Genomic DNA, 121,896 nt, shown 5'->3' with positions numbered 1-121,896 from the left:
TGGGCAGGGGAGATCTGGCTCGCCTCGGCGCTAAACTCTGCGGGCTCCCGCTTCGAATAAAGCCCGGGAAGGCTCCGCCACGTGGCCGGCGAGGGCGCGGGCTTCCTTGCTCCGGCGCCGCCGGGCTCTGCGCCCGCTCCTCCATGGGACCTGCGGGCGAGGAAACGCGTCCCGGCGCGCAGCCTCGGCAATGCTCTCCCGCTGCCCCCGGCGGGCTTGGGCAGTCCTTCTGAGTGGGACGAGGGGAGCCGCCTTCCCCCCTGGCGGCATGCGGAGGCGGCGGGGGTAGGCAGCAGGGGGCGGCGGCGGGAGAGGCATGGCGTGCCGCGGCCTGTGCTGCTGCTCCCCGAGCCCGGCGGGCGCCCTGAACGAAGACAACGCGCGCTTCCTGCTGCTGGCCGCGCTCATCGTGCTCTACATGCTGTGCGGCGCCGCCGTCTTCTCGGCCCTCGAGCTGCCCCGCGAGCGGGAGACGCAGCAGAGGTGGCAGGCCCGCCTGCAGAACTTCTCGCAGCGGCACAACCTCAGCCTGCCCGACCTGCGCCAGCTCCTCTGGGAGTACGAAGTGGCCTACGTGGCCGGCATCCGGGTGCAGGACGTGCGCCCCCGCTGGGACTTCCCCGGCGCCTTCTACTTCGTGGGCACCGTCGTCTCCACCATAGGTGAGTCGCCCCAGCTAGCTCCGCCGAGTGCCATCCTCTGAGTTACTGGCATTAAAGGTGTGAGCTAAAGTTAAGAGCCAGTTTGGTGTAGTAGTTGAGTGCGTGGACTCTTATCTGGAAGAACCGGGTTTGATTCCTCACACCTCCACTTGCAGCTGCTGGGATGGCCTTGGGTTAGCCATAGCTATTGCAGGAGTTGTCCTTGAAAGGGCAGCGCTGTGAGAGCCCTCTCAGCCCCACCCACCTCTCACAGGGTGTCTGTTGTGGAGGGAGAAGACATGGGAGATTGTAAGCCGCTATGAGTCTCTGATTCAGAGAGAAGGGCGGGGTATAAATCTGCAATTCTTCTCTGCAGAGTTGCTCCCAGCTCAGCCTCTTGGAAGGAATGCTGCGCAGGGTTGGCTTGTTGCCACTGGTTTGCACCAGTGTTCCCTCTAAGCTGAGTTAGCTCACAGTCTTTAGGCTGTGGCTCACACATTTTTGTCTTAGCTTAGGAATAATGGCCCCAGAGCACAATAATTTATGCAGTAGGTCAGAACTTTAATGCCAGTAGCTCACAAAGTAGAATTTTTGCTCACAAGACTCCATGGCTTAGAGGGAACATTGGTTTGCACTGCTTCTGCCTCGAAACAGCAGAGGTGTGTTTGGGAAGTGGGTGGGTAGAGAGGCACCAAGCGTACATCTGTCCCACCAGGATTCTGGTGTGGGTATACTGGGAATGGTGGTGGGTTCTCTCAGTGTGTACATTCTCTCAGTGTGTACATATATGTGTGCACATTTCGCTCTGTGATGCAGGCGTGTCCCCTTGCGGCAATGTTCCTGTGGGGTTTCATGTTTGGAAAGGCATCTAGTAGCTTTCCTCTTTAAGGAGAGCAACATCCTTTATGCCAGGTATTCCTGTTGGATCTTTCTCATCTGGTTTAGCCACTCTGTGAAACTGGATGGTGAACTGGATAGATGCCTGGTCTGACCCAGCAGGGCCCTTGTTATGTGCATCAGTGCCAAATTTCAGAGTAATAGAAATGGAAGAGAAGATAAAGTTATGAACCCTTGCCCCCTTCACCCTCCTTATATATTTGCTTGCTTTAATGTGTTTCCTGAAGTACCTTCTGGCACATCATGTTCTTTTCCCTCCTTGTGTTAACACTCATCCACAGTAGTAGTTGTTGAAAACTCTGAAGCACCTTTTCCAAGCACAAGGCATTGCATGTGTCTTCTTAGTTGGTTTCACCTGCTTGCACTGACAGCAGCTCAGTTTCCCAGAGGTGTCAAGACTGTGAAATAACAATCTCCATCTCCAACACTTTTTTTTTAAGAAAAAAGAACATCCTCCTCTGATTTTTGTTCCATGACTGAAGAAAACATGTCATAATACAGCAAGATTTTTGTGCAATCTGATGAATCTTTGTAACAACTGCTTTTTAGTAGATCCAGAGGACTATGAAATTGACATAGGTTGCGCATAGCTGTCTGCTTTTGTCATTGCACTGAAGGGTGTGTGTTACACATTTTGTTTTGTAGCTTAGAATCTTTGGGACTGGGTGTGCCTAAGAGAAATCCCAGGCCGGGTGCTTAAGCCTAAGGAGTTATTTTCACACTTGCACTTCTTGCATTTTTTAAAAAATAGCAATATAAAAATGTTTCAGTCGACTAGGGCATAGATTCTGTTTGGAAATGATGCTGTGCAGCTTTTCATCTTATTTATTTTAAGATTTAAAACACTTAGTAGCCGTCTTTCTTAAGGAGCACAAGACGGCTTACAACCAATACTCCCTTTAAGCTGTGGAGTCTTGTGAGCAAAAATTCTACTTTGTGAGCTACTTCTTTAGTTACTTTGCTCTGGGGCCATTTTTCCTCAGCTAAGACAAAAATGTATAAGCCAGGGGCTAAAAAACAGTGAGCTAGCTCACACTAGCTCAGCTTAGAGGGAACGCTGCACAACATAGATACAATGTATAAAATCCAAATTTTACAAGCACAGTTCAAGACTGCTAGTAAACATAACCAAATGCAGTGCTGAATAAAACTGTCTTCAGCTGCCTCCTAAAGATCAAAAGTGAGGGGGCCAGGAGCACCTCCAGAAATATTAGTTCAATGGTGAAAGAAACAAACAGCCCAAAGCTTTAGGGTCCCATTCTGCAAAGGGCACCCATTCAGGGGTCCTGTCCCAGTCCCTCTGAACCTCTATCCTGGCCCTGTCAACTCTCTTTCCCTGTCAGTATTCCCCAGCACGTTTCTGGGCTATGTCCTGTGACTGCTGCACACCCTGTCCTACAGCGCAGGTAAACAGATAGGGCTGCTGCAATTTCTCATCATACAGCTCAGGTATACAGATTGAGCTGCTGCGATTCCTTGTCATGTAGTGCACAGGTATTCAGATGGGGCTGTCAGTCACTTCCCCCTCCCAGTAGCGCATGCTGTCAGGTGTTGGCCCCTAGGGGACCTGCCAAAGCAGTGAGCTGACTAACCCAGCAATTAAGTTATCTAATTCAGCGCCTGCAGGAAACCTTAGAACTGGCTTTGATAGATGGGAAGATCAGCAAGCGCACTGGAATAAATCTGCAGATGCCTTCTTTGCAGAGGCTTAGACTTTCTCCTGACTTCTTTGTTCTAATGAAATGCGTTAACTGAAGCAGGCCATTGGTCTGGCTAGCCTAGTGTTGGCCACTCCCCACAGTGGTTCTCCAGCATCTCGGGCAGAGAAAGGTCTTTTCCCATCCACATTATGTGGAGATTTGTGGGACTGGACTTAGGACCTGCAGCATGCAGTAGATGTTAACCACATCTGAATTACAGCCCACCTCTGCTGGACAGCTGCATGTTTGATCAGAGCTCAACAAGTTGTATGTGTGTGTGCTCCCTTAAAAACAACCCACAGGCTGTTTTGCTGCACAAAAGCTCCCCACTCCCTCTGTTTTGCCTCCATATCTCTATAGACTCCTCCCCATCCACTCCAGAGCATGTTAAGGCAACAGCAAGAGCTGGAAAGCTAGATGAGAAGCAAGCACAAGCCTTCCATTTGTGCTAGTGATGCCTGCATGAGAGCAAAGCAAAATTCCTGTCAGACTCCTGAGATAACAGAGAGTGGCTCTTGCAACTGAATAAAGGGCAGGAAGCAGAGGACAGGAGCAAATGGACAGTTCTCTCAATGGAGGGGAGTCAGAATTGGGGGTGCCACCAGGATTTGTATGGGGACAGGTGCTGTTTAATTGGCATGGAATTGAGGAGGCAAGCAGTGAGATGGCCAAGTTTGCCGATGACACGGGGTTATTCAGGATGGTAATGTCCAGAGCAAATCATTACTCACTCCAAAGGAACCAGGTGAGTGAGCAACAACTGGGTGAATGAACCACAACATGGCAAGGGAGGTTTGGTGGGAGTGTCACATGATGTATATTGGGGCCAAAAATTCTAACATTAAATACTTTTCAGCAGGGCTTTTTTTGAGCAGGAATGCAGTTCCGGCTGGCTAGGCATCATGGGGTGTGGCTAAGATGCAAATGAGTTCCTGCTGGGCTTTTTCTACCAAAAAAGCCCTGCTTTTTAGAGAATGGGGGTTTGATCTTGGTGACTGACCAGGAAAAAGAGATCTTGAGGTTGTGGTGGACAGCTCAATGAAGATGTCAACTTGCTTTATGGAAATGTTGAAAGAGGCAAATTTTGTGTAGAGACTGAGTGTTAGGAAAGAGACCAGAAACAAAATTACTAGGATCATAGTGCTCTTACAGAGATTTGTGGTGTGGCCACATTTGGGGTGCTATCACAGTTCTGGTCCCATTCGGTGGGACTCCAGCATTTTTAATGATTACAGAAACACATCTTAATACTTAAATTCTTGAACCACTTGCTGACTTTAGAGCAGTTGTCTTTCCACTGGCCTGATCTGGGTATTGCAGGCTAGCCTGACCTCATCTGATCTCAGAGGCTAAGCAGTGTCAGCTCTGTTATTTTCGGTGGGAGACTCCAAGGAAGTCCAGGATCACATGAAAAGGTGGGCAATAGCAAACCATTCGATGAAATTGCATTCGATGAAATTGCTGAGCAGACAGGTTAAAACTGATAAAAGGAAGTACTTCTTCACCCAAAGGGTGATTAACATGTGGAATTCACTGCCACAGGAGGTGGTGGCGGCCACAAGCATAGCCACCAAGAGGGGTTTAGATAAAAATATGGAGCAGATTAAATATGGAGCAGATAAAAATATGGAGCTATTAGCCACAGTGTGTGTGTATATATAAATTTTTTTGCCACTGTGTGACACAGAGTGTTGGACTGGTTGGACCATTTGTTAGCCGAAATGCCCTCAAAACGAGGTTGGGGAATTAGTTAGGTGGGCACCTGGCTCACTCGAAATCTTTTTACCAATGTATACAAGATTAACCAACCAGAGAGTGCTGCTTAAATGATGGTACTCTAATTTAGTAAAACCAATTACAATTTATTGAGAAAAATATAGTCTTCCATACAAGATTAAAACACATATACAATCACACATTCATACAGTCCTAGGAAATATAGATAGATGGATAGGGGAACATATAAGGGTAGACACACAGGGTGATATTACCTATCGTAGTCTTCGAGGAAGGCTCCAATGGGCGACATGTGAGGAAATGGGTAAGGGACCCGAAACTGATCAGGAATCGGGGATGGATCTATGCAGCGGAAGGTGGGTTGCTTGGTGGCACTTAATTGGGTGCCTGCTCTTGACCAATGAACTTCGCCTGGGTCCTGTGTACCTGAGAGAACTTCCAGGTTGCAACAGGCCCTGGGGCGGCTCCAAGGTGTCAGTCGGGAAGAAGAATGGAAAAGGCTAAATACTTAAGATTAGATGGACTTATCTGGGAAGGTGACAATAGGGAATCAAATATTGACCTAGGTATCCCCAGTTTAGACAAAAGGCTTGATTCCAGCAGGAGATGTTCTTCCTCTTTTCCCATCATCTTCTGGGCAGGAGCCTTTGTCTAGGGTTTTGTCAGACAAGGGTGCGAAGGGCGGGGTATAAATCCCAATATAAATAAATAAATAAATAAATAAACAACAGGAACAACAGTTGAGCTGTTAATCCATTCATGGGGCAGGCGGGTTGCTTGCGGGCTAAAGGTGACATAGGGTGTGTACGTGAGCCTTCCACTATGAGGGAATGAAGTCCAGCCTGGCAGGAAGATGGCTACGAGTGGTGTTAGCGTTACAAGGTGGATTCCATGTTCAGCGCTTCATAACCGGTCGCCTGGATGGCTCCGTGGCGGCGCAGCTTCTTCCGCTCCATGGCTGGCCCATGCGGTGACGGGGAAACATCCGTGTGTGTTAGCAAGCACTCTGTACCGGGTTAGAATGCCTGCATAACTTGTGGCTGCTTGTACACATAAGTCCCTTTAGGTTCCTGGATAGTTTTGCCCACACTCTCTGGCCAGACGTGTGCGAGCTCGCTTCTCCAGGCGCCCTGGCAACCATACTGGTGACTACGATGTTCGGAAAAGGGGGCTTTTCCTCACACATTGGCCTGATCCAACATGGCTTCTCTTATGTTCTTATCTCTGAATACCTCTTGCCTTGAAAATCCTATGGGGTCGCTGTAAGTTGACTGCAGCTTGAGGCATTTTCCACCACCACCAGTCTTTCCCCAGTTCTCAAAACAGCCACTGAGAGTTGCTCATCGAATGTTTCAAAAGTGTGGAAGAGCCTAATAATATCTGCCCTGGTGTCTATAGAACAAGCTTTCATACACTTGTTCTCCATCTACCTTACAGCTCTTTTCTTTTAGACTAGAAGCTTGTGATTAGTTTTTGTTCTCAACGGACCTTTCTCACTTCTTTCCCTGCAGTAGCTGCCTTCTACAGTCCTCTTTCCTGATTCATTCAATTGATTTCCTACACTCATAGCTGCAGAGGTGTGATGTTTGTCTTGAGAGATGAGACAGGGACCAGATGTTCCTGCTTAGAAGAGGTTTTCCAAGAATAGGATTCCTTGAGACATTTTTTTTTGTGAATAGTAAACCTTCTGAATCCCAAAGATGTCTTGGTAGAGGAGATGGTCATTAACTCAAGCTGCTGTATAATTTTGTTTGGTTGGTAATGAGCGATGACAGAGTATCTGACCACTGAGCTGCTGCTAGAATTGATCTTTAAGGCCCCTAATTATGAGTTGTATATATTTGTCTTGGGGGCAAGAAAGTTTCCTAATAATTAAACAGTCCTGTCAATGTGAAGCAAGAAATAAATTCCAGTATGCTGTGTGCGGCACAGTCTTGAAAGAAATGTTCAGAGCTTACAGCTGCATTCAGATATCTTGAACAAAACAGACTTTGTCCATAGTGAAGATGATGTGAGCTGATTTTCAGACTTTTACACTCCCTCTTCCGTCCATATGCTGGGTTAGGATTAAAGACTCGATTGGCTGTGTCGTGTAAACACAACCTCCTCAGCAAATTATTGTGGATTTGTTCTTCCCACACCATACTTCCAGATTCTAAACTGTAATGGTTTAGGATCTTCATTACTTGATGGGGGACCCAACCCCAGTTTGTTAAGGCACCCACATTTTGCCACAAACCAGAGTTAAATGAAGAAGAGCATAGATTTATACCCCGCCCTTCTCTGTGAATCAGTCTCAAAGCAGCTTACAATCTTCTTCCCCCACAACAGGCACCCTGTGAGGTAGGTGGGGACTGAGAGAACTCTCCCAGAAGCTGCTCTTTCAAGGACAACTCTTGCAAGAGCTATGGCTGACCCAAGGCCATTCCAGAAGCTACAAGTGGAGGAGTGGGGAATCAAACCCTGTTCTCCCAGATAAGAGCCACTTTACCACTGCACCACACTGGCTCAAATGATTGGCATGGTTTCTAAGGCTGAGAGGGAGGGTTTGCAGGAGTCTGAGAATGAAAGCTGATTGTACTCATCACAACTTGGATTTCTTTCTGATGTCCAAGAGAACCAGTGGCTGCATTCATATATTGTAACAAACCTTTCTCATGGCGGGGGGGAGAGCACAAACATGGCTGGCTATCATGCTTGCTTGCATACTCCATCTTGCCACCTCACCTCCAGAGAAGCTTCTGATTACTTTCTGCACAAAGGAAGGATAGCAGGGAAGCCACACGAGGCACACTGAGAAGGAGCATTTGTGTCCAGAAGTTTTGTTGCGATATCTGAACTTGGCTGGTTGCTGTGAGGGAGAAGAAGATGGGATGATGTAGTTGGCATGTTAATGATATTATCATGGATTTTAGGACACCATTCCCTTCATATCTGTGGCCACCATAGAGGCTTTTGTCCATTGCAGCATTCACTTTCCTCTTCTGAGAACACTTCTGCATGTGCAGGGGCTGCTGGGAAAAAAACAATGATCTTGCCTATAGACTAGTGGTAGGAAAAGATCAAGTGAGCACCAGAGCAGCTGGAGAAAAGCGCAACGGGCGCAGCATCCTAGGACCCAAGCCAAACATGTATTGGAAAATACCCAAACGAGAATATTCAAGCTTAGAAAGATTCATCAGCCAACTTCATGCCGCAGTATTGTTTCAGTACATGTGAGTTCTCTGTGTAAACATACCCTGATGAACTGATGAGTTCTTTGTGGTCCATGAAAAGCATGTGCTATGGCTCTTTAATACACTACAGGTCTCTGCCCTGACCTGGATAGCCCACGCAAGCCCGATCTCATCAGATCTTGGAAGCTATGCAGGGTCAACTCTGGCAAGTGCTTGTATGGGAGACCTACAGGGGGTTTTTTGAGCAGAAATGCAAAGGAATACAGTTCTGGCTGGCTTGGCATCAGGGGGTGTGGTGTAGTATGCAAATGAGTTCCTGCTGGGCTTTTTCTACAAAATAGCCCTGGAGACTTCCTTGGAATACCAGGAGTTGGGAGGCAGGGACAGACTTCATTCAGCCACCTCCCTGAATATACTCTAGGCTCCCAGTAGGGGTCAGTCACCAGAGGTCACCATGACTTCCAGGTGCACAAACACACTCGCACATGCACACACACATACATAAATAGGAAAATGTTAAAAATGCCACAAAGTTCTGATTTGAATTAACCAATGTATGAGTAAAACAGGTCTTCTGGTGGCTTTCCACTATAAAGGTTGACTGTAAAGGAATGTGAGGAAGGAATGGCGATCAGCTGCCCAGGTAGTGCACAGCTGGTGTGTGGGCATATTGGTGTCACGCTGGTGTTGCCAGTCACTGCTGTAGAGTTTGGAGTAGAAAACAGGATCAGCACGAAAACTGGCATACAGGCGTCATCTGCACTCCCTGCAATTTTTAATGTCTTCTCTGAAGGGAGGAAATGTATATGCCCCACCCCCACCAAAGTTTCATTCTGTTCCTTCATCAGAATACACATTTTCTTTCTTACCCCTTCACTGGAACCCCAAACAGTTCTGCAGAAAACTGTTGTTTTCTGTCAAGAAAGAACAACAAGAAATGAAAGCTCAATTTTAAAATACGTAGATTGTTGGGTGATGCCTGTTTGCATTTCTCCTCTTGCTTGCACTGGGGTTTTAATTTCAGAGTGCTTTCTTATCCGTCATGTGCAAACTGACAGACTACGCCTGTCAGGTAGAACCCAAGGATGAAAGAAACTTGGTGAAATATTGTATACTGTTGCGCAATGTATGTATGTGGTATATGTGATACTAACAGATTATACATGCAATGCAAGATATATGTTCAGATGCATAGGAAAGATGACAGAATCATAAATGACTTCAGGTATCTGTAAAACAGCAAGAGTTAGCATGTTCTCAAGTACATTTATGAGTTAAAGAAAACTGCACTTATATCTTCTTCTGCACTTATTCATAAAATTGCGTATATGAAAGCTGGCTCGTGACTCTCTTACAAGTTGGATTCAATGGATCTCTTCCACAAAGTCCTCTTTCAGCTGAGAGACTTTCTTCAATGGAGGATGACTTTGATGGAGATAATTCCTTCTTTGTTGGAGGAAGAGAATCATGGGATCCAACCCAGAATACCTCATTTTCTTACTAAACAAAAGCCCATAGATGGTATGTCTTTCCCCTTTCCAGAATGCAGCAAATAAGAGAGTGGTTACCTAACTCCAAGCCCTCTGGCTCTTTTGATTTTAGTTGGAGAATTAAGCATGAGAACAATCTTGTCTAAAAGGGGGGGAGAAGAAGGAGGAGAGAGGGGAGTCCAATCAAGGACGAAACCTGTCACTGTCTTCAACCATAGGCCTGGCAAAACAACTCTGTTTTACCAGCACTGCAGAAAGGCTTAGAAGGGTGGAATTCTTCTTAGGATTGTTCTGTTAATTTGCCAAATGCCTCTTCCATTTCTGTTGTCTCATTTGTTGCTGGTAAAATTTCTCCTTGTTTGTGGATTTTGACAAGCCACGGTGTTCAACATATTTCACAGATCTCACTTAAATTGCTAACATAAAGAACTGGCTGTAGGTGAGATGATGCTTGTCCAAACTTTTCATCTGGTATCCATTCCAAGTTTTCAACAAAATGGGAGGCCGTGTTGTATTTGAATATTTCAAGGCTGGGAGATTTTGTTTTCGACATTAAAATGGGTTTCCATGGCACAAGGAAATGGCTTATCTCACTGGCATAAAGCACACATGGGGACCACTTCCTGATTCTGTTTGTACTATTTGGAAGGATAATAAATGGTGGTAGGAATTTGTGTCAGTTTATGCTGATATTCTCTAGGTCTTCTGTTGTTCCGAGTTAATAAGATGTTAAAGGCAATGTCATTATTTTATCTCCCTGCCAGTCTGTATCTCAGTGGGAAGTGAAAGGGCACCCATCTTGCTGAAAATGGTATATGGCGTATCAAACAAATTGGAGGGGCATACCATCCTATACCTTGTGCCTGGAGGAGAGACCAGCCAGGCGAGAAAGATGACACAAAAACACCAGAGTCAGGAAACTGGGCTGCAGCTTTATTGATTCCTCCAGTCGCGATGCAGCAGGGGTGGGGAGCCACAGAAAGCTCTCCAGCCTGACTGCTGGCAGTGAACCCGCCCCCCCCCCCAGCCCACCTGTTTGCAGTAACCAGGAAAAGGGACACTGCTGTTCATGCCTGTCCCTGGCTTCTTGGAAGCATGGTCAGCACACTGGGCCTGGATGTATTCCTAGAAGTTGCTACCCGCATTCTTTTGGAATCCTGCAGACCCCTAACCCTGTCCAAGGTCTAAGTGTCATCCGGCCAGTTGTGACAATAAACATAAGTCAGGTTTCCTTTGCTGCAATGAAGGCAATCCCCTCTCTCCTTGAGTCCTTGGCCAATTGTATCCCTGGGTAAAATTCCTTCTTTGGCTTTGGCCATTTCCTCAGTAATGACATTTCCTGCAATGACTTCTTAAAACTATGTGTTATGTGAAATTTCCCACAGTAGATTTTCCTTCACCAGAAGCACACCTGAAGTGTTCTCCTTAATCTGCATTTTCAGAAGTTGCTAAAATTTCAAAAATGTGGGGTAACAAGGAGAAAACTTTGGGTTTGCTCCTGGTGAGGAAAAATCTACTGCGGTTCCACAAGGCACAGGCTGTTAGAAGTACCAGCAGAAGATTAAATCCAAGGGAGGGAGGTGGGATTGCTGGCAGCAAAGAGGCCAAGCCTTGTCTGCCCATCCTCTTTTAAAGGGCTGGCATGGATCAGAAGGCCCTGTATCCCCACTGCCCCACAGCCAGCAACCAAGACATGGGGTGGAGCCACCAGTGGCAGCCCAGGGCAGGTTAGAGGGGTACAATGGATGGGGTACTGGATGCCGGGCAGAAAATCTTTCAGTGCTATATTTTTCCATGTAAATTTTCCACCCCACACACATATAGTCTGTTGACAATTGTCAGGGCTGTTGGGCTGCAAATCAGTCATGTTCAGTGGGCTAAATGTGGAGTATGAAGCGCAGACAACACACAGTGTTTACATAAGAACATAAGAGAAGCCATGTTGGATCAGGCCAATGGCCCATCCAGTCCAACACTCTGTGTCACACAGTGGCAAAAAAAACCAAAACCACGTGCCATCTGGAGGTTCACAAGTGGGGCTAGAAGCCCTTCCACTTTGCCCCCCCAAGCACCAAGAATACAGAGCATCACTGCCCCAGACAGTTCCAACAATATGCTGTGGCTAATAGCCACTGATGGACCTCTGCTCCATATTTTTGTCCAATCCCCTTTTGAAGCTAGCTATGCTTGTAGCCGCCAACACCTCCTGTGGCAGTGAATTCCACATGTCAATCACCCTTTGGGTGAAGAAGTACTTCCTTTTATCCGTTCTAACCCAACTGCTTAGCAATTTCATTGAATGCCCACGAGTTTGTACATGGTCCAGGCTTGTACACGGTGTATTTGCCTTCTTTCCCTAAATTTAATTTTTGCTAACATTGTTTAAATTTGAATCAGGAAATTTCCCAATTCAAATTTCCTTAGTAAACCTACACACCTGCCATTTAATTTCTATTTTAGGTGATTGTGAAAGCTAAATGGAGGAGAGGACAAAAAGAGAGAGAGAGCTTGTGTCATAACTACAAAAACCAGTGTGATGTGTTGTTTAGGATGTCAGATGGAATATAGAAGAACCAGCTATTTTTGAGGTATTGTTAACCATGTCCTTTGTACAATTTCTCCATTGTAGAACCTCTAGAACTGAGCATAGAATAACACCAACCTGCAGGAAGCAGGGCTGGATTTCAGGAAGCTGAAGACAAAAGTTTTGGTTTGTGATGACAAGAAAGGCATTCAGCCATGCAACTCAGAGAAAGGAAAGCTAAGTGGAACTAATTCTAGCAAATCTGCAACATGCATTCACTGCCCGCCTATTGATAATACAACGTAATCCATTTTCCATGGATTAGTAGACAGCTTGGCAGAATTGTAGGTATTTCATGTGTGGCTCTGCATTGGGTTGGAGAGGAGGTGTGTAGAACCCAGTTTGGGAGAGTACTCAAGGCTTTCCTAGGCCATCCTTTAAGAACCTAAGTTCACCTTAAATCTGTCCTAGGATGCAGATACACATGGCAGTGCTGACCGGTGGCTAAGTGTTGGTATTATGGTTAGGAACTCATGATATCAGGATGGAAAACTAGGCTAAAACCAATAAAATGAATTTTAACAGGGATAAATGTAAAGTTCTGCATTTAGGTAGGAAAAATTCAATGCATGGTTATAGGATGGGGGAGACTTGTCTGGGGAGTAGTATGTGCAAAAAGGATGTAGGGGTCTTAGTGGACCATACGCTGAACATGAATCAACAGTGTAATGCAGTGGCTAAAAAGGCAAATGCAATTTTGGGCTGTATTAACAGAAGTATAGTGTCCAGATCTCATGAAGTGATGGAATTGCTTTACTCTGCTATGGTAAGACCTCACCTGGAGTATTGTGTTCAGTTTTGGGCACCGCATTTTAAGAAAGATATAGACAAGCTGGAATGGGTCCAGAAGAGGATGGCAAAGATGGTGAGGGATCTAGAGACCAAGTCCTATGAAGAAAGGTTGAGGGAGCTGGGTATGTTTAGCCTGAAGAGGAGGTGGGTGAGAGGTGATACGATCAAGTACTTGAAGAACTGTCATATAGAGGATGATGTGGAATTGTTTTCTGTGGCCTCAGAAGGTAGGACCAGAACCAGTAGGCTGAAATTAAATCAAAAGAGTTTCTGGCTCAACATTAGGAAGAACTTCCTGACCGTTAGAGCGGTTCCTCAGTGGAACAGGCTTCCTCAGGAGGTGGTGGGCTCGCCTTCCTTTGAGGTTTTTAAACAGAGGCTAGATGGCCATCTGACAGCAATGCAGATCCTGTGAGTTTAGGGGGAGGTATTTGTGAATGTCCTGCATTGTGCAAGGGGTTGGACTAGATGACCCTGGAGGAGATCCCTTCCAACTCTGTGATTCTGAGTCCTTGTGCTTTTCTCTGGCTGTTGCACTTGCGTCCTTCTGCTAGCACCACCACATTCACAAGAACAGTATTTATTGCATGAGGAAGACCAGGGTTGCTATGCAGAGGACTGCAGTAGCAAACCACCTCTGCACATCTTTTGCCTTGAAAACCCAATAGCAGGTTGCCATGAGTTAGTTGCAGCCTGATGGTACTCTGTTGTTACTTGAGTAGAAGGGCCAGCTCAATAGCAGAGGAAGGGAGCTCCATAGCAGAGGACCGCCTCCACAGCAGCTGTAGAGATGTGAGAGGGGGATGATGTCATAGGATCCAAGTCTCTATTTTGTAACATGCATTGATGATGTTTGGGGGCTTTTTGTTTGTTATAGTTATGGTTGTAGAGCCACAACCCTGATCAGTAAAGTATTAAATGAGATTCAGGGTGTGTTCAACCTATCCAGTCATTCAGTTTTTCCTATGATTTTCAAACCCATGGAGAGCCTACCAAAAATGAACCTGGTACATGAAGAAATGGCAACTAATCTGGAATTGCTTGCTTTACAGTGTCCCTGGTATAGGAGGAGCAGCAGCTGTGCAGATCTCACTTGTAATATATTTGATTTTAAATAACCAAACAGATTGTGTTATGGGATAGAGCCAGTTCCAGGTTTTGGTGGGCCCTGGGCAGACCATGACCAGGGTGCCCTCATGGTCTCCTGTCTACGCCCACACACCTTCGTGCCCCCCACGCATTCTTCTCTTGCTCACAAGCCCTGCCTCCACCCATGGTCAGTTGCCTGTACCACTTGCCATTGCCACCAGGAGTGCCACTGTTGTGCACCATTCATGTGCCCTTCCTCTGTGACTCTGGGTGGCTGGGAGCAGAAATACCGACAGGTGGCAGGAGGGGTGTATGGGTGGGGATCAGTGGCAAAAATCCTGAGCCCTGGCAGGTGCCCTACTTCAGGGTATGCTGATGGCAGTCCTGTGACAGGAACTCGTGACTTGACCCACCTGGGTCTGATCCAAAACATGTGCCAAACTGAACTACATGTGTGTCTTTTCTGGGGGGGGGGGGGGAATCTCCCATGTTTTTCCAGGCATTTGCATGGCTGATTAAGGTGGTGATCAACAATGGCAATCAGGGATTCTGAGTAATACCGTTGAGACCGACTACAGTCGCAGGTGCTATCTGCCTTCCCATTAGACTTGAAATTTTCATTTTATGCTTTACAAAGAGGTGAGAGCACAACAGAGTAGCATCTGAGCTGGCTCTGCAGTGGTGCCATTACACCTGTCACACCTGTTCATGAGAACCTGCCGCACTGGTTAATTGAGAAGTCATCAGCCGGCTTGAAAAAAGCTTGAGTGTGTCTTGCAGTAGAAGACTAGAAAAGTAGGCATTGGTTCCACATAAGAAGTATTTAAGGATTATTGTAGAGCTTCGGGGCTTTAAAGAGGACAGGTTTCCTTCAAACAGGAGTTTTGTTCGGAATGCCATTGCCCTGCCATTGAGGAATACGTGGGAGTTTTGCAGTTTTCTTCAGACGCAAGACATTTCCATTAAAGAATTCACAACAAGAAGAAGACCACAGATTTATCCTTCTCTCTCTACATTGAAACCAATATGCAACTGCCAGAAAATGCAACCTCCAGATTGGTGCAGTGGGAAGGAGAAGGAAGCCAGTGGTGTACACTTGGGGTCTGGGAGACCCAAGGTTGAATACCCATTCTGCCATGGCTTGGGGCTAGACTATCTGAAGGTCTTCTCCAATTAAGATCACAGGGAGAAGCCTTCCTGACCTACCCACCAATCAAAGAAGCTCATCTGGTGGGCACTTGAGAGAGCACCTTTTCATTGGCAGTCCCAGGGAACAATCTCACCATGACAGTGAAGAAGAAGATATTGGATTTATATCCCGCCCTACACTCTGAAGAGTCTCAGAGCGGCTCACAATCTCCTTTATCTTCCTCCCCCACAACAGACACCCTGTGAGGTGGGTGGGGCTGAGAGGGCTCCCACAGCAGCTGCCCTTTTAAGGGCAACCTCTGCCAGAGCTATGGCTGATCCAAGGCCATTCCAGCAGGTGCAAGTGGAGGGGTGGGGAATCAAACCCGGTTCTCCCAGATTCATTCATTCACATTTTATAAGAGTCCGCACACTTAACCACTACACCAAAAGAATTTTCAATGGTTTATTCTTTATGTTATGCTTCATGGAACATTTACAAGGACTTTGTAGTTTTGATGTTCAGTGTTCTTTGAGTAAATATAATAGTCTTTGTGGAAGCATGGTGTCTATAAATTTTCAGACATGTTATCTCCCATGGTGTGTTTTTCTTGTGCAAGTAAGGCATCCACTTTTACAGAGCATCTTGACCTCTTAGTGGCCTTGATGATCTCCCAAGTGAGGAAACGAAGGTGTGCCAGTTTGCTGGAATGTTAACCAGCAAGGGAGCAGATTGCTAAGAAGCAAGCCAATAGTGCAGAGGCAAGCAGAAGCGGCATCCAGATTATACTCTAGTGGCCTCTTCAAGAGACTCGAAGCACATAGCCTTAATAATGAATTCCCAGAGATGCACCTCATTTTGCTATTGAGATTCATTAGCTAAAATTCATCCCAATTATGAGCCCTCATCATGTTGCTAGGAAGTACTGTGAAAAGATACAGCAGCAGTACAAAAAGTCAGGATTGTTCAAGAACTGTTGTTGGCCTGATCTTCTGAACCTCTAAAAATAACTAGGGATGTTGAGCAGTCATGTTATATATTCAGCAATTAAGATCAAGAAGGTGATATTGACATCACAGGAAGAATAGGTACTTCAGCATGCACAGCATATCTATCCCTCCAGACATTTGAAAATAGATGTATTAAAAAAAAATTGACCAGAACTCATGAAAAAAAATTCATTTTGAAAATTCTGGTTTTGATGCTTTATCAACCAAGTAAAGTGTCTGTAGAAGTTCAAAGTTCCTTCCTCACATTCCATCTTTCCTCCATTTTATATCCTTAGAAGCTTCTGTTGAAGCCTGTGGCTGACTTTCTCAACTGGAGTGGGACTGGATTTGGAGGTAGCCAATAGTAAATGCAGTTAATGTGTATTTAACATGGATACTTCATGGAGGAAAGGCTGAGGTGCAGTCAGCACATTCATTTAAAGTAATGTATGTTATGCTGGTTTCTTCGTGTACCTCAGCTATTTCTCAAACAATTTCCCTAGATTTACCAAGGTTGTGATCATGTCCTATTTCAAGGTGAGCATACACTAAGTTTCCCTGTGCACAAGAGAACACTAACATGTACTTACCTATATATTACTAAATCAGAGGCTGATGTTTGATCCAGTAGCAGCTGCTCCTAATAGAAAACTGATTTGGTGCTTACCACAGCCTCTGCAAAAAACAGTGCAGCTCAAGTGTTTTGAGTGATTGTGTTTATTTTATTTATTTCAGTTTATTGATTTGATTTATTTCCCACCTTTCATGCAAAGCAGGATCAGGGTGTTCCAAGAGAAGATTAAACAATTAAATCTCTCTCTGTGTTTGTGTGTGTGTATGTGTGTGAAGTGCCGTCAGTTCTTTTCTGACTTACGGCAACCCTTTGAATTAATGGTCTCCAAAACCTCCTATCATTAACAGCCTTACTCAGGTTTTGCCGACTGAAGGTGGTGGCTTCCTTTATTGAGTCAGTCCATCTTATGTTGGGCCTTCCTCTTTTCCTACTTCCCTCAGCTCTAGCATTATATACTCCATAGTTTCAAAGTTTGGCTACTGAAAGATATTCTTAGGACTTGGTGAATCTTCATTCTGATGGGGAATGAAGTGCTTTGGCCATGGTTCTCAACTCTACTTCTTGGGGCTCTTACTCTCAGGAAAGTGTCCTTAGGATTGCCTTGTGTGTCTCTATCAGTGCAATCCTAGACAAGAGTTACATATTTCTTGAAGTAAATTGTTATAGATTCTATAGAAGGGTTTTACTCTGTTTAGGATTGTACTGTCAGTCTGTTACTGCCTTTAAAGTGCCCTCTAATCCAGTATTCACACACCAGATGTGTACCATGAGAATATGTACATGTAACCCATGCCAGATTTAGGTGGTTGCAACATCTGTGGACCTTTTGTCATTGTAGATTTGCTGAATCTTGAGCTATCATAAGACCTGTTTAAACCCTACACTGGGAGATAGGAATTAATATCACTCTAGTTTTATATCTACATTAAGCTAATCCCTATTCTTTTTAAAAAAAATTATTTTCAAAGGAGGAAAGCATTCACTAATTCATATTCATTTCTATTCCTATTCATCTGCATTCCCACTCACTGTTCCAGTAACACAGTGATCTGATTTGTCCGTCCACATTGGTTCTCATCAAAGCGATTCCCATCCTCCGAAAAAGGAGAACAGCTCTTTATTTCCAAGATGTGTCATTCCAGAGTCAAGGAATATGAGTCACATCTGACATTCCCCAAACTGTTAGCTCATTGCGTTGTGACCTGAAAAACAGGATACCATGACTTTCATTGTGCTGTTTAAACTGAGGGCATCTCCCCTCCACCAAGATCAAGGCATGCTAAGTAGCACTTTGCATTTCGATGTTAATTCCATATAATGGAATGTTCAATCATATGGCAAATGTTCAGAGGCAGTGTCAAGTGTAGAAACCAAACATTATTTTTTCTGGTAGGGGAAAATTGCTTTTCTAATTGAAAGCAAAAAGGCTTATCCATGCTGAGAACATTAGACATGCTGGGTGATATAAGAAAAATTGGGTGTGAGAGAGGGGGGGAAACAGTAATTTAATTATGGCTGTTTCACAAGATGCATTTTCATTTGGTCAGTGTGAGAGACCTATTGCGGCTTAGAGCAGAGTTCTGGAAAGTGGAGCTCATGAACACCCCCCCCCCCCCAATGTGTATGGAAGACCAACATAGGAAGCCTGCTGGAAAAGGTCTGAAGCACGGGGACAGGGGGACATGGCAGCTGAACTTCCTGCAGCATCACAAACTAGATTGGCAGTATGCGGATGGCACATGTAGCGGTCATTTAAAGATGGTGGATAATCCTGGTCAGAAGCTTGGCCTGTGCATCTCAGCATTTGTCTGTGGGTCGACTCCCCACAGAACATCAGTTGCGTCTACATCGTTCAACTACATGTGGACATCATAGACCTGCATACCTCCTGCACCCAACCTGACAATGCTTCTGTGGGAAGGAGCCACCTGAAAAGGGCAGTTCCCATGATTAGGAGTTTCTTGCATTACCCTACAAGAGGGGAGATTGGGGAATGGCAGATGTATTGCCAAAGTAACCCATCAGTCAGGAAGTGGTCAATGGAGTATTGCGATTTGTTATTTTTATGTTTAGTATGTGTTTTAGGAGGGTTTAAATTACATTAATGATATGTGCATGTTTTTATTATGTGGATTTTTAGTCTGTTAGCATCATTGGTAGCTCTGATGAAAGGAAGGTGAGGTATATATATATATATATTGTTAATCATCATCTGTCATAAACAGTGCAAAAATGGAATTACAAGTTGGAAAACATTCAGTAAGAAGATAATGTATACAATAATAGAAGAGCAGACTACTACAGTCCTTTTCCCTTTAATAAAGCCCACCCCCTCCACAATTCCATTAGACTACAGCCTGATTCCGTTTATCGAAAATGCCTCCCTGAGCAATTCTGCTGTGTATAGTTTGCAGAATAACAAAGAGTGAAGGGGACCTTCCTGGCCTCCTCATAAGCCTCATGTAATGTTCTTGAGAAGAAAGTGTTTGGGTCTGAAAGCCTTAACTGAGGAGGGAAGTATATATTTCAGCATGACCTCTTCATAAGCGTCATGTAATGTTCTTGAGAAGAAAATGTTAAGGTCTGAAAGCCTTAATTAGGGAGGGAAGACTATATTTCAGCATGGCCTCCTCATAAGCCTCATGTAATGTTCTTGAGAAGAAAGTGTTATGGTCTGAATTAGGGAGGGAAGGATATATTTCAACCCAATCACAAGCTTTCCTGTTTGGATGCTAACTAGGTCTCTATACTATATGGCATCTACTGCAATTTTCATGGAATTTAGTTTATCATGGTTTAAAAACCAACCTAAGGCCATGTTAGAATGCAAGAAAAACATAGGTGGAATTTAACACACACTGACCCTCCTCTTCACTAGATAGCTCAGTCTCTTGAAAAAAATACTTTACAAATGCTGACATCCCCCTTTTGATTAAATTATGAATGTTAATAGGGTTTCCAGCTACAGGTTGGGAAATACCTGGAGATTTTGGGGGTGAAGCTGAGGACAGTAGGCTTTGGAGGAGGGTGGAACATCAGTAGAGTTCATCTTCCAAAATGGCCATTTTCTCCAGATGTACAGAGCTCTGTCACCCAGAGATCAATTGTCATCCCAGGAGATCTCCAGCCATAATTACTCATATGGAATTGTGTTGTATAAATATACTTTATTAAGTAAATTCCATAAATTGGGTTGTTATTACATTTAGTAATTTTTGGCATGGTTCTTAGTTTGTACCTATTTCTGTGCCACTCTTGTAACGCTATCACCTGAAGGTTGGCAACTAACACATGAGCTGTTTTATACACCTAAAAAAAATGCACAGGATGTATCTCTTTGGAATGCAGATGCCCAAATCAGCCACACATTTTGATAGCTTTGAGCATATTCTTTCAACTTGAATACAAAAAAAAAAAGCATGGGTAAAAACTCCTGATTAGAAAAAAAAATTCTATTAGAAAATAAGATGTGAGAAAAGAGCCCGTTAATACTTTGAAATGCTCATATCTCAAAATCCAAGGAGGCCAAAATGGCACTGATGTAGTGAAGCACTGTTTTCTTCTGGCTGTCATAAACCTATTGTCCAACAACTCGATTGGGTGCCCCTGGGTTTTCATCATTATGGGAGAGGGAGAAAAAGTCCTCTATCCATTTTCTCCACCCTATGCATAATTTTGTAATGTAAACCTCTGTTTTGTTCTGCCCAGACATCTTTCCCTTTAAACTAAAAAGAAACATGTTTGTTAAAGCTTTTGTATGAAGGATGTGTACGTTTTACAGCCCTCATAAAGCTCTTTATATATTTCTGATGAAACTACATTTTTTCAGTCTCTTTTTCTTTTTGTTCTCTACCACTTTTGTTCTTTTTGTTCTCTACCGCTTCAGAGTGCCATTGTTACATTTGTCATACTTGCTGCAATGGTACCATTGGACTTCAGATTTGGTCTGTGCCTTAATTTCTTGGTAAAGTTGCATTAACAAAGGTTTTTTTCTTCTCCTCTTGACCCGTATTTCCAAAATAATTATTCAAATAGGATTGCCTGATAACTAAAGAGCCAAGCATGCAGAATTGCCAACACACACAAAAATTAAGGCTCCCTGTGTTGATTTGCCTTGATTTGCCAAAATCTGCAGCTGAAGTGTAACATATCATGAGATAAACATTATAGCCTGCCAATGTTTGAACAAAAGGTGTCTGTTAAAGACACAAAAACAGTCCAGCTGCAAAAGTTTGTAAACTAGGAATCATTCAGTAATCCGGCACTAAATAATAGCTTGGATTAGGGATGAAGGGACGTATCAATCAGATATTCTACCCAGAATATTACCCATGTGATGTGAATTTCTGTTGTCAGTGACTGGGATTGAATCTCGTCACTAACACTTTTATCAAGGCAATGAGTGATTCTTTGGTCATGCACCAGAGAGAATTTAAACTATGCTCATTTTGTAGGGGACAATGTTAGAGCTGAGGGTTCAAAGACACCTGATGAAGATCATACATCTCTGTCTATAAAATGCAAACTGCAGGTTCACACAGCCTCAGTACACCTTGGGGCTATACAGGAAAGGGAGAAGGGGGTTAACCACTCAACCTCCACTTTAGTTTCTCTAATTGAAACTGGGCTGCCTGATTCTGTTGTTTGTTTTCCTTTTGAAATGCTACATTTTTAAAGGATTCAAAAACATTAAAATGTTAATAGCAGAATGATGGAGTTGGTTATAATGATCAGAACTCAGCCCAGTTTAACCCTTCAGCCTTGGTTCAGTTTTGATCATTGTAACCAACTGGGACAGGCACATCCCAGTTTTCTAGCCTGGGATGATTCCAGTTTTCTAGCCTGGGAAGTAATGATTCCAGAGATGTAGTCTTGTTTTTCTTGCCCCCTCCAAATGAACAGGAGTTTTGGAGCACTTAGGTGATACTTTTTTTTCCTTTTTGGTAATTTTTTGCAATGTGTGTGTGTGCATGCATGCGCCCGTGCCTGGAAGCCATGGCAATATCTGGCAACATTCAGAGAAGTGGCGTGATAGCCTGCCTCTGCCTCCTGCTCCTGGTATTTCAAGGAGGAGGGGTCTCCCATCCAAGTACATGCCAGGGTTGGTCCTGCTTAAATTCTGAAATCTGATGAGACTGGGTTTGCCTGGGCTGTCCAGGTAAGGGCTAGATGATACTTTTCTTGATTACATTTGAATTTTATATAATTACATTTCACCCCGTATTTCCTGCATTTCATGGTCTTTTGTCCTGCCGTTTACAGGGGGATTTTTCTGTATAACCTCACATATCAATATTAGCCTATGGAGGACCAACTTCATGCATGTGATTGTGGGCCAGGAAGCCTTATGGCAGAATAAAAACTTGTTAGTCTTTCAAGTGCCGCCAGTTTATTTTTTCCTGGCAGTGTGTAGTCTTATGTAGCCATGTGCAGCATGGCTCTAAAAATATGGCTCATTTCTTACCTTTGCAAGCTACTTAATTTTTTTAAAAAGTAATTTTTTGACAGTGGGAATATATTTTTGGTTGTGAGTTTGAAGGAAAAGAAGCATTAGACCTGTTTGGATTTTATCTCCCACAATGAATTGAAGTTCCTAATTGATTTAAACAAAAGCTTGGTGAGAAAACAAGCACTCTCCCATGGGACTTTTGCACGGTCAGTAGCCCCTTTAAAGTGAAACATTGTGCCAATATGAAATCCCATAGGTGGAATTCGCTTCCCTTGCCAGCATCTCATTTAAACCAGACGACAGTCCATTTCACTAAAAAAAGCTTTTTTTAAAAAACCCAAATAAAATTCAAACTCATTTATGTCATAAAATAAATTGCCAATTTGTGTACTGCATATTTATTAGTATGCTAAAATAACTTGCTGTCTTCCTTTCCTGGTCCCGTACTTTCCCACAAAGCCTCCATTTCCACAGTAGTTTCTAGCTTTCCTATAACCGTGGGTTAGAGACGGCTGCCTTGAGGTAGCTGAAGCTAAGTTTTCTTCTCTTTACCATTGTCTTCTCCTTTAATAGAATAATTTGACTTTTCTGTGCCATACAGCAAAGAGACCTTTGCAGTTACACTTTTTACAACATCCAGACTTTTTTTTTTGTATTTGTAATTGAAGAAAACAAGTTTGCAGAAAATGAACAACCTCAATAGATAGTAGCAATATTCCCTAGAAAATTGCCAAGACTCTGTGTGAAGGTAGTAAACATTTTTAGCTTAAAACAATTTTATTTGGTAACTTATGGTAAGAAATTATATTTCTTGCATCATTAATAACTTCTTTTATCTATCCCATATATTACTTTCTACCTACCCCTCCCCCCGTTACTTGACACCCGCCAAGTATTTACTTAAAATACTAGTATTTAAAGGCACCCCTAACTAAGAAAAACAAAAATTAATATTCTCCTTTATTCTAAGACTTAATCATTATCAAAAATTGTCCAATGTCCTTTTATTCTCCACTCTTTTTCTACATATCTTCTGAACTTTTCCACTCCATCTTAAAAACTTCTACATCATAGTCTCTTAAAATTCTTGTTAATTTGTCCATTTCACTCCACATCATAACTTTTACAATCCAATCCCATTTCTCTGGTATTTTTTCTTGCTTCCACAACTGTGCATATAATGTCCTAGCAGCTGAAAGCAAACACCAAATTATAGTTCTATCTTCTTTTGGAAATTTTTCCATTTGTAATCCCGAGAGAAAAGTCTCTGCAACTTTTTTAAATTCATATCCCAAGATCTTAGAAATTTCTTGTTGAATCATCTGCCAATACTTTTGCTCTTTCACAAGTCCACCACATATGGTAGAAAGAACCTTCATGTTTTTTACATTTCCAACATCTATCTGGCATCTTGTTGTTCATCTTTGTCAATTTTTTAGGAGTCATATACCATTTATATATCATTTTAAAACAGTTCTCTTTAATACTTAGACCGGGCATTGCAGGCCGTGGCAACCTGGCTTAGGCTGAGTGGGCTGAAGCTGAATCCGACGAAGACAGAGGTCCTTTGCGTGGGTCGCGGTGTTCTGGGGGGGGAAATACCACTCCCGGTTTTTGACGGCGCGCCGTTGAAAGCGGCGCGCCAGGTCAAGAGCCTGGGAGTTTTACTGGAGCCTTCACTATCGATGGAGGCCCAGGTAGCTGCCACTGCCAAGTCAGCATTTTTTCATCTGAAGCGGGCAAGGCAGTTGGCTCCCCTCCTAGAGCGCCGGGACCTAGCAACAGTGATCCATGCAACGGTCACCTCAAGATTGGACTACTGTAATGCCCTCTACATGGGGCTGCCTTTGTATCGAACCCGGAAGCTGCAGCTAGTGCAGAACGCAGCGGCCAGGCTGTTATTAGGACTCCCAAAATGGGAGCATATACAGCCGGGGCTGCGTGAACTGCACTGGCTGCCAGTTGCATACCGGGTTCGCTACAAAGTGCTGGTCATTACCTTTAAAGCCCTATATGGCCGAGGACCTGCCTACCTGAAGGACCGTCTCTCCCCATACGAGCCCCAAAGAGCACTGAGGTCAGCAGGGAAGAGCAAGCTGACTGTCCCTGGGCCAAGGGAGGCAAAATTACAGACCACACGGGCACGAGCTTTCTCCGTGGCAGCCTCCAGCCTGTGGAATCAACTCCCGGAGGAGGTGCGGGCCCTGCGGAGCTTAGACCAGTTCCACAGGGCCTGCAAGACCATCCTCTTCAGGCAGGCTTTCTTAGAATGCTGATAGAGGATGACTGAACGGAGGATCCAATAAAGTGATTCTTCAAGGACTCTTGCCACTATTTAAATATGTAACAGCGCCCGGAACACCTCTGCTGCTGTTAAACTATAGAATAGATATACTATAGAGTATAGATGTTGGACTAGTGTTTTAAAAATTTTTATGCTGTTTTATAATTTTAATGTGTCTATATGTTTAATGTACTAAATGTATTTAACTACTGTATTTATATCATGTTTTATTGAATGTTGTTAGCCGCCCTGAGCCTGCCTAGGCGGGGAGGGCGGGATATAAATAAAATTCATAATAATAATAATAATAAAAATACTATGACACGTCGAGAGCTTCATAGAATTCTTCCACAAGTATTTCCAAGTTTCCATCTGTATTTCTTTATTTACATTAACTGCCCATTTAATCAATTTATATATTTTTGAAATTAATTTTTCATTGTCTCCAAGCAGAACTTTTTCCATTTCTGTTTGCTCTTTTCTTATTCCTTCAGCTTTGATATCATTATCCACCAAACTTTTTATTTGTTGCATTTGAAACCAATCATATTTATTATTCAGCTTTTCAGCAGTTTTCAATTCTATTTTGCCACTTTGTATTTTTAATAATTGATTATATGACAACCCCTTTTCTTCACCTATCTCAGCCGTTATTTTTATTACTTCAGCTGGCACTATCCATAGCGGTCTTCTCTCATCTCCATATTTCTTATATTTCATCCATGTATTTAACAAATTATTTCTTATATAATGGTGAGAGAAAAAAACCGTCCCTCTTCTTTTTTCTATAATACAAATACGCGTGCCAGTCAAATTTATTTTCGTGACCTTCCAGCGCTAAGAGTTTTTTATTTAACAGCATTATCCATTCTTTTATCCACACTAAACAAACTGCTTCTTGATATAATTTTAAATTCGGTAATTGAAATCCACCTCTCTCTTTTGCATCTGTCAAAATTTTCATTTTGATCCTTGGTTTCTTCCCAGCCCACACAAATTCTGAAATTTTTCTTCGCCATTTATCAAATTGTTTATTATCTTTCACAATAGGAATAGTTTGAAACAAATACATTATTCTTGGTAGAATATTCATTTTAATTGCAGCTATTCTGCCCAGCAATGACACATTAAGTTTATTCCATTTTAACATATCTTCATCCATTTTACGCCATAGCTTCTCATAGTTATTTTTGAAAAAATCAATATTCTTCATTGTTATCTCCACACCCAAATATTTTACCTTGGAGGTAACTTCACAGCCCGTCAGTCTCTGCAAGGCCTGTTGCTTGTTTATTTGCATATTTTTACATAAAATTTTTGATTTTTCTTTGTTAATACAAAGTCCTGCTAACTCCCCATATTCTTGTATTTTAGCTAACAACAAAGGTGTAACTTGTATGGAATTTTCATTTATAAACATTATATCATCTGCAAATGCTCTGTATTTGTAAGTAAATCCTTTTATTTTTAATCCTTCTATTTCTTTATCTTCTTGAATCTGCATCAATAATATTTCAAGAGTCATTATAAACAACAATGGGGAAAGCGGACAACCTTGTCTTGTACCTTTGCTAATTGTCATATTTTCTGTAAGATCTGCGTTTATACATAGCCTTGCACGTTGTTCAGTGTATATTGCTTTTATCATTCTTATAATGCTTTCTCTGCATCCGCAAAGAATAATGCTACTTCCTTTTCTGGATGTCTTTCATAATATTCTACAATATTTACAACAGTTCTAATATTGTCTCTTATTTGCCTTTTGGGAAGAAACCCTGCTTGAGCTTCCTTTATAAAATTTATCAGATGTTGTTTAAGCCGTTCTGCCAAGATTCTTGTATATATTTTATAGTAATTATTTAATAACAAAATTGGTCTGTAATTTTTTACATTCATGACATCTCTATCTTCCTTTGGAATCAACGAAATAACAGCTTCCTTCCATGTATTTGGTATTTTTCCTTTTATTCTTATCATGTTCATCAACTTCTGCAATTTCGGTATTAACTCTTCTTTAAAGGTTTTAAAGTATTTAGCTGTATACCCATCTGGCCCAGGTGCCTTTCCATTTTTCATTGCGTTAATTGCTGCTTCAATTTCTATTTTTTTCCATTGGATCATTCAAAACTTTTCGCATATTTTCTGTTAAGGGTTCTATTTTTATCTTTAGTAAATACTCATCCATCTTTTCTTTATTTATTTTAACACCTTTAAACAACTTGGAATAATACTTTAAAAATTCCCTTTTTATTCCCTCTTGGCTAACCACCTCTCTTCCATCTACCACAATTTTATTGATAATTTTATTTTCTCTCTTTTTCTTCCGTTGCCAAGCCAAATATTTTCCAGGTTTATTTGCACCCTCAAAAGATTTCTGCTGCAATCTTTTCAGCTTCCATTCCAATTCTTTATTTAACAAATTTCTCATTTGCGTTTGTAGTATTGTAATTTCTCTTATAATTTTCTTTTTCCCTGGCCTTTTTCTCAACTCCCCTTCTTTTTTCTTTATTTCATTTTGAATGTCCAACAACTGTTTTTCTTTTGTTCTCTTATCTTTATTATTCAAAGTAATCAATATTCCTCTCATTACTGCTTTGTAGGCATCCCAGACCATCTGAAATTCTATATCCTCTTTGTCATTCATTTGAAAGAAAGCTTTAGTTTCATTTTCTAGGGATGTCACTATTTCTTTATTCTGTAGTAAATCTTCATTCAATCTCCATCTTCTCAACTTCTTAGACAATTTTGTAATCCACATTATTGGGTTATGATCAGCCCCAATTTTAGGTAAAATCTCTATTTTCCTTGTTATAAGACCTAAATTTTTAGTGCCCCACAACATGTCAATTCTGGAAAAAGTGTTATGTCTTGCTGAAAAAAAGGTGTAGTCCCACACTTCAGGATTAAATTTCCTCCATATATCCTCCAAATTTTCTTGTTTGACCAATTCAAAAAAAGGCTTTGGCAATTTTCCTTCTTTATTATTATTTTTTCCCCAGACCTATCCAGTGTATTCTTAATTGTTCCATTAAAGTCCCCCATTATCAAAACCTGGTCATAAGTCAGTTTATCAAATTGTTGTATAATGTCTTTTTAAAAAAGTATCCTTGGCACCATTGGTGTATATAGTCCAAATAACAACGTTTTTTTGCATTTAATATTATTTCTACTGCTACAAATCTTCCATCTTTATCTTTAAACACTAATTTCGGCTCTAATTCTTGTTTAATATAAAAAATCACTCCCCTTTTCTTCTGTTCAGCCAATGAATAAAATTCTAGTCCAAATTGTTCATTCCATAAAAATTTGTAATCCTTTTGTTTAATATGCACTTCTTGTAAACAAACTATATTACAATTTTGCTTTTTAATCCAATGAAACGTTGCCCTTTTTTTGTGGTGAATTTAGTCCATTTACATTCCAAGACAATAATTTGTAATCCATCATGGTGCAAATTCTTTATGTTCTTCATAAAATCTACGCAGTTCCTGTGCGTTTGTAATTGTGGTAGTAAACATTTTAATAGGGCTGTAGATGTAAGAAAATAAGACACTCCAGGCAAAGACATAGTGAGTAGCTTTATATACAGAAATGTAATTGCTGCCTTCGTTGCGCGCTCTCTCTCTCCTTCTAGATGTACCACTATCTACATTGAAACCAATATGCAACTGTCAGAAAATGCAACCTCCAGATTGGTGCAGTGGGAAGGAGAAGGAAGCCAGTGGTGTACACTTGGGGTCTGGGAGACCCAAGGTTGAATACCCATTCTGCCATGGCTTGGGGCTAGGCTATCTGAAGGTCTTCTCCAATTAAGATCATAGGGAGAAGCCTTCCTGACCTACCCACCAATCAAAGAAGCTCATCTGGTAGGCACTTGAGAGAACACCTTTTCATTGGCAGCCCCAGGGAACAATCTCACCATGACAGTGCACCTGGCCCCCTCACTTTTGTTCTTCAGGGGGCAGCTAAAGACAGTTTTATTTGTTTAGGATAGCATTTGACTAATCTAGTTTTTACTTTTAGCAGTCCTAAGTGAGATTTTGTCCTGACTTGGATAGCCCAGCGTAGCCTGATCTTGTCAGCTCTTGGAAACTAAACAGGGTCAGCCCTTGTTAGTACTTGGATGGGAGGCCACCAAGGAAGATGAGGGTTGTTACACTGAGGCAGGCAGTGGCAACAACAATAACAAAACACCTCTACATGTCTCCTTGCCTTGAAAACCCTTCTGGCTGCAACTTGATGGCACTTTCCACCACTAGCAACTGAAATTTTAAACTGTTCTTTTTAATGTGCTTTATCACCATTTAAAACAATAAACTCCCTTGATTGCTGAAAGATAGAAAGATGGCTAATAAATTAAATAAATAAATGGAGGCCCACTTGAGTGACCTTGGCCCAGTCAGTCTCTCACAGCTAAACTTATCTTACAGAGTGTTGTGTGGATAAAATAAAAGAGGGGAGGAGGGTGTTTGTAAGCCAAATTGGATCCCTTTGGAGAAAATGGCTGCGTTGGAAGGTGGACTGTACAGCATTATACTAGACTAGGTATAAGGCCTATTGTGGGGCAAAATACAACAGGCTCTAAAAAAGAGGAGCTGATCTCTGCCATCTGGAGAACAGCTGTAATTCTGAGTGATCTCCAGCCCACACCTGGAGATTGGCAAAAATTGTTTCCCAGGAGTAAATAGCTAGTATGGAAGCTGGAGTTTATGCATTGGACCTGTCTGAGGTCCCACTCCTCCTCAAACCCCACCCTCTCCATGCTCCACCTTCAAATCTCCAGGAGTTTCCCCAACCTGGGGTTGACAACCCTGTCTCCTCGGCCAACCATCAACTTATCTATACCTGCCCCTCTGACTTCAGCTTTCCATCTTCTCTGCAGAGAGGACCAAAGCAGCTTACATCATTCTCCTCTCACCCTTTTAATCTTCACAACAACCCTGTGAAGGTAGGTCAGGCTGAAAGTCGCTGACTAGTCTGAAATCACCCAATTGGCTTTCACAGCAAGAACCTGGGTCTAGTGGACCCTGCTCTGAAAGCTAACACACTGGCTGTCATGGGGGGCTACTGCTAAACAGGAGCAAGTGACCAGGTCTACCAACCTCCAAGTGGAGCCTGAAGGTCTCTTGGTATCAAAACCGAACTTCAGACAACAGATCTGTCTCCCCCTGGAGAAAATAACTGCTTTGGAGGGTGGTCTCTATGGCATTATATTCAGCTGAGGCCTCTCCCTTTACTGACAGAACCAAGGCCTAGCAACAACTACTGCCTAGCAGCTTCCCCAGTGGCCCAATCCTCATTTGTTTAGGGGTGAGGTTGAGGGAAGGAGGGAAGGAGTGACAGGAAAGAGGCAGCCCCCGTGGTCTCTGAGGAAATGCTCCTGGTGGGGCCAGGCCTTGCTGTCTAGTCGTATTACCACCTTTGTTCCCTGTCTCTCTGCCATCTCCCTGCCACCACTGAGTAGGTGACAGCAGGCAGGAGAAGAGTGGACTCAACCAATGGAACACAAGGGAACTTGAATGGCAGTTGATGGGCCAATGGCTGATGCAGTCAGTTGTGACCAGTACATTTGGGCTTTTATATATATATAAGGGAATTTGAAGTCTGTCCCCAAACGTCACCTTCTACACGTTCCACCCCCAGATCCCCAGGCAACGATATCACTGATTCATCTCCTGTGGCTATCTGGATGTTAGGGAAGGAGTAAATGACACATGACACAGAATGCCAGTGTCTTGTATAATTTTGGGTTCTAAATCTTCAATTAATGGATGTGTGGATTTTAAAGCCTTATCAAAATGTGCATAACCACAAGGATAATGGTAACACTCAAGGCCCTATGCACAGAGAGACTGTGAGTCACAGATGGTAGCTTCATATGTTCCTATGAAATGATTTCATTACTGAGAGATGTTTTCTGTGGTGCCCACTTTTATCACACTTAAAATTCACATTTCAGTGCTCTCAGTGAAAATCCTCATGTTATATTCTTTGGCTGCCAAGAAAATCCATGTAAAAACTGTATCTGAAAAATCAGCTTAAAAAAATAGCTTGTTTTTGGAGTGTGGAATATTTTAACAATTATATTTGCTCGAATAAGGCAAAACTTGCTTGATGGTTAGCGGCCTATCTTGTTTTTATTTGCCCTCTTCTGTAATTTATGTGTTACTCAGGCCATTTTTAATAACCTTTGGCCACATGCAGTAAAATCTACCACCAGAAACCCAGTTATATGTTTGTCCAAATGGCATTCTAAGGACTGCAAACTGGAGTCACAAATCTAAAGTCATAGCCTTCATTTATATAGTTTACGTTTCCAACTGATGCCCATAAGAATTTGAACACCTCAGGCCAAGAATGGGTGATTTCCAATACTTGGGATTACAAATGGTACTCCTTGTTCATATCGTCCTGCTTTTCACTTATAGAAATATTGGCCCTGAAACACTGAATATGTTTTAAGGACAGGTGCTTTTGATTCAGGTGAAGGACAAAAGAGCCTGAAATAGACTACCACAGTACAACTCTGTGTAAGGGAAGGAAGGAGGCTTGGCAAGACCATTTTAATATCATCTTCATAAGTGTGTGCAGTTTACACCTGGCACAAGTGACAGGACTCTTCTTTAAACCAAGGGGATTCTCACAGCCTCTTGTTTGAACTGTAAACCCTCCCCTCAGTGACAAGATGTTCTCAGGGTAGCATGTGTAAAAGTTTTGGGTTCAACATCTGTTGCGAGCAAGTAGAACACAGACATCACTGAGGCAATGGTTGTATGTAAATTAGAAAAAAAAATTATTTACAGGGTGGTTTTAAAAGAACAGATCAGTAGCACAGGACTTCAGGTGATCAAAGAAGAAGCCTAGCTGAGGCACCTAAGTTTAACCTAGTTATAGCTTCAGAGTGTTATTTGAATTCTCTTTTAAGGCTTGCTGGCACAAATAGGCTTTCAGTTACAAGCAACTAGGTTGAATCCTCTCACACACGCAGGATTCCACCCACAGCAGCCTGCCATTTTCTAAGAGTGGCATGAGAGACAGGCCTCATCACCAGAGACAGGCCTTCCCTCCAGGTCTTCTGTCAGAGGTAGAGTTAAACCACTCTGCCATGCTATCAGGCAGAGCTGCCCTTCAAACTGCTCTCTGGCTGAGGCAGATCCAACCTCTGGCTCCTCCGTCTCTCCTTGAGGCAGACCTGACCTAACTCCCACTGTGTTTCCCTCCCAACATTTCATCCTTATAGGCTCAGGGGTGAAACAGTGGAGTGGCTGGTTTTCCTTTCAAGGGAAGGACAGGCTCCTGTTCCATCACAGCATGCAATGGGACTTCTATAACTACATTTTTTTCTAGTTCCTGCTTTTTTTAATTCCAGAGAGGTGGCCATGTTACAGTACAGTCATGTGTTGTGAATCTAGTCTCAATTCATTGGGCCCTATAGGCTTAGACTGGAGTGACTCTGCATTGCATTGCCCTGTTTGGTAAAGCGAGTTTAGTGTAGTGGTTAAGAGTGGCAGACTCTGATCAGGAGAACTGGGTTTGGTTCCTCACTCCTTTGCATGGAGCTGCTGGGTGATGTTGGGTCAGTCCTCTCAAAGCTCTCTCAGCCCCACCTACCTCACAGGCAGTGTTCCCTCTAAGCTGAGTTAGTGTGAGCTGGCTAATATGTTTTTTTATCCTCCAGCTCACACATTTTGTCTTAGCTCGGGAGAAATAGCCCCAGAGCAAACTAATGTATGCAGTAGCTCACAACCTTAATGCCAGTACCTCACAAAGCAGATTTTTTTGCTCACAAGACTCCACAGCTTAGAGGGAGCATTGCTCACAGGATGTCTGTTGCAAGGAGGGTAAGGGAAAGGAGATTGTAAACCACTCTGAGACTCCAAGTGAACGGCGAAGTATAAATCCAATTCCTCCTCCTTCATGTATTAAGAGCAAAAAACAAAAGGAGGACTGTGGCAAAGTTTTTTGCTGTTAATACACAGTGTATTTTTATATTAGTGCATTTATATTTTATATTAGTCTAATCTTTCCTGGACTGGAACTCACTTGTAGTCCACAGAAGTTTATGCTGGAATAAAAACTTGCTAGTTCAAAGAGTGCCCCACAGTTTTTTTTATTGTTTTCTTTCTAGCAGTTGAAATCTCAAAGAATTCATAACCCCGAACAACCCTATGTCCCTGAACAGTGTGTGACTTTGCAGACACATCCTTGCTACATTGACGCTGTACATGTGAAAGAGATGTACGTTTTAAATTAAAGTTGTGGCGCAGCCCAAATGTTTCTTGCCATGTTTGCTTCAAGGGTAAAAATGTTTGTGTGACTGCTTTGGAGCCAATTCCAGTCTGAAAATGAGGGACATCCATAATAAGAGATATCTCTTAGTTCAAGGGTCTTTCTCATTAGCCACATATTTCTTTTACCTAGCATTTCTCTTGAGTCCTTCCAAAACTTCAAAAAGAGTCTAAAGTTTAAAACTTCCTGCCCTTTGCAATCTCAGGTAAGAATCTTTTTGGTAGTTAATAAAGAATGATGCCAGCAAAGCCTAGTGAACAGTGGCCCAGACCTTTTGCTGCATCCCTGGTTATAAAGAGAAAGAGAGAGAAAGGCACTGTGAGGTGATCTTGATGCCTGCATTTGGTAGTATTTAACAGAAGGGAAGTTAATTAAGCAGGACACGTTTTAAGAACACACCTGGAGGTAGATGTAAGTGCAGCTGGCTGTCATTTTCAGTGTACTGCTAATTAAGTGCTAATGCCCTGACCTGGATAGTCCAGGCTAGCCCAATCTTATCAGATCTTGGAAGCTAAGCAGGGTTGGGCCAGGCTTGCATTTGGAATGGTGACCTGCCTTGAAGGAATACTCGGGTCATGATGAAGAGGCAGGCAATGGCAAACCATGTCTCTGAAACATCTTTCACCTTAAAAACAAGTCTGGCTTGCCATCTAGTGGTGCATAATGCTAAAAGAACTAGAACAACTGGCTGCCAGACAATCTTCGGATCTCCTACAACACACACTGCCATATGATAATAATTATTGTTAAGTGCTGGTCAGGTGCCCCAGACATGCGAAGAAACAAAAGTTCCAGTTATCTCAGTGTTGACTTTCAGATGTTAAACAGCAATATTTTCAAAAACTGGAAGAAGAAAAAATTGCTGAAAAGCAGTGAACTGCTTTTAAAGAGATCAATTTTTGACACATCCTTAAATTGGGAGTGACTTAAATTTCTGAATGTTCCCACAATAGTAAGTAAAAGAGAACAGAAACTCAAGTTTAAATATTGGAATAACATGTAAAGTTCAATGTCTGGTCATATAGCTGGCAAAGCAAGATGCTGGGATGGGATTTGGCATGGTCCAGACTGAGAAACAGGAAGGACTAGTACGTGTGTTATTACTAAGCTTTACGTGGCACTTTCAACAATTGAATGTTCACTTGGATGATTCCTGATGGAATTAACCCCCTGCCTTAATTCCTCTTCCTCTTTGGTAACTTGCCCCATGAGAAGGATTCTCAATTTGATTTCCATGCATATCCAAAGAAGTGAGTCATGACTCACAAAAACTCATATTGAAATAAATGTCATTAGTCTTTAAGACGCCACTAGACTTATTCTGTTTTGGAGTGGGGTTGCACAATGTCAAGACTATAACAGTTGTCTCCCTGAATAGAATTTTTGTTTATGACTGTACCCTGCTAATGGCACTGCAGAGCTATCTTCCTTATTCACCATTAAGTTTACCAGTAGCCACTATTGTTATAAACGTTTTTTTAAAAAAATCCTTGAGAAATAATGTGTAGGCAAGCAGTGTTCTCAGCTTCACCAGTTTGCCTTCTAAGTCAATCATGTGAGCTGTTCAGTATTAAAGTCAGTTGATTTATAGCCTCATGAAAAGAACACACTTTGGTGATCGAGTGCCTCCTCAGTGTAAGTAAAGATTCCCATCATAAGGATGAGGTTTACTGTGTGAGGTGAATATATTTGAAAAAGGGAGCCAGAGGAAGAACGCAGGATATACTGTTTTTAAACTTCAGTGTCTTTCCAATGCTGCTTTCCTGGTGAATTATTTATTCCTTTATACCCTGTATTTTAGGGCTGCCAACCTCCAGGTGGTGTCTGGAGATCTTCTGGGATTACTGCTCTCCAGGTGACAGAGATTAGTTCTCCTAGAGAAAATGGTCAATTTGGGAAGTGGACTCCATGGCATTATACCCCACTGACATCTCTCCCCACCCTGTCCTCCCCAGGCTCCACTCCCAAAATTTCCAGGTCTTTCCCAACCCTGAGCTGGCAACCCTAGTGGGGACCAAGGTGCCTTACATTATTATTCTATTCTCCCTTTTATTTTCCCAAAAACCCTGTTGGGAAGTTAGTCTGAGAAAGTGTGACTACCCAAAGGTCACCCAGCAAACTTTCATGACAGAGTTGGGATTCAAACTTGGTTCTCCCAGATCCTGGTTTAGAACCCTAACCTCTACACCACGCTAACTCTATTCCTGTAATGTATCTGTAAAGCACACCTTTTTTCATTCACGTATTACAGTTTCTCTGTATGCCTAACAGTGTGATGCATGAATGCAACAAGTGTGTATCGTATAAATAGGCATGCTTGTCATAGAACCATAATGGTCCACAGCACACAGCAAAAGCAGTTTTGCCTTTGTGGAACATGAGGAGCATGGTTAGATTCTTTGCAGCAGATTACAGGCATATTCTCAACAATGCTTGGTCTCGATTCCTCCCCTGCTGTGTTTACTGACAACTAGAGTTAGCATTGCTTTTGAAGACCAGATGAGCACAATGTTTTTTCAGACGTCACCATTGGTTTTTGCAACAGCATTTCTATGGTCTTGTGCAAACATACCTTTAAAAATAAAGTGCACTGGGATTTTGCTAGACCCCAAGTGTCCTGACCTTCTGTCAGAAAGAAGAAATGAGTGTAATGGCAATCTTTTCTATGTGGTAGGCCTTCAGATTTTGTACACAAGAGGATGGTTCAAATGTTAGCAAATCGTCTTCTTTGCAAACTCCTGAAATACAGTTTTTGCTCTGAGCAAGGTTTTACACCTTACTAAAGAAGTTATAATGAGGCAATGGGAGGAGGACATATGGGGAAGGGAGATTGGTTTGCCTCTTCACAGTATTAGTGAACATTCCTTTTTTAAAAGACTAGCTATGTAGACTTCTGCTTAAGGGTCTGGTATATTTTTGGCAAGTGTTGCTGCGACCACATGGGCATTTTCCCTACATGAACAGCAGAAAGCGCGCCGCCTCTCCCCCCCCCCCCCCCAATAAAGGTGGAGGTCCAGATGACACTGTGACTATATGACTCTTTTAGCTCCCATTTCTTCTTTATTCCAGAGAACTCATTTTCTGTAAAGCAAAGGGGAAACTAAGGAATGACTAGGGTTCCTATTTACCTGCTTATGGTGGGAGACCTGCAGGTAACTGGGGCCCTTGCACTCCAATGCTCAGCTGATTGGAGGGTGGCAACTGAGCCAAAGTGGGAGTGTGGGATCATCCTGGGGAGGAAAAAAGAAATTCAAGGCCTCATCTGCTTACAGGAAGTTCTGATCATAGAGTTCCTCATGATTCCTAGAGCCACCCTTATCACTTTCTGATAGCTCTAGGAGTCATCAGAAACTCTGTGGTCAGAACTTTCTGTAAATAAATGAGGCTTTATTCTTTTTTTATCTTTCTCCCAGGACACTGCCCCCCATGAGCCCTCCTGCTGGTTTCCAGGCTCCATAGGCATCGTGAGGAGTGGCTAGAGAAAAGCTTTATCTTCATAACCCTGTTTTCCTCAGCCCTTTAAAGGACTCTTTTAATGTCTTTACTGAGGCATAGTGTGACACTACAGCATAGCTGAGGAAAATAAAGGGGGGGACACTTTAAAGGGAATCTTGGGGGAGGGGTTGTGCAACGGAGTTGTGACAGGAAGATACAAGGGGCAGCAGCAGAACAAGTTGTGTTGGGATGGGGTATGTAGATGCCATTCCTGTTCTGCTTGCTGCTGTGGCAGAGGTGCATTTTTGCCCCCCTGACTGAAAGCAGGCTTGTGTGTGTCGCAACTAAAATCTAAACTGTTAGTACTGCTTCAGTGTTCACCATAGTATACAGGATCAAAGAATACCTTGCTGGTTTTGTGCATCCATGATATAGCCCTAGGACTGATCTAGCCAGCTTTGCCCACTCATTCTTACCCAATTCCCCACTGTATTACAGCCCCCACCCATCCCACATGCTTTTGTATATGCCAGGTCCCTGATTCTCTGCCTTTTCTGAGTGGTCAAAGAAGATGCCTCTTTCCCTTTTCACCAGCAGAACTGGTTGGATTCAACTCCCTTGCCTCTTCATTTTTGATCTTTGGAAGGGTTCCTGAAAGTGCTTGAGCCCTGGTACTCTAGAAAGTAATAACATAATAGCCTTATAGAAGCATTAGCCACTAACCTTTCATTCAGACCTCTCCTATGTTCATTTTTTTTCTCTTTTTCTCGAATATATGCAGTTAGCAACCTGGCAACATTATCCCATTAATTCTCATGACCCTTTCAATTCACTGGCTGGAGCTTGCTGCTCTAAAGGGACAATTAGCTATTTAAAACTGTATTTCTGTATTCAGGAGCTTTATCTGTTTACATCTAAAAGCTAACTCCCCCGAGTATTACTAGGATTGAAAGCGTACCAGAAGAAAAGAAATCTGGACCTGGTACATTTGGGAGATCTTTTTTTTTCTTTCCCCAAAGAAGATAGCAGTTCTGGAAAGGGTAAAGGGAATCACCAGGATTCAGAGGCCATTCTAAAACCACTTTTATTCCTCATTTGTCCCAGGACATGTCCTCTCCTCTTAAAAGTAGAATCATAGAGTTGGAAGAAGCCATACAGAATCAGCCTAGAACTGTTTGTCCAGCTTAAAAACTGTTACTGAGGGGGAGCACATCACCTCCCTAGGTAGCTGATTCCACTGCTAAACAGTTTTTCCTAATGCCCAGCCGGTACCTTCCTGCTCTTAATTTAAACCCATTATTCTGAGTTCTCTCCTCTGCTGCCAACAGGAAGAGCTCCCTGCCCTCCTCTAAGTGACAGCCCTTCAAATACTTAAAGAGAGCAATCACGTCCCCCTCAACCTCCTCTTCTCCAGACTGAACATTCCCAAGTCCCTTAGCCTTTCCTCATAGGGCTTGTTTTCCAGGCCCCTGATCATCCTCATCACTGTCCTCTGCACCCTTCCATTCTGTCTTCATCTTTGAATAATATTGGAGGGGGGGATTGTTGTTCTGTGACTGTCTTGCTTCTCACAGGTTGCCAGCCTCCAAGTGGTGTAGCAAGGGAAAGATCCATGATAAATAACTAATACAATATTGAATACTATTTTTGGTTAATTTATATAAAGCTCTGTATATGCATATGAGAATTCACCAGGTCATATAAGCAGACAAAATTTAGAAGTGGCTGCGGGCTCACAATGGTTTCTCTCAACAACAAAGTGGTTTGGTTCCCTTATGCTGATTTTAAAAGGTCTGAATCAGTGGTAACATATTTGGGCTTTTTTTTGTTATTCCAGTTTATTTAAATATTTCATTATTATTTTTAATAAGTTTGTAAGCTTCTTTTAATGCCTGAACCAGTGCAGTGTAGTGGTTAAAGTGGTAGAATAGAATCTGGTTGACACAGGTTCAAATCCCCACTTTGCCTTGAAGATTGCTTGGTGACTTTGGGCCAGTCACACAGTCTCACCCTAATCTATCTCATGGTGTTGTTGTGAGAATAAAATAAAGAAGATATGAGCAGCTTTGGATTCCCACAGGGGAGGAAACAAAAAATATGTTAAATAGATTAAAAAGTTGATAAAATAGACTGCAAGCATCAACCAGTTAACAGAACGCAGCAGTCCAAAATCGGTCTATACCAGGCACCATCTAGAACCACTAAATCTTGTACTCTTAAAAGGAAGAAAAAGCCATATAGAAAAAGCCTTGAAAGAGGATATTTCGGAGTTTAGGTGCCAAAACATGGGGAAGGGAGGGATCCTACCATATTATAGAGGGAGGAGGACTTCAAGTCTTGATCCAAAAGTTAATAAACCATATATAAAAAGGAAGGCAGTCCTTCAGTTACTTTGGACCTAGTCTGTTTCAGGGTTTGAAATTTCAAATCAGCACCCTGGATAGATCCTATAAAGATGGAAATCACTGAAAATGGAATTGTGCCAGAGTTGTACACACCATACAACAAACTCACAGCTGTATTTTGTGTCCATTGAGGCTTCCAAACATTCTTCAAAAATAGCCCCACATAGAACACATTAAAGTAGTTAATCTGGATGTTACTAAAGCATTGCCAGGTGAGGCTGACACAGTATTATTGTTAGTGCATGAAACAATCTTATCTCTCTCCTTTAAAGGCAGTAGCAATGGTCAGTGAAAATATAACTTTAGAACCAAGAGTAATTTCAGTACATTGGGTTTGCCTTGTGCCCTATTTACTGTGCCTTTGGCTTTTGTGGAGGGATCTGACTTTTATCCAACCACAAAGAATTCAGATTTTTCCCATTTTCCTGTCCCGTCTGACATCCCCTTCCAACCGCTACATCTGTCATCTCTGGGGTTGTGGGTGCACAGAAAAACAGAAGCATTGCACAGCATAGAGGGAAGGGAGTAAAATTGTTTCTTTTGTATTTTCAGGAAGTACTGCTCCCCTGACAGAAGAGAGAGGAGGGGCAGTTTTACCCCTTTGCCTTCCTAACAGCAGTGCCCCACATCTTCTGGCTGTGCAAGTCCCACAACCCAAGGGGTTGAAAGGGGCTGCCAGAATATCAGGAAAAATCTCATGCACTTTCTATGCATACAGTATTGGATACAGGCTATTGTCCTGTTCGACCAACAAAACAAACCAAGGCATAGCCAATGAACTTCTTTCCTCCTCCTGTTCCCCCCTCTTTCCAGACAGATCAGTAACTTGGCTAATAGCCCAGCTGAAGGGAGGAGTATTGGCATCATCCCCCCTAGGCACAGGCGGCAAAGAATGCTTACTGTCTCATGTTATGTCCTAATAGGCAATGTTGCTGATTTTTTCCCCCAGCACTTGAAAACTAAAAATCACTGAACAATGGGAAAGTGGGGTAGCAATGAACTGACTAATTTCGTCAGACCTTAATAACACACACTGTAGATGATGGCAGGTGATCGTCTATTAGACTTCATGGTTTGGAAGTGGAAACAGTGTCTCCCACACCTTAGCAACAGAAAGAGTAATGGGTTCTCTCTTCTCCCCTTCTTCCTGGCACTGTGCGTTTATGGGAATAATTGTGGGGCTTGGCCAGAATGTCTGAGACATCACTGCACAATTGGTAGCTCCTGCAGGATTTTTTTTTTTATTGGCCCCCAAATGCCTCCACCTGTGGAGCTCCTGAAAAAGTGTGGGTTTTCCCAGTTTTCATTTCTAGTATGCAGTCACACTGAAGAGAGCAAATAGCAGCTCCTCAGGGCCATTTCAGGTTGGGAAGATAGCATGGTTGGGAAAGATAGCATTCTGGCTTATCATTGGCACTCTCTCTGGGGCAATGATGCTCTGTATTCTGGGTGCTTGGGGGGCACAGTGGGAGGGCTTCTAGTGTCCTGGCCCCACTGGTGGACCTCCTGATGGCACTTGGGGGGTTTTTTGGCCACTGTGTGACATAGAGTGTTGGGCTGGATGGGCCATTGGCCTGATCCAATGTGGCTTCTCTTACGTTCTTATAAAGGAAACTCCTTCATTTTGCAATCTCTGATCCTAGTCTGAACAGGCCTGGGAATTAAGTCCTTAGCATGGAACTGTTAGAGCACAGCTTGTTGACAGAATTGGGGAGGATTCATGAGTGACAGAGGGGCTGTGTAGTGCATTGTTAGGCTCCTGGCAAAGACAAGCAGGTATGTAGTAACTTCCTTTTAGTAAAGAAAGTATTATAATGATTCGACCACAATTGCAAAGCAGGATGGCTCTTACAGCTTTCTTCAGGCTAATATTAATTTCTTGCATGGAACAAAACATAATAATAATAATAAAAGTAATTCCACACAGTAGGATAAAACAACCTCATTTCCAAACCAGAAAGGGAAATAGCCTGTTCTATTCTAGACCACCTAACATCACAATATAAAAATATAGTTATCTATTAAGGTAGACTACATATCAACATCAAGCTCTTGGGACTTCTGGAATCTTAGAAAGGACCTGGCAGCGGTAAAGATAGTCCTCTACACTTTACCCCCAGCAAGCTGAGTACTCATTTTACCAACCTTGGAAGGACGGAAGACTGAGTCAGCCTTGAGCCAACTACCTGAACCTGACTTTTACCAGGATTGAACTCAGGTCATGAGCAGAGGTTGGACTATAGTACTGCAGCTTACCACTCTGTGCCACAGGGCTCAGCTGCTACAGAAGGGATATGCAAACCTTCTTGTATGGGTATGGCTCAATAAAAGACATGTCTTGTGGACCTTTCTTGGGGTACTGGACACCCCTTTTCATTACTGCTTCTCTCTTCCCACCAGCTAAATTGGGCTAAATGATGGGAAGGAAAAAGTAGTGAAGACTGGTCAAAGCCTGTGTCCACACGAGTAAGCAAAACCAACAACAAGCAGCTTTATACAAAGCTCCATCAACCCATTAAGGTTAGTCTTGTCTACTTAGATCGGCAGTGACTCTCCAGAGTCTCAGGCAGAGTTCTTTTCACATTTCCTACTGCCAGATCCTTGGACTAAAGATGCTGGGGGTTGAACTTAGGACCTTCTGCATGCAAAGCAGAGACTCTTCCACTGAGCCACAGCCCCCCCTCGCATTATTTTATTGTATCAAAATGTCCTTGTGTAGAACACCTCTGTGACTTCACTGAAAAGCATTTCGCCAGAGGACACATTACTTTATTTATAGAGATGTATTGGTTCTATTCAAGCCTGCTTCTTAATTGATTTTGCTAGCCAATTAATGGCACAAGTTTTCTTAGGGGACTGAAAGCTTAAATGTTCCACTCATATTAGTTTTCCTTCAGAGTTTAATGGAGCAAAGCCTTGGGGGGGAGGTGGACGACTTTCTACATTTCATTACATCTTTTGCCTTATTTGTTCCTTCATCAAGGGAGTAGAAGTTAACTTTGGTTATAATGCTGCTGAATAAACAGGAGAAAAAGCAATTTAAGGTGCCCCCAGAGACACAAAAGAAACAAAGGCCGGTAGCATAAATAGTTATAATCCAAACAGTATGCTGTACCCAAACTGTGCTGCAATTGTTTTTCAATTTTAAATTGGAATGTTCCATTCATAACTTGTGCTAAAACAAGGGTAAGAGATAAATGAAGATTTCTGTTCCCCATAAGAGTGGGCCAGCAAGATTATCATCTATGAGTCAAGAAGTGCAGTCCTAAAACAGTAACTAAAACTGATTTGGCTTCAAGGGACTTAGAAGGGCAGGTCTCTACTGTGGCTGGCACTGTTAGAATCTCCTTGGTATGTCTGTAGGCTTCTTCCAGTATATCCTGCAGAGCTCAGACCAGAACAGGATCTTGGAATTCCGTTCATGGGGGGTGGAGGGAACACTGTGAGATGTACTGGGAATTCCTCTCACACTGCAGTCCATGGTGTGGGAAACAATATATATTTGTGCAAGAAGAGAAAATGGCTGTGTTGGAGGGTGGACTCTGTGGCTGAGGTGTCGAACTTATTTGCTACAAGGGCCAGATCTGATATAGAGATCACTTTGTTGGGCCAGGCTATGCATGTCATAAAATGTAACATGAGGTACCAGAATTATAAAAGTGATTTCAGATGCCTAATGGCAATAGCAGGTGAATGACAATAACAGGCTCGATTGGATTAGGTGCAATATGCAGAGGGGTAGTAGGTGTGGCAATACCAGTGTTGGTCATGATACAGGCAACCTAGATCTCAATTCTGTCCAGGGGGGTTCAGTCCAGGAGGATGGATGCAAAGAATAAGTGGACACAAAACTGTCATTAGAAACCAATTCGGTTTCTAACCTAACAGTAGCAGTGCTCTTTCAAAGGAATTTCAAAGGGTGATTAGAAAGAGAGATTGCTGAATGCAATTGATAATGAAGCTCAAGACAATGCATCCTCCAGGACTGAACTGAGACCTAGTTTTTCTGTCTCATTACTAAAGTATGCTATTATCTTTTGGCATCTCTGAAATCACTCCAGGATGATAAGGACCAATCCATGTGTTCTAATTCCTAATCAGGATCTTTTTGAAAGAAAATAAAATCCAGATAGGAACAGGGATATCATATGTGTGTGTGTGTGTATAAACCCTTTTCAGAATAAGCCAAAATAATTTCCTCAATGTTAATTACATTGGATACTAGTCAAGTACCAGATCCATTTCAAGGTGATGGTGTAAGCCTTTGAAGCTCTTAATGGCCTGGGGCCATCATATCTAAGGGATCACCTCTCCCCATATACCTCCCCCTCTCTGGAAAACTCTATGCTCTACTGAGCAATATCTTCTGGTTGTCCCTGGCCCAAAGGATGTCCATATATTTCAACCAGAGCCAGGGCATTTTTTGTCAGCCCCTGCCTGATAGAACAAGCTTCCATTAGAGATTTGGGCTTTCTGAAGCCTGCTGCGATTCCACAAGGCGTGTAAAACAGAGCTGTCCCGTCAGGGCTTTAGTTGAGGTGGTGGGCATCACCAACCATCAGTATGGCCTCCGTGCCACATCCTGGCCCACTCGGAAGTAGTGCTTGACTATGACTACTTTTATGCATTGTTCCTGTCCACCCAGGGATTAGGTTTTTGAAATGGTTGCCATCTGAATTTTTAAATTAGTGAATTAGTAAATTGGTTTGTTTGGCTTTATGTTTAGTTGTTTTAGAAATATGTAATTTGATGTGACCTGCCCTGAGCCCATTTGGGAAGGGTGGGATAGAAATGTTAAGAAATTAAATAAATATATAAATGTGCTTGTCAGAAGAATCCATCCACCCTCCCTCTGAAGAAGTGTGCTTTCATACAAAAGCTTATACCTGCAATAAAACATTGTTGGTCTTAAAGCTGCCATGGGACTCCAACTTTGTTCTCGCACTCTCTCTCTTTCTCTGCCTTTCCTCCCCAAAAGATAGAGAGCAGCCCCAGAGAAGGAAGCCAGAGCGATGTGTGTGAAAGCGTGTGTGTGTGAGAGAGAGAGGCTTGTCTTTGTAACTCACACAAAGCAGGAAGCAGCCACTGAGGGAGCTGTGTGAGAGTGGGGGGGGGGAAGGGTAAAGGGAGGCAGGAAACAGGAAGCAAAGAGCCACTGAGGGAGCTGAGGTAAAAGCAAACTACAGTGCAGCTGCAGCAGCAGTCCTGGAAAAAGGAAGCAGGAGAAAGAAGTTGCTCATGGGCCAGATCTGAGCCCTGTGGGGGCTGGATCCGACCTCCAGCCCATATGTTTGTTCTGTGGCATTTATACTTCGCTAAGGTCCCTCCCCAGTTCTACCCCCAAATTTTCAGGAAATTCCCAACCTGGAATTGTCAATGCTAGTTGTCCCTGGTTGATCAGGACAGTTGTTGCATACTTTATTAGGGTTAACCAACATATTTCAAAGCAGAGAGCTATGTTTTCTCAGTTTATCAGAATTTAACTTCAGGATGGATGTTCAGAAAAAGGAACGGGGGGAGAAGAATGAGAGGAAAGATGTTGGTGGGCTTCATGACAAGGCTGGGTCTGAAATGTATCATAGACTGCATTGGGATAGACCAGGCCTGGTGCCAGAAGATCTCTGGCTTCGTTGAAGGCTCCTGAGAGAAAGAACTAATGGTTGTTCTGCCACTGCAAATATGAGAGCCAGCAGTTATGTCTATAGCTCTAATCAGAAACACCAAGAGACCAGTATCTGAGTTGATCTGAGGGTTAGGTAAGGCTTTGGTTGTACCAAAAGAAACCCCTGCTATAAAAGTGTAATTATCTGTTACTTCAAGTGTCTTTTTTGGTCTAATTTTGCTCAAATCTAATGGAGGTTTTCCCCCAGAAGGGTATTTTTAGTCAAATTTTCATGACACATGTGGTAGTTTAACTGTAAGAAGTAATATCACATACTTGTTCTGGATCATCAAAGGGCTATTACAGAAAACAATCAATTCGCTTTCCTGCTGTCAAATAATAACCCAAGGAAGCTGGGGGAATGGAAAAAGCAAGAGTCTGGAGTCAGTCTTAAAAGCATAGGCATTGGCTTGGATTCAACAGAGCATTTCCATGGATGGATAGCTGTCCACCTACTGAGCACTGGCTTTCTTGCCTCCCTCCTTCTGCTGCAGCCCTAAATGCTGCTTCAGGGGTCCATGTGGGTGGATCCAGCCATCCTCCAAGGAGCCTTCGAAATCATTTAGCAGCACTCCAAGTCATTCAGCCTAAGGAGCTTTCCACTAACAACTGAAGAACCAATTAAGTTGGAGGAAAGATTCAAACTTTGGCCAAAACTTGTGACTTGCAAATCGGTTCTTAGCAGTTTGTTTTCTGCTCCCCGCCACTTTTCACAGCCATGCAGAAAGCAGTGGCTTCCCCGCAAAAAGCAGTGGGGAGCAGAAAGCAGGAGTTTAAATGGCTCTGAGCCATTTAAACTGTTGCTTTCTGCTCTTCATGAACCTACCTTAAGGTTTGTGGAAGTTCATGGCAGTTCTTCAGTTTTGTGAAATTCACATTTCATTGCTTCACAAACCATGAACCAACCAAAATTCATCATGAACTTTCATTAATTAGTCAGTTCATTCCCATCCCTTGCGCTCCCTTTGGTCTTTAGGGCAAAGAACCATCCCTTAGCATCAAGCTAAATGATTTGGAGTGCTGCTTGTTTGGGGGTTACCTACTCCTGTTCAAGTATTAAATTCTGTTTTGGTGCCAAGAATTTGGATTTTGGAGACCCATCAAGCCAGAGGTATTGGAAGAGAAGGACTGTGCATGTCTCTATACCAAGCTCACCAGAACACCAGAAGGAGCAGGAGACCTAATAGGTCAGTTTCCTCTGTATCCTTCCTTGTGTCTGTTCCGCTGCTGTTTCTTTGTTTATCCAGATGGCTACTCTTGGGCACTTCCTTCCTATTCTCAGCCTCCTTCTCTTCCTGTTTCTTTGTCTAACCACCATGAAGGCAAGACATTCTCTCAAACATCTCTCGCCATCCTAGCTTAAATAGATAGCTAGAATGTCTATTCTTAGTTTTCTCTCCAGTATATGGAGTTCCTTAACAAAAACAAACATCCATTCCTTTCCAAAAGCAACAAGCGTCTTGTGGATATTATTCCCAAAGCAGCCTTCCCTGCTGCTGAGCAAACCAAGTCTAAAATAACATGAGGTTTGATCATACCATGATTCATAAAACACCATTTTTCATGACCAGAACTCTTCTTCCTTTCTTCTGTGGTGCCCTGATTCCAAATCCCCTAGTTTGAAGTTGATAACAGTGTTCAGAGGACACAAACAGAAACTGTGGAAGTTGTTTTAAAATATCCTGGGTGGCAGCAAAAGTGAGCAGTATCATATGCCATCATCCCAAATGCTCAGTTTTTCTAGTCACATCTCTGCAGATACTTTGGGAGGACAATACACAGGAGGAAAGAAAGTGCAGTCCCGGTATTCGGGGGGGGGGGGGGGGGAATGCCAACAGCATTTCAGTGAACACCACTGTAAATTATATCATTCGACAGGAAGAAGTGCTTAAGACAGCCGATGAGCTTCTTTCTTTTGTCACAAGGAACACATCCTGAATATGGCTAATTCATCCTGAACATGGAGCAAAAATGTGGATCAATAAATCTGCAGAACTGGGCCACATGCAGGGAAGCATTCTTAGCAGCCTTTTTAAGCCATCAGTAAGCAAACTTCTCTTTTGTAACCAGAAGCTGCTAGACAGAGCACACTGCTTGACACATGTAATCTGGGTGTACATGGCAGCATTATGTTGAAGAAAGACAGAGCTGCCTAGGGACTATTCTGGAGTTCTTGTCTGTCAGCAGTTTCCAACTAAGAACATAAGAGAAGCCATGTTGGATCAGGCCAATGGCCCATCCAGTCCAACACTCTGTGTTACACAGTGGTCAATACACACACATACACACATACTGTGGCTAATAGAAGAAGAAGAAAATATTGGATTTATATCCAGCCCTCCACTCCGAAGAGTCTCAGAGCGGCTCACAATCTCCTTTACCTTCCTCCCCCACAACAGACACTCTATGAGGTGGGTGGGGCTGGAGAGGGCTCTCACAGCAGCTGCCATTTCAAGGTCAACCTCTGCCAGAGCTATGGCTGACCCAAGGCCATGCTAGCAGGTGCAAGTGGAGGAGTGGGGAATCAAACCCATTTCTCCCAGATAAGAGTCCGCACACTTAACCACTACACCAAACTTGCTCTCCACAGTAATAGCCACTGATGGACCTCTGCTCCAAATTTTTATCCAATCCCCTCTTGAAGCTGGCTATGCTTGTAGCCACCACCATCTCCTGTGGCAGTGAATTCCACATGTTAATCACCCTTTGGGTGAAGAAGTACTTCCTTTTATCCGTTTTAACCTGACTGCTCAGCAATTTGCTTGAATGCCCACGAGTTCTTGTATTGTGAGAAAGGGAGAAAAGTACTTCTTTCTCTGCTTTCTCCATCCCATACATAATCTTGTAAACCTCTATCATGTCACCCCGCAGTCGACGTTTCTCCAAGCTAAAGAGCCCCAAGAGTTGTAACCTTTCTTCATAGGGCAAAGCACCAACTAGCCTTTAGCTACCATATGGAGAAGGCAATTTTGTCTCTCTCTCCTGTACTATATAGGAATGAAAATGTTACCAGTTTGGCACTATGTTTCCTCACTTGTTTACTTTGTTTAGGATTCTTCTTTGTTTGCTTGTTTAAACTATTTATATGCCTGCGTTTTTCCTGGGAATCTCAGGACCCAAGCAACAGTATAGTAAAAACAGCTCCTATTTTGTAGCTTCACCAGAAAGCCAGAAGAGTAGGAGGGAGCCCTCTGACCACTTCTGGGGCATGAAGGCAGCTCCTGAAAAGGCTTAAACTTAGGCTGTTGCCAAATTCACCTTGGGCAAGGGGAGTATTGACTATAGATCCGCTGGGAAGGTTGAAGCTGCCACACAGATGTGGGTCTCAAGTATTAAATATAAGCACCAGCAGCTTGGATTGGACCAAAAAACTAATTATCAGCCAGTGAAGGGACATCAAAATAGGAATAATATGCTTCTTCTGGCTAGCCCCATAAAACAGGCTTCTGCATTTTATACTACCTGCTGTTTCTGGATTGTCTTCAGGGGCATCCCCTCAAAGAGCATGTTACAGTAATCTAGCCTTTAGGTTATTGAAGCATGGATCAGACTGGGGAGTCTGCAAACAGGAAGCCAGATTCCTAACTAGATATAGCTGTAAAGCATCATTTTTTGCTCTCAAGGACACCTGATTCCTCCAACAGTAGAACTGGACGCAGCAAGCTCTTAACAGAGTTTTTCAGTGAAATGTGTACAATAATCCCAGTTAAAGCAGTAACTCTTACAGCCAGCATCACCTATTTGGATTCAGTTGCTGCCATTTGTCTGGTATTTTCTTGACCTAAGCCTCTGTTTAAATATTCATCTTATTTATTAATTCATTTTCTTAATTTATAGTCCAACGTTTCTTGTTGAGATTGAAGATGGAAGGAAAACAGTGCAATGAAGACCAGTATAATATATAACATAGTGCAATAGATTGTTGGCTAGTGCAACCTACTTTGTGCCAAGCAGTAACCATGGAGAACTGCAAGTTGAGAAGAGGGGCAACAGAACTCATTCTCCCTCCCTCTAGAGCAAGGTTTCCCAAACTTTCCTCCCCTGTGGCCCAGTAATTTTTACACTTCTCCTTCATGGCCCGCTAAAATTTGGGGGTGGAGCCAGAAGATTTTGGGGGTGTAGCTGAGAGACAGGAAATTATGTACAAACAAGCCTAAAACTCTTGCAATATTTTGTTTAGGAAAGATAGGAGAATAGCAGGATTTTGCAATGCAATTTTAAAAATAAAACATTAAGAAAAAGCACAAGGACCACACAGAAGAAAACTAAAAATATAAAATGCTCTTAGTCTGGGAAAACATGAAATGGCAGCCTGGAAAAACATGAAATGGTAGGGCGTTTCAAGCTTCTCCCCCCCCCCCCCCCCTCAGGTCTACTCAGATTAGCAATGGCAAGGAAGGAAGGAAGGAAGACAGGGGAAAAGACTGACTGACAGAAAGAGAGAGAGGAAGAAAGAAAGACGGGAAAAGACTGACTAACAGAAAGAGAGAGAGAAAGAAGAAAGATAGGGGAAAGATTGACGAAAGAAAGAAAAAAGAAAGAAAGGGAGGGAGGGAGGGCTGGAAACAAATATAAAAAAAAGAAAGAAGAGGGAAAGAGTGAAAGAAAGGAGGGACAAAAGGAAGAAAGAGAAAAGAAAGGAAAAGAAACGGAATGGAAGCAACTCTCCTTTAAAACTGCTCACTCGGTTAAGTTTCTTAAGCCATGTTGGATCAGGCCAATGGCCCCTCCAGTCCAACACTCTGTGTCACACAGTGGCCAAAAAAACCCCAAGTACCATCAGGAGGTCCACCAGTGGGGCTAAAAGTCCTCCCACTGTGCCCCCCACCACAGTGGAGAGCCAGGTTTGATTCCCCACTCCTCCATGCAAAACCTGCCAGATGGCCAGTTACAGTTCTCTCAGAGCTCTCTCAGCCCCACCGACCTCACAAGGTGCCTGTTGTTTGGAGAGGAACGGAAGGCAATGGTAAGCTACTCTGAAACTCCTTAAAGTGTGGGGTATAAAAACTTACTCTTCTTCTGTGCATTGCTGTTGTACTGCTATTGAATGCTTCTGGATGGAGAAAATTCTTAGATTGCCATTAGTTCAAAGAACTTGTATTTTATCATATAAATCTGTTGCAATGTGTGCATTCTTAGCTGTTCTTGACATGGCTTGCTATATTTACAGAAAGTTTCAGTTTATTTATTTACATCATTTTAGAAAACCTGGGACACCAGGAGGGCCCCAGGTCTTGATGGGTTTGAAGGTAAGCATCAGCACTTTGAAGGAAATATGAAGCACTGTTGATAGAGAGATTGTAGACTCCACAATACTCATTTCCTCCTAAGATTTGTGGAAATATTTTGTTTGGAAGGCATCTGTTTCTGGTATGAACTGTAACTGTGGAGTTGATATAATGCTTCCTTTAGGGTTCTTTTAATTAAGATTCCATATGCTCCCAAATAAATTATGATTGCTGTTAGTGGTTATACAGCTGTTAGAGGAAATTAACTCTTCCTGGCAGTATTTTGCCTCTGCGCTGCTGCTGCCCTCTTCCAGTGCATGAAATGAGATAAGAATTAAAGATAAAACTGACTCCACTGTTTTCATGTCACACTGGCAGAAATACAGAACCACAAGAAAAGCATGTGCAAGCTTTTAACTTCTAGAATTGACAAAAATGATATTGTGGTTGGAATGGATTGACTTCATTTCCCTAATTTATTAGATTCAGGAACCCCAAAGTTCAGTTCTTACCATGCTTTGTCCTTTATTCTTGCACAATTACAGTGAGAGATATTAGTATTAAGAGAACATAAGAGATCACACCAATGGCCCATCCAGTCCAACACTCTGTCACACAGTGGCAAAAAACCAGGTGCCACCAGGGGGGCAGGACACTAAAAGCCCTACCACTGTTGCCCCGCCACACACCAAGAATATAGATCATCACTGCCCCAGACAGAGAGTTCCATCTATACCCTGGGAGTAGCAACCACTGATGGACCTCTGCTTCATATGTTTATCCAGTCCCCCCTTGAAGCCATCTATGCATGTAGCTGCCACCCAAGGCCAGCCCTAGGACACATGGCACCCCAAGCATACTCGCTGCCCTCCTCCATGACGCCCCCCTCTGTGGCACCTCCTCCCTCCCTGCCTTCCCCATTATTTCAATGCCTGGGAAGGGGTGGTGGAGTGCTGCACTTCCCAGGCTCTTTAAAGGTCCCCATCAATCAGCTGATCGCAGGTAAAATGGCGTTGGAGGCTTGTGGCTCCTATGCCAGCCCTCTGGTGTGATCAGTATCAGTGTGGGGTTAAAGGGGCAGCAGCAATGGGAAGAATGACTACAGAATTGCATAAATGAATTACAAGTTGTAAGTGCGTCTGGGGGAATTAAAACAAGAATGAAATTGAAATCATCTTGATGTAGTCTTTTAAGAAGATGTGGGCAAATTATAGCTGGGTGCCAGAGCACAGTTCACCCCCCCCCCCCCAAACTGTGCTCCAGCATGGGAGGATAGCCTGACACAGCATAGAAACGGGCAGAGACCACAGGAAGCAGTGGGTCCTTCAGGATTCCTCCCTTCCTTCAAGGGTAGTATATGAACCCTGTTTCCACAATAACCTTGTGAAGTATATCAGGCTGAAAAAATGTGATTGGCCCATGTTCGCCCAACACATTTCATGACAGCGTGTGGTATGGACTCAACTTTCTCTGATTTGTGGATGCTCAGTAGAACAAGGTATTGGATTTATATCCCGCCCTGTACTCTGAGATTCAGAGTGGTCACAATTTCCTTTGCCTTCCCCACCACCCCCTCCACAACAGACACCCTGTGAAGTAGGTGGGGCTAAGAGAGCTCTTACAGCAGCTGCCCTTTCAAAGACAATTCCTATGGAAAGCTATGGCTGACCCAAGGCCATTCTAGCAGGTGCAGGTGGAGGAGTGGGGAATCAAACCTGGTTCTCCCAGATAAGAGTCCACGCACTTAACCACTACACCAAACTGAGAGAGAGATGGAAGTTTCTTAAAAACTTTCTTTTCACTTCATTTATACCACACATTTCTCTCCAGTGGAGACAGAAAATGGCTTACATTGTTCTGCTCTTCTCTGTTTTATCCTTGCTACAAGTCTGTAAGCAGGGCTGGCCCAGCCATTAAGCAACTTAGGCATTTGCCTAGGGCAGAGCCATGGCCAGGTGGCCATTTGGGCCCTCCCACCCACCCTGGCTCTCAGGTGATCTGAAGCATGCAAGTGCAGGGGAGCCTGCCAGACCAGCCAGTTCTTGCTCTTGCATGCAGAGGACTTGCACTGCTGCTGTCCTTGCCACACCACTCTCACTGTCTCACCGCCACCGCCCTCTCTGCTGCGCTTACTTGCGCAGCACTGAAGTGGTAGTGGCGAGCAGTGGACAGCCAAGTTGAAAGAAGGGTGGTGTGCATCATCCTTGCCTCGGCTGCCACACACCCTCAGGTTGCCCCTGCCCACCAGGAAGGGTGGTGGGGCGCAGGGTGGCAAGCCTGCCTGGGGCACCCTAGGGCCGGCCCTGCCTATGAGGTAGGTGAAGCTGGGGGGGAGGGGTTTGACTATCCCCCAGCAAGCTGTCCCAGCAGTGTGGGGATTTCAGCTGGCTCTCCCAGATCCTAGCCTGACATGCTATCCACTACACCACACTGCCTCACTGTCCTTGTCTCAGTCACCCTGGATTGTATTTTTGGGTGTGTGAAATTTTGCTATGCTTTCCCAATCCATTCTTGAAATTTTGACTATTCTTGTCCCCCATTTTCCATCTGGGTGATCCATGTGAGTGTGTGTGTGGCATGCTATTGCATTTAGTTGCTGCACACATAAGTAGAGTGTCATCAAACGAGGCTTATGGATTTCAGCGAAGCATAAACAGCAGGGATGAAAGCAGGCTTGAAAGCAAGTGGAGAACGCAGTAGAGAAAAAAAAATCAGAAATGCTTTCTAGGCAGAATATTTTCTAATAAGAACATTTCTCATGTTGTAATGAAATGCCAGCAGATTTTGTTAATGTCCTTTTAATGATGCAAGTTAGTACGTTAATATTGGAAGTCCAAAGTTCAGGTTAGCCTTTTGGGGAGTGGGAAGAACACACACATCCCTGAAAACATGAGTTGAGGAATCCATCATTTTGACTGTATCCATTAAGAAATGGAAGACTCAGCTAAACCTGCAATCCTGTGCAGAGTTAAGGCATGCTATCACACACTACTATGGCGATGCCAGCCTATCGCCTCCTGCCTCAGCGAGGGCGGCTAAATATACGTTAATCTCTTCGGGGGTCTGATACGGTAGATGAGCAGGGGACCACTGCAGATTTGAAGTCTTTCTCAATCACACAGGCACCAGAGAACGTAACAGCAAACTATAGTTCTTTATTTACAAAATAGGCTTTAACTGGGGGATGGGATGTATGTACAGAGGCTAGTTTGTATCTTGTAGGAATAACATTTCCTATACAGTATGTCGGCTAGACCCTCCAGCAATGCTCTGAGGTATTTCAGGGTATACAGTTCTTCTATTAATCCACTCTTCTAAACTTTAATCAGGCTGGCCTCTTGGGCTTTGAATGCCTGGTCCCTCGAGTCATCTGGTTTGACAAGCCCCAGCTCTCCTGACTCCCTCAGACCCACGGCTCTCCCTCAGCCACCTTATAAACTCCTAAGAGCAGTGTATCATATGTCTGTGACCACTAAGGTCTTCCACTTAGACACTCTCTGGCACCTTCCTCTTCCTTAGAGATATGCCTCACGCTCAGCCACCTGGCTGATTTCACAGAGTGTATATAGAGCTTCACTTCACACCAAGCCTCTCTCACACACTCTCTGAGTCCAACTCCCCCTTTCTGACCATTTTTTCCTTCCTGACAGTTAACCTCTGAGCCGTTAGCTGTCACTCAGGACTTGAGAGTTCTGAGCACCCCTGGCCCCCACCTTCGGGTCACATGACTCAGGGCTCTCTGAGTCCTCAGCTTCTCCATTAACCCTTTGATTCCGTCACACATGCCTAAGCCTATTGATTCTGCATCAGACTGGGCTGCAGATTTTATAAATTTAAATGCTAATGGATTGGGAAATACTTTACAGTTTCTGCAGCTGAATGAAATACATCGGTTTGAATCCATGGAGATTTCTGCAAAAGGAGGGGAGTTATTTTCACAATGTTCCCTTTCTGGCTACAAAACTCTCTCCCTCCCCATCATTGCCTGTTCTTTGAGGTCCCCCTTCAAACAGGAACATCATTTCAAGGAGGATTTGGGGCTGCAGTGGGAAGAAGAAAGAAAGTTGTGTTCTTCCAGTGGATGTAAGCCAGGGGTTCCAGTGTGGAGCCCATGAGCACTATGGTGTCCACTGACACGTTTTCTGATGCCCACCAAGGGTTCTTAGAAATTGGGTTTGGCCAGGTGGGGCTTTTGTCTAGAAACAGTTGGTGGAAATTCAGCTGTGCATAGGGATGCCAGCCTCCAGGTGGGATCTGGGAATCCCTTGGAATTACAGCTCATCTCCGGACAGCTCATTTACAGATGAGGAGCTCTGGAGAAAGTGGATGCTTTGGAGGGCAGATTCTATAGTATGGTGCCCCTCTTCTCTCCAGGCTCCATCCCCAAATCTCCAGGAGTTTCTAAACCTGGATCTGGCAGGCAACCTTACCCCCATCCCTTGCTGGTGGCCAAAGGACACCTGGCAACCCTAGTTGTGCAGATTTTTTTAATGACACCACAGCACAAAGATCTTCCCTGTATGACTGAAGGTAAGCAGAGGTAGCCATTTTGTTCATGCACCCGCCATGTTGGGTCAGAATTCTGAAGGTGCCTGCACACTGGGAAAAGGTACCACGAAGAACATGGTATATTTAATTTCATGTGATTTTAGGCTTCCTTATGTGGGAAATACTACAGTTGCATTAAAAATTATTGTGTTTTGGGATTTCTGGTACTTTTGTCTTTACCTTAAATATAATTGCATTTTGCAAGTCATTAGTAATTTTTGTCACAATAAGCTATTGGTTGTGTTACTCACATTCCTTTGTTAACTCTCTCATTGCCACCTGGAGGCTGGCAACCCAATCAAAGCCTATCATCTTCAATAGAAGGATCTGAATGTTTCTCAACAGGACAGTCTATCCCTCCCCCCCTCCCCGCCTCAGGGAGCAAACCAACCTTCACCCTGCCATATAATATACCTGGTGCAAGACACCACAAAGTTTTTCAGCAAGGTCCACTTGTTGCATTTCAGATCTCTGGAGCTTGATCTGTCCTTTCCTGGTACAGATAATGAAAAATTGTTCCCAAGCTAATTAGCTATTTGCATGCTGTCCTTAACTTCTTCACTTAATTAATGATCAGTTGTGGGGTGGGGAAGGGGGACTTGTTTCAGCTTTGGTGATGGAAGGTTGAGAACACTGAGCTCCTTTGGCGTACTTCTTGCATGGCCTGTGTTGGTACATCATCTGCTGCTGAGTAGCATTGCGGTAGGCACATTCACCTAGGTGTTGCTACAGGCAACCAGCAGGAGAAATGTGTGCTCCGGACTGAGAAAGCCACAGGGATGAAAGCAGAGAAACAGTAGCTCAGCGGGGCTCGGTCTCTGATGGGTTTCTGTGCCTGTTTCTTGCAGCCAATAGATGCTGGATTGTGTTATGAATAACACTCCTGTGATCTTGAGGGTTCCAGTGCACTTTGTTAGCAGCATTGACATTTCCTGATGTTTTGTGGAAAATGTTAGACACAAAGATCAGGAGAAACTAAAGTCTAGCTGATCGATGCACAAAATTTGCTGGCGGGGGCAGGGGGGGGGGAGAGAGAATGTTGACAGTTAGTGTCAACCAGTGTTTGTTTTGAAAAAAATAAAAGATGCTAGCACGTATATCTGCAGTTGTCCTGATTTCCACCAATTTCCCTCTCAGGACTTAGGGGCTAGTTCTTCATACCTAGTGAGTACTGCCATAAGAAATGTTCTGGGCTCAATAAGAACGCTTAGCATTTATAGCATGCCTTGAGTGTTCAAAGGACTTCACAGATGTCATTACAGTAATTGGTGTAACAACCCTGTAAGTTAGGCTAGTTATTTATTGTATTCAATTTATATATCAGTCATTCCCTAAATATTTTTGTCCCCCATGGGTAATCTAAAGTGGCTTACCACATTATTCTCCCCTCCTATGTTTATCCTCACAACACCAATCATATGAAGTCGAAGAGAATGAAGTCAAGAAGAAAATATTGGATTTATGCCCTGCCCTTCACTACCCAAAAGGAGTCTCAGAGCAGCTTACAATTTCCTTCCCCTCCCCATAACAGAGGTAATGGGGCTGAGAGAGCTTTGACAGAAACTGCTTTTGAGAGAACAGCTCTGAGAGAGTTATGACTGACCCAAGGTCACTCCAGCAGTTGCATGTGGAGGAGTGGGGCATCAAACCCATTTCTCCCAAATAAGAGTCTGTGCACTTAACCACCACACCAAACTGTCTCTCTGAGAAAGAGAGACTGACTACCAGAGTGGAGATTTGAACCTGGAACTCTCAGGTCTTCGTAGTCTGACACTCTATCTATTACCCCACGCTAGTTTATTTAATTATTCCCAGATTACCATGGGGGGGGAGAGTGTTTGAGGCTGAAAGTATCTGGCATGCCTAAGGTCCCCTTACAGAGGAAATGATTTTGTTTATATGACAGCTTAGCTGTCATATAAACAAAATCAAATGTATTGTGAAGCAGAGTGAAAAAAATACTGCATAAGAGAACATAAGAGAAGCCATGTTGGATCAGGCCAATGGCCCATCTAGTGGCCAAAAAAACCCAGGTGCCATCACCAGGTACCACATTAGTTAGTATTACCACATAATTAATACTGCCATCACTTTGTCCTAATCCATCTCATCCCAGAGAGTAGGTCTGGCACGAGCTGGATGAGCAGTAAAATCAACAAATTGGGATCACAGTTCATGTTACAGACAACTACACCTGAGGACTGTTCCTTGGAAGGCCAGATGTTGAAGCTGAAGCTCAAATACTTTGGCCACCAAATGAGAAGGGAGCACTCACTGGAGAAGATCCTGATGCTGGGAAAGACAGAAGGCAAAAGAGGAAGGGGACGGCAAAAGCCGCCCTGAGACACTTCGGTGAGAAGGGCGGGATATAATTCCACTAAATAAATAAATAAATAAATGGTTGGACAGCATTACTGATGTGACAAACACAAACTTGAGCAGACTTTGGAGGATGGTGGAAGACAGGAGGCCCTGGCGTGACTATGTCCATGGGGTCTCAAAGAGTCCAACTTGATTGTGCGACTGAACAACAAACAACTCCTGAGGAAGTTCATTGATGAAATGAGCGTATATCCAGGTGCTCATTGGACCTTTCTTGTAATATTATAATGTGAGAATGGACCTGTCTTGTAATATTGTTATGTGAATGGATATTTCTAATGTTGTATAAAAAGATTATATGATCCTAAAAGGTTTTTCTTAAATGGTTTTACTAAACATTGTTAGCCAGTACATCACAGTGTTTGTTTATTGTCTACAAGCTGGATGAGTGCAGGGCCCTGTGCACCTATTTGAACAGAAGAGCACAATTTATTATTATTTTTCAAATTAAAACTGTACTGAAATTGTCAGAAGTCACAAAAAGCAAACAAACAGTAATTACAAGTTCGAAAAGTTGAACTTGGGAGGGGTTTCAATATTTTAAAAAGATTGTTCAGTCAGATATCTTTTAAATGTCAGTAAGCTTAAAAGCCAGTTACATAGTATATATAAAAAGAATGTTATTCAGAACAAGATATACAGCTTTCATCTTTAGATAACAATCTTTATTAATTATGAGAAAACAGAAGGTTGCATTAAGTTCTGAGGACAAATTCTGGTAGGTTTGACCAAAATTTGTTTAATAAAGGATACCATTTCTCAACTACATCTGTTTGAGATGTGTTATTTTCCCAATGGAGAACAGTATTTGAATGTACAATATTCCCATAATTTAGTGCACTGGGAAGAGCGGCTATGAGAGCTTTGACTACAGCCAGCATTGTCATGATTAGCTCTTTATGAGTTTTAGGAGTTGTTTTATTTTCCTAAATATTAAGAAGAACTGCTTCTGGGGTTTTGGGGATGTCATAACTTGTATGTTCTTTGATCTAATATCTTGGTTCAGAATGTTCTGATTTCCGTACATTCCCACCAGCTATGAAAGAAGGTACCTCTTTTTCTGCATAATTTCTAATTTGGAATAGCATAATTTAGACTCACAGATTGTTTGTATCTCATAACTCTTCTGCTCTAGGTAGAAAAGTTTTGAAAACAACCATCGTCCATTGAATTAAGCTATGTATTTGTAAGGCTTACGAAGTAAAGGGATTAAGGCCAACTGAGGTCATTACAATACACTCAACCAGGGTGGCAGCAACTGCTGGCATTCTCTACCAGCATTCACTGGTGAGTGAAGAAATCTGCAGATCAGCCACCTGGTCCATATTCTCCGCCTTTATAAGACATTATAGGATAGATCAAAGTAGCTTACAATCTCCTTCCCTTCTTCTCCCCACAACAGACACCTTGTGAGGTAGGTGGGGCAGAGAGAATTCTAAGAGAACTATACTGGCCCAAGGTCATCCAGCAGGCTTCAGGTGGAGGAGAAGTGGGGAATCAAATTGGGCTCCAGATTAGAGTCTACCGCTCTTAACCTCTGCAACATTCTGGCTCAGAGGTATCCTGAGGGGTATCACAGAGGATATTTAAGTTGTTTCCCTCTTCTTTGGAAAAACTCAGTGAGCTGACGTTTACTACGAGAAGACAGATCATAGTGACAAATTGAGTCTGGCCTCCTACAAGTCTGTCTGGGGACAATTAAACTTAGTTTGCTTGATCTCACCAGGGACTTGGGTTTGGATATTTCTTTTCTTTTTGTGGGGAACTTCCAACAGAGCCATGCAAAGAGTGACAGAGAAAATTTAGCAGGAGAATCTTGTCTACTTAAGGGAAAGAGCTAGAAAAATGGCATAAGCCTGGCATTGATTAAAACGACCTGTGCTTCGTCTTTCCAGCTAGAGGCTGCATAGCAAGTGAAAAAAAATGCATCCCTCTGTGGCCTCATTCCTCAAGTTCATCCATTTGATAGTTTATGAAAAAAGTGATTTTTCTGACCTTACTGGACTGAAAATGCCTCATTAATATACACTATTGTTTCTATAGTTAAAATGTGTACTATTCTCTTGAGACCCTGAGCATATTTACTTGCAGGTTCCCCTGTCACACCATAAGTATTCTAAATTATTCTTACCTTCATGATCCAGTAAGACTGGATTTTCATGGGAGAGCTGGGAAAAAAGCTGATGGGGGCAGGCAAGTGAGCCAGGCTGGAGCATCTGGCAGACTGTAGTGATAATGGGTTTTGGGTTTGTTTGTTTTTACGAAAGAAGAGGTTTTCCTACATTGACAAGAAAAAGTTGTAGAAATGTAGCAAGTTCACCCGGGGTTGCTGATAACACTGATATATTCTTTCTGCACAATAGCTGATTTGCCAGACATACCTAGATTTAACCATGGCAACTGTTATTAAAACAGATCCCCATTTTCCTCTTCCCTCCGTTGCAAAGTTGTTACAAGATCTGAATAGGTACAGTATTTTTATTGACTTTTGCTTGATTCAGCCTTAATTCTTTCTTTGTGGAGGCCTGGGCTTTGGGGGCAGAACCCTGCAGAAGTTTGTGGTGGATTGGGTTCATGAAGTTACAGTGTTGCATACATTGCTAGGCACAGCACTAATGTTTTAGGTAAAACATGATTTTTAAAACTTGAGGCTGAGCCTTGTAGGTGTTATATTTCAATTTACCAGGAACATTCCTCCAGTTATAAGGATGTTGTTATAGACAAAGCTTTTAGCTGTGGGATGCCATTGTTAGACACACACCGGAGACAGTCCAGGTCTGGGAAACCTCAGGAAGGCAGTGTGACAAATTCACTTATTCCACAAGACAGTGAAGGGTATGGTCAAACTCCTGAATTCTTGTTGAAAAGCATTCCATTAAGAAAGATTCTCTATCCTCATCACCATGGTGGGGAGGCATAAGATACACATTTTAGGAATGATCTATGAACAATTTTTCTCCCCACGTTGTTTGGAGGCCTGTGACTAGGGCTGAAACTTCCTCAAATCAAATAGCCAATCCTGGCTTTCTGCTGCCGTTTCACTATAGTAGGAGGTGGTTCAGAAGAGCTCAGAAAGCGTCACCTTCATGTCTGAAGTAAGCACCCATTCGGCAACAGCTGTCTCCATCATAGGAGGAGGCTTAGCTTGGAACATCCTAACATTTTGTGGAACCGCCCAGTGTTTTTGTGAGTGGACCAAGCACCAGGGCAGCCATTTTGTGATTGGTCACCTCCCAGCAGCCATTTTCTCACAGCGTTGCCCACTATCTGTTCTCCATGTTTCAAAAGCAACCACAAGTTCAACAAAATTGGGAACCCCTGATATAAAGCATAGCTTAGCCCCTTAAAGAAATAATTTATCTTGCCACTCCATTTTTTTGGCTGTTTCATTTTTTTTTTCTGGATGCAAAAGTCAGGAATCGAGCCTCACTGGGAAAAAGGAGCATGAACAGAAAGCATGTGTGCAGGAGGTGAGATGCCAGGGTAGAAAAGGTATCCAGGGAAGAAAAAAAGTGCAGTACATCTTGTATAACTGTTCTGGATGAGAATACAGAAGAGACCTAAGTTTTCTTCGTTTTTCTCACATGAGAGTCTGTCTGATCCATCGGTTGCAGCAAACTGTCTGCCAACTTTTGATTGAATCCAGGTTGTATGAAGTGCTGAAATCAATAGCAAAGTCTGTTACAATTGTAATAGTACACAGTGGCTCACAATAGTTTTTTTTTTATATCCGGCTCTCTCTGGATACAACAGCCTATAGTTGTTGTACAGAAAATAATTATGATACAAAACTATTACATTACAGATCCCAGTTGCATTCCAACATGTTTTATAATACAAATCCTGAAATGGCTGACTCCCAGAACTTGCTACAGTGGATGTAACCCAAGGACAGGATTGTGTACTAAGTCCAGAGATGAGTCCATCCACAGTCTCAGGAGCCACTCCCAAGGGGAAAGCAACTGACAGGGGCTACAAAAGTGATAGCCCCAAACTCTGCAGTTGGCAGGGGCTCAGTAGGGGCTTCAGGAAACCAGAACAGCAGTAAAAGAGTCAGCAGCAGGTGTGGCAGCATCACATCACAAAGAGTGAAGCAGGAGGCCTGTGGGGGGTGGGGAGAACAGGCAGTCACTGGAAGTGGGCAGGCCCACAGAAAGCTACACTGCCTGGCTCATTGGAGCTATAGGACTGCGCTTGAGGCACATCACAATAGACTGAGGATCCTAGGATCTGCCAATGAGGATTCATATTCTGATGAAGGATCCAAAAAGGGCACAATCACAGATGAGTTTCTGCTTCTTGGGGGCTGAGTTTCTCCTGCCCCAACTGTATATATTGCCACATGTTCTGGTGCGTAGCAGTAGTTTGTAGTCATTTAGTAGAGATGCTTGAATCACTAATAAAGAGCTTTAATCACTACGCAAGAGCCTCTTCATGCATCAAACCCAGTTTTTAATACTATCACAGAGCGTGCTGGGAGGAAGGAACCAGCTCAGCCTTGCTCTGATAGGCTAGATTGTTTAGAGGGCCAGGGATTGGGGGAGGCAGGGCCAAACACAACCTGCATATGACGGTTCCCACAGCAGGCTAGGGAGGAAGTGATGGGCCCCACTTCCGGCCTGTCACAACAAATATTGGGGTGGGGGGAAGAGAGGAAACCAAGTGCTACAACCCCTTCTTTCCCCATTCTGAGGACCGAGGAGCCCAGAGGATGATGCCCACCTGACAGACAAAGAACAGGTTTCAGAGCCGGTTGGAAGGAGCATCACAAACTGCAAGAATCCACAGAGTTGGATTCAGCCACTTTCTCTACTGGTGAGAAAGGGAGGAAAGTATTGTCTTTGTCTGACAAAAACACTATATTTGGGATCATGGGACCCGCATAGCAGGGCCACTGGGGGCAAGGGATTCCCCACACTGGATACCCTCCCCCTTGGTGCCAATCAGTTGGCCAGCAGGGGACTTACTTGCCAATCAGTTGGCCAGCAGGAGGCCTAGACCTATGTTGCTGGTAATGCAGGGACACTCTGGTATTTGGGCAAAAAACTCTGTGTTTAAAATTATTTCTACCATAGAGGTTTTGTCCAAATATCAGAATGGCCCTGAGTCACCAGCAATGTGATGATATCATTTCAGTGCACGCCAGAAGTGATGTCACCACATCACCACCAGCACCGACCTAGGCCTCTCCTACTAAGCCTCTATTAAAGAGACAGGACACTTTCCCCCCCAATGGCAACCCTACCAGTGCATCCACGCCAATATGTTATTGAATTATGTGCTAAGAAGGAAACTTTTAACGTTTTTTGTAACAATTTCATCAATTTTTTTCTCTCAGCTGTATGAATAATTTAGAATGCTTTGAAATTGTACACTGAGCTATGAATCAGGAAATCACTAGTTCTCTGCCATGAATTCATTGTTACTCTCAAGTTCAATCTTACTGCACAGGGTCATTGTACAGATTGCAGCAAGTTAATGGAGGTGAAATGCTTTGAACTCTCTAAAAGCATCATTCAAATGCCAAGCGTTAAGGAGGATTTACTTATTTAAAACATTTATTCTGAGCATTTCAGCCTTAACTTTCTAGGCAGTTTACATAGCTACACTGCTAGATAACTTTTTGAAGGCCTTTCTTTTAAAATAATCTGTAATTGCCATATCATTATAGCCCTATAACGATTACCATTTTTCTTTCTAAAGCCCTCTGATGGCAGGCAAATGGCACCAATGTAAAAAACAACAACTATGAACTTTCCCTCTGATGGTGTGATAAGGCTCAGGGACTGTGCTCTTCCTTCCCAAAAAAAAGATTAGAGTAGAGCCAGTTTAAGGGGAAAGAGAACTAAGACTGGAGAAAGAACTGCTTACAGCATGACATCTTGTGATGGTCATATACACACACATAAAGTAAAAGAGTTCAGATGCCAATGCAGAGAAAAACCTCCATTAAGTCATTAAGCCCCTAAGAAAACAGCAGACTTCAGAAAGAAATGGGGTGCATACAGAATTTAACAACAATCATGTGTCTGCCAAAGTGAGGGACATTTCCCACCAGGGAGCCAGGCCACCTCTCAGAGCCTGAGTATTTACAGTTAAAGACCTGAAGGAATCTTTAGCAATCACAGGCAGAGTTTTGTGATCCCAAAGTGAATCTTGAATCTTTGGGGTCAACCAGGCAATCTGTTCAATCATACAGAACTGCAGATAAAAGAGAAAGGAAGACAACTCAGCATGTGTTCTGTGTGGTCTCTGGGATTCCCATCATGTTGTTTCTCTTTAGCAAACTGTTAAAAAAAAAAGCTTTAGAACATGAGATAATTTTAGGCTCAAGTATTCTGTTTTAAAACTCACCTCTATTCATTGTGATAAATGAACTCTTTAGCATTATACTTTATTCTAGGGAGTTCCAACATGTTTCTTGTGAGAGCCTTCTCAATAATCATATTGTAGGTGCAGTCAAGTTATTACATTTGGAGGGAACACAACGCTGGTAGGAATTGCAAACACTTTTGAAAACACAACACAGATTCAGGACATCAGTGCCTTTAATGCTCCTTTGGGAAAATACATTTTAAAACTAGCAAATCAAATGAAATTCATCAAGGGCAAAGGCCTCATATCAATACTCCCTCAAAGCTGTGGAGACTTGTGATCAAAAATTCTACTTTGTGAGCTACTGACATTAACATTATGAGCTACTGCATAAATTACTTTGCACTGGGACCATTTTTCCTGAGCTAAGACAAAATTGTGTGAGCCAGAGGCTAAAAAAACTGTGAGCAAGCTCACACGAACTCAGTTTAGAGGGAACATTGCCTCATGTATCTGCAGAGCACTGGCAAGGCCTTACCAAGAATACTGTATTCATTTCTGCATGACACAGTTCAAGAGGAAAGTTACCAGAGAAAGATCATATAACTTAGTGGTGGCACACCAGAGGTTCTCAGGTTCAATCCTTGGTACCTTCAGACATACCATTAAAGGTCTGAGACAGACTTCTACTCAATTCTTGTAGAATCACTGCTAACAGAGTAAACAATATTGAGCTAGGTTGACCAAAACACTCAGCATTGGCAAGAGGTCCAGTTCCTCCTGGATGTATCCCATCACTGTAACTGATGTTAGTTAGTTAGTTAGTTCATTCTGGATTATATGGTTTATGGGAGGATGATATACAACATAATGAACAAACTACAGGTGTACATGGCCTGTTGAGAAGCTTGTGAAAGCCTGAACCAGCTTTCAAATAATTAAAGGTACTTAGAAAAAAAATGGGGTACCAGAACTCAGCCTGTCCACTGGCTGTAGGACAAAAACCAAATTTTGGTAAATTAAAAGGAGTTAGAAGAGGTTAGGAAGAATTTCCTAACTCAAAATATGTCGTCTTCCACTGTATTATTATTATGGCACTGCCCACTGCTGATACTACTACTGTTGCTAGACCTAAGCAGCCTTTCAAGAGAAGTGAAATCCCATCCTCCTGCTGGCTCCCCACCCTCCCATCGCCACTCTCTTCCCCCAGACTTGGACAGGGTCCTGAGACCCTGAATATGGTGGTGAAATCAGAGGTAGCTTTATGAAAAGGAATAATTAACACACCTAAGCAGTCATGATTCTGTCGAGGACAGTGCAATAATGTCCATGTTAAGATGCAAGATATTCCATATGCATAAACATACCCAGGCAAATAATGTGCAGCATGCATTCTTCAAGAAACAGAAGCAAGAGGCCAAAGAGATATAGCGAAAGGGTGACATGAGGACTTACTACTAGCTTTCTGCATGAGTGCTGAGCAGAGATCAAGATGCACAAGCAGGGCTCCCAGCTAAGCAGCAGCCATTAATCAGATGGCAAGATTTTGCTTGTGCAGGAGAGGCTACAGCTAGGGCACCAGCCAAAGCTGAGCAAAAAATAGTATGTGCCACCACTATTTTGCCCCTGCATGAAGTGTCTTCCACTAACTTATATTGAATCTCATTTGCCGTTGTGTTGCCCATTCACCCATTCATTCCAAGATCTTTGTGGTCTCTTCAGTCCCACACTCTGAACCCAATCTTTACAATACATTCACAGGAGACTAAGAAGGTTCAGAACATGTCTATTAGATTTCCAGGTCTCAGACATGTTCTGAATAGGGTTGCCAATCCCCAGGTGGGGGCAGGGGATCCCCCGGTTTGGAGGCCCTCCCCCCGCGTCAGGGTCATCAGAAAGCGGGGGGAGGGGAGGGAAATGTCTGCTGGGAACTCTGTTATCCCTATGGAGATTTATTCCCATAGAAAATAATAGAGAATTGATCCACGGCTATTTGGGGCTCTGAGGGGGCTGTTTTTTGAGGTAGAGGCATCAAATTTTCAGTACAGTATCTAGTGCCTCTCCCCAAAATATCCCCCAAGTTTCAAAACGATTGGACCAGGGGGTCCAATTCTGTGAGCCCCAAAAGAAGGTGCCCCTATCCGTCATCATTTCCTATGGAAGGAAGGCATTAAAAAGGTGTGCCGTCCCTTTAAATGTGATGGCCAGAACTCCCTTTGGAGTTCAATTATGCTTGTCACAGCCTTGATCTTGGCTCCACCCCTAATGTCTCCTGGCTCCACCCCCAAAGTTCCCAGATATTTCTTAAATTGGACTTGGCAACCCTAGTTCTAAACCTTGTTGGTCTTCTGAATCTAACAAACATGTTCTAAACCTTCTTGGTCTCCTGTGAATATATTGTAAAGATTGGGTTCCAGTGATAAATAAGCCTCCAAACTGAAGAAAGATGGATGAAATGTCTTGATATCTAGAAAAGACGTCTTTGGAAGGGCTTCTTTTAGTTCCACAAACTAAATACTGGAATATTGTTACTCCTTGGAAAGACTGTTTTTGAACTATCTTTGTGAATGTCTTTTTGCTACATGCTCTTGTCTATCTGAAGTTCTACGTGCAAGCTTTGTCAGAACACCATGACCTCTATATTACACTGTTTTGTTGTTTTAAATTTATGGCGTTTCTTAGCGTTTTTTTTATTTACATAGCTGTATGCTAAGATCCAATAGTTTTGCTACACTGTTTTAGGTGTAGGCTGCGAATAAGTGTGGAATAGTAAAAAAAAAAATAATAATAAATCTCAGAAGTGATCTAGAAAACTATATGGTGATGTGCAGCCTTTTTGAATATGAAGACCTTTCTACTGTAAAAAAAATCTGTGGTCCCATATTATAGTGAATTAATATTCATTGACTGAGAAAATACTTAATGACAAAAGGCTAGTGTGAATTCAATAATACTTTAAGATGACCTTGTATTTCATTAATCACAACAACCTCTACATACATTTGAAAAACAGTAATATCATGTATATGTTTGAGACATATTACTTATTCAACCTTCAAAAGTATGTTTGGTTATTTATTATACTGAGTCATTGAATGAGATGGCTGGTACGCAGCTTTGAGAGACCGGATGTCTGGTTGGAGCAAGAACATAAGAACATAAGAGAAGCCATGTTAGATCAGGCCAATGGCCCATCCAGTCCAACATTCTGTGTCACACAGCGGCCAAATATATATATATATATATATATATATATATATATATATATATATATATATATATACACACACACACACACACACACACACACTGTGGCTAATAGCCACTGATGGACCTCTGCTCCATATTTTTATCTAACCCCTTCTTGAAGGTGGCTATGCTTGTGGACGCCACCACCTCCTGTGGCAGTGAATTCCACATGTTAATCACCCTTTGGGTGAAGAAGTACTTCCTTTTATCCGTTTTAACCTGTCTGCTCAGCAATTTCATCGAATGCCCACGAGTTCTTATATTGTGAGAAAGGGAGAAAAGTACTTCTTTCTCTACTTTCTCCATCCCATGCATTATCTTGTAAACTTCTATCATGTCACCCCTCAGTCGACGTTTCTCCAAGCTAAAGAGCCCTAAGCGTTTCAACCTTTCTTCATAGGGAAGGTGTTCCAGCCCTTTAATCATTTTAGTTGCCCTTTTCTGAACTTTCTCCAATGCTATAATATCCTTTTTGAGGTGCGGCGACCAGAACTGCACACAGTACTCCAAATGAGACCGCACCATCGATTTATACAGAGGCATTATGATACTGGCTGATTTGTTTTCAATTCCCTTCCTAATAATTCCCAGCATGGCGTTGGCCTTTTTTATTGCAAATGCACACTGTCTTGACATTTTCAGTGAATTATCTACCATGACCCCAAGATCTCTCTCTTGGTCTGTCTCTGCCAGTTCACACCCCATCAACTTGTATTTGTAGCTGGGATTCTTGGCCCCAATGTGCATTACTTTGCACTTGGCCACATTGAACCGCATCTGCCACGTTGACGCCCACTCACCCAGCCTCAACAGATCCCTTTGGAGTTCCTCACAATCCTCTCTGGTTCTCACCACCCTGAACAATTTAGTGTCATCCGCAAATTTGGCCACTTCACTGCTCACTCCCAACTCTAAATCATTTATGAACAAGTTAAAGAGGATGGGACCCAGTACCGAGCCCTGCGGCACCCCACTGCTTACCGTCCTCCACTGCGAAGACTGCCCATTTATACTCACTCTCTGCTTCCTATTACTCAGCCAGTTTTTGATCCACAAGAGGACCTGTCCTTTTACTCCATGACTCTCAAGCTTTCTAAGGAGCCTTTGATGAGGAACTTTATCAAAAGCTTTCTGGAAGTCAAGGTAAACAACATCTATAGGGTCTCCTTTGTCCACATGTTTGTTCACCCCCTCAAAGAAATGTAACAGGTTAGTGAGGCAAGATCTTCCCTTGCAGAACCCATGCTGAGTCTTCCTCAATAACCCGTGTTCATCAATGTGCCTACTCATTCTGTCCTTGATAATGGTTTCTACCAACTTTCCCGGTATGGAAGTCAGACTGACTGGCCTGTAATTTCCCGGATCTCCTCTGGAACCCTTTTTAAAGATGGGGGTGACATTTGCTACCTTCCAGTCCTCAGGAACGGAGGCAGATTTCAATGAAAGATTACAGATTTTTGTTAGAAGATCCACAAGTTCAACTTTGAGTTCTTTCAGAACTCTCGGATGTATGCCATCCGGACCCGGTGACTTATTAGTTTTTAATTTGTCTATCAGTTGTAGGACCTCCTCTTTTGTCACCTCAATCTGACTCAGGTCTTTCAACACCCCTTCCAATATTAGTGGTTCTGGGGCGGGCAAACACTTCTCATCTTCCACGGTGAAGACGGAGGCAAAAAATGCATTCAGCTTCTCAGCCATTTCCCCATCCTCCTTCAGTAATCCTTTTACCCCATGGTCATCCAAGGGCCCCACTGCTTCCCTGGCTGGTTTCCTACTTCTAATATATTTGAAGAAATTTTTATTGTTGGTCTTTATGTTTTTTGCAATATGCTCCTCATAGTCCCTTTTTGCCTGTCTGATCACAGTCTTGCATTTGATTTGCCACTGCCTGTGTTCCCTTTTATTAATCTCACTTGGACTGGTTTTCCACCGCTTAAAGGAGTCCTTCTTACCTTTTACAGCTTCCATTACTTTGTTTGTTAACCATGCTGGCCTCTTCTTATACCTGTTTGTGCCTTTCCTAACTTGTGGTATGTATTTTATCTGAGCTTCTAGGATTATAGTTTTAAATAGTCTCCAAGCTTCCCCAAGGGTTTTGACCGTATTTACCTTTCCTTTCAGTTTCCTCCTCACATGCCTCCTCATCTCAGAGAATTTACCCCTTTTAAAGTTAAATGTGGTTGTGGCGGTCTTTTTGGGCAACTCCCTATTTATACAAATGGTGAAATCAATAACATTATGGTCACTGTTCCCAAGCGGCGCAATCACTTTTACGTCTCTCACCAAGTCTTGGGCATTACTTAGGACCAGATCCAGGATCGCCCCACCCCTGGTAGGTTCTGAGACCATCTGCTCCATAGCACAGTCATTGAGAGCATCAAGAAACTCAATCTCTTTCTCTCGACCAGAACACATATTGACCCAATCAATCTGCGGGTAGTTAAAATCACCTATTACGACACAGTTTTTACGTTTAGCCGCTATCTTTAATCCCTCCATCATATTATAATCGTCCTCTCTCTTTTGATTTGGTGGGCGATAACAAACTCCCATAGTTAAATTTCCTTTTGGGCCCTCTATTTCAACCCAAAGCATTTCTAAAAGGGAATCTAATTCTCTGACCTCAGTCTTACTGGACCGTATATCCTCTCTGACATACAGAGCCACCCCACCTCCAACCCTTCCCTCCCTATCCTTCCGATATAACGTTTCAGCCTTAGATCTGGCTCCCCATCTGTTTTGTTTGAGGATTTAGATCCCAGTGCAAGAAGTGCAGAAAATCCACATTCACAAAAAACTTCTATGAGGTATCAGCCCTTGACCGAACAACTGATGGATGCTTGTGTGTTTTAATTTTAATCTTGCTTTCCAGTGGTAAGTTGGCTCCCAAAGGAGCTCACAGGTATCAGAATCTAATACCAATAATGACTAAAGAGCCATACAAAGATCCTGCTCCCTGATAGCTGCCTCTGATGCAGCACTGAGCCTTCCTGGGCCTGCAGAGTTATGGGAGGAGCCAGGGAAGCTTTGTGGGGTGAGTTCTCAATTGTGCTGGATCCAGGCATGATCAAGGGATACCTGTTTGTTCCCCCCATCTTGGCCGCTTGGGTTGGTGGAAAGGGGACCTTATCTCCAGAATATGCTGTTAGATCTCTGGGCATGGATGTTGAATTGCAGGTCTTTTCCACAGCTGATAGCATACTGATTACTAATCTGCCTCCATTCAGCTGGTATTTTAGAAGTAATAATTGGGTAGAGAGCAGTGTTCCCTCTAAGCTGAGTTAGTGTGAGCTAGCTCACAGTTTTTTAGCCTCCGGCTCACTCATTTTTATCCTAGCTCATGAAAAATGACCCCAGAGCAAACTAATTTATGCAGTGGCTCACCACTTTAATGCTAGTAGCTCACCAAGTAGAATTTCTGCTCACAAGACCCCACAGCTTAGAGGAAACATTGGTAGAGAGGCTTGTGTTTATAAAGATGGGATGACACACACCTGTCCAGGGACTACCTCTCCTTCCCTGTACTTACATGGCTGCCTGGGGTGGTCAAGAAGGAGACACATACCTGTGAAGATCCTGTTCCCTGATGTTGTGATGCTGCTCTGGGCCTTTTGGGGCCAGCAGACTTATGGGAGATGGCTGAGCAGTGGCATCTTAAAGGGCTACCTCCCATCCCTTCATTCAAAAGGTGTATCCAGCTATCAACAGAGATGGGAGGAGACATTAGGAGCCAATACACCCTACCCAAGGCTCTCATGAGTAGTAGTTCTTCTTGTGAGTAGTCAAGAGGCCTGATTGGGCCAGTGCAGAGTTGGGGGCCTCTGGCTGAGCTGGCCTGATGCCATTTGCCTGCATGGGGGATCCTCTCGGGGAGATGTGACTGCACTGTGGTAAGTGGACTGGTGCATGAAGCCCCACTGGCACAAAGAGGGGGGCATGGCCACCATAGAGAGCGAGTCCAGGGGAAGACATAGGTGGGGGAAAGCCAAAATCTTCTCAAGTGGAGTAGATTGCAGACCTCTCGCAATAGTTCCACCCCACTCCCCAGAGTCCCCGGCACACATGCTGGGAACCACTGAAGTAGGGAAGAACTATTCAACAGATAACATTTTCTGCTTGGATCTTCAGGAAAAGATGGATATAATTTTGAACTGACTCTTCTTTTTCTTTCCTTAAAGTGCAAATCAAAACCAAGGACTTCTGTTGTCATATGATGTTGCTTTTTTACAGAAACAGAGTAATGGATATAATTGCACCCCAGTTTTTCCAACTGCATGTTGCATTTTGCTTCATTAAATGGAATTGCTGTTTAACTGGCTCTATGTTGATTAAGGTCAGGACAGTTTGCATCGGCAATAATTTCTCTGTTCATTCAAATCAGCTTAAGGTTCCAAGGGTTGTTGATTTTCTTCTAATGAAAGGTATTTCTATAATCATGTCTCTTTCTAGAGAAAACAGCACGTCTCGGGGGAAGGGGGCTAATGTAAAACCGGCTCATAAGAACTTAAGAAGAACCCCGCTAGATCAGACCATCTAGTCCATCCTCTGGATGGCCAACAACAGGGCATAGAGGGAGAGACCTTCCCCTGATGTTGTTTTCTGACTCTGGGATTCAGATGTTTAGTACCTTTTAACTTGGAGGTTCCCCTCAGTCACCATGGCTGGTAGCCACTGATTGTCTTATCCTCCACTAATCTAATTCCCTTTAAAATCTGTTAATTCCTGTGGCCATCACTACATTTTCTGGCAGCAAATGCCATATTTTAATCACTCTCTGTGATTAATTTCCTTTTGTCCATCCAGAGTCTACTGCCCATCAGCTTCATTGGATGCCCTCGATTTCTAGTATTTTGAGAGAGGGAGAAAAAATTCTCTTTTGTCTTGTCTCTCCATCAATGCTCCTTCTAAGCCAGTGGTCCCCAACCTTTTTGGCACCAGGGACTGGTTTTGTGGAATACAGTTTTTCCACAGATTGGGGGGGAGGGCAATGGTTTTGGGATGATGCAATTGTGCACTTTATTTGGGTGTGGTGGTTAAGTGTGTGGATTCTTATCTGGGAGAACCGAGTTTGATTTCCCACTCCTCCACTTGCAGCTGCTGGAATGGTCTTGGGACAGTCATAGCTCTCGCAGCAGTTGTCCTTGAAAGGGAGAGCTCTCTCAGTCCCACCGGCCTCACGGGGTGTTTGTTTTGGGAAGGAAGGGAAAGGAGACTGTGAGCCACTCTGAGATTTGGAGTGAGGGGTAGGATATAAATTCAATGTTGTCTTATTATTATTATTATTATTTACTACTACTACATTGTAATATATAATGAAATAATTATACAACTCACAGCCCGGTTGCTAACATGCCACGGACCCTTACTGGTCCACGGACCGGGGATTGGGGACCCCTGCTCTAAGCTGTGGAGCCTTGTGAGCAAAAATTCTACTTTGTGACCTACTGACATTAAAGTTGTGAGCAAGTGATTTGGCTGTTGCATAAATTAGTTTGCTCTGGGGACGTCCTTCCTGACCTAAGACAAAAATGCGTGAGCCAGAGGCTAAAAAACTGAGCTAGCTCATGCTAACTCAGCTTAGAGGGAACATTGCTGTCCACCCTATGCATAATTTTATAAACCTCTCTAGCATGTGCCCCTTAGTCATTTCTTTTCTAAACTGAAAAGTCCCAGACTCTTCAGCCTTTCCTCATAGGGAAGGTACCCTAACCCCCTTAATCATCTTGGCCGGACTCTTCTGTACTTTTTCCAGCTCTGCAGTGTCCTTCCTGAGATACTGTGAACAAAACTGTACATGGTATTCCCATTTGGGCCACACCATAGATTTATACAGAGGCAATATAATATCAGCCATTTTATTCTCAATCCCTTTTCTAATAATCCCTAACATAGAATTTGCCCTTTTTACCGCTGGAACACATTGGGTTGACACTTTCATTGAGCTATCCACTACAACCCCAAGATCTTTTCCCTTCTCAGTCTCAGCAAATTCAGACCACATTACCCTATACTTGAAGTTGAGATCCCCACCCCACCCCTCGTGTTCATTACCTTATACCTTCCAGGGAGACATGACAGAGCTCTTTGAACTCTCCCCGGCTATGACTGAGTGGATTGCAAATGGCCACATCTCCCCTACGGCTGTTTTGGAGGAGGAGGAGGAGGAGTTTGATTTATGCCCTGCCCTTCACTCAGAGTTTCAGAGTGACTTACAGTCTCCTTCCCTTTGTCTCCTGGGAGGTAGGCGGGGCTGAGAGAGCTCTTTCAAGAACTGCTCTTGAGAGAACAGCTCTGAGAAAACTTTGACTGACCCAAGGTCACCCAGCTTGCTGAATGTGGAAGAGTGAGGAATCAAACCCCATTGTCCAGATTAAAGTCTGCTGTTCTTAACCACAACACCAAATTGGCTTGGGGCAAAAACTATAGAATCATGAGAGTTGGAAGGGGCCTCCAAGATCATCTAGTTCAACCCCCTGCACAATGCAGGAATTTCACAAATACCTTCCCCCAGGTTAGAGTTCTCACTCAGGCACCTGTTCTCAGGTCTATTCAGCAGAGACAAGCTGGCTCAAAACATCATCTGTTAATTTTATAAGGCACAGGGGAAATCAAGTGCTGTACTTTGGGTCTGATTGGGACCTTGTAGCATTTTTAAATGTCTTTAAAATTGTATCCGTGGCCTCAGCAATACTATCATGCCTAGTTTGGCTCTTAGCGTTCTCTGGATTAAGTTCAGCTTGTTCACTCTCATCCATTTTCCAGACACTGATTCAGGGTTTTGGCTTAGTATGTATTCCACTGTTAGCAGTCTGAAGTCTATGTTTCAGAAGGGAGATCTGCATTGGAAATCAACGGTGCGTGTCTTCTTTCCACAATCAATGTATTCATTACTTTTCTCACATCTAAAGTCACAAGTAACATCTACGATCCTGAAAGTATTTTTGCTGTTATTCATAACATTTCTTTCATGTGTAAGAGCTTGCTTTTGGGGCCTCTTTCAGCGTAGCACTTACAAATGCTTCATTCTTCAGTAGGAGAAACGTATAGTAGCTTCCATACTAATTTCTTTTTTTTTTAATAGACATTTTTAAAATTTTAATGGAGGATACAGGAAAAAAAGAGAAATATGGAAACAGGAAAAGAGAAAAACGTTAATTAAGTTTGGTTATAATCACATAATGTATGGGCAGTTAAAAATTAAGGATGTTTTCTAAACAATGTATGAGTTTGTAGGAAAAATACATGGCAGTCAGTTTAACAAATGCATAACTTAATGCAATATATTAGCATATCACATACATACACACATAACATATTACATACATATACATATACATACACACAAATAAAATGAATGGCGGAATATCACATGATTTATTTTTTAGAGGTCAAGATGATTGCCTTTTAGCTTCCATAGTGATTTCTTGTATTACTATAACTCTTGGCATTCACAAACTAAAAGCAGTCAAGTAAACCGCAACAAAGGTTTGAATTAAATATGGTGATTCCATTACTTTTCTTTCTCTTTGGTTGGATTTTTTACACTCCTGATGTCTTTGATTTATCTGTATTTAAGCAGTCATATAACTGACAGACCATTGGAATGCAAGCATGTATTTTGCACACAAAAAATATTTCCACTTGGCTACACATAATTCTGACTTCTTCAGCCCTTCTGTGCCATTGTCTGAAAAACTGACATTGATCACAAAAGAATGTATTATTCGCTGCAATTTCAGCATTTGTTGACCTGCCAAATGTAATGGTTGTATCTAGGAAAGCCCTTGATGGATGGTCTTTGGCAGGCATGTTTTCCTCATTGAATAAGCATCAGGCCTGCGGGGAGTTCATTGGTGCCATTTTCACTGTTCCATATCCCATGAAGAGTAAATCCCATTGAAGACTAAATGTGGGTAACACAGCTCTCACAGTCAAGGAAATTGAAAATTGTGATATATTGTTTAATCTTCTGTGCTTATTGTTCAAATCCTTCATTGCATCATTGCATTTTATATTATAAATATACAAATGTATTAATGATATCAGAGAAGTCAGTTTTACAGACTTAGTCAAAATATGCAAATAATCTGTCGGAATTTATCTTTCCAGCACATAATAAATGGAGCCCCTTTTCCCACAGAGTCATTGACATTTACCTCAGAATTGTTCTGCTATTTGTAACAATATGCTTTGTGCTGGGACACATTCAGAACTCTGTGAAATGAATCTGTTACATTCACTGTTACTTTTTCTCCCTCTCCCATAATAGTAGAACTGGGGGGGAGGGCACTCTTGGAGGTTGATAGGCAATATATTCAAGTTGGACAAAAGAGATAGTTCTTTATGCAACTAGTAATTAAATTGTATGGTTTACTGTTGGTGGACATAGTGATAAATTTATATAGAAGGGAATTAGATGGACTTACAGAAGCTAGGTCCATCAGTGGCTATTAAGAAGGTGACTAAAGGGAACCTCTATATTCAAGGGGGAGGGGCAATGGATACCAGCACTGGGAGGCAACATCAGGGGAAGGCCTTAGCCTCCACTATTTATTGACCCTCCAGGGCAACTGTTTGGTCACTGTGTGAAGCAGGCACCAAGACTAGATGGACCACTGGTCTGATCCAGCAGGCCTCTTAAGTCCTTACCTTTTTCCTTTGTGATTTTCCTACATTGTGCAGTTGGTTAGACAAGGTGACCCAGGAGGTTCCTTCCAATTTTGTGATTCTATTATTCTTTCAAGTTGGCTGTGATATACATTGTTGCTATTATGTTTTTACTAGTAATAAGGCCCATTGTGAAGAAAAATACGAGCTCTAGAAAGAGGCTCTGGGTGAGTGCCACCCAACCCTTGCTGTCTTCCACCCACCCAAATGAAGGCATACATTTCCCCACACACACAGCTGAAGGGGAGCTGATGTCTGTCATCTGGCGAGCAGTTGTAATTCTGAATAATCTACAGCCCTCACCTGGAGATTGGCAGAAGTGGTTGCCCAGGAGGAACTGGCAATGTATCTGTCTGAGGTCTTATCCCTCTTCAAACCCCACCCCAGGAATTTCCTAACCTGGAGTTGGCAACTGTATCTCCTTCCCTTTGTCTGTCTTTCAGCTTTCCATTGCCTTCCCCCTCCCTGCAGCTTCTACATAGGAAAATGATAAACTTTCTTCACACTGGTGGGAGGGGAAGACCAAAGCAGTTTACATCATTCTCCTCTTCCCACTTTGATCTGCATAACCTTGTAAATTAGGTTAGGCCTGAAATAACCCAGTCAGCTTCCACAGCAAAAACATGGGTCTGGCAGACCCTGCTTTGAAGCCCCCCCCCCCCCCCCTTGGCTTTTACTCACCTCCTCACCAATGTTCCTTCTAAGCTGCAGAGTCTTGTGAGCAAAAATTGTGCTTTGTTAGCTACTGGCATTAAAGTTGTGAGCTACTGCATAAATTATTGTGCTCTGGGGCCATTTTTCCTGAGCTAAGACAAATAGGTGTGAACTGGAGGCTAAAAATCTGTGAGCTAGCTCATGCTAACTCAGCTTAGAGGGAACAATGCTTCTCACCCTTGCTGTCTTCCCACCCACCTGCAGGTGAAACAGACACCGGCTTTCCATTTCCCTTCCCCCTGCATGTGTGTGTGTCCCCATGTCTGTGATGGTTCAAAGCCCTGAACAGGTCCAGAATGCTGAGAAGGAATAGTAATGCGGGGGGAGGGTGCAGGGGGAACATTATGACAGTCACACAGACACTGAAGCACATCATTCATTTTGTTTGCAGTGCATCTTTGCCACCTTTTCCTGTCATATCCAGCCTTGTGGTATTTAGCATCAGTGTGTTTGTGGCATGATTTTTTTTTACCTGGTATGGTTGTGTAATAGAGTATGCACCTCAAGGCAGGTATTCTTTGTAGTGGAATTTATCTGATTTCAGTTTTCCATCTTCTCCCCTCTCCCTGCAGCAAAAGTACAGTCTTTCTGGACAATGGGTACAAAAGCAGGAAGCAAGCAACCTCAGCAGGGTATAATGACACAGCCCTCACCTGGAGATCGGCAACAATGGTTCTCCAGGCAGAAATGGCTAATTTTGAGAATGTCATGGTACCTGGCTGAGGTCCCACCCTTTCTCAAACTCACCCTCTCCAGGCCTCACCCACCAAATCTCCAGGAATTTCCCAACCTGGAGTTGGCAACTGCTAATTCACATTGGCTGTCATAGAGGGATTGCTGCTAAACAGGAGCAAGCAGCTGAGCCTAGTTAAATCATGCCAGTTGGGTGGCATCAAGTCACCCAGAGGGTGCTGCCAGGCCTAGGGTAGCCAGCCTCCAGGTGGAGCCTGAAGATCTTCTGGGATCAGAACTGAATTCCAGACAACAGATTTCTCTCCCCATCCTGGAGAAAATAACTGCTTTGGAAGGTGGACTATATGCTATTCTATTCACCTGAGGCCTCTTCTCCCTCCACTGAGAAAAGCAGCTTGGGTTGCCTAGCAACAGCCTCTGGCTAGCACTTCCCAGGGGGGAAATAAGTGGGGCCTTGCCTCCATGGCTTTGTAGGCTGCGTGTGCTGTGAGGACACAGAGAAGAGTTGGCTGTCTCTTAGGTAAGACTGTTAACATTTCTGGGCCAGAGTAGACCGGGGCAGAGGAACATGTAGAGAACTGTCTCACTCATAGGTCAGTGGCCTTCTTACGGGGTTCTGGCCTGAGAGGGCTGGCAGTAGGTGGGTCACAGTCAGGCTACCCAATGACGAGGGAGTGGTGATGGATAGAGTTGCCACAATTTCCAATAAAAATTGAGGATCGAGCCAACACGTTGAGCTTTTATTATATCTGTATGATGATTGTATAGCTGCCTTTTTACAACAGGATTGATGCCCCCCCCGGATGTTCTACAAATCCCTTTTAACCTTTATGGTTAAGATAACAGAGAGATAGCAGGATTCCTAGAATGTTGCTATAAGAGGTCATTCTCAGACCATTTTTTCTCCTGCTCCTTGCTTTCTTGAGGGCAATTGATTGTGGTCAAAAGCAGGGGTTTGTCAGCCATGAGTGAGTGATCCTGATTGATATTCTCTTTCCTCTGTTGGTTATTAATGCATCTCATTATTATTGTTGCTGCTGGTGTTATTAATGCATCTTAATGAACCTTTCCCCAGTGAACTCACTATAGAAAGCTACAGAACAAGTTCAGGAAATCTCTTACCACTGTAGCTTTCACTGTAACACTAGACTGTTTGTATAGCAGTGACATTAAAAGAAACATTTTAAAGTGAATTGATAAAATTGATTCCTGGTGCAAAGAACCTGAAATATGAAATAACTTCAAGATACTTCATGTTCTGATTTATCAGTGTACTAGGAGGAGGCCCCAAAGGGGTAAAAGTGTTGGTATTCACAGGAGAACTGGCTGGAAAGACAAGCAGGCAGGCCCAGGCAAAACCTCTGTGGCTGAGCATCAGGGAACTAATATCAGAGAAATAAATAGCTCCCTGCAAGAAAACTGTTCCTAATATGAATTTATTGCAGTTTTAAGCCTGGTTCACACATGTTGGAGAATGAGACAGCAGAGCCCTGAGGTGGTAGAATGGACTTCTCCACTTCAGACTTAAAGTAGTGGCTTTGAAGGTTTCAAATATTCTTTCACGTTTAAGAGGTCCATACAAATGTAGCAGCATGGGGCTGGATTTGTTGTTAGGAAAGCTGGCCAGTGTGCCTATTTTCCTGAGTTTGGGGATCCCCTTAAGGGATTTTGGCATGAAGGTCAAGTGGTATGTCCAACACAGGGGCATAGCCAGGGGTTGCCCTCACGTTCAGGTGGCAGGGGAGACCACCTCGGGCATTTCTGCCTTGTGGGATCCAGTCATCCCAAGGTGTTCAGAGGATAATTGGCTGGCAGGGAGTCAGTTGATGGACAGGATCTAGTACCCCATGCTGTACCAAAGCATACTACAGCTAAAACCAATAAAGTTGTGGCCAACAGTGTGAGAGTATGTGTTATTTCAACTGGAGCTGTGAACAGGGTTAGTTGGGGTAGAGACTGCAGGGCTCTTTGTTTAGCAGGAACTCCTTTGCAAATTAGGCCACACAACCCTGATGTAGCCAGTCCTCCTGGAGCTTACAGCAGGCCCTATACTAAGAGCCTTGTCAGCTCTTGGAGGATTGGCTATGTCAGAGGGGTGTGTCCTAATATGCAAGGGAGTTCCTGCTACAAAAAAGCCATGGTAGAGAGAAATTCTTTGCCTTGGGTGCCCACCTTACCCCCTGCCCTTGGTGCTGGGGCCACAAGCAGAAAATCAGGATAGCAAGGAGATTGTTATAACTGTGATGTTAGTTTTATTTCTGTTGTTAGCCGCTTTGATGAATATTGTATATCGAAGTGGTTAGTAAACAGAGCAGATGAATAAATTCTCTCCCAAACCCCCAGCCTATGACATCCTCCTCAAACATTCATTCAGACTCAGGATTATATTTCCCAGGTGCAGTAGCTACACAATGACCCCTTTAAATCTCTCCACATGGCAACTGTCGCTGCATAATTCATATGTAGGAGGATGAATGTGTGAAACTGTTTATAATTGACACACTTCTTTCTGCAGTGCCAGACAGCCAGCAGTACTTTTCACTTGCTGGTATGCAAAAGGATGTCATTAAAAATCAACATAGTCAGTCTCTGCCATTGCGTGTAGGTCCCTAAAGTGTGCAGCGGACTAACATTAGACTGCTGGCCACTACAGTCCGAACCATCCCTTGAAATCCTCTGTACAGCAGCTGCGGAGAAGATAATTTAAGATCGGCTTACAGAGAATCAGAAACTAAGATTATAGCGCTGAAATATTTTATGTATTTTTTATGTTTTTATATTATTCTATGGTTTATGGTTTTAGTGTATTACTGTATTTACTTTAATGTATTACTGTATTTACTCATGCACATGCATGTCTATGTGAGCCGCCCTGAGCCCACCTTGGCGAGGAGGGCGGGATACAAATGGAATAAAATAAATAAATAAACATTACACAGAGAAGGAAAAGCCAAGTGGACGCATATGTGCAAGCCAAAATTGCTATGGAAAAGTTTAAAAATGGAAAGGAAGGAAGGAAATGTTTAACAACCATTATGAAAGCAAAATGATGTTAGGACATTTGCTTTCACTGTAAGAGCAGCTATACAGAGCTGAATTTGGATGAAAGCTGCCATTCCTTCTGCAGGAAGGCTAGGGGAGCTAGGTCTCCCACTCTGGCTTGAGACTTCCAGGCAATTGGCCCCCATTATTTCTCATGCAAAACCAGAAGTGGCAAAAACAGGGCAGTGCTCTAGGATTCATCCAAAACTCCATGGTTTAACTATGGAGTTTTGGGCAAATCCACTTAGAGAAGGGGTGGCCAAACTTGCATGACATGAGAACCGCAAGACATGAACTCCAGATGTTTGAGACTTGAAGACAGGAGGGAAGGAAGGAAGGAAGAAAGATAGATGGGGTGGGGAGAGGTGGAAAGAAAGCAACATTAACTTTAAATGCTTTCTCCAAGCTGTCAACTGGCTTGGCTTGGAGAAGTGATTTAAAGAGACAAATGCCTTCTCCATGCCAGCCAACAGGATGGTAAGGGCTTCAAGAGCCACACCATATATGTGGAAGAGCCACATGTGCAGGACCAGATCTACATGGTTTTGGCGGGGGGACAAAATTAAAAAATGACGCTCCCTTATTGGCCCATTCTATCATATGGGTCCATAGAATAGAATGGACTCCATACCCAATTTTGTGCCCACCCTCCAGTGGCACCCAGGGTAAGCACCCCTCTGCTCCCCCCTAGATCTGCACATGTGGCTCCCAAGCTACAGTTTGTCCACCCCTGATTTAGAGCATTGTCCCAGTGCAATAACATCATTTCAGGTTTGTTACTGAAAGTGACAGCATGCAACAGCAGAATTCTGGTGTACCTGCCGCCATGGCCGGTGCATGGGAGTAAGCCAAGTAGGCAGCTGCCTAGGGTGCCACATGGCCTAGAGGGCACCACTAGGTGCCCCCTCTCCCCATGCGCAGTGCGTGTCCCTCTTAGAGCCTGCCTTTCTCAATGGAAAGCAGAGCGCAGACGCTGCCCAGCTGGTTTTGCGTTCTCTAGGTCTGTTACAGACCCTAGAAATGGGAAAGCAGATGGCGCCTGCGCAGTGCACTCCTCGGATCCCTGCAGGGATAAATTAACCAATTGTAAAAGCTGAAGAAGAGCCAATTACAGTTTCTAAAAATTGGCTCCTGTTGAAGTTGTTTGCTGCCACTCGTCCTTCCTACTCTACTTTAACAGAGCCATGAGGTGGGAGCTGTAGCTCAGTGCGAGAGCATCTTTCTCGCATGCATAAGGTCTTGTCACTGGCACCTCCAACTAAAAGGATCAAGTAGTATTCTCGTAATTTTGATTGCTTAATCTCACAATTTTTAAAAAAAAATAAAATAAAATTTAAAATAAACTGTAAATTAAAAATGTAAATAGTTTCAAGTTTCTTCATTTCTTCTACAATACTGTTTTTTAAATCTCTGGGGGGGGCACTAGTGGGCAGCTTGCCTAGGGCACCAAAAACCCTAGCACTGGCCCGTCCCCTAATTTCTCCTGGCAGGTGCCTGCCACTGGTGACAACCCTAGGGAAAGAATCTTTACTCATCACTTCTTTCTTACTTGTACCATTTCCTTAATAGAAATCTTCTCTAGAGTATATTGTAACATTTTTCCTTGCAGTATCTTATAAGCTCAAAGAAAGAGGATTCCTATGAGAATAATATACTCTCTGGAAGGATACATGGGGAATCTGTGTTCTGGAGGAAGTCTTAATTCACATTTTTCTCTCTCACCCTCATTGCTATTTAAGGAAAATGTCAAGGAAAATACATGAAATGTAATTTGAACATCCATTCGGTACAATTTGTAATGACATGATACAAGGACAAGACACAAAACTGAATAATCTGGGAGGTTTTCACCTAGGAAAGGTAGGCATCCAAAACTTTTCAATTTAGAAAAGAGATAACAAAGAGGGGACATGATAGAGGTTTATAAAATTTTGCATGAGATGCAGAGAGCTGACAAAGAATTTTTCTCCTCCCAAAATAGTAGAACTTGGGGGCATCCAATGAAGCTGATGGACAGTAGATTCAGGACAGAAACAATGAAATACTTCTTTACACCAGAGAAGGATTAAAATGTGGAATTCACTGCCAAGAGAATGTAGCGATGGCCATGGACATAGACAGCTTAAAATGAGATTTGACAGATTCATGGACGATAGGTCTATCAGTGGCTACTCACCATGGCGACTAAATGGAACCTCCACATTCAGAGGCAGTCAGCCTCTGAATCCCAGATTGAGGAAGGCCTCTCAATGCCCTATTGTTGGCCCCCCATACTACCTGGCTGGCCACTGTGTGAAACAGGATGCTGGGCTAGAAGGACCACTGATCTGATCCAGCAGGGCTCTTCTTACATTCTTATGACATGGTAGAGGCTTATAAAATTATGAATAGAGTGGAGAAACTGGATAGAGAGAGCTTTTTCTCCTTTTCCTATAATACTCAAACTCAGGAGCATCCAATATAGTTGGTAAGTTCAGAACAGACAAAAGGAAATACTTTTTTACTCAGTGTGGAACTCACTTTACTTCTAGTGGATGTAGTGATGGCCATGAGTATATTTGGATTTTTAAAAGGTGCTACACAGATTCACAGAGGACAACAGCGGCTATACGTCATGGTGAGCAAAAGATTTATGTGATCTGAAGAGAAAACAGGGCTAAATTTGAGTCCACTAGCACCTTAGAGATGAATAAAATTTTCAGGGTATAGCTTTTTTATTTTTAAGGGATCTGACCCCTATTTTTTCAATGTTTTATTAACAATACAAATAATAACAACCAATATACCAGTAACAGTCTCTTCAATACAGGTAAGTAAATATACAGAACAATGTTAATGGTTTAAAGTAAGTCAAAACCGATTCACTTTTAAAAGTATAATAAGGTTTTATAATAATTATTAACTGGGAGAACTTTTTTTGGGTATAGCTTTCAAAAGTCAAAGCTGCCTTAATCTATATCTTACTTTTCTACTGCAGATCAATTTGGCTACTCTCTGAAACTAGCCGTGGTGAGTTAAGGAAATTTTATACAGGAGCAGTGCCTTGACCTCTGTTCTGTGCTAGTTGACACACACACACACCTCCAGGGCAGCTGGTGGGCCACCGCGAAACATGATGCTGGACTAGATAGCTCACTGGTGTGAACCAGAAGGGCTCTTCTGATGTTATTAAGACTGTAATTCAAATGAACTCACTTTCTGTGAAAGAAAAGGAGTGCAGCTTCACACTAACCATTGTGTATGTGTGAAAAAGAAGGAAGTCTTCCCCTCCTTATTTTTAGCTTTTAAAAAGAACAAGGACTTTGCAGCCTTTCCAGACCTCTGGTTGACTTAATTTCCTTTTATTTTCATTCTGACAGACAGTGGAAATAAATAGGTGAGAAGGTCTTATCTACTGCTGGGAGATTTTTGTTTGGTTGGGGTTTTTTTGTTTTACTGAGCAACCAATTAGCCAGTTGTCAAGAGTCTCTGTGCCCTGTCCAAAGTACAACAGATGCTTAAAAGCCTGTGCATGTCTGCCATTGAAGCTCAGAATCTTTAATAGCCCGACATGCAAATCTGAGTATGGTTTTTCTTTACCCAGACAAAAGGATGAAAAAGCCCCTTCATAATTCTGATGCAAACCCTGTTAGTGTCCTCTACAAGAGGATATGAAAATGAATGAAAATAATTCAGCAGAGAAGCTGAATTCATTTTTTTGCCTCCGTTTTCACTGTGGAAGAGCTTGCCCACTCCAGAATCACAGATTTCAGGAGGGGTGTTGAAAGACCTAGATTGAGGTGATGAGAGAGGAGGTCCTACGACTGCTGGACAAATTAAAAACTGACAAATCACAAGGCCCAGATAGCACACATCCAAGAGTTCTGAAAGGACTCAAATGTGAACGTGTGGATCTCCAGACAAAAATATGCAATCTATAATTAATATCTGCCTCCATTCCTGAGGACTGGAAGTTAGCTAATGTAACCCCCATCTTTTAAAAAGACTTCAGAGGAGATCCGGGAAATTACAGACCAGTCAGTCTAACATCAGGTAAGTTGGTGGAATCTGTTATTAAAGATAGAATTAGTAGGCACATTGATTAGCAAAAGCTATTGAGGAAGAATCAGCATGGATTCCGTAAGGGAATATCTTGTCTCACTGACCTTTTAGAGTTCTTTGAGGGGGTGAACAAACATGGACAAGGATGACACAGTAGATGTTTATCTAGCTTTCCAGATAAAGTTTTTCATCAAAGACCCCTAAAGTAAACTCAGTAGTCATGGGTTAAGGGGACAAGTCCTCTTGTGGGACTTAGTGCAGTTCCACAGGGCCTGGAAGACAAAAGACGTTCCACCAGACCTAAAGTTGAGGAAAGCAATGGTTTGTCATTGAGCCTGGCTTCCTCCTCCACCCCATAGGGAAAGGACACAAATTGGTAGTTAAACACCATCTGAATTAGACTGTGACTTGGTTTTCCATTGCCTGTCTTTGTGCAGCCACCCTGGACTTGCTTGGTGGTCTCCCATCCAAGAGCTAACCAGGGCCTCCCTCTGCTTAGCTTACAAGATCTGTTTAGATTGGCAAACCTGGGCCATCCAGATCATACAAACAAAGCCAACAAACTAACATATAAGTCTTAAAGCCAAGGCATTATAAGTGCTTGGAAATGGGAGGTGCAATCTTTAATGAACAGGAAAATCTCTTTACTGATCCAATGTATATTCAGTTTCCACTAGATAGGCGCACGAGTGCAAACATAACGTTACAGGTTTCTTATGTTCACTGAAATGAGTGGGCCTAGAAGGGTGTAATGCTGCTTACGATTACACTGCCAGTCACACTAATCAAGATTTGCAAAAAGCCTAAACATTTTAATATTACACAGTCTGCAGTACTTACGCCTCTGGTGTTTTCAACAGTGGGTGCTGACCAACTTTGTATAGAAAAGTGGGAACAGTGGTAATTCTTAGTGGATGCTGATTGTGTTGGTTTGACTATTTAAATATAATGCCCCTATCAAGATGGAAAACAGTCAAGGTACAGAAAACAGTAACATGCATTCCCTGGCATCTGTGGAGCCTGACATCACTGCCCACCAAAAGTGACGGATACAGATCGTTAGGAAATAAGGGAATTTGGCTAAATTATCCTCTCCTGTAGGGTCATAAAATCTAAGATTAAAAGTAACCATCCTTATACAAAAGGAATATAATACCTTTTATTGAAACCCATCAAACCATCACAAATTATTGTGCAAGCTTTTGAGTTCTCTAGAACTCTTCACCAGGTTTGATGATAAAATGAGGGGGCGGGATATTTCAACCTTTCTTATCAGGACCTTTTCACATAGAGATATTCCTGATTTTTGACTGATGATTTGCAGTGGCTTTTCTCTCAGCTTTTTGATGTCCATTTGTTGTCCTTTCATGATTTCTTGATCATTTCTCCATGCTTTTTCACATCACATCAAAGCTGGTTTGCAAAAGCTCAGAGAAATTAAAGAAAAATGTGGAAAAACAGCAAATGGAATGTGAAGAACCTCAGGGAAAAAATACACTGCAGTTGAGCACAGGAAAACCTTGCTATGAAAAGACCATTATACGGTACTTGCTTCCCAAAAGCCCCAAAACCACAGTTTTAAAGTAAGAATGTAAGAAAAGCCTCATTGAATCAGACCAGTGATCCATCTAGTTCAGAGAAGGTGCTCCTCTTCTGCACTTTTTCCAAATCACAATATCCTTTTTTGAGATGCAGCAAACCACAACTGTATATACCATTTTCAAAATTAGGCCACATCATAGATCTGTGCAAAGGCATTATGATATTTGCTGTTTTATTTTCAGTCCCTTTCCTAATAATCCCCAACATAAAGTTTGCCTTTTTCACTGCTTCCACACACTGAGTTGACATTTTAATTGAGTGGTCCACTACAACGTCTGGATCCCTTTCCCTGTCAGGGTGAATCCATATTTCTGTTCTCCAAACTCAGGCCTCATTATTGTATCATTTTTCCAGAGAAAATGCCTTTTGTTGACACAGTGGCAGACCCTGTGGAGATGAGATCTGAGAGGAGATTTTAAAAACTGCAGCAAGCACAGCTGGAGCAACTGAGTCCTTTTAGGTCAGTGATTCAGTGTACACAGTAGGTGAACCAGAGTAGTAGGTTCACATCAGCAAAAACATTCCCTGAGGTACCTGAGTTGTGTAGGACTTTAAAGTTTAAAACTTTGAGTTGGTCCAGAAAATTAATTAGCAGTAGGCTCTTTCCTATAGTTGTTCATGCCACTACAAATTCACTCAGGATGGAATTCTGATGCAACAGGCTACAATCTGAGGTAAATTATTTTTAGATTGCATCTCAGACGGGGCCATTTTCAAGGTATTTTGTCACTACAAATATGATAGCTTTGCTACCTTCCATCTCTTCTAGTTCGTGAGAAACAAAGCATGGGTTCCTTTTTAAAAAAATAATATAGTGTTTATAGTGTTATAAAGTAATTTGCTAATATCTTAGTATTGCGGGTGTATGAGCCCAAGAACATTTTGTGAGTTCCCAGGGGAGCTGAGATTTTGATAAGCGTCTCCTTGAATCATACACTGTCACTACAATAGACCAGCTTTCTAGATCTTCTGTGTCTTGAAACACTATAGTACTGATGATTTTTACATGACCTTCCCCCAAAATTTTGTCTTCCAGGTTTTGGTATGACCACACCGGCCACCATTGCAGGCAAGCTTTTCCTGATATTTTACGGCCTAGTAGGTTGTGCGGGGACCATTTTGTTCTTCAACTTGTTCCTGGAGCGCTTGATCACCATCATAGCATATGTCATGAAGTCCTGCCATGAGAGACAACTAAGGAGAAAGGGAGTCCTTCCCCAGGACACACGGCAAGCTTCTGGTAACCCTGAAGTGGACAGCTTAGCAGGATGGAAACCGTCTGTGTACTACGTCATGCTTATCTTGTGCCTCGCATCCATCATCATTTCCTGTTGTGCCTCTGCTATGTACACACCGATTGAAGGGTGGAGTTACTTCGATTCTCTCTATTTTTGCTTTGTTGCCTTCAGCACTATTGGTTTTGGTGATCTGGTCAGTAGTCAGAATGCCCAGTATGATAGCCAGGGCCTTTACCGATTTGGCAATTTCATCTTCATACTTATGGGGGTATGCTGCATTTATTCCTTGTTCAACGTGATCTCCATTGTCATCAAACAGTCCATCAACTGGATACTAAAGAAACTGGAATGCAAGTTCTGCCAGAGATGCCAAAGAAAACTATTTAGGTCACGAAGGAATGCTGTTGTACCAGGGACCATTCCAAGCCAGCGCAACATGTCCATTGAGTCGGACGGTGTCATTGAGAGTGAAACAGATGGACGCAGAATGTCTGGCGAGATGATCTCCATGAAAGACCTCTTAACTTCCAACAAAGTATCGCTAGCCATCATGCAGAAACAGTTGTCTGACACAGCCAACGGCTGCCCAAGACAAATGACCTCTGTTTCAAGACAAAACGGGTTTGCTGGTGGTGTTGGTGCTTTGGGGATTATGAATAACAGGCTGGCAGAAACGAGTACAGATAGGTAAATGACAATACTTGGGAGCACATCAGCAAGAGGATAAATGAGGATCCGAAGTTATCACAGGGTCAGAACTAACAGAGCAGGACACTTATTAGAAAAGTTCTTATTGCCAGTCAATATGGATTATTTCTCTTTGCACTAAACCACCTTTCTGCACTTGTCTTGCAGCCCTTGAGAAAGAAATTTCCTGTGATGTCATGTTACATAATTGCACCTATATGTTTCTCTATTTATGTTCAGGTCTGAGTGTGAAAAAAGTCACTGAGCTGGGAAGAACCATGAGAAGCTAACACTAATTTCACTGTACTGACAAACCAGTTGTGTAAGATGATATGCTTATAGTCACTGATCAGATCTAGTGTAAAGGGGAGCATTGATATGAAAAAATTGATCTCCTGATACAAATGCTGGGATCAGACTCTTCCTTATCATTGACATAGCCACTGCCATTGGCTGTTGACCTAGTTCCTTCATTCAATTGGCTGCATACCCAGCTTCAAGCTTTGAGCTGCTCATCATTCCATCAGCGCTAGATTGCACTATAGACCCCTACTAACATTAATAAGAGGTTTTGTGAAGCAGCCTGGCCTCCCATTGGCCAAACACTGGATGTCCCTTTGGAGGAAGTTTGCACGGTGTCAAAACAGGATCAGGCTGCTGGATTCTCTGTGGGAAATTCATTTTGCATTCAGTTATATTTCCTTTTCTATTGTTTGTCCCTTTCTTTTTGTAAAAAAAATCATAGGTTATCCAAACCTAAAATTTAGCCATTATTCTATCTTGGACACAAAAGAACAAGCAATTGATTATCCTTAATAGATAACAGCGGGAAACAACTTTTCTTTAAGCTTTGTTTCCCAAATAGGCCTTAAAATTATATGTTTCCCAAAGCAGAAAAGATTAATATAGTGTTTCTGCTGCAGAGAAGACAGTACTCTGGATTGGAAATCTCAGGAGATGGCCACACAAACCAACAGAGGCTAGCTATTTACACTGGTGGGCAGAACTTAAATAGTCATTTGGATTTAGGTTCAGAAATGAGTAATCTTAAAATGCTGAGTCCACAAGTGGATACCCTACCTGGGTATTGTTCATCTGCATGATCAAAAGTTTTGTGCGTTGGTGGTAGATCTGTAGTTCTCCTCTCCCCCATCTTCTCAGATCCCTTTCCTTTCTGCTCACAGCAGAATTTTGTATAGGGCTGCATGGATGGAAGACATAGCAGATCTGCATGCAGCAGCATCCCCTTTCAGTTTGCATATGGATTCATGAAGCTGCCTTATACAGTATATCAGACTATTGGACTGACAGAACTCTCCAGAATCCCAGACCAAGCTATTTCCCCCTTTTTAAGCGGAGAAACCAGGGATTGAACCTGCAAACTTCTGTTTGTAAAGAATGTACCCAGGGCCAGCCCTGCTACTAGGCAAACTAGGCAATTGCCTAGGGTGCTGGCCTCCTGGGGGTGCCAAATTGGGTGCCCCCCCATGTGACTCGGTGACGTTATCAGTGCGGGAGGGGCACCAGAAGTTAGCCTTGCCTAAGGTGCCAGATAATCTAGGGCCGACCCTGAATGTACCACTGAGTTATGGCCCCTTCTCAGGGGTAAAGCTGAGACAGTGGCTTGCCTCAGGCCATCTAGTGAATTCATGGCAAAAGTGAGATTTGAATTGAAGACATCCTGGGTCATAGCTCAGTCTCTTTGCCCCCACACTACAATATTTCTTAGTGCATGCACAAAACCATTGTTTCCACACTTAAGAACAAGACAAAGCACATATCTTTGGTAAAGTTCTGCTTTCAGACACCCAGGTATAAATTTGAATTTATATTGGGCATCCTAGCTTTTAAAACTGCAGTACCTACAAAGGTACCATTTTGAAAGCTGGAACTGTATTTATTATCACCCATATCAACAGACAGATCCCTGAGGAAAAGCTGCTGTCTGAAATATAGCCCAAAGACATTTACAGTAAAACAACCATGATTGTGATCAAGTACAAATGCACATCAAATTAGCTTTGCCATTTACAATTAACTCAAAGCACAGCATGCAAGAGAGAAAGAGGCAGGAGAAATTAACATGGGATCCAGATTATTCAACCAGTTTCTTTTTAACTCTACTACAAATGGGGACAATCTCAAATTGGGAGAAAAGGCAGTATTATTCCTCAGGGATCAGGGCTTGTTTACTGCATATTTCCATTAACAACCACATGTGAGAATGTGTTGCTGGAACCTGAATATGACTCCCAAGTTATAAGCCAGTGTAAATCCAGTACAGATCAAGAAATTATACAGGATCAATTTGGTGACTGCATGAATCAAGCTAACAGAAATGAAATGAAATTCAGCCATGTAATGTGAAAGGTCATGCATTTGGAAGCAAACAATAAAGTTTTTGTTATCAGTTTTGAGAGTCATTACCTGAAAACAATTCATGGAGGAACAGATCTTAAATGACAACAGGTTGAAGCTACAAAGAGGGCAAATGCAAGATTAGAGTTATTATGTGAGACATATCTAATAGAGAAATGTTAGTAACTTTTTATAGTTTCATTTTGTTTCCCTGTCATCACTGCAGAGGCATTCACATGATCAATAAAGTGTCCAGGCAGGAATCTGGGGCACACTTCCTTTCAGGAATCACCCTTATCCGAACTTCATATTGCCGCTATCATGTCACTGACTGAGAGCCTGGGAAGGAGGGAGGCGTGTAGCTCAATAAAATTATAGCCATCTATCACCATCATTACAGGGGTGTCAAAGTAATTTGTTATGAGGGCCGGATCTGACATAAATGAGACCTTGTTGGACCAGGCCATGTGTGTCATGAAATATAATGCTAGGTAGTGGAGACATAAAGGACACAAACACAAAGATTTTGTAAAAAAACCTAAAATGATAAATAAAATAAAACACGCTTACAGTATTAGCACTCTTGCAATATTATGGTCAGTATCAAAGCAAGCTCTCCCTCCTCACCCTTCCTCTGCATGAGAGGAGCCTCAGCCAATGGAGAAAATAGAGGCTTTGCTCTGTAGCTCCTGTGTGATTGAGAAATCCTGGCAAAGCAAGCTGTAGTGCAGAAGGAAGCAGACTTGCTCATGGGCCTGACAGGAGCCCTCAGGGGACCTGATCCAGCCCACAGGCCACACATTTGACATCCATGATCTACTAGTTCCTCTGAATCCAAGGTTTTATTTAAAAAACAGAACTAGGCTTTTAGTCCCTTTTGGTCCCAGTGAAAAGAGCTAGAGACTTGCTTTTTTCAAAGTTGGGGATTGAGAGAAGCTCCTAGATTATAGTAACATTATTGCGCTATAACACCATAGCTGTTGCTATTTTTTTAAAGCTTTTCAGCAATGCTGTGAGAATACTGGGGGCCGTAAAGAGCTGACCGAAGGAAAATGGCACTGATGTAAGCAGTTAATTTAAAAATGCACACTTACCTGCCCAGACATTTTGCCTACATGCTCCAAATACATACTCTTAAAAGAGATTGTACTGAACCAAGTTTGAAAGAAAATGTACTGAAGATGGGGAAAGGCTTGAAAGAGGATGATTAGAGGATGACATATATACTTCCGAAACAACAAAACAGTGCAGTTTAAAAGCTGAGGCAGAGAGAAATCTCTTTGTGGATGCTGCCTACACTTGATCTTTCCTATAGAAGCCAACATAGAAACTGTTTTTGATGGACCAAAACTGACTGAGGCTCTACAATAAAGGGTTAACAAATGAATTCAGCGCAAAAAAGATTTCAACAATATTTCAAGAGACCAGCACGAGTGCCCTGGATGTTAAATGCTTTGGCAGTTTTCTTTTAAACATTCATGTAAGTTTAATGTTCTCCACCCGTTTCACTGCCTTCAGTGATGATAATGATAAGGTTTTGATTAAGAAAGATGGACATTCTTAATTTTACTACATGAAACTACTCAAGTGCTCATAATGAAAAGTTGAAAACTTCAATACTTTGTGGTAAGAGAAACAAGGAAACTGGGTAGATTGATAATGACTAAATAGGAATTTTACATCAGAGAGCAGTAGAACTTCAGAATTAAATGAAAGGAGCATGAGCAGGGGAGACGACAAAGAATCAGAGCCACAATCCGGCTCCATTTACACTGTGAAATAAATTAAAATAGATAATATTTACATGACAGTTAATTGAGCATAAACTGATTACATAAATAGGTGACACCTTAAAGAAAAAAAAAATTACTCCAATGTAAGTTTTGAGCACTAGATGTTGCTGTTCTGGCTAGAATGTTGAATCCTAACTAATTTCATTAAAATGGTCCAAAATAGCACAAGCAATGTTTATATTTCTCCTTCAACATTTCAGCGGTGCTTGATACTTCTATTAACGGACATGCCAGCAAAAGGTTAGGCAAGCTGAGAAAAGCCACACCTTGTGATTTTGTTACTGAGATGAAAAACTCCTCCAGGACTTGCAAATTTGACTGAATTGGGAGAGCTCTGAGGACTCAGATTATGCACCATTTGAAAATCTGTTTCAAGAAGAAAGATACAAGCTGCAGTTCCTTGACCTTTTCCGTGAAGGATGCAAAATGTCATCTTATTTGAAACACAAGCTTTGTGATCAAGATGGCTTCTACCCAATTTGCTTTTTCTTGTGGCTTAATGACAATTGTAGATTGCTGGAGGTTAAGTGTTGATAACTGGGGAAGGCAATGGCAAACCACCCCATAAAAGTCTGCCAAGAAAATGTCATGATGTGATGTCACCCCATGGGTCGGTAACAACTCAGTGCTTGCAGGGGGGACTACCTTTACCTTTTTAACTACAAGGAGAGTTCACACATGGCATTTTATTGTATCTCTCAGCGCTCTGAGGTACTCATTGGCTGTTACTGCAGTGATGAGGCATCTGTTTTTCTCTAGGTTCATGCCCTGGTGCTACTGCAAAAGCAAAAAAGCCTGCCATCATATTGGCTGGGCCAATCTCATGGGTCTTTCCTTATCACAAAGTGATTACCTGGCCACAAAAATGACTGCCAGGGATTGCAAATAGGATAATGCTTATGAGACAGCCCTCTGCCTCAACTGGACTAGCCAACTGAAGGAGCTTGAGGACTCCATAGAAGGATGCCACTTGCCAAGAAGCTCCCTCCATGCTTTGCCTTTTGAGCCAAACTAGATGATATGGACAAATAACACCAGACCCATAGCCAGAAAATTTTGGGCGGTGGGGCCCCCAAGGTAAAAAATTTGTGGGGGGGGGGCGTGAGGCCAGATGGTCCTGTTTGTGCAAACTCCACTGCTGCTGAGCCAGCAGGCCGTTTGTACTGATGGGTGCTTGTGAGGAGCCCTTAGTGCAAATGCCACCCCCGCTGGGCTTTCCCGCAGTGCAGGAAAGGCCAGTGGGCCAGATGGCCCCGTTTGCACTGAGGGCTGCTCGTAAGGAGCCCTTAATGCAAACGCCACCCCCACTGGGCTTTCCCGCAGCGCCGGAAAGACCAATGGGCTAGATGGCCCCATTTGCACTGAGGGCTGCTCATGAGGAGCCCTTAGTGCAAATGCCACCCCAGCTGAGCAGCAGCAGCCATGGAGGCCTAAGGGGGGGGCCCTACAGGGGGAAGGGGGGGTTAATAGAGGGGCCTCCCCCCATGGCTACAGGCCTGGATAACACCCCCTGCACCATTCCAGGTTGAGAAACGGCCATGGGGGAGTTAGGACCCCTTCCTTTCTCTGCACTACAATGATTCCAACCAGAACCGGGCCCTATAGCAGTGTTAAAAGAAGTTCCCTGGAGTTCACTCCTACAAAATGGTGGTGCATCTCAAAGATGGACTAGGGAAAAGTTTGGCCCTTTTTCTCCTGTATCTGGGAAGTCTGGCAAAGCAGATTACCATATTCTCAGAGAGAATAGAAACAGAGAATTTTGTCACAATCCTGCTGAATCCTATCTTTATGTTTCAGGGCTTTTTTTGTAGAAAAAGCCCAGCAAGAACTCATTTACATATTAGGCCACATACGCTGACATCACCATTGTTTAACGCAGGGATTTTTGTAGAAAAAGCCCAGCAGGGACTCATTTGCATATTAGGCCACACCCCCTGCCACCAAGCCAGCTGGGACTGCATTATTATTATTATTCCACCCATTTCCCCATGGGGGCTGAAGGCAGAGTGCATCAAAATAAGCAATAATAAAAATCAAGAACAGCTAAAATCACAATAAAATCAGTTACAGCATTGAGCTCAACCTAATCAGCACTTTACATACCATATATTATGATGTTACATAACCCACTGGCCCCCGTCAGTAACAGTCAGTCTGAATAATGATGAAATAGCCATGCTATATGAATAGCTTATTTTTTTCAGCACTAATGATGGTACAACATGATGGTACAGCAGGGGAGGCCAACCGATCTAACAAATGGACGCCCGCTGCCTAATCCAAAAGCCTGGTGGAACAGCTCCGTTTTACAGGCCCTACAAAAAGGCTAACAAGCCAGGCAGGCTAATAAGCCAGATCTCTATAGGGAGCTGATTCCACCAGGTCGGGGCCAGGACTAAAAAAGCCCTGGCCCTAGTAGAGGCAAGATGGGCATCTCTTGGGCCAGGGATGGTCAAAAGATCTTGGGAGGCCAAATGAAGTGACCTTCAATGCATATATGGGGAGAGACGGTCCTGCAGGTATGTTGGCCCCAGGCCGTGCAAGACTTTAAAAGTCAAAACGAAAACCTTGAAACGGACCTGGTACTCTATAGGCAGCCAGTGCAAGCTGTGGAGTGTCAGCCATATGCTCATCCTATTCGTTTCTGCTCAACCCCCCCCCCCCCCCCAATTCTGTTAGAAAAAAGGTGGGATATATATATTTTAAAGCAAGATATCCTTCACAGAAGATGCCACAAATAAGAGAGGATTGGTTGTTACCATTTGAATGACATTCTTGGTACTCAGAAACGTTGACCTGCCTGTACTATAGGAAATTAACAAGGAGAGTAGTCACTATGGAGTATCATAGGAAAAGCAAAATTTTCAAGAAATTGTAAGATATTCTTTTAAGGCAGGAGTCTGGGGGGAGGGAATGGGAATAAGGGGTGCTGTCAAGTGACATCATGCCATTCTAGGAACACTGGAAACTCTATGGTAAAAACAAGTTTCTGGAGATTCCTATAGACATTTGACATCACTTCCAGGTTTCCATGGAAGTGATATCCTACCATTGCTGACTGCTTTTTTAACATTATTTGTTGACTGCAGGCAGTGGTGGGGAAAAGCAGCTGGGAGTGGGGAAGCCCCCACACCCATCAGGGACCTAAGAACCCTATATTCCTTTCATCTTTCACATCTGATCAACAGTCTGCTCTCCCTGAGAGCTGCTTACTGGAATGCTGCAGTATTGCTGTGATTAAGAAAATGAATGGCAGTAGGTAACACTGTCATCCAATTACAGGAAACCCCACAGGTATATAGATGTGTTTCTGCTAATCCTTTAATGTGTTCCATAAATATATATGCCGGGTACGAGGAACTTTGCTACTAGTTCTGCATGCATTAGTTGGCTCTGATTTTGTGTTTTTCAGCTGCTTCTCACTCCATCCCCCAATGGCACAAAGCAACTGAAGGGACTTTGAAAAACAATTTTTGATATGAAATGGCGGTCTGCTCTTCAAAGAAAAATCCCACTGAGCCCTTGGACATGACTGTAGTAGCTCTTTGGCTGCCAGCCACAGAAATTGCTTGTACGTGTGTTTAATCCCATACAGGGGCTTGTTTTTGTTTTTAACACTTTCTGGTTATCTTAGAACAGAATGGATGCTCTGTGAGGAGCAGGTTTGAAGAGCTTGCTCTTTTCTGTATGTAGGCTTTGAATTTGATCCTTCCCAAGGCAAGAGGTTGAATTCTGCGTGTACCAAAATCTATGCAAGTAGATATAGCATCTTTCAGAAGAGCAACTAAAAATGATCAGCAGAAACCAATAATAATGTCTACCCTGAGTCTCAAGTTGCACAAACCATGCCATCAACTTCAATATTTTCATATGTAAGCACTGATTCCAGCTATGTTTTGCATAAGTTGCAGAGCAAAGCTTTCCCTTAAACCAGTACTGCTTAATTACATGAGATCCCCATCTCTGTACTTACCAAAGGGATATTTAGTACTCTCAATGCTAATTTATTTGATTTTTTAAATCCCACTGTATCAGCTTGTTAATTTCACTGTTTTGCCATTGGATTCTAACTTTGTACTATTTTGCATGCTCAACCACTGCCCACCAGCTATATGCAGCACTGCTCACTGAACCCCCATTTCATCATCTGATGAAGTGTGCATGCACACAAAAGCTTGCATTCTGAACATGTTTGGGGGTTTTTTTGTTTTTTGTATAGCAGGAACCCAATTCTGGCTGGTTTGGCATCAGGAGTGTGGCCTAATATGCAAATGAATTCCTGATGGGCTTTTTCTACCAAAAAAAAGCCCTGATTCTGAATAAAACTTTGTTGCCCTTAAAGATCCTACTGGACCCCAACTTTGTTCTATTGCTTCAGACCAATACGGATACCCACCTGGATCTCTCCAATGGTCTCAGGGCAGGTGTGCATGGTTCTCCTGTCCACCATTTTACCAACAACCCTTTATTTATTGCCTCGTTTATACCCCACCTCTCTCCCTAATGGGGCCCAAAGTTGCTGACATCAATCTCTTCTACATTTTATCCTCACAACAGCCCTGTGAGTTAGGTTAGACTGAGAGAATGACTGGTCAAAGGTGGGCACTTCATGGCAGAGCGAGAACTTGAACCTAGGTCTCCCAAAACCTAGTCAGAACTCTAACCTGTCCTGGTGCCACTGAAGCAGACCACATGTTCACCTGTACAGACTATGTATTCATCATTATATGCATAATTCCAGCACATAGTTCCAGCTGCTCGGTCTATTTATTTCCATGAACAGGCCATCACATCCAGTTGCACTTTGAATGTGGTATTATTTGGTAAAAATTATCTATCTATTTAAACTGATTGTAAAGCGTGGAGTCTAGATGGTCTTGATGTACTTTTGTGGCTAGCATATGCCCATTCTCAGGAAGCTCTTTTCTGTTAAGTGCTCTTGATCCTTCAGACAATTGATTGAGGTTCCCTGTACACACATGCCACACAAATTATTGATCTGCATAAATGGCCTGGAGATCAAGGTTGCATTTCCTTTGAGTGGTACCAATTAATTGACCGAAGGGGTTACTGTACAGCAAGTGAAGTGAGAATAGAAGCAAAACACAATGGAAATATTTATTCCCAGGAAGACTTCTGTTAGATTTATTGCAAATGTTTTAAATTTAATAATTACTTTAATCTATCAGTCAGTTGATCTTTTACAAGGGAAGAAAAATGAAAATAAAACATTCTAACCTCTCTGCTAAAAGTGATGCCCCACAAGAATACACAGTGAGCTCCAGTTCAGCCATTACAATAAAGGACAAGTCAAGTTCAATAACCTTTGTAAGGAATGTCACTAAATTATTTTTTTTGAGGGGTAAAGAGTGAACTGCTCAGGTTTAGACGGTCTACGTTAGCCTGATCTTGTCAGTTCTCAGGAGCTATTTAGGATTGGCTCTGCTTAGTCCTTGGATGGGAGACCACCAAGGAAGTCCAGAGTTGCTATGCAGAGGCAGGCAGCAGCAAACCACCTTAGTTCATTTCTTGCCTTGAAAACCCTGCTTGGTCATCATGGCTGGTTTCAGACTGTGAAACTGACATAATTTTATCCTATTACAAAAAAAATCCACTTCAGTTTGAACCATTTCTGGGCTATCAGACAGCTGCTGCTGAAGCAGCAGAATCCCAGCAGCTGTCAGTGGTTGCCCATTCACACTGCTAGCCCGGCTCAACCATGGACCTGCTGCGGAAAGGGTTGTCTTTTTTAAAAGGCCCCTGCGGCTGATTACAGAGCAGCACTTTGGGTTGACTTAGAGACACCTCTGAAGTTGACCCAAAAAATCTGTACAGATGACAACATCTGCCAGCTGTCCTCCTCCCGTCTTCACTCCATCCTCCAGGCACCTAAGACTGGCTCAAAAAGCTACCACTTCCAAATTGGTAGCAAATCTTTGAGCCGACCATCAGTCGCCTCCCTGTCATCTGGACGGGGTAGGGCGCTAGCAAGGCAACTTGGCAGTGTGCGACTGCCAAACCTCCCCAAACTGTTCTCAGGATTTTTTTTTTTTTATGAAACCATTCAGAGCACTAGAGTGCTTGTGCGCATAAGTGCTTGCCCTCCAAGGAAAACAAATGGAATCTGGCTTCAAAGGCGCCTCCGTGTGCGGTGGCGCCCAGCCGCCGCACAGACAAGATGCAGGCAGCATGCAGGTGAGCATGCAGAGGCGTTGCGACAGCACTTTTTGAGCCATTCTGATTCAGGATGCCTCCAAGCTGCCCCAGAATGCCTATCTGTTCTCAGCCTGTGTGTGTGCTCAATTGGAGAAGCACACAAGTGCACCTCTGAGAGGGGTTAGGGGGGGAAAACTCAACCTTGCCAGAAAGGGCTTGGCTCGATCACACAGCTCTTCCACTTATGAGTTGCCCCGGGGGCTTTCAGACAGGAGCCAATTATGCGACCTACATTCGAGTTAGAGGGGTGGTACTGGGGAAAATCCAGGTAGCTTTTTGATGCAAATAGGAGGCGTCTGGAGATGGGGTGAATACAGGTGCGGCTCAGAGGGCAGATGCACTTGTGTGATCATGCCCTTTTAATTGGAATGGGGGGGCTAGGTCAGGGCAAATCTCTTGTGTGAAACCACCCCATATGACTTACTTTCCACTACCAAATGATGAACCTGTGGTTTCTCTGTTTTGCAGTAGCCAAGTACCAGTCCATCATACCTGAACCCGGTTCCAACAGAAGTCCTTCCAACTGCCATTGCTGAAGCCAGCAGAGAAGAGAATGCAGACATCCAACCCTCCATTGCGACTGGATCCCACCAGCTCCATTTATCAAAACTGCACTTTGCCTTCTTTATATAGCCTGCTTTGAGCTCTTGAATTGAAAAGTGATATTTAAATATAAATTATTTTATGACTGAGTGCAAAATGTATTGAAGAAAAAAAAGAGATTGGATTTATACCCTACCCTTCACTAGCCAAAGGAGTCTCAGAGCAGTTTACAGTCTCCTTTCCTTTCCCTCCCCACAGCAGACACCCTGTGAGGTAAGTGGAGCTGAAAGAGCAATGACAGAAACTGCTCTTGAGAGTAACAACTCCGTGAGAACTTGTGACTGACTCACAAGTCACATCAGCAGGTGCATGTGAAGAAGTGGGGAATCAAACCCTGTTCTCCCAGATAAGAGTCGGTGCACTTAACCACCACATCAAACTGGCTCTCCTTTGCATCCCTTGTTTTCACACTTCTTACCTTAAAAGAACTGTTTCATGTTGAGGGACCCTTGCCCATCTGTCATACAACCTCCACCCACTGGAAAATAGTCTTGGTTGCATGCTCCCTTCAAGAAGGGCACCAACCAGACCTGCTGGGCATTCCCACATCCTCCCTGTGTCTAGCATGAAGACTTTCCATCAGAGGCACCTTGCAAGCACCATACTCACTGTTCTCAAGCATATGGAGTCCTGAGTCATATCAGGACAATGGCACATGTAGGGAAAGAGGAGCATGTGGCCTTGGAGAGCTGCTGTTTACCTTACTGAGGAAACTTGCATATACGGTAGCTCCTCTGGTGGTGAGAAAACTTGCATATAGTCTGTCTTGTCTTGTGGCTCATCTTGTTGCCATTGGCCAAGCCTGAGTCAAGAGCACCCACAAAGTTTCTGGGCTTGCTCCTGGCTGACAGTTGCCCTCCAGTGACTCCCTGGGAAATTTCCCAGAAAGTCACCTTCCAAAGCTACTATTTTTCTCCAAGGGAACGGATCTCTATTGTCTGAAGATCTGTTGTAATACTAGGAGATCACCAAGCCCCACTTGGAGGTCAGAAACCCTACCTAAAGCCCATTTTAAAGGTCCTCCAGACCATTGCAACAAACTTGCAAAAACAAATCTTTCCCCCCGTCCCCAATTCAGTTTTGCAATTGCATTCAGCCTAGCCCCCCAGCCCACACCTTCAGCTTAAGGAGTAGATATGTAGATGTGTATTTTAGAAGTAAACCTGAACTAGGGAGAGGTCATGCTAAAACTCAGGATTTAGAATAGCAAGACATGGTTTATAATTTTCTGTCACTGGTGTGCCTTCCACATGTTATCTTTTAGCCTATCAAACACATGGGAATAAACCTACAATACTTCACTGTTTTTTCTGAGAATTAGCAACAGGGTGTTCAAATGCTGAAGCAAGGAGTATCTGCATACTTTGTTGCTGATTGTCCTTTTATATGTGTGAAAGCTATTAAACATCTTATGGTCCCCGCCCCCTTTTGCTTTGGCTTATACAAGATCAATACATGACTATCAGACAGTGATTGCATATAGAGTTTGACCTTTGCCAAGAGACCTTTACCCACTGTGCTACCAGTTGCTATTTGCAGTCCCAGATCTTTATGCTTCAAACCATTGGATCAATATGGCTGTATACTGGGATGAGAAAGGGTTGTTCTCTCTATTGGGTAACCTGACAGAGCTACGACCTCCCTGGATCTGGGGATTATTTCGACATTGGTGTCATAAAACCATACAACAAACCCTGCTGGGTCAGATTAAGACTCCGTCTTTCCCACATTCTGCTTCCAATTGTGGCCCCAAAATGAAAGTGTTCTGGAATAAATCGTGTTAGTTTGAAAGTTGCCATTGGATTCCTCATTAATTTTGTTTTAACAGGCTTGCCCTGTGGGAATTACCAGTTACTGCTAATATTAGTATACAGTTTTCTAAGAAACATTAGAATAGTCTGATGCAGCCGGATGTTTACAGGTGAGATTGGCTTCTCAAGCAAACTTCCAATCTCAGTAGCCAATCTCAGCTTTTGAAAAAGAGTCCAGACACTGGAGTTGCCAACCTCTGGGTGAGGTCTGGAGATCTCCCACTATTAAAACTGATCTCCAGACAACAGAGACCAATTTCCAGGAGAAAATAGCTACTTTAGAAGGTGGACTGTGTATCACTGTACCCTGCTGAAGTCCACCCCCTCCCCAAGCCCTACCCTCCCTGGGCTCCACCCCCAAAATCTCCAGACCAGAGGTAGTAATCCTAGTAGAAACAGAGCAAGCAGTTTAGGTTACTAGACTAGGATAGTTAGGTTGCTAGACTAGGATCTGGGAGACCCAGGTTTGAATCCCCACTATATCATGGAAGCTCTGTCTCAGGGCCAGTCACTCTCTCTCTCAGCCTATCCTACTTCACAGGGTTCTTGTGAGAATAAAAAGAGGAAGGGACAGGGCTTTTTTGTAGGGAAAAGCCCAGCAGGAACTCATTTGCATATTAGGCCACACCCCTGACATCACCATTGTTTCACACAGGGCTTTTTGCAGAAAAAGCCTAGCAGCAACTCATTTGCCTATTAGATCACACACCCTGATGCAAAGCCAGCCAAAACTGCATTCCTGCTAAAAAAAAAAAAAAAAAAGCCCTGGGAAGGGGATAGTGACACTGTAAACTTTGGGTCACCATTGTGGAGAAAAGCAGGGTATAAATATCGACATAAACACTTGATAACACAAGAAGACCATATGGATGCCAACTTATCCCAAGAAATGCTCTTGGGCCTTTCAGAACAGTTTTTGCAGAAATAAAGCAGATGGAGGATGGAGGGGAGCATTTTCACTGGCTAACAGATCACATGGTTCTTAAGGACACAAGAACAAACACGGTGAAGAGTTGGCATCTTCCCCACACCCTGTGTCATTTATTGGTGATAACTCTTTGTCCTTTTCCATCCCATTACAGGCCCTTCCTGACTGACTCACAGCTCTTAATCACCGGCTCTCGCTGTCATGACGATTCAGCCCTACTCACCACTGATGAAAATGACCGGGATGTAGCTTTTTCATCTCACAGACATCACTTGGGGGTGGCTACGTCAGAAACCCCATTCCAGACACAATGGACCTTGGGCACTTAGACTGATTAATATTTATGAGCACTCCTGAAAATTTGCCACTTAATTGTCTGGCACCTTTTGCCCTATTTCTCCCCAGTTTGCAGCAAATATAATCCTCACCAGTTAATTATCTGGTACACGGCAGCCAAATGAATTTTCAGGCCTTTCCTAAGACCACAGTGACTTACTTTCAGATTAAAATGTCTGATTGGAATTGCAATGATTGTAGGTTCTGGCTTTGCCTGATTGTGGTAGATTGGGGTTCTGAAAGCTTATTTAAACTGAATTCATAATTTATTGGGAGGGGGACTTTTCGCTTTTCTTTTTTCTTTGGAAATCAACGTGTTGCTGTATACAATAACCATTAAAGAATAGAAAAAGAAGAAAAGTTTGGTTTTATCCCCAGTTACCTCTATCCTAAGGAGTCTCAAAGCATTAATAGCTGTCCTTTCCCCTCCCCTTGTGCGGTAGGTGGGGCTGAGAGAGTTCTGAGAGAGCTGTGTCTGGCCCAAGATCACCCAGCAGGCTTCATGAGAAGGAGTGGGGAATCAAACCCAGTTCATTCAGATTATAGTCCACCACTCTTAAGCACTACACCACGCTGGCTCTTGACAACAACAGTAATTTCTAAACCCTGTTTCAATAAATCACAGAATACTTCCTTGCAGCTGGATTTTTCTCCACTGAAAAAACAAGTCTTCATACACTTTGGAAGAGTGTTCATGTGTAGCTCTAACATGCCTTAAACCCCAAGTGGGCCAGCCAGCAGACAAATATGCCTTAAACTCCTGACTCCATATTGGCCAGCAGACATTCTACCTCATATATCTAGTCTGGCCCTTTGGGTGGTCTTCAAGTATCTTCCATCTTGTGCCCCACCATCTGAAGTATAATTAGTTAGGGTCTTCTCTCCCACCCTTTCCATTTTCCTGACCCGAGAACAGTTCCTGAACTGCTTTTTGTCCCTCTGTGCAAAAATATACAGGTTACTAGTTAGGGTTGACCTCAGTGGAGAAACAGTTTAGCATTGCTGATGCACAGCCTAGGAGACATTTTCTCATATCATGATCCTCCATGAATGACCCTACTGGATGACCACAAAATTGGCATTCTCTCTCCTGGTATGATTCCAGTTTACAGGAAAGATCCACACTGCCTGTTCCAGTCACATGATAGGATCAAACATACATAACCCACTAGGAACATAAGATCATATGGTAGAAAAGCAGCTCCCACATAATAATAATAATAATAATAATAATAATAATAATAATAATAATAATAATAATAATAATAATAATAATAATAATAATAATAATAAATGTTTATTTATATCCCGCCCTCCCCGCCAAGGCAGGCTCAGGGCGGCTGTGTAAGTTACACATGGTTGTGTAAGTTTTAGAGTGCTCTGGAATGGCGGCATTTACCACTTTAGAGGCCATCACTGCATGGAACAGTCAGCCACTGTACACAGCTTGCAAACCAAGTAACCAGTGGCAGCACACACATGAATACATGAAGCTGCCTTACACTGAGTGGGGTTATTGGTCTCTCAAGGTCAGTACTCTGGTTAGCAGCAGCCCCAGAGGTGCTGGGGTTTGAATATGGGAACTATCTGCTTGAAAACCAAATACTGTACCATTGAGCCATGGTCACATAAGATGTACCTGCTTAAGAGAGGCATGTAATAAATCATATCTAAGTCTAGAAGTGCAGAGCCAAGAGTCTCCTATGAAGGCTGTTTTCCCTTCATGAGAGAGCCGGTGTGGTGCAGTGGCTAAGTGCACAAACTCTTATCTGGGAGAACTGGGTTTGATTCCCCACTCCTCCTCCTCCACATGCACCTGCTGGTGTGACCTTGAGTCAGTCACATTCTCACAGAGCTGTTCCTCTCAAGAGCAGTTTCTGTTAGAACTCTCTCAGCTCCACCTACCTCGCAGGGTGTCTGTTGTGGGGAGGGGAAGGGAAAGGAGATTGTAAGCCACTTTGATAATTATTTGGGTAGTGAAGGGTGGGGTATAAATCCAATCTCCTCCTCCTCCTTCTGGAACACAAGACTCAAGAGCATTCATTGATCAGATCAGGGGTGGAATTCTAGCAGGAGCTCCTTTGCATATTAGGCCACATACCCCTGATGTAGCCAATCCTCCAAGAGCTTACAAAAAAGAGCCTTGTAAGCTCTTGGAGGATTGGCTCCATCAGGGGTATGTGGCCTAATATGCAAAGGAGCTCCTGCTAGAATTCCACCCCTGGATCAGGTGATGGACCCTACACCTGGATGCTGAGGCAGGATGGGATGGACCAAGTGAACCAAAGAGATTACTATAGAAACCTTCTAGGCAAAGGGCTCATAGTTGAGTGTATGGGCAGGAGGCAATGCTTTGGTATGTTTCATTTGCTAAATATCTGAACTGCTGAAGTCAGTATTGTCTGGCCATTTCCACACTGGAGCTGATCATATCAGTGAACCCCACCCACTTGCATGTGACAATCAGTGGCTAATCTTCAAAAGTGCACTGATGTAGGGGGAAAGTCATAGTCTCATGAGGGGAATTACTGTGCAGGGATAGGGTCAGTTTAGAAAGCAGGGGTTGTTTTGTAGAAAAATAAGTGGCAGAGCTCATCCAAGGATTGTTATGCAGCTGCTTCTACTATTCAGTGGGCAAGGTGGGAAGGAGAAGGTGGAACCTTCAGATAGGTTCAGGAGCTGCGCTCCTGTGAGCTCCTGCTGAATCTGAGGCCTGATAGGAAGGAAGCTCGATATGTCACAAGATCTCTAGTTGGTTGTTATGTATAGCTGCTTTTGCAGTGAAGGTATTTTCCTTAAAGAGCTTTATACAAAATCACAGAAGATAGTGCTACTGAAAATCATTCATTCACTCATTCAACTTGTTTAATTGCCCATTCCAGCCAAGGCCAGGCTTTCGCCGATTGACAACAGATAAAACAATACAAAGTCAATAAAATTCTAATTAAGACTTTTCAAAAAGTAGAGCCAATAAAACTCTAAAACACAGGAACACAGTTCCAGCTGGCTTGGTGTCGGGGGTGTGGCCTAGTATACAAAAAAGCTCTTGCTAGGCTTTTTCTACCAAAAAAAGGCCTGTGTGGAACAAAGGTGATATCACAGGGTGTGGCCTAATATGCAAATAAGTCCCTGCTGGGTTTTTCCTATAAAAATAGCCCTGGGGACAGAGAGATCTCAGAAGCTAAGCAACCCTAGTTAGTACTTGGATGGGAGACCACAAACAAAGACAGGCAATGGCAAACCACCTCTGTTCATCTCTAGCCTTAACAACCCTATAAGGCTACAATAAATCAGTTGTGACTTGACTGCAAAACAAACACATATGTAGTATATCTCTGGGATGTAGAGACCATGACTTTAAGCATTGTGGTCAGTTTGTGAGCTTCCAAGGAGATCTGGCTGAACCTTGTAGGAGATGGAAAACTGGATGGTCCGGCAAACCAACATTTTAATTCTTAGGCTACACTCTGTTCTGGTTCTCCATCAGTTTCTAACACCAGCAGGGACTAGTGTGACTTGGTCAGACTATACAGCTTGTTTCCCATGGTAAGTATTTTTTCCCTAAGGGAATGATCCTGTGTTCAAATTATGAGGTGGAACTGGACTGCCCTTAATGAAGTCCAAAAGCGCACACACACACACCCCATCCCACCATTTTGTAGCTTTCTAAAGACAATAGCTAGGGCTATCATAAAAAGCAAAGAGCTGTGTAACAACCATTACTGTGAGGGCATAGCCTGACACACAGCACCTCCTCTTAGAGGGGATGTCCCTGGTGAGGGGCAGGGCCTACCCTGGCACTCTTTAACACACACATACACACACACCATCACCCTAATGCTCATGCTTACCACTTTGTTATTTATCACTAACCTGCTCCTTCTGCCCACGATTAGCCACAAACTCTCTAAAGGAAAGGTGTTCAACTTATGGCTTGAGGGCACCATGAGTCCTGCTAATGCATGTGGTGAGTGTGTCCAGAAGTTTCCATCATTAGTCTTCTGCTTCATCAGGCATTGATGAACTCCATATCCTGCAATGGCTGCCACTCTGAACCCTGACACCCCTTAACTCATCTCACTCTTGCTCCAGGGATGAAAAACCTATCTGCCACCATCGAGGGCATGTGGGCACCAACGATGTGGGGAAATGCAGTCGTGAGGTCCTGGAGGAAAAATTTAGGCTGCTAGGTGGGAGACTTAAGGCCAGGACCTCCAAGGTAGACTTCTCAGAAGTGCTACCTGTTCCACATGCGGGGCAGGAGAGACAGGCACAAATTAGAAGTCTCAATGTGTGGATGAGACAATGGTGTAAGGAGGGTTTAAGTTTGTTAGACACTGGGATGCTTTCTGCAACAAGCTTGCCTGGGAAATTATAGATGTTTGTATGCAAATGCTAGAAGTGTTTAAAGTAAAATTGGGGAGTTTAGTGTTGGGAAAAAACATAGACATTGTGGGAATTTCAGAAATTTGGTGGAATGAGGAGAATCAGTGGGACACGGTGATTCCTGATATAAGTTATATCGGAAGGATAGGGAGGGAAGGGTTGGAGGTGGGGTGGCTCTGTATGTCAGAGAGAATATACGGTCCAGTAAGACTGAGGTCAGAGAATTAGATGCCCTTCTAGAAATGCTTTGAGTTGAAATAGAGGGCCCAAAAGGAAATTTAACTATGGGAGTTTGTTATCGCCCACCAAATCAAAAGATAGAGGACGATTATAATATGATGGAAGGATTAAAGATAGCGGCTAAACGTAAAAACTGTGTCGTAATAGGTGATTTTAACTACCCACAGATTGATTGGGTCAATATGTGTTCTGGTCGAGAAAAAGAGATTGAGTTTCTTGATGCTCTCAATGAATGTGCTATGGAGCAGATGGTCTCAGAACCTACCAGGGGTGGGGCGATCCTGGATTTGGTCCTAAGTAATGCCCAAGACTTGGTGAGAGATGTAAAAGTGATCGCACCACTTGGGAGCAGTGACCATAACGTTATTGATTTCACCATTTGTATAAATAGGGAGTTGCCCCAAAAGACCGGCACAACCATGTTTAACTTTAAAAGGGGTAAATTCTCTGAGATGAGGAGGCTGTGAAGAGGAAACTGAAAGGAAACTCTTGGGGAAGCTTGGAGGCTATTTAAAACTACAATCCTAGAAGCTCAGATAAAATATATACCACAAGTTAGGAAAGGCACAAACAGGTATAAGAAAAGGCCTGCATGGTTAACAAACAAACAAAAAGGTAAGAAGGACTCCTTTAAGCAGTGGAAAACCAGTCCAAGTGAGATTAATAAAAGGGAACACAGGCTGTGGCAAATCAAATGCAAGACTGTGATCATGCAGGCAAAAAGGGACTATGAGGAGCATATTGCAAAAAACATAAAGACCAACAATAAAAATTTCTTCAAATATATTAGAAGCAGGAAACCAGCCAGGGAGGCAGTGAGGCCCTTGGATGACCAAGGGATCAAAGGATTAGTGAAGGAGGATAGCGAAATGGCTGAGAAGCTGAATGCATTTTTTGCCTCCATCTTCACTGTGGAAGATGAAAAGTGTTTGCCCGCTTCAGAACCACTAATTTTGGAAGGGGTGTTGAAAGACCTGAGTCAAATTAAGGTGATAAAAGAGGAGGTCCTACAACTGATAGACGAATTAAAAACTAATAAGTCACCAGGTCCGGATGGCATACATCCAAGAGTTATGAAAAAACTCAAAGTTGAACTTGTGGATCTTCTGACAAAAATCTGTAATCTTTCATTGAAATCTGCCTCCTTTCCTGAGGACTGGAAGGTAGCAAATGTCACCCCCCATCTTTAAAAAGGGTTCCAGCGAAGATCCGGGAAATTACAGGCCAGTCAGTCTGACTTCAATACCGGGAAAGTTGGTAGAAACCATTATCAAGGACAGAATGAGTAGGCACATTGATGAACACGGGTTATTGAGGAAGACTCAGCATGGGTTCTGTAAGGGAAGATCTTGCCTCACTAACCTGTTACATTTCTTTGAGGGGGTGAACAAACATGTGGACAAAGGAGACCCAATAGATGTTGTTTACCTTGACTTCCAGAAAGCTTTTGATAAAGTTCCTCATCAAAGGCTCCTTAGAAAGCTCGAGAGTCATGGAGTAAAAGGACAGTCCTCTTGTGGATCAAAAACTGGCTGATTAATAGGAAGTAGAGAGTGAGTATAAATGGGCAGTCTTCGCAGTGGAGGACGGTAAGCAGTGGTGTGCCACAGGGCTCAGTACTGGGTCCCATGCTCTTTAACTTGTTCATAAATGATTTGGAGTTGGGAGTGAGCAGTGAAGTGGCCAAGTTTGCAGATGACACTAAATTGTTCAGGGTGGTGAGAACCAGAGAGGATTGTGAGGCACTCCAAAGGGATCTGTTGAGGCTGGGTGAGTGGGCGTCAACGTGGCAGATGAGGTTCAATGTGGCCAAGTGCAAAGTAATGCACATTGGGGCCAAGAATCCCAGCTACAAATACAAGTTGATGGGGTGTGAACTGGCAGAGACTGACCAAGAGAGAGATCTTGGGGTCGTGGTAGATAACTCACTGAAAATGTCAAGACAGTGTGCAATTGCAATAAAGGCCAACGCCATGCTGGGAATTATTAGGACGGGAATTGATAACAAATCAGCCAGTATCATAATGCCCCTGTATAAATCGATGGGGCGGTCTCATTTGGAGTACTGTGTGCAGTTCTGGTCACCGCACCTCAAAAAGGATATTATAGCATTGGAGAAAGTCCAGAAAAAGGCAACTAGAATGATTAAAGGGTTGGAACACTTTCCCTATGAAGAAAGGTTGAAACGCTTGGGGCTCTTTAGCTTGGAGAAACATCGCCTGTGGGGTGACATGATAGAGGTTTAGAAGATTATGCATGGGATGGAGAAAGTAGAGAAAGAAGTACTTTTCTCCCTTTCTCACAATACAAGAAGTCATGGGCATTTGATTAAATTGCTGAGCAGTCAGGTTAAAACGGATAAAAGGAAGTACTTCTTCACCCAAAGGGTGATTAACATGTGGAGTTCACTGCCACAGGAGGTGGTGGCCGCTACAAGCATAGCCAGCTTCAAAAGGGGATTGGATAAAAATATGGAGCAGAGGTCCATCAGTGGCTATTAGCCACAGTGCGTGTATATATATATATATATATATATATATATATATATATATATATATATATATATATATATATATATATATATATATATATAAAATTTTGGCCACTGTGTGACACAGAGTGTTGGACTGGATGGGCCTGATCCAACATGGCTTCTCTTATGTTCTTATGAGGCGACACATTAACTGATTCTGCAGTCACTGTTGCTCAGCCCCCAGGCTTCTACTTTCATTGGATCAAGCAACTGGGTTCCCACCAGTTGCTGCACAGTTGCATTATGACCTGCAGCTTCTTCCAATTTCCCTCGTGTCTACTAGACCTTATTTTTTAACAATTCAGTAGGCATGAGGGAAATTGGAGGGGGTTGCAGGTCAAAATGCATCCACACAGCCATAGCATATTGTTGGAACTCTCTGTCTGGGGCAATGATGCTCTGTATTCTTGATGCTTGGGGGGGGGGCACAGTGGGAGGGCTTCTAGTGTCCTGGCCCCATTGGTGGACCTCCTGATGGTGCTTGAGTTTTTTTGGCCACTGTGTGACACAGAGTGTTGGACTGGATGGACCATTGGCCTGATCCAACATGGCTTCTCTTACGTTCTTATAAAGGAAACTCTTTCATCTGACAAAAGCAGAAGCCCAAGGCAGAGGAACAGCGACTGCAGAATCAGTTCTAGGTTTTCCTCCCTCTCTGTGATTTATATCAGTCCAGAAGGATAACTGCCTCCCAGGTTTCCTTTAAACAGAAAGAGATTTTGCCCCACAGCATACCAAAACAGGTAAGGTAAACTCCACATAAAAATGAGGAGGGGATAGCATGAATTTAATACAAGGAAAAGTAGGGAAGTCACAAGAGGGACACAAAATATACACACTAGTGTCTCTGTCTGTATCTTATTACTATTCTAAAAAACCAGCCTCCCCACCCCCCACCAGCTGCAACAGGGGCTCTGTGGCAATGGAATAATCACTAGCCATTCACCTATTTATGTCATTTTCCATAGTACTCAGTGCTAAATGCCGGTTCACACTAGGGCTGCAAACTTTAAAGCTGGTCCCTCTAGCTGTCCCTTTAATATCAGTTTGGTCTGCAAGCCATTATCAGGCAGTGATATTTAATCTCATGCCATGATGAGCTTGAATTGCCCTTTTTCACTCATTGTATGTCTATTAAAGAGACAAGACATATTGTTTTCCTGGCCAATTGGCAATACTGATTAAGGAAAATGAGGCAATGAAGAGGTAACAAACTGGTAGTAGAATGGACTGCCCCATGTCAGGATGCAGGTGATAGATACCAGCTCTGATTGTTCTTTTATGCAAAACACACACACAAACCTTCACACAAATAGAAACTAGAACAGCAGAGAGGAAAATTCAATGTCCTCTCTGCTTGCTGTGTTGCTATTTGTTTGCAGGGCAATTTTAGCACTGAGAAGCATCCCAAATAGTGATCCTCTATGACCATCCTACAAATAATGAGGCTCAAGTGTCTGCTGTTAGGTTCAGACAGCAGAGATGAGTGCACTCAAAATAACGTGTATGTATTAACAAGGAGATGCAGGAAAGGGAGCAACTAGGTATTTACATTATTTATAGTCTGCCTTTCTCACTAGTGTCTCAATGAGGACAGCAAGAGTTTCAGGGTATGAGCTTCAACTCTTGAATACTTATACCCTGAAACTCTTGTTGGCCATTAAAGTGCTATTGGACTCAAATCAAACAGAACTATGCAGAGACTCTACCCCATGCAACTAAACCCACTCGTGCATATATAGGAGGAAAAGCAGACTCTTCTATACCACAGTCCACTCTGCCACTTAATTTCTCTGCTCCCTCATCTCTCTGCATATGTGAACCAGGTCTAAGAGAAGGCCAATGGTTTTCAATCTTCGTATCCTCCAAGAAGCCCTTCTATGACAGTTTGCATGTCAAGCAGGCCCCATTTGTAAACTACAGCACCCCTGTATGTGATAGACAATTATGGAGCATGTTTGAATGCCGACTGTGCAATCCATGGCAGGCCTGTCACACTGCATGAATTGGAAGTATGTCATAGAATATTCCCAGCACTCCCTTGTGACTGTCGTTTTTGGTAATGGCAGCCGAGTTGTTCTCTGGGCAGTTTGTCAGCCATCATTTGTCTTCTCCTTGCGGAATCCATGCTAAGTTTCTGAGGCAGCTGGAGGCCACAATAATACTGAAAGTGAAGCATCATGCAGCTTCAATGCTCCACTTGTTAATGAATGTTATCTCATGGAGCTGATTTTCCAGCAGAGGAGACTATCTCTCTGCCTGTCAAGACAAACTTCAGTTTAAGAGCTGCTGCATAGTATAACTGTGCTTCTCTCAGAAACCTCATCAGATTTGAGTGGCTCTGCTCTATTCAATCCATCAAGCAACTTTCCCAGTGGGGGAAACGAATACAGCCCCAAGAAAGAAGGAAAGACAACATGCAAACAACTTTGCTTTGAACAGTTAGAGAACTGCTCTGTTCCAGAAATTGCACATTTAATAAACAGTAAGACAACTTTCTTTGTTGAATCACACATATATTCTCAGTTTAAGACAGACAGACAGACAGACAGACAGACAGATAGATGATAGATAGATAGATAGATAGATAGATAGATAGATAGATAGATAGATAGATAGATAGATAGATAGATAGATAGATAGATAGACTGTGTGTGTGTGTGTGTGTATAGCTGTGATCTAGTTCCTTCTTTAGTTAGCAGAGTGCACAAAACTTTAAAGCAGCAGCTACATGTATTGCATCTGAACAGTCCATGTGGTTGCAAAGTTACAAAATTACACAAAGCCACCATTTCAAGTTGAAACAAAATAATGTCTACTTCATTCTAGAAATACATGTCTGGTAGTCCAGATTAAGAGAAGCAGATAGGTCCTCAGCTATCTATCTGGCAGATGGGGATGGATAAAGAGCATCCTGATTCTCCATCTTGTGTGCATGGAAGATGGAAGAAGAGAAAGAGAAACAGGAAGGAAGACCCTTTTACCTAGGAGTGTTCATTGCACTTCAAAGGGAGACTGTGACAATCGAGAGTAAACAGGAAGGAGCTTAGTGTGTGTCTGCCTGCCCTGCCTACTCTGTGGTCACTTGCTTCTGGAGGTCTGAGGCACAGGGTCATCGCACCTGGCACTTCCAACATATAACTGATTTAGCAGAAGTATAGGTTTTTATACCCCACTTTTCTCAAAGTCTCAAAGCAGCCTATGATCACCTTCCTCTCCCCATAACAGGCAATTTGTGAGGTAGGTGGGAATGAGAGAGTTCTGAGAGAACTGTGACTGGCCCAAGGTAACCCAGCTGGCTTCATGGGGAGAAACGAAGGAATCAAACCTGGTTCTCCAGATCAGAGTCCGTTTTGCATAACCACTACACCATGCAGGAGGAAAGGAATTAGAAGAGAGAGAGATCACAAAGATCCTTCATTTTACATTTCATATTGGCATTGAGATGCTAAGTTATGTCAAATCTACATCATCCTTCTCCCATTTCCCCACACTTGCAACACAGTGAAAGCAATGTATGTGTCTACAGGACCAATGCAAGTACAGGGAAGAGAAAGGAGTACAATTGCCCCACCCCTACCAAAATGATATGGTCCCTACAAAGCATTCCACCTAGAACTCAGGCTGCCACATTCTGCACCAACTGTAGCTTTCTGACACTCTTCAAAGACACTCATGAAAAGTGCATCACAGTAGTCTAATCTAGATATCACCAGGCCATATAACACACTGGCAAGATTATTTTTTTTTGCCCATGAAAGGTAGAAGGTGGTTGCCAGCTAAATTAGGACAAGGATAGCAAGCTTCCATGACAGAGAGTTTAACTTTCTTCTGTTTATCAACATGACTAGATTTTATATACTTTATGTGATAAACTGGTGATTCTCTGAACAACCAGTCTTGGCATGCATACTGTAAATGTGTGTGGGGGGGGGGAGCTGTCCAGGAAAAACAGCACGACTCCTCTGCAGATCCAAGCAGTGGATCTCTTCTTTTCAGTGCTCTTCCTCAATTTCTTGTTAGTTATTAGCATCCAGTTCAGATGGAACAAAGCCCTTCCTTTGCTCTAACAGGGCTTGCTAGAATTATGAGTGTGAGGGAACAGAAAACAATGATATTTCTCTAAGACAATGACTGAAGGAGACCAAAGGAGAGTATCCACTGTGAGCTCTGCTTGTCATGTGGAGTGACAAGCTTTTCATAGCTTTTGTATACTCTGTATGAGAAAAAGGATAAGCTTGATGTAAATGATCAAAACAATAAATATATTTAAAAAGAAAAACAAGCTTTTCATAGGTTCAAAGCCATCTCTGCTGCACAAATTGAATTACTGTGGCCAGTGGCTTCAGCAAATAAAGTAAATCCAATCTAGGCTACTTCCACACAGCAACAACTCTTTACATAGCTCTTATTGCTGCTGCCAATGTAGAGGCATTAGAGGCGGCAATGGAGTGTCAAGATGGCCATTTTCCCTGCAGCTGGCATTCCCCTCCCCCCCACCCCCCCACACACACCAGGGAGTTGGGGGGCGCTTTTTGAAAAATTGACGTTTGCTAGGTTGCTGCAGCATAACAACATTATAACAATCTGTCGCCATGGTTTATCTGAACTCCCAGCTTTAATTTGTTTGTTTGTTTTAAAGTAAGTCTCCAGTCCTTTTCACTGTAGGCATTCTCTGTCTATCTCTGCAAAGAAAAAAAAACACAGGATAGAGAATTACTTACTAGAAATGAAAGCAAGGAATTCAGGGATTGTGGCAATATATCATTATAATGCTATTGCGTCATAGCAATCTAGCCATTGCTGATTTTTTTTCTGGGAGCCAGTTTGATGTAGAGGAAGCCAGTTGTAGTGATTAATTGCCAGTGTAGTGATTAATTGTGTGGACTCTTATCTGGGAGAATCAGGTTTGATTCCTCACTCCTGCACTTGTATCTGCTGGAATGGCCTTGGGTCAGCAATAGCTCTTGTAGGAGTTGTCCTTGAAAGGGCAGCTTCTGGGAGAGCTCTCTCAGCCCCACCCACCTCACAAGGTGTCTGTTGTGGGGGGAAGGAGATAAAGGAGATTGTAAGCGGCTCTGAGTCTCTGATTCAGAGAGAAGGGCGGGGTACAAATCTGCGGTCTTCTTTTTTAAAAAGTTTGGAATACCCCAACAATGCCATGAGAAATGGCACCTACAGAGGGCCAAGGCAAGGAAACTGGGCATCATTGTGGGCCAGATTTTCAAATATTTGCATATGCCTATCCACATGGTAAGAAAATGCACTTTGACTGTGACCTTTCAAAAATGTCATTCAACCAAATTTTGGGAAGATTGCATCAAAGCAGGGAAACGCCTGACAAGTGGATGATCTGAGGACAGTGCCATGTGGATGCTCCAAAAAAGGAGGGGAACCCTGCTGAACCAGAACAAAATCTCCATGAAGAAGCAATTCTCAAGCCCTAAACAAATTTAACAACCCAGTGCTGATTTTGTGGTGTATACTAAGGCTAAAACAACCCTTTTCTATTTTTTCCTATAGTTTTATATTAATTTCTTCCATTCCTGCCTCCCCAAGAATTTGCCTTCTGGAGCAATCTCTAGACTTCCTGCAGAGTCTCCCACGTGGGTTATTATGTCAATACAGCTGAAATTTTCTGTCATGTTTGAGTGGTTCTTTGTATACCATCTTTTGTCTTTTCCTGATTTTCAGTACCTTACTAACAAGGTCAGAGAGAAAAAAGACAAAGTACTCAAGGGAAAATATTTGAATTAAACATTAGGGGGAAATCTAGCAGAAAAACTGATGCATTAAATGTTGGAAAGCAATCTTAAGCCCTGTTCATGCTTAGATACCTCACTTGGTTGTCTGTTTGAAATCTGGTCTTCTTCCATGTGGCAACAGACTTGTGTGAAACATGCAAACTATTACGGTGATTTTCCCCATGATATTGCCAGGCCTTAAATTCAGCAGGAGCTCACAGGAGCACAGCTCCTGAACCTTTCTGATGGCCCCCTCTCCTGCTCCTCACCTACCTACCTTGCCCATTAAATAGTAGGTGCAGCTCCATAACAATCATTGGATTAGGAGAGCAGGCAGGCAGCCAGCCACCAAGAGCTTTGCCACACCCCCAGCAGCCCTCATTAACCCCTGGAGAAACCCACACCACCCTTTTGCCATGTGATTTTGGGCGGTGGGTGGCTTGCTGGCCATTTGATGGGAGGGTGGCCAAGGAGAGCCCCAGGTGAGCGAGGTCTGCTTGGGCTGGCTGGATCTCTAGCCAGCCCAAGCAGGTCTCACTCACCCAGGGCTCTCCTTTTTTGCGTCGGGTTGCTTTTGGCTGAGGGGGGGGGCAGCATATGCTAATGAGTTATGCTAATGAGCTCCACCACTTATTTTTCTACAAAACAGCCCCTGGATATTGCAATATATTTTTTCCAGGATTGACGAATTTGCCTGGAGGCAGCTGGGAATTGGATTCAGATAATTTCCAGAATAAAGGAACTTTTATTTATTATTTATTGTATGGCAGGATTATACATATGAAGCATATAATCATACATAACTATGTTGATACAGGTATACAGACAGATTGCACAATCCCATTAAATACTACTATCTAAATTTTCAATCCACTCAATCAAAGCTGGGGAAAGTTCAAAGAGCTCTGTCACATCTCCCTGGAAAACACGATGCTCATGTCAGGTCCTGTGACAGATGACAAATACCTTGGCAGGCTGCACCATCATTGCATTCGGGTCCTGCTATTTTGCTCCATTTTAACAAGTCAGTGCATCTGCCAAAGCCTGTTCATATCCTATTAGCCATCTTCCATGGTTTACATGGCAAATCAAACCCTGTAGGCCTCTCGTATTATGGATATGTTATGACACTGGCAGTGGGGGTTCAATGATGGTTCAAATCATTTTATGCTGCTCTGCATTAACAAGGAAAATCCCAAAGGAGAGACCGCCCCCCCCACTCCAGTTCTCATATAGAACCCAGAATCTTAATTGTATGTTGAATATAACCTTATGTTAAGGTTGTGGCTGAAAGGACCACATGGTTGGCTGCAGAGGGCAATGGGGGCCCACTGAGGAATTCAGAGGAGACTGGGCAAAAGCTCCCAGACATACAACTATCCCTGAGCAGCACTATTACGGAGAATGGTAATTTAAAGCAGTCTTTTACCTATAAACACAGCCCAAACACAGCTGTGTGGTGTCTTTAATTAGGAGCTGGCCAGAGCTATATGCATTGAATTCCATAATTCATCTCCAGGCTGCCAAGGAGAGGGAGGAAGTCCAATTTCTGCTTGGTGTTGATCTCCAATAACAAAGTAGACTATAAGCTGCCCGCCCATTCTGTTTTCTTTAGAGCAAATATTAACCTTAGACACAACATTTTACTTTTTATTTGACAGCTACTTTCTGTTTTCGTCTATATGTTAACTAACAGACTGGACAACTGGGCTAAAACCAATAAAATGAATTTTAACAGGGATAAATGTAAAGTTTTGCATTTCGGTAGGAAAAATCTCATGCATGGTTATAGGATGGGGGAGACTTGTCTTAGCAGTATTCTGTGTGAATAGGATCTAGGGGTCTTAGTGGATCATATGCTGAACATGAGTCAACAGTGTGATGCGGTGGCTAAAAAAGCAAATGCAATGTTGGGCTGTATCAACAGAAGTATAGTGTCCAGATCACGTGAAGTGATGGTATCACTTTACTGTGCTCTGGTAAGACCTCACCTGGAGTATTGTGTTCAGTTTTGGGCACCACATTTTAAGAAGGATATAGACAAGCTGGAACGGGTCCAGAGGAGGGTGACGAAGATGGTGAGGGGTCTGGAGACCAAGTCCTATGAAGAAAGGTTGAAGGAGCTGGGGATGTTTAGCCTGGAGAGGAGGCAACTGAGAGGTGATATGATCACCATCTTCAAGTACTTGAAGGGCTGTCATACAGAGGATGGTGTGGAATTGTTTTCTGTGGCCCCAGAAGGTAGGACCAGAACCAGTGGGTTGAAATTAAATCAAAAGAGTTTCTGACTCAACATTAGGAAGAACTTCCTGACTGTTAGAACAATTCCTCAGTGGAACAGGCTTCCTCAGGAGCTGGTGGGCTCTTCTTCCTTGGAGGTTTTTAAACAGAGGCTAGATGGCCATTTGACAGCAATGAAGATCCTGTGAATTTGGGGTAAGTATTTGTGGATTTCCTGCATTGTGCAGGGTTGGACTAGATGACCCTGGAGGTCCCTTCCAACTCTATGATTCTAACAAATCAACATCAATCTGTATGTTCTGATCTGAAGGGATTCTAGTGTGAAGCACTGCAGCTGCAAGGACCATAGAAGGGTATGGGATGTATTGGCAGTAAATAGCAGTGGTATCTTGGCTCAAGTCTGGTCCTGCAAAAGAAGCTGGGCCCAAGGGTAGAGGAAACAATTAGGAAGAACAGAGGAGAAAATAGCAGGAACTCTGCTGGGGAAGAAAACTGCTCTAGTTCTCTTGCTAATGGGTGAACTCAGGTTGGTCTTCCCTTAACCATGCTATAGGATGGAGGAAATATAACTCCCTCATCTCATATGAACATATGAAGCTGCCTTATACTCAATCAGACCCTCGGTCCATCAAAGTCAGTATCGTCTGCTCAGACTGGCAGCGGCTCTTCAGGGTCTCAAGCCAAGGTTTTTCACGCCTATTTGGCTGGACCCTTTTTAGTAGGAGATGTTGGGGATTGAACCTGGGACCTTCTGCTTACCAAGCAGATGCTCTACCACTGAGCCACCATCCCTCTGCAAATCTCCCTTGGATCTCCCTTTGATAATTGGTCAGGGACAGAGGCCAGAGTGTGTCTGCAGAGCCAGAGTAGTTGGCGTCTACTTATTATTTATTTTATTTAGATAATTTATATTCTGCCCTTTCCCAGACAGTTAACAACATTTTAAAACAGTAAAACAGCAATTAAAACCAATAAAAGTAGGCAATACAATTTGGCCGCTCAGTTGGCACATCATAATATACTGAACATGAGATACTATAAAATCAGTATTCCAGCAGGGTGGTATTGCAGCATAGGGTCAGCTGATAGGACAGGATGCCCGCTGCCTCAACCAAAGGCCTGGTGGAATAGCTCCAACTTACAGACCCTATGAAAAGGTAACAATTCAGTAAGAGCCCGGATCTCTGAAGGGAGCTAATTCCACCAGGCTGGGGCCAAGGCTGCAGCCTTCTGGAAAGGAGGTAGGAAGCAAGCTCCCCATTCTCTTTTCCCTGTTGTGCAATTATTGTCACATGTACATGACTCTTAAAAGGTCCCTCTGAAGCCCAGTTCACCTTACGGTGAATGCACATACAATCCTGTACAATACATGTGTACATCTGTTTGTAAGAATACCTGGATAGCCTTGACCTGGATAGCCCAGGGAAGTCCGATCTCATCAAATCTCAGAAGCTAAGCAGGGCTGACCCTGGCAAGTACTTGGATGGGAGTCCTCCAAAAGAAATACCACAGCCAGGATGCAGAGGCAGGCCATAGAGCCACCTCTATGGACAGCCAAGCCCCAGTAAGTGTTGCCAGAAGTAAACCATGACTTCCAGGCAAGCAGACAGGCATGCACATACACGTACATACACACCATACAAAAAAAGAATATCCGGATAAACATGGAGTTTGATTCACACATTGAGTTCTACATGCACTGAAAGTAACATTAGAACTACAAATGTATAAATAAAAATGAAGTTGACACTGTTCATGGATTGTATGCCCATTCACTGTAACTCGTGAATAAATGCTTTGAACTCCATGACACTGTAATGCAGGGGTGTCGAACTCATTTTTTATGGGGGACGGATCTGACATAAATGAGATCTTTTCGGGCTAGGCCATGTGTGTACCTATTTAAGATTAGGTAGCAGAGATATAAACTTTATAAAGGACACAGACAAACACAATTAAAATATTTTTTTTAAAAAACTTAAAACACGCTTAAAACATTAGCACTCTTAAAGGTGCTTTCTTTGTATTTCTCCCATGGGATCCAGGGAACTGAGCAAAGGAAGCTCAGGCTCTTTCTTTCCTTCCCCAGGGGACCAGGAGGGGAAGGAGCCTCAGCCAATAGAAGGAAGAGAGGTTTGTCTTAGGCTCTGCTGTGCAACTGAGAGAGCCTGGTAAAGCAAGCTATCCCTCCCCCTTCCTCCTCAAGGAAGGAGCCTCATCCAATGGAGAAAATAGAGGCTTTGCTCTGAAGCTCCTGTGCAATTGAGCAAGACTTGCAAAGCAAGCTGTGATGCAGAAGGAAGTAAGAGAGAGGGAGAAGGAAGCAGATGACAGCCAGTTACTCAAGGGCCTGATAGGAGCCCTCTGGGGGCCTGATTCAGCCCCCAGGCCACATGTTTGACACCCCTGCTAATGTGTATAGCATCAGTTCCTGGCCAGCAGCACATCTTGTAGCAGTGAATTCCTCTCTCATACACCTCTTCTGGTTCACTTGAAGATCTCTTCCTCTCTGACACAAACTAAGGAGCCTGAGCTCTTTCTCCCCATCAGGCCAACATGACAGAAACTCCCTCTAGCTGTCGCTTAGCAACTTGGTGGGAGGCAGTATGACATCTTCAGGAGGACATGAATGGCGGCCTGCTTCATGACATGTTGTTTTCCTCCTGTCAAAGAATCCAAATCTTTCAACCATAGCAGACTGCCTTTCAGAGTTTAGTCACATTTAAAACAAACTGATTGAACTGATATAAGGAAGGGAGGGGGGAAGCAAAAATAATGTTTAGGATGTTCTGCCTCAGGAGATACTGTAACAAGAAAGAAAACAAGATAAAGAACTAAAGCTGAGTCATAAGACAATACTTATAACATTGATTTAGCTACAGCAATGTTAGCCAAGCCATCTGATCAGATTTCCTGGAGCCTGAATTTTACCTCAGATTCCCTCCACTGCTACACAAGATGACACACAGATGTTACAGGGCTTAATCTTCACCTCCTGCAAACCTTGTTTCCTTTTTGCTAGACAGTTCATAACTCTCCTAATCTTATTCAGATTGCTGACTTACTTTCTTCTCTATACCTGCCTGCTGGCTATAGTATGCAGCAATATTAACAATGGTAGGAAACCACAGTTCACCAATGAAGCACAATATCAATACAAAATCATGCAGCACTGATTAAATGCCTTATTATCTCACAATAATCTATAGGAAACTATTCTCTCATCATTCAACGTGAATCGATAAAACAAAAACAATATCTGACTTGTGTCTGGCTCAAGTCATTATTATAGTCCAAAGACTGATTCTTGCTTGAATTTTGCAGTAACGTCCACAAGGGCTTCCAGGAGTGGAATACATCGGACGTGTGGACTTTTCTGCAAAATTCAAGCAAGAATCAGTCTTTGGACTATAATGATGATTTGTCAGACACAACTCAGAGATCATTTTTGTTTATTGATTCATGTTGTATGATGAAAGAATAATTTCTTATAGATTATTGTGAAATAATAAGGCATTTTTGATCAGTGCTACACGGTTCTGTATTGATATAGCATGTAGCAGTCATCTTGGCATTACAAATTTTCCTCATGTTTAGACAGGCTGCTTCCATACTGACGTGAAAAAACACCTTACCTCCTAAATAAGAATGTATTTTTTTCAGAGTGTCTGCAAGAACTTGCTATGCAGTTGACAGGCAAATATAACTGCAGAAAGGAAGCGAAGCTGAACACGTACAGAAATACTGTTCAGTTTGGAAAGCTGAACAACACAGGTGTGTCTCTGGAGCAGTCAAGGAAAGGGCCAAAATAAGCACAAATGAGACTGCAAAATGGGCAGGCTGCTTCACAGTTACTTTAAAAAAAAAAATGGAAACCTGGATAGTGTATAGACTCATGACCAAAAGGCACATGAGCAGTGACCAAGAACAGAAATTGATTATACAGTGAACGCTGAAGTTTTATGACCAACAGGAAAAGCATCTCTGTTGAAGGAGCAGATATAAACGTACCATGTCTGTAGAGAATGTTTTGTATATGCCAGAACTAGAAGGGGGTTTACTATCAGTTAAAAACTAGTAAAAAATAAGGTATTTCACTGCATTTCTAGAAGAAAGAGTGCACTATCCACAATGGTCAAAACATCCTGGCAAAGGGAATCTCCAATGACCATTTATATAGACTTGTGACTGAGGGTAATCAAGCTAGAACTGTGAGTCAAAATTCCCATAAATGTTTTCATTTATGGCACAGACTCCTGAGGCACAGATACCTCGAGGCAATAAAGTAACTCATGAACAAGGACCTGACAAAGGACACTGGTAGCTAAATGCCCCACACAAATTAAATACATATGTTGCATCAAAGCTTAAGGCAACATGCTGGGCCAGTGCTAGGCTTTCTGGCGCTCTAGGTGAATCACCCACTAGCACCCCCCCCCCCATTATTAAAAAAACCAGGGAAATTGAAGTGCGCCAAACTTGAAACTTTTCACATTTTTAATTTACTGATTTTTAATTTTAATTTTTTTTAAATGTGATATTATAAAAAAATTGTGAGAATAAGTGCTTGCTGGCCATGTCAGGAAGGAGGGTGGCAGGATAGGATGAGGTGGGAGGCCAAGTCACACATCAGGGAGAGCGGGGTGGCTTGACTTCGTTGAGGGCAGCATGGTGATGGGAGAGGACAAGCTGACAGTGGTCAGGAGCCAGAGTCATGCGTCAGGGAGGGGGCGTCCAGTGATCCCCTAGGCCAGGTGGCACCCTAGGTGACTGCCTACTTTGCCTACTCCCACGCACCGGCCCTGGCAACATGCCTAAGTGTAGATAACACATAACCAAGCACCCATTGGAACTATGTGGGGCAATGAGGACAACTACCCCCACCAGAAATAAATACTTTATAACAATTATTGATGACTATTCCAGATTTATCATAATGTACCTCGTAAAGAGCAAGAGTGAAACACTGGAAATTCATAGCATCAGTGAGTAACAAGTTCCAACTGCAAACTAGACACAATCTGGACTGATAAGGGGGGTGGGATTCAATAGCAAGGAATTCTAATCCTACCTTAAACAGTAAGGCATTCAACACCAGACAACAACACCATACACCACCCAAGCAGAATGGAATGGCAGAGAGGAAAAATTGAACTCTTGTGGAGATGTCAAGAAGCATGCTAATGGATGCAGATATTCTAAAGTAATTTTAGGGAGAACACATACTGACAAGCACCAAGAAACTGGGCCTGGCCTGGTGGGTGACATAAGAAGAGCTTGGCTGGATCAGACCAATGGTCCATCTAGTTCAGCATTCTGTCTCAGTTCCCCTGGAGCAGGGGTATCAAACTCATTTGTTAGGGGGGCCTGATCTGACACAAATGGGACTTTGTGGGGCAAGGGCATGTGTGTCATGAAATGTAATGCCAGGTAGTGGAGAGATAAACTTTATAAAGGACACAGAAAAATGAATATAGTATTTTTTAAACTTAAAATACAAACATACTTAAAACTCTTGCACTATTTTGTTTAAAATGGAAAGGTGGGGGAATAGTGGGATTTGGCAATGCAATTTTTAAAATAAAACATCAAGGCTGAGAACAGAAGGGCATTTTGGGGCAGCAGGGAGGCATCTCGAATCAGGACGGCTCAAAAAGAGCCATCCTGGAGCCTCCCCACGCTCACCCACATGCCACCGGCATCCCGTCCGTGAGATGGCTGGGTGCTGCCACATGGAAAGGCGACCCAGAAGCTGGATTCCTTTGTTTTCCCAGGGGCGGGGGGAGCACTGGTGCGCATGAGCGCACTAGCACTCTGATTGGTTTCATTAAAAAAAAAAAAACTGGAACAGCTTGGGACAGCTTGGCAGCTCCAAACCACCAAGTTACCTCGCGTGCAAGCTTCCCTGTCCAGACAGCAATCTGGCAACTGATGGCCAGCTCAAATATTTGCGACCACTTTCAAAGTGGTAGCTTT

General features: G+C 43.0%; 1 protein-coding gene across 1 annotated transcript; it reads left to right on the top strand.

Annotated features, from left to right (window-relative positions):
• Nucleotides 1-306: 306 nt before the first annotated feature.
• On the top strand, nucleotides 307-87,431 carry KCNK13 (potassium two pore domain channel subfamily K member 13). The gene is made up of 2 exons (XM_060261578.1): nucleotides 307-662; nucleotides 85,843-87,431. The coding sequence occupies exons 1-2, from the start codon at nucleotides 317-319 to the stop codon at nucleotides 86,733-86,735; spliced, it is 1,239 nt and encodes a 412-aa protein (XP_060117561.1). The 5' UTR covers nucleotides 307-316; the 3' UTR covers nucleotides 86,736-87,431.
• Nucleotides 87,432-121,896: the final 34,465 nt, after the last annotated feature.

This window comes from Heteronotia binoei, chromosome 21 (assembly GCF_032191835.1).
Source record: "Heteronotia binoei isolate CCM8104 ecotype False Entrance Well chromosome 21, APGP_CSIRO_Hbin_v1, whole genome shotgun sequence".
Taxonomy (NCBI): Eukaryota; Metazoa; Chordata; class Lepidosauria; order Squamata; family Gekkonidae; genus Heteronotia; species Heteronotia binoei.
The sequence above is the reverse complement of the archived record's forward strand: the minus strand, read 5'-3'. Positions and strand labels throughout refer to the sequence as shown.

Bases quoted from the DNA above. Each gene is read 5' to 3' on its own strand.
- KCNK13 (XM_060261578.1), top strand. From the start codon at position 317: ATGGCGTGCCGCGGCCTGTGCTGCTGCTCCCCGAGCCCGGCGGGCGCC. The intron at 663-85,842 runs GTGAGTCGCCCC...TTTGTCTTCCAG, and splicing joins CACCGTCGTCTCCACCATAG to GTTTTGGTATGACCACACCG.